This window comes from Polyodon spathula, chromosome 6, assembly GCF_017654505.1.
Source record: "Polyodon spathula isolate WHYD16114869_AA chromosome 6, ASM1765450v1, whole genome shotgun sequence".
NCBI lineage: Eukaryota > Metazoa > Chordata > Actinopteri > Acipenseriformes > Polyodontidae > Polyodon > Polyodon spathula.
The window spans coordinates 16,387,786-16,521,043 of NC_054539.1; the positions used below are offsets into that span (position 1 = coordinate 16,387,786).

Sequence of the window (133,258 nt, forward strand, 5' to 3'; positions counted from 1 at the left end):
CCAAAGAGGATAATGCCAGTGTCATTACAAGTGCTAAAGGAGAAACTTATCTCTGTGCCAACATCAAAAGAGAATGGATTCAGCTCCACAAAGCCAGGCTTTGGAAAGCTAACAGTGTGTCAGTTCTGTCTCCTCTGTGACAGCTGTGAGTTAGTAAATGGAAACTATTCAAAATCACATTATAGCTGCACTACTTATTTTTTTTATACCATCTCTCCTCACAAATGTAACTTTACTGTGGTTAAAAAGTGACTTGTAGTGAAAATAAATGTCACAATGTTCTAAATAGAAACAGCAATAGAGAATAACACACAATAGTACAGTGTATGAAACACCCATTTTAGTTTAACTTGTATGTTTTATTTCTATCAATGAAAGTAATATTGGATTAACACCATTAGGGTAACTGTAGGCACACCTCTATAAAACACCTTTTGGTCACTCCAGTATAATCAGTACTGCTTAGCAAGTTGTAGGGTGTTCTGGAAACTTCAGTGTCTTTGAGACAACCAGCAAATTTCTTAAGTCACCTCCGCTCTGCAGTAAAAAATGAATTATATTTTTAAGGTCAAACAAATATAAAGATGAAGGTCTTCTAAAAAGAATATAAGAACATTATTGACAGTCTTTGAAAACATTTGCTGATTATTTTTCTCTTGCATGTTACTTCTCAAAATCTCTTCAAACAAGATTAATGAAGCTACATCTAAATATTCAAACTATGTAGCATTCTTAGCACAGTGGAAAATACCTTGTTAAAAGGCAGTTTTAAAGGCATATAAGCTTTTTTGCATCACAGCCCCAATACCTAAATGTAAACTAGGGTGCACATAAAACCTTTAAAAGTAATACAACTAAACGCATGCAATTGCGCAATTCATGCATGAATTACATGGCTATCACACTGTGAGAACTAAATGTACAAAAAACTAAATAAAATAACTTACGCAGAAATGTTATAATTAGACAAATATTATTGCAATAACAATTGTAGTACAGCAATAAAATATAATTATACAGCATTTTAATTTTAATATTTTGGCATTTAATGTTTCATCAAAAAACAGTGTGGGAACATTTTGCATTATACATTATGACAAGTGGAATCTCTCTGCCATTAATTTTCCAAATACTGTTCTCCTACAATTCTACAACATGATACAGTTTGGATAAACTACACTGAATATATAACTAAAAGGTGGAACTCTTCCAGAGTTTTCATACCTGAAGTTTCTCAGAGTTGGCAAACCACCAAAGTAAATCCTATCACTGTCTTTCAGATTCAGGCCAGAACTAGTGCCCGCAGAAACAGTCTCTATCTTTTCCTCTTTATTGGTGTCTATATCCACTATTGCCACATGAGCTGAGGAGGAGAAAAAGTTGTTAGACACCGTAATGGGCACATTTTTGTGATACTGCACTTCACTTTTTTTAAATTGAAAATGTTTTATTTCACTGTAGCTAGATAAGAGATGTGTTTTACACTACACCGTCACTCACAAATAGTTTACAAAGTGCAGTCTGTATTAATTTTAATTATTAGATTGCACACTAGGGATTTTCATTGATGAGATAAAACTTTGAAGGTGCAGTGGACTGGAAATGAATGATAACAGGATAGCAGTCCCAATGTAAACAGTGCGCCAGCAGCTTCAGGAGTGAGCAGAGATAAATCTGCCAATTCAATTTGAGTAACACTGAAAGATTTTTCAAGTGAGACAGGCATTGTTATAACATCCTGTACATCTATGGCCACAGGTTTTGCATCACTATAGAATTAACAAATTTTGCTTCCTTTTATTAAGTCGAATGAAACTTGTTGAATAATGTTACATTAACATAAACGTGACATTTTGAAATTTAACATGAAATACAGTACTACTGTTATGACTTACGATAGACTTTTGTGATAGTTTGTAGTTTCTGTGATTCCATGATATTAAATAAAGGATCTAAATTATCTTCATATAGTTTATATATGAAGATAATTTATTTGCAGTTAACAGAAAGCCCACTGTTCTTCTACACTCGTGACGTGGTGAGTGATTTCCATGTTCCATCATTGTGACGTTGAGTGCTGCTCACAGATGCTGTGCTTGCACCGAAATCATAACTGACTTTGAGTCCGTCATTCAGCTCAATGCTCATGAAGTCTTTCTGTTGATTCAAAGGTAAATAGTTTTTTTTTTTCCTCTTTACAATCTGCTTTGTTACAAAGAAATACAACTACGTTATGTTCCCTGCCACAGCTGAGTCTTCACCATGTCTTTGTCAATGATAATCTGTTTCCCCTATGGAGGATAATAATCCAACCAAATAAAGATTTTATTTTTTATTTATTTTTTTTCGTAGCTGGGGATTGAATTGATTCTCCGCGAGCTCAGCGAGTTAAGAGCAGTATTCAAACTTTCCACAAAGTTCTTGAAAAATAAACAAATGACTACAATCCACGCTTTTTTTTTTTTTTTTTTTTTTTTTTTTTTTAGTCAGCTCAAGTGACTAAATGCAGTAAGATTTGTTTTACTTTTTTCTATGCAGTAGTCCGTCGCGTATCCGCCTGCGGTGGGACCAGAGTAAGGGCGGATATGTAAAAAGGTGGAAAAATGAATCCTGTTTTATTTTAAATGCTATTATACACAGCTGTAACAATTATTATATTCACACAATTATTGTTTTGACATTCCACTTTTATTAGAAAGCTCCCCTAAATCACTCGTTTAGAAAGATACAGGGTATTAATGCTTGTGACAGATTAGCCATCTGTCAACAGATCATGATGGGCGTTGAAGGAAAAACCGGCATTGAAAACTAAAAATGTTATGACGTTTACTGACTGGCAACAGCAAATGTCGATTAAGGTCAAGATACTGTAAATAAAGTTTAACCAATAGGACAGTAAAGTATCTGCCAAGTTTTACGCAGCTGTCAATCATAAGCAAGCAGAGGCCATTCACGTTATTTGCATGAAAATTGAAGGCAGGGTAGCCAAATGGAAAGTGAAAGATCTGACAGCTGTCCAATCATTCGTGAGCAGAGCAGGGGTGTTAATATGCTGGGTAAGCGATGAATTTCGCCGACTGTTATTGAGAAAAATAATGTATTTCAGTATGTAGAATTTAATTTTCTATCGCTATTTTTTATTTTTATTTCACCAGACAATGGAAATACCGTAGTCGGTTTAGTTTCGAATCCACTTTCTCTGAATAATTGTACTGGAGGTGAGCGATCTTTAAAACAGTAGTGTTGACAATTTTATCAAATTGAAACAAAGCGAGAGATATCTACACTTTTTTTAAATTATTATTTTAGTTTATTCACGGTTATCTGTGTAAACATGCTATTTACTTTGCGTATTTTCTGTAAATGATTTAAAGAACGAGCGCAGCACACTCAATTACTACCTGAGACTTTGCCTTATTAGAGTGCCTTCTACATATTTATAGAACTGTTTTCAGAAATGTGTACTGTGCCAATGTTTTTTTTTTTTTGGAGCCAAGCTTTCAACAGAAGGCAGCAACAGAGAAAAACAAATACAGCGTCAAACATGATTAACTGTTTTAGCAGCCATCTATGTAAAGGAGGAAAATGATATTAGTGAAGGGAAATAATTGCATGGAGTGAGAACAAAATTAGCATATTCTTTATAAGCGCATATTAGAGAACATGCTTTGTTAATCTTATAAAGTATAGGCTTAATCTTGTTACAGTTAAACAAAAAAGGATCTTTTTTTTTTTTTTAGTTTTTTTTTGTTTTATATGAAGCTTTTATTATATCCAACTAGCTCACATGCAGCATCAAAGTTAATAAGCCACAGTGCAAAAGTGTCTTAAGATAAAAAGATTAAAATAATGTACAGGTAAAAGAGATATTTTATTGCTGTAGAGGTTGAAAAATGATGCTCAGAGGAAAAAAAAAAAGATGTAAGAAACAGTATCTGTTCATGTAATTGCAGTTACTGAAATAATGAAACAAAAGCAGCTCTCTTCAGAATGACAGCAGATTTTGTTGGTAGGTCTTTGTACTACTGTCCTCCAGGTGATGAGAGGTCAGTATTGTAAAGCATGATATTTATTATATTAATGCTTCAATTGCTCACAAGGTTGGTTTATGCAAATTGCTTTATATACTTGTGAAGAACAATCTAAATGGGTTTATCTGGGTAAAGCTGGAAATTAGAATAAGTAGTGAAGTACATGCTGCTCCACTTCTAAGGAAATAAAAGCTTTTCAGGACTGGAAATTATTATGTTTAACTTTTAACTATCATGCTGCACTGCACTAAAAACAATTTTAACGTTCAGACAGTGCTACACCTGAAATTATTGTGCATTTGAAATTAAAGTGCATTGATCATTTATATGGAGATTTTTAGACTAAAAGATATCCTTGAAAAAAAAAAAAAACATGAAATCATACTGTTTTTCGCTGGATCCTGTATCAAGTTTGCTGTAGTTTTTCTGTAGCCCCATGAGGTTCATGTTGATGTCCTTGATTCTTCCTAGCACATCACTGGCGGTTTCATTAACGTGTCTGGCCTTGTCTTTGGCTGCTTGCAATTTTGAACTTGTGTCTGAAAGATATACGAAAACTTAAGCAGCTGTAATTTTAAATTGTTTATAGGATTTTATCATTTCCATATGACAGAAATGTTACACCCAAAATAAATAAAAAATTACAAATTCAAACAAAGTCTATCTGTCTGTGTAAGTTTATTATTATTATTATTATTATTATTATTATTATTATTATTATTATTATTATTATTATTATTATTATTATTATTATTATTTCTGCCAACAAAACCTTAAAAGTTGCATAAAATGAAAACAGTTGCATGAAACCTCTTGAAATTTCAGAGTTGTAGGTGCCAATGGGAACTAATGTCCACAGCTGAATGAACGCGATTGGCCGCATGGTTTGGCAGCCATATTGGATTTTGACAAATTGAGAACAATTTACAAACATCTTGTCGGAAACCATTTATCACAGAGTTCTGAAACCTGGTATACATGGTTAGGGATTGTCCAAGATGCACGGTGCTCGAAATTAAACTAATTGGTTAAATGGCATGGCCGCCTAATTAACATATAAATGTCTTCTCCAAAACCGCTAATCTGATCGAAGCAAAACTTGGCATACATGATCCAAGTATTGTTTACTTTAAAGTTTACCCAAATTAAGTTGCTACAGTAAAAAACATGGCTGTCGTGGGCCAATCAAATGTCAGCATTGTGTATAAAATGAACACCGTTGAACAAAAACTCTTGAAACTTCACAGAGTTATGGAGGCCTAAGTGAATTAATGTATGATCTATTAAAAAAATACATTGATATTGAACTTGACTGTTGACCTCTCCTTAAGTTCAAATGTAAAACTAGCTTATAACTCATTACAAAGTGTAGATAGGGTCATGGTTACTATGGAAAACAGACAGGAACCCATATTGGCGGTATTCCAAAATTACCTTGATCATGACCTTTGACCTCTACTTAAGGTCAAATGTAAAACTAGTTCATAACGCCTTAAAGAGTGCAGATAGGGTGATGGTTACTATTGAACACATATAGGAACCCATATATGCTTTATTAAAAAATTACCTTGATCATGACCTTTGACCTTTCCTTAAGGTCAAATGCAAAACTAGCATATATCTTATTACAGAGTATAGATATGGCAACCAATGGATGGCAAGCAATCAAAATGCTTACATTTCACAATAACTCCTTCCTTCAACAACTCCATAAAGTTGTTGAAACTTCTAGTTGTTATTATTATTATTATTATTATTATTATTATTATTATTATTATTATTATTATTACTGAATCAGAAACAAAATAATTACCAACATTTTCTTTCCCGTTTTTTGTTTGGCTAAAAAATGTATAAAAGAGGACAAGGGAGAGAAATATTTCAGCCTTAATACTTGCAATTAGGAATTAAATGAAGCTTTTCAAAAGTATCACTTAGTGACTTCAGCAGCTCTTTTTTCTTTGTACCAGCAGCTTTTAGTCTGGACTGTAAATTATCAAAATTGTCACCATTTTCTGAAAATAAAAATAAAAAAGAGAATATAACCCCCCCCCCCCCCCCCCCCCCCCCCCCCAAATAAATAATTATACAGAAAGTTCACATTTCATATCTACATTGACATGGTCCTGTGATGTCCTCTGTGTCAGGCATTACTGTTTAATTATTCAAGCCAAAATTTCAAATTCAATTTCTTTATTTTATTTGATCTGTTAACCTTGTCAGAATTCAGAATTATTGCTATTACTCAGTAGGCTTGTAAGATAATTAGGCCTACTTCCTTCCATAAGAAAGGGTTGGCTATTATGCTCAAGAAATTGCAGTTTTTCTAATGTTAGGATGAAAGTTGGCTTTTGCAAGGCACCTTTCCTACAAAATCTGAAAGCGAACCTTTCACAACATTATCAAATTTTTTGGCTTCATTCCACAGCCTGAAGCTCTTCTAAAGTGAGGTTTTGGCATCATCCCTTATGGAGCCCTTAAGACTGGAAGCCTGGGGATTCAAAATGCAAAACATAAATGTTAATAACATGTATTGCGGCTGACGGGATTATGAACTGTCAACATGTTTATAGAATTAAAAACATATTGTACACATATTGGAGCCCAAGAAAATAAATGATTGCACTACATAAGATTGAACTTGGTCTATATGAAGCCACTGAACTGGTGTTAACTCTATAGTCAGTGATTCATATCATATAGTCAGCATTATTGCTCAGAGATTGGCAACCTACCTATTAAAGAACTGCTTCATTGACACTTCAGTACAAAAAGCAGGCATTCCAGGTTTCCCAGGATGCTTAGAACACATCAGCATAATCTGGCAACAAATTCAATCAGCAAAAAAGAAGAGGAAGGAGCTCCATGTGACATTCCTGGATTTGGTTAATGCATATAGTTCAGTGCCACATGAACTTCTTTGGGCAGTATTTGATTTTTTCAGCGTGCCGATGACAATAACAAATTTAGTGAACGCTTACTTTGGAGATCTGGAATTTAGTTTTTCAACTTCAGAATTCAGCACTACTTGGCAATGCCTACAAGTTGGAATAATGGCAGGATGTACCATTTCTCCAATGGCTTTTACCATGGCAATGGAAGTAATTATTAGGGCATTAAAATGGATAGTGGGAGGCGAGTGCTTAGCTTCTGGAATGCGACTACCATCAATTTGAGCATACACGGATGACATGACAACAATGACTACAACAGTAGCCTGCACTAATCGGTTATTGGGCAAATTAACCAATAACATTGAATGGGCACGGATGCAATTCAAGCCCATTAAATCAAGGAGCATCTCTGTAATTAATGGTAAAGTAGTAGATAAAAGGTTCTACATCAATGGTAAGGCAATACCAACAGTGTCTGAGAAGTCAGTGAAAAGTCTAGGGAGATGGTACGACGGGGATCTAAAGGACATAGTTTGTGTGGGAGAAGTTAGACAACAAGCAGTGGAAGGGTTGAAGAGCATAGACAGCAGCACTTTACCAGGCAAACTGAAACTCTGGTGCTTTCAGTTTGGTCTATTGCCAAGACAGCTGTGGCCACTGACTGTGTACAAGGTTTCCTTGACGACAGTTGAGAAGCTGGACGCTTTAATCAGTTCATACGTCATGGTTGGGAGTTCCACACTGCCTCAGCAGAGTGGGACTTTATGGTAAAGGAATACTCCAGCTGCCAATCTCTGCTCTAACCGAGGAGTTTAAGTGCACTAAAGTCCGACTGGAAATGACATTAGTAGATTCACGTGACAAATGTGTAAGGGAAGTAGCACCTGCGTTGAAAACTGGAAGAAAATGGATGGCAAAGAAATCTGTGGAAGATGCTAAGGTTGCCCTTCGAATCTGAGATCTTATGGGGCAAGTCCAGCATGGAAAAGGAGGTTTTGGTCTCAGTTCAGCTCCTCCTACATGGCACAAGGCAACCCCAGCTCAATGGAGGAAGCTGGTAGTCAATGAAGTGCAAAAGCAGGATCAGAGCGGATCAGGTGCATAAAGGCCATTTCCAAAGCAAGCAGGGAGAATGGATGAGATGGGAAAGTGTGGAACAACACAAGATCAGCTGGCAAGACCTACAGACAATGGAACAGAACAGGATCAGTTTCCTCATCAGATTAGTATATGATGTTCTCCCATCACCACAGAACCTAAACCTCTGGGTGGGTGAGGATCTATCATGTCTTTTGTGTTCATCACCTGCAACATTAAGGCACATTTTGACAGGATGTAAGGTAGGTCTTAGCCAAGGGTGGTTTACTTGGTGCCATGACCAGGTGCTGCGATGTTTGGCCTTGGCATTGGAAGACAAGCATAACCTGACCAATAAGTTGCCACCAGTTCCATCAAAGCATTACACACAAAAGACAATATTCCTCCATCCAGGAGAGCAACCACCAAGAAAAGGTGTTAAAATCAAGCCTCGCTCAGGACAACTGGGAGCTGCTAGAGACTGGAAGATGTTGGTCAATGGCATATTTTTCCACCTGAGATTGCCACCGCTAATCTTATACCAGACATTGTCTTGTGGTCTGGATCAGCACGCCTTGCTCATCTGGTAGAGTTAACAGTGCCATGGGAAATGCTGTGGATGAGGCATATGAGAGGAAGAAACTTATGTTCAACTAGCTGCTGAAGCGGATCAGCGAGGATGGAGAGTCCGAGTTTACCCAGTGCAGGTGGGTTGTCGAGGATTTGTGGCACACTCTACAACCCGGTTTCTCAGAGACGTCGGATTCAGTGGCCAAGAGTTGCGTCATACAGTGAAGAACTTATCTGAAGCAGCTGAAAGGAGCAGCAACTGGCTATGGTTGAGCCAGAAAGATTCTGGATGGGGATCTCAAGCACAATAGAAAGAAAGCAATGCTGATGTACAGGTAAGAAAGCTGGGCTGAGCTGAGTGGATGATGGAGTTGGGGGTGATACTTGGACACCAGAATCACTGTTGAGCCTTCTTGAGGTGTCATGGGCTAGTCAATGAAACACTGAGGATGGAAGGTGCCCACTTGAAGACCCCAGAGATGTACCCTACTTAGTTCAATCCAGACGGCTGTCATGCTGATGCGCTGGGGAGACCGCACTGGGTTGATCCCCGGTGCCAGCGTCGCAGCCGTTGTGTGTGCAAAATGAGCTGATCCCTAGAGCCAGCATTACACTTCAGCAATCAACAGCAGACAGAAGGATATCTACATCACCAGGTGGAAAACAACGCAAATAGATGGAGATGCAGATGGATCACATTAGTTTACTGCAAAGCTATGTCTTAGTTGGTGCTTATCTTGGCGAGAGCCGAGTTCAAATCAGCATGAAGTTCAACATCTACTCTCATGTAATGGAAATCATTTTTATTTAAATTCATCACTGTAATTGCTTTAGACCTTTATCTGTATCTGTCAGTTATAAAATAAGAGGACACTCAAATAAATGAGATGCTTTTTCTAAGTGAGTTTCACAGGCAAAAACAACAGCATGACTTCTTCACAGCATAAAAGATTGACTGAAATATTGTAAATAATGCAAATCCTTGTAGTTAAAATAATGAAATTATATTCTGAATAAAAGAGATGGATGTCCCAACCAGCTGCACAGCTTCTGTTGCACTGACCTTTGCTTGCTTAGCAATATTTTCATCTTCTTCAATTGAATGCTCGATATTACTGCAGGCTTTGAATGCCGCTGTAGGGTTAAATGACATGTTTTGCTTCTGCCAGGATTCTGTAGGATTTGATAAAATTATACTCTTAGCAAGAGTAGTATTAAAAAGCAGCCTTCTATCATACTTACATCCAAAGAAAGCCTTGCTTTCATATTATCTTGAACTTCATTGATCATCCCCACCCCTTCAAGGCCTTTTTTCCTGTCAATAACATAGCAGTCCCCCCCATCCCCAATGACTGCCAGGCTTTTGACCATAAAAGAAAGTGAAGCAGTAAAAGAATTCCAGGAAGGCTGGGTAAGCAAACTTAGAACTGTATTTAACCTAGTAAGTATGGTTTAAAATGTCATGGTTTCAATTGTTTCTCTTCAGAACTGCACATTTAAAACCTTTATAGTGGTAGTGCAGGCCTATAATATATTAAATGATTTTGTTAGCTCTAATTTAATTTGAAGGACAATGGTGCAATAGAACAGCATACCCATCCAGGACATATATATCAGTGGCTTGCGAAAGTATTGAGCCCCCTTGGCATTTTTCCTGTTTTGTTGCCTTACAACCTGGAATTAAAATGGATTTTTATTTGAATTTCATGTAATGGACACACACAGAATAGTCCAAATTGATGAAGTGAAATGAAAAAAATAACTCATTTAAAAAAATTCTAAAAAACAAATAACGGAAAAGTGGTGCGTGCATATGTATTCACCCCCTTTGCTATTAAGCCTCTAAATAAGATCTGGTGCAACCAATTACCTTCAGAAGTCACATAATTAGTTAAATAAAGTCCACCTGTGTGCAATCTAAGTGTCACATGATCTGTCACATGATCTCAGTATATATACATCCGTTCTGAAAGGCTCCAGAGTTTGCAACACCACTAAGCAAGGGGCACCACCAAGCAAGCGGCACCATGAAGACCAAGGAGCTCTCCAAACAGGTCAGGGACAAAGTTGTGGAGAAGTATAGATCAGGGTTGGGTTATAAAAAAATATCCGAAACTTTGAACATCCTACGGAACACCATTAAAGCCATTATTAAATAATGGAAAGAATATGGCACCACAACAAACCTGGCAAGAGAGGGCCGCCCACCAAAACTCACAGACCAGGCAAGGAGGGCATTAATCAGATAGGAAACAAAGAGACCAAAGATAACCCTGAAGGAGCTGCAAAGCTCCACAGCGGAGATTGGAGTATCTGTCCATAGGACCACTTTAAGCCGTACACTCCACAGAGCTGGGCTTTACTGAAGAGTGGCCAGAAAAAAGCCATTGCTTAAAGAAAAAAATAAGCAAACACGTTTGGTGTTTGCCAAAAGGCATGTGGGAGACTCCCCAAACATATGGAAGAAGGTACTCTGATCAGATGAGACTAAAATTGAGCTTTTTGGCCATCAAGGAAAACGCTATGTCTGGCGCAAACCCAACACCTCTCATCACCCCGAGAACACCATCCCCATAGTGAAGCACGGTGGTGGCAGGGTCATGTTGTGGGGATGTTTTTCATCGGCAGGGACTGGGAAACTGGTCAGAATTGAAGGAATGATGGATGGCGCTAAATACAGGGAAATTCTTGAGGGAAACCTGTTTCAGTCTTCCAGAGATTTGAGACTGGGACGGAGGTTCACCTGCCAGCAGGACAATGACCCTAAGCATACTGCTAAAGCAACACTCAAGTAGTTTAAGGGGAAACATTTAAATGTCTTGGAATGGCCTAGTCAAAGCCCAGACTTCAATCCAATTGAGAATCTGTGGTGTGACTTAAAGATTGCTGTACACCAGCAGAACCCATCCAACTTGAAGGAGCTGGAACAGTTTTGCCTTGAAGAATGGGCAAAAATCCCAGTGGCTAGATGTGCCAAGCTTATAGATACATACCCCAAGAGACTTGCAGCTGTAATTGCTGCAAAAGGTGGCTGTACAAACTATTGACTTTGGGGGGTGAATACTTATGCACGCTCAAGTTTTCTGTTTTGTCTTATTTCTTGTTTGTTTTACAATAAAAAATATTTTGCATCTTCAAAATGGTAGGCATGTTGTGTAAATCAAACGACACAATCCCCCAAAAAATCAATTTTAATTCCAGGTTGTAAGGCAACAAAATAGGAAAAATGCCAAGGGGGGGTCAATTCTTTCGCAAGCCACTGTATATAAGCTATATAATTAGGAGTTTGTCGATTAATGATGAATCGATTGTCTACCTGAATGCAATATAAAAAAAAGTGGTGCACAAAAAAGAAATCTTGAAAAAGTACTTACTAGAAAAAAAATGTCATTTATCCTATTATCTTAGTTGCAAGTAAGTAGATTTTTCTTTTTATTAAACATATTTCTATCAAGCGGTATCACAAAATGTATATTGAAAAACATGATTCATGATTTAACTACAGTGTATATAGTTAGGGTTGAAGAAAGCTAAAGAAATATCCAATGCTGAACACTTTGTTTTTTTTTCTTTTAAATTTTACTTTATTATACTCTGTCAATAAAAAAAAAAGCAATTAATCAATCGTTAAACATGCAAACAAAAGTGAATCAAATAAACAAATACATTTTGACAATCCGAACACACATTTCTTTCCCTTTTTATGCTTTTAAATGCACTATACACTCTTTAACCCATCCGCACCATTGATTAAAAAGAAAACATTCCATTTTACTTCTCTCTCTTCTAATGAAACACTCAAATTAAAAAGAGCCAGGTGTGTGCTCTCCCAACCCATAAAACACCACAAACAGCAATTCAAAACTAAGTTCATATTTTAAAGGACTCACTTTGGCTAACTTTCAATTACATACATAACAAATATTTTCAAACTGTCAAACTATATTAAACATTAGCTAGCATTATGAAGCATTTTCAGTAAATAGCATTATGTTAATACTCGTAATTGTCTTTCAATACAATTTTCATATACAATATATATATATATATATATATATATATATATATATATATATATATATATATATACACATATACACACACACACACACACACACACACTGTATATTGCATAGGACAGACAGGCACGTATACAGATACAAAATTGTTAAATGCATTTACATTAGAAGTCTGCCCTCAAAACCACTACAAAGCTCATTTAAATATTATTGCACTATTGTTAAACAAAGCATTGAAACATTCAGATTGATTTTTGAGCAATTTCTTACAGTAGAGGCTCTTGTATTTCTTATTTGTAGGACACAGAATGAGCTGATTTCTTCTGCTGTTCATTGTGCCTTAGCATTCCTTATTTCCAGCTCTGATTCACTAGATGGTGCTGTTTGTGCTTATATCGTCCTGCTCTAGAAGCAATAGCTGTTTAGAATTGAATACATGTTTTTAAAATGAAAACACTAATAAAGATTATCTAATAATAACAATAAACAAACAGCTGATATTTGGTTATGGCTTAAGAGCCAATCTCATCACAAACCAGAAAGTTGACGGAGCAGTGAAAGTACTCAAAACTATGAAACAGCTCTCAGTCAACAAAGGAATAAAACAAACAAAAAACAATTACACACTTAAAGAAACAAACATTTCAAGTTCAGATCAGATACTTACCTATAGCTGTTCATCTGCAAGTTGATGGTTCTTGCCCAACATTCTGCTAAAAAGCTCTGCTAGCATTTTCTCACTATCAGTACGCATCTTGAAGGCTTTTTTTTTTTTCCAGGACACCATCTCAGATGCCAAGAATTTCATTCAGTTTCCGAGCTTTCTCTCGAAATATTAGATATTCATAATATATATATATATATATATATATATATATATATATATATATATATATATATATATATATATACACACACACAGCTCTGGAAAAAATTAAGAGACCACTGCAAAATGATCAGTTTCTCTGGTTTTACTATTTACAGTATGTGTTTGGGTAAAATGAACATTTTTGTTTTATTCTATAAACTACTGACAACTTTTCTCCCAAATTCCAAATAAATATCGTCATTTAGACCATTTATTTGCAGAAAATGACAACTGGTCGAAATAACAAAAAAGATGCAGTGTTGTCAGACCTCGAATAATGCAAAGAAAATAAGTTCAGATTCGTTTTTAAACAACACAATACTAATGTTTTAACTTAGGAAGAGTTCAGAAATCAATATTTGGTGGAATAACCCTGACTTTCAAGTACAGCTTTCATGCGTCTTGGCATGCTCTCCACCAGTCTTTCACATTGATGTTGGGTGACTTTATGCCACTCCTGGCGTAAAAATTCAAGCAGCTCGGCTTTGTTTGATGGCTTGTGACCATCCATCTTCTTCTTGATCACATTCCAGAGGTTTTCAATGGGGTTCAGGTCTGGAGATTGGGCTGGCCATGACAGGGTCTTGATCTGGTGGTCCTCCATCCACACCTTGATTGACCTGGCTGTGTGGCATGGAGCATTGTCCTGCTGGAAAAACCAATCCTCAGAGTTGGGGAACATTGTCAGAGCAGAAGGAAGCAAGTTTTCTTCCAGGACAACCTTGTACTTGGCTTGATTCATGCGTCCTTCACAAAGACAAATCTGCCCGATTCCAGCCTTGCTGAAGCACCCCCAGATGAGTCCAATTTTCAGCTTTGCCCAACACCTGGTCGTCTAATGGTTAGACGGAGACCTGGAGAGGCCTACAAGCCACAGTGTCTCGCACCCACTGTGAAATGTGGTGGAGGATCGGTGATGATCTGGGGGTGCTTCAGCAAGGCTGGAATTGGGCAGCTTTGGCATGAATCAAGCCAAGTACAAGGTTGTCCTGGAAGAAAACTTGCTTCCTTCTGCTCTGACAATGTTCCCCAACTCTGAGGATTGGTTTTTCCAGCAGGACAATGCTCCATGCCACACAGCCAGGTCAATCAAGGTGTGGATGGAGGACCACCAGATCAAGACCCTGTCATGGCCAGCCCAATCTCCAGACCTGAACCCCATTGAAAACCTCTGGAATGTGATCAAGAGGAAGATGGATGGTCACAAGCCATCAAACAAAGCCGAGCTGCTTGAATTTTTGCGCCAGGAGTGGCATAAAGTCACCCAACATCAATGTGAAAGACTGGTGGAGAGCATGCCAAGACGCATGAAAGCTGTACTTGAAAATCAGGGTTATTCCACCAAATATTGATTTCTGAACTCTTCCTAAGTTAAAACATTAGTATTGTGTTGTTTAAAAATGAATATGAACTTATTTTCTTTGCATTATTCGAGGTCTGACAACACTGCATCTTTTTTGTTATTTTGACCAGTTGTCATTTTCTGCAAATAAATGCTCTAAATGACAATATTTTTATTTGGAATTTGGGAGAAATGTTGTCAGTAGTTTATAGAATAAAACAAAAATGTTCATATATATATATATATATATATATATATATATATATATATATATATATATAAATATCTGTATTATCACCTAATAGTAAGATCCATCCGTTACCGGTATTAAACAGATAGTAAAATAGTGTTATCCAAACCTTTTTATGTGTGGTTTTTTTTTGTTTGTTTTAATGAAAATAAGATTTGAAAAATACAACTCCCCTTGTCAAGTCAAGGCTGTTGCGAGAGTACATAGAGTACAGTATACAGTAATGAAAATGGATAAAACTAGTTGCAGTGATCATATGGAAAATGATGGATTGAAAAGGGGTCTAGTATCAAGTTATGATGCAATTTTAAGACCATGGTTATCAGAAAAGCTGATTCATCCAGCAATTATCGTGGTGCTGAAAAATTTGTGTCACCTAAAACAACACAGGCAGGGACAAACCAACTGCTATTGAACACCCACTCAAAGGAAATCATTTTGTGGACTGTGGGTTGTCTGTTTCTTAATTTCTTTGCTTACCTAACGTGTAAGTAATTAACATTATTTCAGTTACATTACTATTTCTGACAAACTTATGGTCATCATATCGGCTCTCACTTTTAAAATTATATAGAGACTTTAATTACTGTGTATGTATCATCAGGATACAAAACATGTAAGTAGTTGTTATGGCATTACCATATTGGAATATAAACCTGTATTTCTGAGTTACAAACAACTATCCAAACTATCGGCCATCTAGAAAGGGGGTGGATCCAGCATGTAGCCGACCACAAGGTGGAAGCCAGAACTGAATGCAAATATAGTGCTATTTGATTTGCTGGCTGCTCCAAAACTAAAACTAAATGTAATGTTGAATGTTATTAGCTGGCTGTGATGTAATGCTTAACCACTGAGGTGTAAGACCATACAGCATAAAGGACTATCCCCTGAAAGTGTCCTGAGGGCATCAGATGATTCTCAGGCATTTGCCATTAACTCCCACCTTTCACTTCTTGAGCTCGGCAACTCTACGAAATCAAGCCACCCTGTCCCTAACCCAACCCCAACCCTAACCTTAAGCAACCCCTGACATAAAACCTAACCTCAACCCAATACCTAACCCCAAACCTAACCATAAACAATCATCTGATGCCCTTAGGACACTTTCTAGGGGATATTCCTGTGTGCTACATAAGACCATGTTTAAAAACTGTGGCAAGAGACAGAGAGAACAGGCTAAAAGGGAATGAAAAAGAAAATGTTGTTAACCGATAAACAAAATCTTGAATATCGTTTTTGCTCCAGTTTCCATGATTACATCATGTAAAAAAAATATATAGTGAACCTACTTTGCCAAATAACTTTTTATGGAACACATTAAAAGCAGAACCGGTTTACAGAAAAAAACTACACTAAAGTGACAGAATAGAGGAGCTCAAAGCAGACCAATACAAAGTCAGAGAAAAAACAAAAGCTGAAAATATTTTCTAGCTGCAACTAAAGGTGCTTTAAAGTTTATTTCAAAGACTTTTGAAAATATTGCTTTGAGAATGATTTACTTTAATCAAATTAAACAACTCAAAATCATTTTTTAAACGCAATTAAACATTTACCCTTCGGCACACATTTCATTTTTTCAGTTTGGATCAGTTCAGAATATGTACCAGCAACAGACCAAAAATTAAAAAAGGCACCGCACTGATGATATCTTTCAGGATCACATTTTAATTGAACTGCAATACCTTGTTATCAGAGGTAAACCTAAAAAAAAAATACAAAAACAACAAAACTATGGAATCCTGTATACTATAAACACCTGTATACCGTATTCTTGTATGTCACACCTCACACATTTTGGCAAATATCTGGAGAACCACTTATTCAATTGTCATGAAACTTGGTATTAAACATTACTTAGCATAGGTTGAGAATATTAGATCCTGGGGCTGTATGGGAGTGCCTATTGTCCACACATCTCTCTGTATGTATGTCAGACTTACATTTTTGCATAGATATAGAGAACCGCTTACCAAATTGTCATGAAACGTCTTATTTTGAATTACAGTTGTGACAGGGGATGTATGTCTTGAAACATTCTAAGTTCAGAATTTTGAGAACTAGTAAATAACATAACTAACTTTAAGCACTTGTCCTGATACAGCTTGCATATTTTCAATGGTGTTGTTTTTTGCTATTTATATGTATTCACTGATAAGATTGAATATTTATCATTGGATTAACAAAAAGTCTTCCTATGTTAACATTTGTATTTATAAAGCTACAACTGACTAATATGCCAAACTTTCAAACCACATGTACAGTTTACCACTGTGGCAAGGAAGAGGAAAATCTCAGCACGTAGTGCAAATAAATATTGTATTTATTCAGTATGGGTGAATTTATTGTGCTGTACTGTATTATTATATAAAGTGTATAGTTTGGTGTTTAAGAATGAGTGATTTACTGTGTTGTTTTGTATGATTTGAAAGTATGTTGTGTTTAGTTAAAAACACGCAGTTTTGTTGTTTTTGTTCAGTTTAAATGTGGTCTGGCAGAGGCAGTGCTAGACAGCTCATGAGAATGTGGCTGGTGCCGTTTATTGAAATATTGTTTGAATGTTTGTAATTATTGTCACATGTATAAAAGCTTACAGCTTTCGTTGTTCAGGGTGGGTGTTCAGAGGAAGATCTAAGAGGAGGCAGAACAGGAGCAGTGGAGGTCTGAAGGGGCCCCCCATTGTGTCATCTGCAGAAATTTCCGGCTTGACTCATGATTCTGGTAGGCCTATTCAGAGTGGACAGTGTCCGGTGCAACTGAATGGTTTTGGCTGCTAGAGTTGAAGACACTATCATGTCCATCGGCCAAGAGAGGGGAGCCTGAGTGTCCATCGCCCAAGAGGGGGAAACCCTAGCGTCCAGCGGCCAAGTGGGAGGACAAAAAAGAGTGGTACACAAATTGCCAGCATTATGGGCATTAGGAGGACAGGTGCCTGGAGGTCAAGGATACAGACACAGACCTGGAGTAGGAGGAGCTTGAGCTTCCATCACACAAGTGAGAAGAGCCTGACAGTCCAGCGCCCAGAAGGGTGGAACCGGTGCATCCAGTGCCTAGAAGAGGGGAGTCCGAGCGTTCAGCGCCCAGAAGCAGAAGGAGATTGCCTCCTGTTTCAGCTTCCACCAGCAGAGGAAGATTACCTGCTGTTTCCGCCTCCAGCACAAGAGGGAGAAGCCCCACCGCTGTCTCCAGAGCGAGAGGGAGAAGCCCTGCTCTCTCTAGCGCAGGAGGAAGACTTCTTGCTGCTCCCACCTCCACCGCTAGAGGGAGACTACAGCGTTGCATCCCGAGGGTCCACACCTGCTGTCACCTCCCAAGGGTCCACTGCTACCGTTGCCTTTGGAGGGACCGCTCCTGCATCGCCTGGGCATGCCCGCTCGCCGTCGCCTGGAGATGCCCGCTCGCCGTCGCCTGGGGTTGCCAACTATGCCTGCATGTCACTGCCCAGGGATACCTGTACATCACTACCCGGGGATGCCTATATGACACCACCCGGGGATGCGTGCTCGTCCCCACACAGGGAATTGTGGAGTCTACCAACAGCAGTTTCGCTGAGGGAGATTGTGTTGCTGGAGCCCCAGAAGAGGGAGCTGGCAACTACAGATAAGGAGGGGACGTCAGGAGACCATCTCCACCAGCAGAAATTCATCTGCCTGGTTTGACTTGGCCATTTGTGCCAGCCTGTGAGAGGTCAGCCTGGCCGCTGTTAGTGTTGGCATGGGAGGAGAACCTCACACCATGGTCGCCACCCATAGATCAATTGTTGCCCCTGTTCCTGGGCCGGAACATTAACCAGGACTTTGGGACTAAGGGTGGAGGTGGCAGTTGGGGCCAGGTTTGCTACGCACAAGTCTACCGTTCTGAATGCTGCCTAGATCATTTTGAATGACCTTTGAACTCCAAAGTGGTTAACTTTGTTTACTGTTCAGATGACAATGATGTTTTCAGCCTTGGACCTAAAATACCAAAAATGGACAACAAATCAAAACAAGCAAAGTATATTTCGGCTGAGACTCATGTCACGACATTTCCCAAAAAAACTGTACATGCAGTGGAGGTAATTGTTTTGCACATCTTGTTACTTAAAGAAAATATGATCGATCGCTATTTAGCTTCAGAATCACACATCAAACAAAAGGCTACTAGTTGAGGCTGCTGAACAGAACGTAAAACAAACAACAGCTTTCAGAAAACAAACTGGAAAGTCAGCGCAGACAAAAAAAAGTATTCCTGTTTGTACTGAGAAGAAAAAAAATAATCATCTTTATAACTTTTTATTTTTTATTTGAAGGTCTGGCTTTTAATGTTCTTATTATTTCTTTGTGTAGGTGTGTTTGCCTGTACGTACTAGGAACTGTTCTTTATATTATATTTGTGTGTGTGTGTGTGTATATATATATATCGTCTTGTTTTATAACAAACAACCTGCTGTTTACTTTTTAAACGCGGTTAGAATTTTAGACCCGTATGGCACGTTTTCTTGTTTTGACTCGGTACAGATAAAATAACAATAACAATAACATGACGACGAACGTGCTGCATATATGGACTTTATTAAACAATGACAGACACTTTTGGGTAGCTGAGTTTCTAATTGATTTCCACATTTGGGCAAATTTAGTGGATGAAGACGTGCAGTCTCAATGCATGAGTAAATCCACACTCGGTAGGAACTGTTGGTAGATGTTGCATGCTTGCCTTTTAACAAATGACAGCACTCTGTTTTAGTAAGGAAGCACGTACCACAATTTTAAGGTTTTTGTAGTGCTATAAAATATTATCTAGGTGTACTTCATGTTTAAACAGGTCATCGAAATATCCATGAAATCCTAACCCTTATAATTATAACCCTGAGCCTAATTGGATTCGCTGCCGTGTGATGCCGTGCTCAAAATGCTGTAACACAGTCATATGACTGACTCCAGTTTTTTCCCCCCCCACTGCGTTTAGTACCCTTTTTTGCTTTTTAGTGACAGGCTAGTCAACACCACCAGCCACCATGACATTTTGCCAGTAAAACCAGACGCACCAACATGACGCATACCGCATCATACGATTGCAGGTTAACGTGATTGAATAGTCGCATAGATGCAATGCAAACAACTCACTCAAACAACACGCCCTAAACCAGTAGAGTATGCTGTTGCACCACAAGGCAGTAAAGCAGCCACATATATTAAATTTCCTGATGAGAAAATAAATTCACATTTTACACCTAGGTTTTTAATGCTCACTCTAAAAATTGGAACAAATGGCATCCCGACAGTACCTCAATCAGGACTCGGGACAAAGCCCCTAATATCGTGATGATCCTGATTTTATCGGGATGATCCCGATTTTATCGGGACGTCTGGTCACCCTATCTGCTAATTTAACAAGTTTGCTTACTATACCAGAATTAAGTCATTAATGTAAATTAGGAAGAGCAGAGGACCTAATACTGATCCCTGTAGTACTACAATGGTTACCTTGCTCCATTTTGAGGTTTCTCCTCTAATCAGTACATTCTGTTTGCTACATTTAACCACTCCCTAATCCATGTGCATGCATATCCTTGAATCCCTACTGAATTCAGTATGAGAATTAATCTTTTATATGGGAATTTGTCAAAAGCTTTCTGGAAATCTAAATAAACCATGTCATACGCTTTGCAACTATCCATTGTCGATGTTTCATCCTCCAAAAAATCAAGCAGGTTAGCTAGACACTTTTCCAGGATCCCCCTTTCCTAAAACATGCTGACTGTCTCCCAGGATAATGTTACCATATAGATAATTTTCCATTTTGCATCTTATTATAGTTTCCATACGTTTACATATAATAGAAGTCAGGCTTATTGGTCTGTAGTTACCTCGTTTGGTTTTATCTCCCTTTTTGTGGATTGGTATTATGTTTGCAATTCTCCAGTCTGTCGGTATATTATACTATAAGTCTATTGTATGTCCATTTTAATCAGGTGCAACAAGACCTTGCAGTTTGGCTTTTTTCCTACTTCAAAATGAAATAAAATGGTTTGATTAGTAAGATAAGGAATATCTGTTAAAGTTAAAGTAGGAGCTAAAACTAAGGACTGTAGAAAAAAAACTAAACATTTACATTATATATCCAGTAGCATGGATAACAGGCTATTGTGTATCCATTTTCATAGTTCTGTATCATAATAAACAAAAGTATTACATTTTACAAGCATAGCATTCCATTAGGCTCGTATTGTGCTAAACACAATAACAAACAACTCCTAAGCATAGCAAACAAATATCCACATTAAATTTCAATTGATTTGCTGTTTTCCCTTTATAGAGCATGAGCTTGATTCTTCCAAATCATCATTAACATGTTTGTCTGAAAGGGAAAAAAAAAAACACCATTTCAATTCTGAAACTTATAAGTCACTACATTTTTCTGGTTTGGAGTCTTAATTCGATGTGCTTATCTTTTCTGAAAAAATCATGCTAATGTGTAATTGGCTTTGAGTATGTGTAATAAGGTAGGGTCAGCACCTTTTCAAAATGCAAAAACGGGACATTTACATTTTTTTTTTTTTTTATTATTGTAGAGCGGATGTGGGGAAGGGACGGGGGACGGGGGCAATGATCACCAGTAGTGATTGCGAGAGTAAAATGATTCGAAATGGAACAACCAGCATAAAATATTTTTGAGCTACCTTTTCCTTTTGTAGCTTTTATTGTTGTGGACTATTTGGCGCTGTGTTTATTCATTTTTAAAAAGGGAAGGGAAACTCAGGAAAGAACAGAACAATGCAGCACTCTGACAAACACTTCACAGCATGTTGATGCAGAGTCGTTATCAGCATGATATGGGATGTCGGTGTGGTTCAGTTGTGAGTACCATGTGAAAGATTTCTGGGAGTGTGCTTGGATATATACATACATTACTGTGATTGTTTTAACTGGCAAACGAGCGAATGTAAAGCACTGCAAAATAATGTGGCAAGAGCGGTGCTATGATGCGCTATAAACAGGTATGTTATGGTTTGACTGTGGCTCTAAACTGTAAGATTGCACTGCGTCTACGAATTTGGGACAAATGCCGTCCTGGAGGGATGAAGCCTGGGACCAGGACTTGTTCTTTACATTTCCGGACTGTCCCACCCAATTAGGGACGGGTGGTCACACTATGATAAGGCCTACTCTCTTATCACAGTCGCTGGATTATAAAATGAAACAGTACTGTGTTTATGCCCAGTATATATAATAGTTATAAAAAAAAAAACGATATTGCAAAGAAAAATATCAGCAGAAACGTCAATGATATATATGCAAGGTCAGAAATAATTATAGTACTTGCCAAATCCACGGGTTTTCTGGGATGCCAGCGCTCGTTTGGAATGATCTGCAAGTGTCACTCTCTGTTGGTTGAGAGGACGGATGTACCAACAACGTCGCTTTTGGTTTTTTTTTAAACCTCATGTACAAGAGGTACAAACTCAGCACATCTCACAAAATGTCAATTTTTCCAATTATGCAATTGCAGTCTGTATTAAAAGTATGAATGGCAGCTGAGCAGTCAAAATGACAGTAAATAGTGAAGTACAGCATATAGTGAAGCTGCAGAGCAATTGTTTTGACCAACCCTGCTTAGAAGCTCCCCCATCTATGTCACCAGTGTGCCCAGGTTACTGCCAGGAAGCTGGAGGAGCCGCTCTGGAGTTTGCTGAGGTGAAAGGTGATGATGCTATGGAAAAAAAAAAAATGCTCAGCATGTTGTTTTAGGGTTTATGGTTATACACAGGGGTTGACATAACTGGTCCTCACACCTCCACGAAGCCTTGATATAAACATTCTGTTCTTCTCACTTAACCTTCAGATTAAACCGACATTCAAAGCATGGCCTCAGTAACATTTCACAGTTCCATACACACAGGCTACAGAAAGGGCATCTTATATGTGATTGGTAATGTTACGTTGGCTCCCCTGTATATCAGTATTCTGCTTTTCAGCTTGGTTTGAGTAACTTTTCTATATAAAAACATAGTTTTAAATATTATTATTATTATTATTATTTTTTACAAATAGTTAACTTCACAGCATAATCTGTGCATTTGCCAATACACATGTTCTAAATCATCATTTATTAATATAATTAATTTTAATGGGATTCATTTGGGGCTTAATGATAACATTCAACCCTGTGGATTTGAATAAAACATATTTTTGTGTGTGTTTATTTTACCAGTATACCTGTTCTTATTCATCATTTAGTACTACAATTTATTAACAAACTCACTGTTACCTCTAGTGCACACCTAGTGGTCATTTTCATTCTGACCTAATTGCAGAAATTCCCCCTTACTCCGGCTTGCTGAGAGATTGATTACGTGCACACATAATGGAATAAGTGACAGATAAATGAATATAATACAAATCCAGGGAGTTTAAAGTATTGCTTATCGTAATTAGATTTGAATTCCTCCATTTATAAAATAGAAAAAACAATAACAAAAAAACATATAGATTTTAGTTGAGTCACATGTTCACAATTCCGATAACATTAATGTTCCTGTGTCATGTTTTCAAATCTGTTAAGCTCTTTATATGGGAGAGACAGCGAGCCAGTTAGATTGACACTCATAACCATGCAGCCAAGGCTGTCCAAGTCATTTAAGAGAAGTCCAGTACATTCGTCATCGCAAACTAATAAAAAGGAATATGTTGGAAATTTAGGAGTAGGTACAGCTCAACCACATACACATGAATGTGTCAATTAATAAATGAATACATCAGGGAATGCGTACATTAATTATTCAAAATATGCATATTGTGCAGAATGGCCACCTTTTTAGCCGAAATGCTGTGTTGTTTATAATCTCCTTGTCATATTTATTTATATACCAAAAGCTTCCTATAGAAAACCATTAGGAGCTATATTTCTACTACAAGATGTCCTGTGCTGGAACAGCAGCTGTCATCCAGCTGGCCTGCTTTGGGAGCAATGGCCACTGCCTACAGAACAGGTTCATTAACACTATGCATTCAGGGTAAAACACATCAGCATTGATAGTTCTCCCTAGACACACGAGTCCATGAGTGACATTGCCACTGGCTGCTCTGGCCTCGACTGATGTGAAAATCTTCTTACAATGCACTCTATACATCGTTATAATATGAAGCTAAATTGTCTTTTTTTCTTTTTTTTTTTTTTTTTTTTTAATACAAGTACCTAATCACCCTTACTGATGATGTAAAGTTTTTTGCAGTATAGGACATCCTTACATGCCAGTTCAGTTTGGAGCTAAGTGCTTATTAGTTAACAGCAATATAGAAATCCACAGGTTGGAGCATTTAGCTCCAAACTAAATTTGAAACAAACAAAAAAGATTATATTTAACAAAATGTAAGCAATAAAAAATACAGTATTATGCTTACATATAGTAGTGACACACCTGGAGTAAGATTAGGGCTACTCATCATTTTAAGGATTTTCATTTCAACCTGCATTTAAAATAACTCAATTGAACAGTGACTTTAATAGGAAATTCAGGGATTTTTAACTTACTTAATACTTAGGTATGTGTGTTCTTCCAGGAGACAAAAATTGTACAATTTTCACAGAGAATATATTTTTACCAGGCTTGTCTGAGCCAATTTGATGGTAAAGCTCACCTTGAACACACTGGAATAAGCACATTATCAACAAAACATACCTCTGTTTGCATCAAAATAACACCTAGAAAATAAAGTATAACTACAAAACATAAAACATGAAAATGCAATCTAAACCATTAGGAGAGTAGGATTTCAAAAAGGTACGGTAGTGTGGCCATTATGGCACCTTCCAACAGGTGGCAACAATATCAAGTCTTTAAATGTATTTTCTGACTTGGAGAAGACTGACCAATCAGGAAAGATGTACTGCATCCAAATCAGGCTGCACTTAATGGCATAATTGAAAATAGTACTGTCTGTATTTGTTTAAAACCCAGATTGGAAGGGATTGGGTGTTTCTTTGTTTTAAATTTAGTTTGTTTAATTGCTGTAAATAGAGATGTGCTGTTGTGACGGAAAGATGAGTTCTGGTGATGAATCTTCCTCCCGACCTGTGAGGGCGCTAAAGAACGAGAGGAGAAGTATCTGGAAGGGCTGGCCTGACAGTTCGTTTCTGGGTCAGGGAAGTGGGTCAGCCTGGAAAGAAGCGCGACTCTGTTGTAAGACCGTATTGATTTGAAAGGTAAATGAGAGGCAGCTGCAAGTAATAAGGCAGCTGCAACCGTTTACCTAGACATCATGCAGGATTACATATAGGGGCCAGGGTAACGCTGATCTTTTCCTTCGTTTGGGTAACGTGAGGCGAGAAGGACAGAGAGGAGCTCTCAGAGTGTATTACGTGTTGTGTGTTGTCTTTGTTTGTTTATAATTGTCTGTCTTTTTCGCACCACTAGAAAGTTAACGCACACCTCCAGAGCTGTCACCACGTAAAGCACTATCCGGAGCACCACTGCACAGCACCTACACGTTTGAACATCACCCAGGACTGGTGACCGTGCCTTTGTTTGTGTGCGAGACTGTACTGTGTTCTCCATCCCCGCGCTTTACACATTGTTGTGTACGGCCGGGGATTTATTATTTGACGGTCGCCAGATCTGGAAACAGCACAAATAAACACTTGTTCACTGAATCACTGTTGTCTGTTCATCACTCCTGCATCGCATCACTGCTACACCTGTTCCCCTTACCAACCACTTTGCCACAGCTGTCAAGCATGTAAACAATTGCCTGACTCCTCTTCTTTTCCCATGACTAGCCAGCCATACCATACTTTTCCACAGACCAAATAATTCAGAAAATCTTGTAAGCTGTGAAAGTGGTAAATAGTACCGTATTGGTGTCCTGAAATGTCAGTGATATCTACTGTAGAAAAGGTCAGGGAGAGGCAAGCAAACACACAGATAGAGACTGGGTGCAAAATTAGTACCATGTGTTCACAACCCAGTGCTTCACAAAAGGACCAGGTCCTCTTGTGTATCGTGTAAGTTGAGTCACAACAACATCTACAATAAATACTTCAGAATTTGACATTTTTAAAACACTTTCTTTTAAGGGTATTTAACACAACAGTTTTATGGACTGCTTTATGCATGATCCATCTTCGAATTTAGCCCAGAAAGTATAATATCTGTAGTTCATTATATGTTCAAACTTGCTGCTCCTCAGATTCAGAAGTTGCAGGTGTCCTATTAGGAGGAATGCCCAAGGATCTCATCAGAATAGGCGGCATTCATTAATTATACATTCTAAATTAAATAATACTGGTGTCATGCAGAGTGTTAAATAACAAACTATGTTAATGAAACAATTATATTTTCAATTTATTAAAACTAAAAAAAGACTGTGCTGCCTTTGAAAAAATGAATACCACAGGAACCTTGTCTAATTTCAATTTAATGTTGAGTCCTTCCTTTTCCCAAAGCATTTTAATAATATTGCTTTTATTGTTTTGGGGCTTTTTTGTAACTATATGCGTCACTGTGTATTTTTGAATAGTATGTATATTTACTACATTCAAGGTGTATCTACATACCTTTAATTTGCAAGTGACAGGTAAACCAAAAACAAAAAAAAAAACAGAGTAAATTAACTGTTTGTGTATGTATTCTGATTTGTTGTTATGACAGTAGTCATATATATATATATATATATATATATATATATATATATATATATATATATATATATATATATATACAAAACCATTCCTTCCTTTTGTTGATGGTCTAACCATTCCTTACCTCTCACAGTACTGCCCTTCATATCCTGACGGACAGGAAGCACAACAGAAATCATGAAACCCCTCCATGACACAGGTTGGGCTAAAGCTAAAAATAATAATAGCAGGAGAGTTAGTGAAAACACGATGCCGCAATGACTATACAGAGACGAACATTAATGGTTCATAAAGGAAGCTTTGACACACAGACAAATAGTTGTTGCTGGAGATGGGAAGAGGACAGGCATAGGGGTGACAGTCATCAGGGGAGCCAATCATTACTCCATAATATCCAGGAGCACAGCGCTCACAGCAGTCCCTAACAGTGTTGTGATGACAATTCTGAGAAGAAAAGATAATTATAACTGCAAACATTAATATAAAATGTTCAGCATCCAGCTCATGACTTTTGCTTGATAAAAAAATGTCTACCAACGCATACATTTTGGAAAGTGAGGAATAGTAGTAAGCACCTGACAGATGGATGTTTCAGGGTCACAAATTTCACTGTGGCCGGACACAGCTCCCAATACCAGAGCTGGCTGCACTGCCGTTGACTCTCGATGACAGTCTGTAATAGCCTGCAGCACATTCCTGAGTACACACAACAACAATTTCATTTTTAAGATTGTACTATGAGAAGCAAAAAACTGTATATAGAAGGGTGAATGGGACAAACAACACTAACTTGCAGAAGTTAAGGTAGGATTTGCAAATATTAGGCAGGGAGTTAATTTATTATTTAAAATGTTTTGTTTTAAATACACAGTGTTCTTGAATGTATGACAATCTTTCTACATTTCAAACTGTGTTTATAATAAATAAGTAGTTCTGGAGAAAAGGACACCCAGAAACAACCTATGGTTAACATTGAATTATCTAAACGTCTTTGGTAACACACATTTTTGTTCAGACAAACATATTCTGCACAATGTATTTATCATTAAAAATAGCTTTTTGCAGAAAAATGTCTCCGTAAAACGTATACTGGTAGTCATGGATACTGTACTATGTACATTATCTGTTCAAAGAATGATTCTATTTTTGTGGTTTGAACAGATTACAGAGCCTTTTCACATTACGTTGTATAGGCAGTCTGCATGTTTGCAATCAAGAGCATAAATGGCACGTGTCACCATGGCTTAAGAATGTTTGAACACCTTGAACCATACTGAAAGAAAGCCAAACTTAATTACCCACTACAAGGGTCCACTATTGGTAAATAATTTGTATTATAGGTATGCAACAGATCCAATATATACTTTACGTAAAAATAACAATAAATACGCTACCTGCTTTGTCTCATTAAGTTTCCATAAGAGGCCTTGATCAGGATATACTCAATATTAAACAAAACATACATGAAGTCTTCCCGGGTCATGGTCCTGACATCACTGGAGCCATGGAACTTCCAATTGTTCTGAAATTAATGAAAAAATGTATATATATATATATATATATATATATATATATATATATATATATATATATATATATATATAAATACACATGATTACACACTGCGCTGTTATTATGGGACTTTTTTGTCTTTGTTATTTTACCTCAATCATATCTATCTTATGTCTGGTTAGCTGGCCAATCTGAAGTGCAGGCATGTGGCGTATGATAACTTTATCCTTATTGGCACCGCCTCTTATAACCTGCGGTTCATAGGTGGAACGCCCTGTTTCATCTCTCGCCTCAAAGTAAATGGCATAATTTAGCTCACCTCCATAGGCTGTGATCTGGGGACAAAAAGAGAAACTTAGAAACACATGTAAAACACACTGCATGGGCACATTACATTGAACATCAGTGTATTATCACAACATGGTGTGGCCTCTATGAAACTACTGGGGGCTCAGACTAACATGCTTATTTTTTATGTATTCATTTTTTTTTTTTTTCATAAACTCTTGCTTTATGGTACATATGCAGCTTCATTTGGAAACCAAAGTTAAAACATTTGCCTAGAAGTTATGTTACAGTTACAAGTTACTTGAACAAAATTGTAACTAGTTACAGTAACTTATTGCTATGAAAAAATTTAACTAGAGTTAAATTTACAGTTACAAATAGTTACTCCTCAGGCACAGTTTACATTTTACATAAATATCTTGGTTTAGCTGGGTCAGACTACAGCTGTAATGTTCTTTATAGATCCAGCAATCGAACACCTCATTCTCTCCCCTGACACCATTTTCTTGCAAAATTATATTAAGTGTGTTCATGTGATGTGTAAGGTTTGTTTTGCACTGTTAAAGCTCTTTCTGATGTCCATGCTATGCATTAGCGGTAGTCCTTGTTTTTAAATGTAAATAAGTGAGTATGTTATTTTTTTCCATAACGTGTAACGCATTACCACATTTTTGACTTTACCTGTCTGAAAATGGAGCCATTACAGTTACAAGTTACTGAAAAATGTAATCAGATTACAGTAATGTTAATCACAAAAGTTTTGAAATGTTTACAGCATGTCAATTTTATAGCAAATTCTGAAATAGGGCTGTCACTTCAGAGAAACCTATCTAGAAGTTTGAGTTAACAACTCGTTTGCAGCAAAATCCCCTTAACCTGAAGTATTATTTGATTTCTCTGTCACCTGAAGGTGTTATCTGTCAGATTAAAGAAAAGCAGTAGCCCCAGTCAAATCAAATCTCAGCAAATAACAGCTAACTTTAAAAAAAAAAAAAAAAAAAAAAAAAAAAAAGTAAATTACGGTAACTCGGCCTTTTGACATGACCATGAACTGGTAGTTTCCAGCAAAAGGGTTCATAGATAAGATCTCAGACATCAAGTCTATATCGGCCATAATCTCAGGGTGTTGGAATGAAATGTCATTTGTGGTTCTTCTCTGACAACTAGGTAAAACAAAAGGTACAGTATGAAGTTTAACTAAATTCATACTTGCAAGAATACAGTAGGGCCCTTGGTTTGTCTTGTTTTGACCATTATTGGGTGGGTTGTACTTAAACACCATCTTCTTGTACTGCCACAATCACAAGTCTTCTTTACCAAGCAGACCTCTGCCAGTGACGATGAGTCTTGAGCCGCCAATACTGGCAAAAGGCTTTGAGTGCGTGTGGTTTGTCTTTACTCACCTTTAGTTGTGACTGGTGAGTCAAATAATAAAGAAAACATGCCACTCATTAATTAGTTTTCACTCATTTAAATAAAAAGAAAACCAGAAAATGCACAAATTATCAGTCCTTAATTGCACAAGGCAAAGAGGAAAGAAACAATTTACACAGTGACAGTATTTACATAAACAACACAGCATGTTCCTCTCACTATTTCTGCAATCTTGTGATTCTGTGAATCGGGGAGAATACTTGAAGATTTGGAAGATCTTTGCAAATAAAATTCAATTCACTTTTGGCTGCCTTTGTGTATTATTTGATGTTTACAGTTTTATAAAACTAGTTTTCAAGTGGCCTATAAAGATGTCTAGAAATGGTCTCCATTGACACGCCAGGCTGAAGGGTAGAAACAAGATATTGGTCTGCAGTTGAATAAACTATAGAGTACTTTATTTAAAAAAAAAATACTAATTTACTTTGATTACTGCTACCAACCAATATATCACAATCTGTTTTTATTCTTTGTTTGCAATATGCCTTGTAAAAGTTTACTATAGTAAAAGCATGGTGTAATAAAATAGTGAATGCATGATAAAGCGTAGGTAATCATTGTAAAGCCAAGAGATTGTTGTAAAAATTTTTTTAAAAAAAACCCTGCAAACCATGTTAAATATGATAAATGCAACCGTGGGTGCCACGTTACTTACTCTTTCACAGCTCTGATTAAGTTTTCCTTCTTTGACAGAGTGCCAATAGACCAAATTAGTTTTTTATGATTAGAAAATATATGTAGAGTTTGCAACTTGTTGTAAAGTAGTATTTAGTAGGACGGAAAACACTCAAACAGACCTTGGATTTCATGTCTTGTGCTGATATTCCCTCCTACACAGCCAGCCTAAAAACATACAAAAAGCGCTTTGATTGACAGTGATAAGAGATATAGGAAGATTTCATATCTGAGATTTGAGGATATTTTGGAGTATAATCCTATAAAGTGTATAAAACTGATTTTAGAAGCATTATAAACTTGCAATTTTTACTGTAAGGCCATTTGAAGGTGGCATTGAAAAGGATGAAGAAAGCATAGACAATAGGACATTTTAACTGGGAATAGGAAGCCATGTGAATTCAATATCTGTTAATCTAGCTGCTAGAAATAACAGCTAACTGGACAGGTACTGAGGTACTAAAAGAAACGAAATATACCCCCAAAAGCTTTGAATTCAACAATTACACTAATTCATTGGTATGAAACATCGATTTCACATCGAGCACAATCCCACACAATTGTTTTTTCTCAGTTTGACTCTGGAGCTACAGTACTTACATAAAGGTAACCCAGAATCTTCCATCATTTTTACATTCATCACATGAGCAGAGTAACCTGAAAAATCTGGTTTCACACTGTCACACAGGTCTTCTGAACAAGAAATCAAAATCAGCCTAGGGATAGGTAGGTGTAGTTCAGACTTTTTTTTTTTTTTTTTTTTTTTGCTGTTTGCATTCAATTGTGTATTTAAACTTAATAGATTTTTTTCAAATTACTAGTAATTATAAATAAATAACAAATTGCCTATCTTTCTTTAGGCTTCCTGCCAGGAAATAATAACCCATCAGGCAAGAAAGTTTGATGCCAAGTTTAAATGTAACAACAAATTTAAAGCATTCTTCCCCATTCAGCTAAATTGTTTCTGTGCACCTGAATCACTGAACTTATAATAATGAAATGTAAGTGTTGTGCAAATGGAGGTTCTCTGGTACATGTTAGTGTATAGTGCTTTCAAATGTGATCTAGATCTATTACAAATGTACTGGTAACACTCTGTATTAAGGTGCTGCTTATTAATGTTTTACAAATGTATATAACATAATTAATAACTATGTTATAGAATGTTAATAAAGCATTACGGATGGTTTATAACCATGCAATAGCCATAGACAGAATTACGTTTAAACATCCCAAAGTACAACAGGTGGCTAAAAATGGTCCAGTTTATAAAAACATAATTCCATCTATGGCTATTGCATGGTTAAGCATCCCAAAGAAGAATAGATGGCTAGAAACTGCCCCCTTTATAAAACTGTAATTCTGTCTATGGCTAGTGCATGGTTATAAATCTACAATGTTTTATTAACACTATATAACATGGTTATTAAGCACCTATTATACATTTATAAAACATCTATAAAACATTAATAAGCAGCACTGTAATATAAACAATTACTAATGTACTTAGAGTAAGTAGTAGGTTTCCAAAAGCGTTATACATTCCCATGTTTGCTACAACTGTTTAAATAACATACATGTCATTTTTCTTCATTTTTCATCCCGACAACTCTTTTACACTTATAACTTTAGTTTGTTTCGAAGCTTTTTTTATAACGTCCCCTCTAGTGCACTGGAGTTTGAGATCTGTCCTCTAAATCACTGTAGGAATAGCAATTAAAAAAAAAAAAAAAACCATACAAAAAAAGCTCTGGCTTTTCTGTTCTGTACCACATCACGGATCATTATTGCTGTGTTACCTGTTTCACAGTGTGGGCAATAATTCTTACACTATCAGTGCACTAGAGCGTATATTTTGAAAATTGTTTTAAACAGACTTTAAGGTTAAGTGTCAGAACCCCACTACTTACTGTATACTCTAAGTGACAAACTTGTTCAATGTATGGCATACAGCAAAGAGTATGTACAATCAATGGTTTCAATAACCTTTCTCTAAGTGACTAACAAGATCCTACTGGAAATGACATAACACATTACACACTTCAGTAGTTTCTTACCCATCCACATAAGAATCAGTCCATTTGCTTCTGTGCACTTAGTCATGCCGAAGCAGTAGCATTTACTGCAGCCCAGTGGATTTAATGTGCTGAGGTCAAAAGTGCCAGTCTTATATCTGTCACAGCGAAGACCCTCTACATTTGCCTGTAAGAGAGATGCACACGTGACTAAGAATATATTTGTGTTTTCAGTTTAACTCGTCAGTCACAGTCAGTAAATGTACAATATGCTGGAGTTGTAGCAGAAAAGCAGTACTATAGTAACTGGGGTCTAGGGGGGAAGATGATGGAGTAAATGTATATAACATTAACCCGTCAGGTTCAAGTGTGACCTTACTGCTAATGAGATGGGGCATAACTTCAGTCCTATCAATATATGAATATGTATTGGTGAACAAAAACCTGCAATTCGGAAAAAAAACATGGATTATGCTATAGCAAGACATTATACAAAACTGAATAATGGCTCTGCATCAAGCTTAAAATATATAGCGACTGAAAAAGTAACAACCCCTGAAAGAGGAGGTAATATAATCAAACAGCTTTTGAGAAGAGTCTTTTTGGATTTTCACTTTGAAAACAATGGAACCACATGGGTAAAATGAAACCCTGGATCTCAGTTCTTATCTCTAATAGATACTGCATACTCTGTCATTATTAATTAAGAATCAAATTGGATTAAAAATTAAGTAAATATAGTTGATAATGTTTAAGTATATGAGTGTTTAAGGTATAATTGTTACTTGTTTGTAATTGATTAATGCATAAATGAAGATTCTGGTGTATATGATTTCTGATAATGTGAATCATTCATGTATTTGGTAACCTGTTGCTATTGGCATTATTCTGTTTATATTGATGGTTGTAGGATATACATGATTTTAATGGATTATACAAATGACAAGTTATCTCTTTGAAGTTTAGGATAAACAGCCTCTTAATATTATATACATGTTTTACAAGGGTTATTTAATTGTTTCATGAAATTAAAATGCACATAAGAATTGTTTGCTTACCTATTTGTAGAATCTCTCTTAAATGAATAGCGATAACTTGTTGTTCGATGGTTCAAGTACAATTAATTTGTTAACATTGAAATTGTTGATTGATGGTTTAGATTTAAATTGTTTGAAGCAATGATTACTCTGTTTATTGATTTAATGAATTATTTAATTAACACAGACATAAGATGTAACTAATTAATATAATTGTTATAAATATAACAATTCAACTTTCAACTCAATTAATGTGAACCTGATGAAGACACGGTAAAGTCGAAATGCTCTGTTTATTTGTTTTTATAGTCATGTTTTAAACTAAAGAGATTTTTTTTGAAGAAAATAAAACAAGCAGGAGTTATATAATTGATCCATTTGAAGCCAAATAACGAGTGGGACCATGAATTTTGAACTTTTACATTGTCGTAGAGACTCTACTTTCATTATATATATATATATATATATATATATATATATATATATATATATATATATATATATATATATATATATTATATATAGTGTTATGTAATTACTAATAATTACAGGCTGTTTGACAGATTGTCAAAATGTCACACTGCATTGTTAACTGTCAAACTCATCATTGCCAGTAAGAGAAAAAAATGTCAGTAATTTGAATGCTATGTCATATATATTTATATTCAGAACACCCACAAAACCTACAATGCTAGTATTTTTATTTACTTTTTTTATTATTATTATGAGGATGATTTCCAGTGCTCATATTGTCTACCCTGTTAAGTGCTTGCACTCTGTCCTGGAAGAATCCCCTAACACTGCAGATTAGACTTCATGCTCAGCTAATACTTGGCCACTATTGAGAGGCTGCCGCAATTAGTGCCACTTGTAATGGATGGCTTTATAATATGGACACCTGTCTGCTAGCAACTTGGCTAAGCAGCCACCTGTTCATTATCATCTTGGATTGGAAAAGGAAAAGCAACCTTGAAGTGAAAGCTGTTTTTATGTCTTTGCCAATCCATTCCCATTAAACCTCTATTTCACATATAGATTAATCAATAAGTGCAATGCCAAAGTGCTTAGATTATGTTGGGAAAATGACAAGCTATCTGATATCATAAGTTTTTCTCTGAGGCACTAGGTTGTTGGCTGAGCACTAAATGTCTACTGTAATTTTTAGTGTATATAGCCCTATGGTACATGACAGAGCTGCCGCTTGTATAATGCATACCTTATACATACCACCGTAGTCATCTCATAGTTTCTCATTTTTTTCCAAATATAATACTGCAATACAGTATTCCCTGATTCACAAATCAAACAAAAAAAAGCATGAAGGGCACAATGTACTGAGTAACTTAGTACTGTATGTGAAAAAAAAATGTGGTGGATAATCTGTCATCCCTCAAACTTTTTTCACAGTATAGATTGATAAAAGAACTGAAAAGGGAAAGACTGCCTGATCCATGAAAAATATACAGCTCTGGAAAAAATTAAGAGACCACTGCAAATTTTTCTTATCAGCATCTCTACATGTATGGCAGCCATTCCATTCCAGTGTCTGTTGAATTCCAACACAGGCACACCTCATTCTACTGAATGAGGTGCTGATTAGGGGATCACCTGAACCAAATCTTATTTAACGAGGAAAAGTATAAAAACCACTAGTGTGGTCATCACTATCCTCTTGCAATAGGACCAGCTGGATGGCAAAACAGTGCTAGTAGTGCCTCAAAAGTAATTGGAATCAAAAAATAACTATTGATCATGCCCAAATAGTTGAAAAGGAAAGTTTTGAGTGAGGAAAAGAAGGGTTCAATTCTGGCTTTACTGGCAGAGGGATATAGTGAGTGTCGGGTTGCTTCCATCCATAAAATTTCAAAGACGGCGGTTCATAAGAACAAGGTCAAGCAGCACACATTGGGGACAACAAAGCTACAGACCGGCAGAGGGCGAAAACGACTCTGCACTGACCGGGATGACCGCCAACTCATTCGAATGTCACTCAGCAACCGTAGGATGACATTAAGTGACCTACAAAAAGAATGGCAAATGGCAGCTGGGGTGAAGTGCACGGCGAGGATGGTTCGAAACAGGCTCCTAGGGGCAGGGCTGAAGTCGTGCAAAGCTAGAAAAAAGCCCTTCATCAATGAGAAGCAAAGAAGAGCCAGGCTGAGGTTTGCAAAAGACCATAAGGATTGGACCGTAGAGGACTGGAGTAAGGTCATCTTCTCTGATGAGTTCAATTTTCAGCTTTGCCCAACACCTGGTCATCTAATGGTTAGACGGAGACCTGGAGAGGCCTACAAGCCACAGTGTCTCGCACCCACTGTGAAATGTGGTGAAGAATCGGCGATGATCTGGGGGTGCTTCAGCAAGGCTGGAATCGGGCAGATGTCTTTGTGAAGGACGCATGAATCAAGCCAAGTACAAGGTTGTCCTGGAAGAAAACTTGCTTCCTTCTGCTCTGACAATGTTCCCCAACTCTGAGGTTGGTTTTTCCAGCAGGACAATGCTCCACGCCACACAACCAGGTCAATCAAGGTGTTGATGGAGGACCACCAGATCAAGACCCTCTCATGGCCAGCCCAATCTCCAGACCTGAACCCCACTGAAAACCTCTGGAATGTGATCAAGAGGAAGATGGATGGTCACAAGCCATCAAACAAAGCCAAGCTGCTTGAATTTTTGCTCCAGGAGTGGCATAAAGTCACCCAACATCAATGTGAAAGACTGACAGAGAGCATGCCAAGACGCATGAAAGCTGTGATTGAAAATCAGGGTTATTCCACCAAATATTGATTTCTGAACTCTTCTTAAGTTAAAACATTAGTATTGTGTTGTTTAAAAATGAATATGAACTTATTTTCTTTGCATTATTCGAGGTCTGACAACACGGCATCTTTTTTGTTATTTTGACCAGTTGTCATTTTCTGCAAATAATGCTCTAAATGACAATATTTTTATTTGGAATTTGGGAGAAATGTTGTCAGTAGTTTATAGAATAAAACAAAAATGTTCATTTTACCCACACATATACCTATAAATAGTAAAACCAGAAAAACTGATCATTTTGCCGTGGTCTCAATTTTTTCCAGAGCTGTATATAGCTGTATATATATATACACACACATTTGTATTTCTTATGAATACAACTAGCACTCTAATCTGAAAGTTTCTTTACTGTCTACTACAATGGCCAGTTAATCTTCTGGGGTTCAAAATGAATCCTGAAGGGTTGTGATTAATTTGCAAGGCTTCAGCTGAAATAAAGTTGCATTACCTTTCAATTACACTACCCAGTGCAGTCAGTACAAGAACATGTTTCCATCTCCATGTCACAGGTGTGAGACGCTGTGCCAGACAGGGAGCACTCTCAGTACACTTCTCTCCTGTGAAACCTGGGCGACAGAAGCAGCAGCCAGTTGCACTGGAGTGTTAGGGATCCCATGACATTGCAACCGCAAGGCTATAGACCAAAAATAAAAGTAAGGGTTTAATGGTCCTATCGTCTTTTAAAAATATTAACTTTCCTCACTGTTTGCATAAATAAAGCATTGCAATCCGTTTAATGATCTTATAAATCATCAAGTTAAAAGGTCTGCTCACATTGCAACAGTCCTGTCAAATGCACGTAATACATATTTAAAAACCCAGAATTAAGCACTTTTAGTATTCAAAGTATGAAAACATGGCAGCATGTCATTTGTTTGAAGTATGTATGCCAGTATTTACATTTCACATGTCCTCACCTTGCATCCGCTGATAATATCATGACCCCAGTAATTTGGTGCACAGCGATCACACTTCTCTCCGATCGTATGAGGAAAACAGATACACTGTCCATTGCTTGCATCACAGTTATTACCAACATGGGAACACTGGCAAGCTGTGTGGGTTATTTTCATAACTCCAAGGCAGCTTTTATGTAAAAGTATTGAGTAATGTTGAAAAAGATGTTGTGGTTATAGGTAATGCTTAGGGAACAGCAATGATATGTGTGTTTGCTATAAGTCTGTTCATAGATGAACACACTATACTAGGTTACATATATATAAGAGATGGGAAGCTGCTCAGGCATGCATGTTATATACAGGGTACACATTTTACTAAAAGAATGTGGGTACTCAGTGTTTGCTCTGTAATGCAACAGTACAGTAACAACTTATAAAATACAATATATCTAGAAAGCAAACTTTTTAAAAAATGGCTTTCTTATATACTGAGCATCAAAAGAAACATATCACTTATATTTGAGCAGCAAAAGAAACGTATAACTTACACTTGAGCATCAAAAGAAACTTATCACTTACGTTTGGATAAAATTCACTAGATGTGATTTAAAAAATGACAAACCCTGTTTTAGAGCAGTTGCAGTGACTTTATTGTGCTGATTAACAATTGACATCACGAAGATGCTGCAAAATGATCTTGTACAGGTGGTGTGGCTCTTGGTCTCCCAGTTTGTGGCCTGTCATTGACAGAGTGAGTCTGATTATAAAATCTGGCCAGGTTTGAAATTGTTGGCTGTGAACACCCAAGATAGTGAGCCACATCAAGCTGCCCTAGTCCAGCCTCCAACATGCCGATTGCACGAAGGCGCTGCTCTCGACAGACGTGGCATATTGTTTTTTTTTTTTTCTGTGATTTTCTTTGTTGCTTTTATTCAAGCCTGCGATTCAACATCTGAAATCACTCCATATCCCGTGTCCAATCAACTGTCTCACTAATTAGGTGATTAAGTGCATGTGCTTCAGCCATAGTCACTAAAGTTTGTTGTGGTCAAGGATGAATGATCGAGTTATTAAAAAGAAACCAAAAACATTTTGTCAATGTCTATCATTTATATACCTTTTTTTTTTTCTAAAATGTGTTATAATAGTGGTAAGTTTCTTTTGATGCTCGGTATATTTTATAAAGCTTTTCACAAAAAGGAATAATAAGTGAAATGCATACAAGTGCATCCTCCTTCTTGGAAGGAGTAGTATCCAGTAGCACAGCGATCACATTTCAGCCCAATCACCCCAGGCTGGCACCTACACTGCCCGCTTTCATCACAGTCAACGGACTTGGATCCAAAGGAGTTACAGTTACATGGCACACATCCTCTGGAGGGCTTTAGATCAAAGGTACCCGACTGACTAAAGAATCAAACACAAACGTTTTTTGCAGGGTTTGACAAACAATGTTTTAAATCACAAGTAGTAAGCCATTTAGTATTGAAATTAACATGCCTCTAAAATCTCTGCTCATCCCGAAGAATACTGTAAAACTTATCTTATCCAATATATTAACCATACAGCCCATGCCTTTTACCATGCTTTAACATAATTCTATCTACTATATGCTTGCCTATGTTCTTACATGAACAGGGCTAACACAGTAAATAAGTGCTTTTATATAAGAAAAAACAATGTAACAGTTTATTTAATTCTGCAGGTGTGGCTAATTACAGCAAATTAACTGTAATGTGTTTCAAATGAAAAAAGTAATATTTGAATACATACTGTTATTTGCACCAGAGGAACAGACTAATGTTCCACAGAAAATACATTTATGACCATCCTCAATTGGTAATGCCAAACTGCGCTATTAGACAAGTTATATAAATAAATAAATAAATAAATATCTGGTTGCTATTAACACTGGATAATAGGGGGCTCACGAGTGACGCATCCAGAAAAGGCACTCCACGCAAATGTGCCCTATCGCAGGTTTGTGACCGGAAGTTCCTAGGGTGCAGCGTACAATTGGCCAAGCGCTGCCCGGGTTGGGAGGGCTTAGGTTGGCAGGGGAATCCATGGATTACTCGAGGTCTGGTGGCCTCGCTGTGGATGCGCAGCGCGAAAAATGACGGATTGGCAGGAGCACGTTTCGGAGGATGCGCGCTCCAGCCTCCGTTCCTCGAGTCGGCTGGGGGTGGGGTTGCGAGCCACCGATACAGATAATAATTGAGCAAACAGGGGTAAAAAGTTGGAGACGACTTTTTATATATAAGTTAAAAAAAAAAAAAAAAAACTGGATAATAATACAATCACATCTAGCAATCTATTGAATTAAGGTCAGTTTATTATGATGTTAAAAAACGATCATACAGCATGTACTGTACATCATTTCTGATGTAATCAGAATTAGCTCCTTACATCAGAATTAGTTTTATTTGAATTCTTTGTGTACTACTTTTTACTTTTGTTTTAATTGTATTTTGTTATCTTATTTTCTTTACTAGTACATGCTTGAACATTTAAATTCCAAATGGATACTGTGAGTCAGCTTTAAAAATCTAAATTCATTACATGTTTTTCAACATAAACAAAATAGCAAAATAGACTTTACTGAGTTTATTGTCACTTACAGATTTAAATCTCAAAAGCAAATTGCACTCCAGTAGGGACAGAGTCCTGGTGCTAGATCAGTAAATTGTTATCATTTTCCTTTAGCATGCCCAAAATAAAGAACAATTAGAACACCAAAATGCAGTACTGATGATGAATCCAATCTATCACAGATGGCCCTATAAGAATCTGATTAGATGAAGCCAACTGTGCAAGTCTATTCATGTAGCTTTATTCCCCCTGCAGTGGACTAGTTTCTGTCAATGGGCTACCCTGTTCCTTGAAATTTGAATTCCTTTAATAATGTTATTTTACATTTACTTGTTGCATTATATGAACTGTTGGTGAATTCCTTCATTCACAAAAAAAAAAAAAAAAATACAATTGTTTTCATTTTCCACTATTCCACACAGTATTATGTTAGTGTGTTCCTATTCTAGTGATGTGCTTCTGATTTTGTGAGAATTTCCCCCAATGGAATTTGCAACATGTTCACACACATTTTAATTCTTAGTGTTGTTGTTGTTTTAAAATAAAGAAAACACTGTAACAATGGTTCCAGAATCATTTACACTGGCAGAATCAACAAACACTAATAGGTGGGCTGTCTATATTAAGTGCATAGTGGTAAAAAGGACTGCATAATTCATTACCACAGGATTTGAGCAACATTAAAAACGGGTCAACCACTTCTTTGATGGAAGTACTATAAGGTCATTAGCTGAGACAGTTTAATAATAGTGCCACAAATAAAGAATTCAAACTCCTTTTATCACTACAGCCACGTAAATTTATGAAGATTATCTCCATCAATTTGAACAGAGTGGTCATTATTACACATTAGATGGTCTCTACGCTAAAGGCGATTTAGAAAAACAACCCGATACAATCCAGTACAAAGCAAAAACACAATTAAAAGACATTCTTTCACAAATGCCTCAGTGAATTTTAAAAGTTTCAACAAAAAAGGGACACTCAGATCACAGCCATTCCATAAACTAGGTGAAGAGATGATTCCATCATACGTATTGTGAGCCAGCTCACAGAAAAACAAGCAGGAGGCGCTTGTGGCAGGCTGAAACCAAGCTGGCCCACATAGCAGGGGACAGCTGGAATGATCTGTGGCTGGCTTGGAATCAGCCTGCCATGATTTTGAGGTGCTGCTAGCATAGGAAACCGAGTTTGCTTATTAATTAGTAATTGACTTGTTTGGCCAGAACCTGTGGCCTATCTGGGCCGCAATAGAGATAATTTATAAGAGGTTTATTATTCTGTGTAGGGAGTCCGCTTGGATCGTCTGAACGGAGCGGTGAAATACAATACAAATCTGGAGGTATCTCATTGGAAGAAAAGCACCGGAGGTACGATGAATGAACAGGAGCCTGTGGACATTGCTGTGAGAATATTAAGATCAGTTTGTGTTTTGTTTGTTTTTTTACTTCTGGAAAGAGACCTGCCTCTAGATGATTTATTTATTTATTTGTTTATGTTTTGTTTGTTAATTCTTTTGATCCTTTGTTGCGGCTGAGCCGCTACTAAAGAATACTTTCTTTGGAACTTTTCTGTCCCTGTCCTCCGTGTGCAACCAACCCTTCACAGCATCCATATGTTTTCTAAAAGATTTGACTGTAGTATATCATTCCATTGAAGCTGTAAGTACAAGAACATGCTCTCTTGAGTTCTCAGAGTCCTTAGAGTACAGGCCTTCATTTCAAATACTGAAAAAAAGTTTTAAGCATTTGAACCAATAGCTTCCATTGATAAGTGACCAATATGAAATAGCCCTGGGATCCACGAAATCTAGATTCTGATTTGTATCTGGATAGTCAGGCAGGAGTTAGAGCTTACTTCATGGTATTTCCTCATGACAAATGTAAGACATTTTATTAAGACTGCACCATTGTAATACATCCAGTGTAATTTCAGCCACCTCTGATGCTGTTGATTTGAACTTTTTCTCATTTACTGAATGAGTGCCACATCTGCGAAATGAGCCGATCTGAACATGGCTGATTCAGCAGGATGTTTCTTCGAGAACTCCAGATGTTGTTTGTAGTAAGGTTATTAAATCTTTGACGACAAATCTATTTAGCCTAGACTGGAGAAGAATCATTGGGGACATGACTTAACTCTTTAAAATCTTAAAAGGCGAAGACAAAGTTAACTCTAACCAACACTTTAAGTACAGCATAGAAAGTGCAGCACTTAAGTGGGTGTGCAATGCATCACACCCCCTTTTAAAGGAAGATTAAACAAGATTTAATTTGCCCCTCAGTTTTACTTTGATTCACTGACACAGCTTTATGGAAACACCATACCAGAGCAATTAATAAAACAAAATTAAAACCATAAATCTCTATAAAATTTTTGGGAAGATTTTCTAACCATTGTTTGGACAATATTGTTTAATAGTAGTCATTTTGTGGAACATTTAATAAAATGCAATTATTACAGCCATTAATCTCAGGGGCATGTAAGTGTACAGTTGCATTTTTGTTTTAGTACTACATTTTTTTTTTTTTAAACAACAAACCCATTACTCTTGCTGTTTCCTGAGTTGTACATATCACATGACATGTTTTTCAACATACTCACCAATGTTTTGATATTTTTATTCACATACCCAGGGTCATAAATCTGCTTCTAAAAGGAACTTAACACATACTACAAGTTGTATCCATATCAAACCTTTGTACTAAAATGCTCACTCTTCCAACAACTTCGTTTAGCACCTATTGTAAGCTGTTTAATATTTTAAAGGGAATTAAAGTTATTAACGAGATAATATGTTTAAATTGTGTTTAAGACCTATGTTAGACTTCACACATTCCTATAATTTACTGATCATGGCCTCATGGCCCCACAGGCAGGTTATTCACACACACATGCAGTGCCTTTACCCCACTCCCAGGGAGCGTGGTGGGCCTGTAAACACCCCAAGGACAGGACCCTGTCCTGCTTGGTGCCCAGCGCCATTGCTGCTGCAGCAACACTTGAAGATGCTGCCGGGTCTCCCTGTGCTCATAGTTCTGTCTACTGTGGTCACAGCGTTTCCCAGAGAAGCCAGGCTTACAGATACATCTCCCAATAAGATCACAACGAGGGACATAGAACCAATAGGGCTGCAGCTACAGGGCATACAAACCAGCTTCTCTGGGTCCCACCAGCAGTTGGGCTTCACAGGTCATGGGGTAAAAAGAGTTAGTGAATTACAAGCATCATTTACCATCATCTACCAAAAACCAAAAGGCCTGTGACTGCTGAAAATCCAGTCTTGCATTTCTAAAAAACAACAATCTAGCTGTGCACAAGAGTCTCTTTATTGCACTGATGTTTGTAAAAATCCCAGGGAGGGTCCTATTTACAACAGGGGTATTTAGCTCTTCTACTGGTTTGGTGAATGGAATTCTCTCAAGTGCATCAAATGAAATATTCTAACAGTAATACTGCCACTACAAAATGATCATGGAACGGACCTGAGCACCTGACTATTAGACGACTAGATAGGCTCTTGTCAAAGCCCTTGTTCCACCAATTCTGACCACAAATCCTATCAGATATATTTATTACAATAGTATTAACCACATTCTTGTCATAGCCTGAGAATGTAATAAATATGATAACTTATATGATCAGGTCACGATAAATAGATACTCACCATGAATTTGTCACACTGTTTTCCCACCACTTGCTGTCTGCACTCACACCGGCCTGTCCATGGGTTACACGCCTCAGACATGGACCCATTGTTATTACATTGACATGCTGCAAAATGAAGGATAATCACCATAATTAGGCAGAGAAGTCATAGAATTCTATAGGCCAGATTGTCTTGCCTTTATATAACAGACTTAAAATGGTTGCTTTATTCACATGGTCTACTGTATATGAACAGTTATTCTGTATAATGTATTATTTAGTATAGTGTAGTTGGGTAGAATGGCTCTTATTTCCACCCAGTATAAATTACTACAATTTACAATGTTTTTTAAAGCAATTGAAAAGGGTGGGTGGATAGGTGGATTGATTAATTACCGCAAGTATAGCATATTATAATGAAATCATGAGGGAAGTTCCTGCTAAAAATTAAACTAACAGGTGTTATTTTAAAAATGTCATTTCTATCAGAGGTACTTTATTCAAAAGGATGCCTATTCAGATATTCCTTTTTGGGTTGAAATGTTATAAAAGGTCACCAACTGCATTCATTGTTAACAATAAACAATTTTGACAGATGGGTAACTAAAAAGAGGTGCAATATAGAAAGGCTGGAAAATGTGACCACTGGTTTAGGTCCTCCACAATGTGGAAATTATGTGTTAGAACCTGAATCCCATTCTTCATGACTGGGTAGATAGCGCTTTAAGCTCTAAACAAACACAGCCCTGCCTTGTAAAATAAATATGTGAATACTCACAATGGCAGTTCTTGGCTACAATAGCATCTCCACAATACCCGTATGTGCAGCTCTCACAGTACTGACCACTAAATCCCTGTCTACACTTCAGACAGGCATTTATCACAGGATCACAGTTGCACGGGGCTAATAGGTCAAGATTGCTGTTACACTGGCAGGGCTGGCAAGAGACCCCTGGTTCCGTAGGGTGACCGTGGTAATTTTCTGAGGACCTGCAGTTTATTAAATGACAAGCAGATTGCACACTGTACATGGACAGCACACATACTGGATAATCTTTTAAGTCATAGTTCTCCTCAAATTGACTCACGATACAATTTCTGTTAGGGGTCTCATAGTCCTTCTCGGTTCTAGCAATACAAACCAATACAAAGGAACTGATTGCGATTCTCTGTCCCTTATGCTGTCACACAGGACCCCTTGGTAAATGAGTGCAACTGCCTCTCCACTCTCCTTCCGGGTCAATGCGTTTCCACCCCCTTTCTAGCTGGCCGACTTCCCTTGAAACCTGGAAAAGAACTATCAGGCCAGCCCGTCCAGGGAACTCTGTTCTCACTACTTAGTACCCTCACAGGTCAGGAGGGAGATTAACAACCAACAATCATTGTATTTTTCACTGAACATTACACAAGACCACAAAAGTTGTAGACTCAATCCATTGATTTCTTTCAACCCTCTTTACTGCTTTCACCATATCTAACTTGTTTTTCCTCCATAAACACATCAAGTTTATAAGATGAACAATTTTAAAAGTTATATCAAATTGTGATTGTCAAATTAAGTATACTGTACTTTTCAGCATGTAATTTTATTTTTGCATGAACGTGTGTGACAGGCTGGCAAGTGGATTGAGGCTCAGAGACAAAAATAAAGTTCTTTATTAAATAAAATAATCAAATAAACAGGCACAAGGGCCAACAGAGATTCAAACATAAATAATCAAAATGAATTTACAAAATAAACAGTCAGGTTCCAGGTCTTCCTTCAATTCTAAACAAAAACTCTCCAACATAAAAAGCAAACTCCCAAACAAAGGAGCAAACTCCAAACAGAAAAACACACTACTCTCAGCCAGGCCCTCTCCCCTGGCTTTTATCCCCTGTGGCTGGAGCCCAATTAATCAATAATTAAATTAAATTAGAGCTCCAGCCACATTCTCACATGTTTATCTGGCAGGGAGAAATTTAACCCCCTCCCTGCCAGTTCCAAACATGTTCATATAGACGGGGAGTTCCCCGTCACAACGTGAATGAAAAAAAAAAAAGATTTGCAAGAGTGCAATGCAGACTGTGTAGGGGACTGAATTAAATTAACTGACTTGTTTATTGGTTTGGAAGGTCTGATGTGAAAATGGACAATTCACGTGAAGCAGTGCATACATGTTTGCATTATGAACTTCAAGCAAATGCTGTCTTCCTAAGGAGAAAAAAAAAAGAAATGTTCTGGACTAAATAGGCTGAGATAAATAACATAAATAAAAATATATATGATGTAGAAAAAACATAATTAACAAAGTACAACTGAGCCATTTGGTAAACATTCAGTTGTATGACTTGAACTTGTAACATAGAGTTATAGGAATTGAACATAATATATATATATATATATATATATAATATATATATAGTATATATATATAGTTACGCGAATTGTTGTCCCAGTCACTTTCATTTTTGTAAGGCTGGTCAGTAAAACATTTAATCCTTTTGTATGGAGAGTATCAGTAGCTAAGGCTCATGGTTCATCAACTGATTCAGGTTCAGTTGTATTGAGTTTGCCCACTAATGATGATAAACAAACTACAAGTTGGGTGCCTGCTGATATGAAAAACAGTGAGTTTTGGCCCCCTACTGTATTCTGGATGAATGGCATCCCTTCTAAAGTGTTTCCATGTGAGTGGAAAGAAGTGTATAGTAACAATGTGTACAGATCCAGAACTATTGTACATGGTGCAGAAGTAACCCTGACACATAAATTAAAACATAATCCTCTTGTTAATTGTGCATGTAATATGTGCCAAAGCAAGTCATCAGTGACTGGGCTCAGACTTTGTCCGGCATGCAGTCATTTGGCTAAACACTGTAGAATCTTGTTTGAATGCAATGATTCTGTAGGTGTTTCTTTCTCTCATTTAAATGTAAACCCAAAAAGATATTAAGAGGATTGAATGCATGAGTTGTGAAAGGGTCATTTAGTAAAATGGGCGCATCTGCGAAAATTAGAATGTGAGGAAGGTGTCCCTACTAAGCTTGTACAAGTGTCTTGTAGGTACGAAGTAAAGGCCATGGCGACTCACACCTGTGATGCGAGACGATGGATTCGAGAGCCTATTATCGTGTTCAATGAGCCTACCTGAGTGGAACCTGAGACCGAAGTGGAGTCTTGCTAGGAGTGAGCTGAAACCCCGGACATGGATTGGAGAATTTAAAATGAAATGTATTAATGCAATAATATGTGTTATAATCCTTTGTATTGTTTGTATAATCTTTAGTTTGGAAAATTGTGTAAGTGTGTCATCAAAAGTAACACATAATGCTGTTTTAATTCTTAATTGTGAAACTTATGTATTTTCTTTATATAAAATCATGCAGTAGAAGCTGGTATAGTTTGACACAAGTGGCCAGTTTTTAGGCAGTTTCTTATCAAGATGGGCTTGATTCCCAAATGCGAGTTTCTGCAGCACCCTTTTTAGCCTAAGAAAATGTTGTTAAATGTTGAAATAAGGTTTGATATGCTTGCTTTTACTATAAACTATTTGTGCGTGTAAGACCATATGCTTAACACTGCCTGTCATAATAATATACATGAAATTGTTTCTCATCAAGATAGGTTCGCATATAAAATAGTTACTAATCGTGTTCTATAGGGAGTAAACCGTCTAGTTTGACTCTGAGTTAAAAGATGATGCAACATAAAGGGATATTGTTTGAAAAATAAAATAAGAAGCTTAAAAAGTAATTTTAAGAAAAAGAATAGAAGACGGGTTTTAAGAAAGTAAAAACTTTATAACTTACTGTGAGCCTGTCTTGAAGTCGTACCAGAAAGTGAAGGGATAGTTGGCATGAAGAGCGGAGTTCTCTTATCAAACAGCGTCAAGGTTAGAGAGTGTCTTCTCACCATAGAAAAATTAGAAAAAACTTTGATTATCGCTGGAAATTGGAAAGCTAAGCGCACAACTAGAAAACTGGTTTTAGCTGGCTTTTGTGCAGCTGAAAAAAATAGGAGGTCGTCTGCAGTTCAGCTGAATTCGTGCTGTTAGGAAACTCATAGGACAGAGACATTACAATCTTACACTTAAATAAAAAACAAATAGATTATCCATGAAGAGAAACTCTATATTGGGAAAAACATAAGATGGAAGTTCCCTATAATATCTGTTAAGCACTGTAAAGAGAGAAGGAAAACTAATTTGAAGAATAGAATGGCATGAGGTAATATATTATTAGACATTAATACATATAATCAATATAATCATAACTAATAGTGTTGTATATATTTCAGACAACACTCATATATTCAAAATAATATTATTTTCTTTGTTTCACCTAGCTTTTTAGATAGAGGAGGGGTCGAGAAATGAACCGGTGAGATCATGATTGGATGTGTAGACCAGGTGTTATATTTGTATTAATTGTTGGCACAAGGCTCTAAATTTTAGGCTTTTGTGTGCCAAAAAGATAAGAGTTAGACTTGATAAAGATTCTCCATGTATACCTATGGAGACTTTTCGCAAAAGGGTACCACATTCAAGACCTTTGCTTGACAGGGTGAAGTGGTCCATCACTTGCAGATCTCCATCAGACTGATTCCTTTGTTCATGCTACTTTTCCTTATAATAGGAGGTCAGCATATTACTAATATTATTATATCTTACATGTATTGGTTGTATTGCTATAAGGTTTTGAAACTATGTTTTGGTTTTAAGAGAGTGTTATATTGAATGAAACTGAAATGTAGAAGTGGGTGCTTGTAGACTGATTGTGTTGGAATTTGGAGGTCTGATCAACCTACCTTTTTCCAAATATTAAAAGCATTTTAATAAAGCGAAAGAGCATTGCTCTGATTCGTAAAACTTAAAATGAATGAGTCTTGAGTGTCTTTCTTAACGATTAAGTAAAGGTTATATGGACATACTTACACCTCGTCCAGTGCTCGAACATAAACCACTAGGAGTTTATAACATCTCTGTCCTCCTAACGTCTCCCCTGAGTTAAGAGTGTGTGCAGAGTAAACAGAAAATAAATAAAACCGAATAAAAAGAGTACGTGAAAATCTGCGAAATGCAGCAGACGTGACTATATATATATATATATATATATATATATATATATATATATATATATATATATATATATAATGCCGTGAAAGGTGTTTTTTTTTAATGGTGGATCGACAAGCTGTCCTTAACAACATCGCATGATTTATTTTTGTTCTCATTAACTGCACCGGCAGTGTCAGGTCCACTGAGACAGACAGGAAAAGGCTGTCTAAAATACCACATAGCTGCTGTGATGTTTGATACAAGGTGTATCCTCACAATATAACTGTCAGGTTTCAAAGATAGTCCATACTACAGCTCCAATGTAACCTTTTTCTACAAGTGTACGTCTGTATAGCATATTATAGAAGTCTGAACTATCCCAGAATGCAATGCAAATATAAATGCCAGGTAAATTGGAAAAACATAATTTAAAAAAACCCTCACACAAGTGCAAATTCATTCTTCAGCTAGTTAATTGCTTTTTGTCATAATAATAAAAAAAGCTCAATTCCTGTGCATTGTCAAACTTCATTTTAGAGGGATGATACTAATTGTGTATTCTTTAAATTATTTTACGAAAGTCACGTCTCAGCACTTTATTGTATGCAGCCACAACTTATTCACAGATCTTGTGATCCTGATGTAGAATCAACAGCAGTATCTTTTTGTCATAACCACAATAACAAGCTGAAAGTAAAAAACAATGCACATGAAAAAAGGGTTTTCCACCCACAACTCAGTTATTTATAAAGTGTAAAGTGCGCCTCTGAAAAAAATGCCATTCTCAAAAATGTATTTAACCAGCCAAATGGCTCATCCATACAGCTATGGCCAAAAAATTTTGCATTACCCTATAGAACTAATTTAGCTTTACAAAGTCAAATGTAACCTGTTAAATAATGTTACGTTAACATATTTAATTACATTTCACTTTGTAGTTTTCACTATACTCAATGAAATATTGATTAAAAAAAAAAAAAAAAAAAAAATGTAACATTGCACATTGTACCACTGTTATTGCTTCCGGTAGACTTTAGACTTTTGCAATATAATCTTTCTAGTTTCTTTGATTATATGATGTTAAATAAAAAGTCTAATTTTATTGACTCAATTGCAGATACTGCAAGACTTTTGACCATAGCTGTATATGTGTATATACAAGCGCTCCTCGACTTACACGGCAATTACGACTCTTTTGCATTATTACCCTGCTTCAACTTTACGATATCGATACTTCATTTACAACACCGCGAGACAAGAGCCATGCGTCATGTGCGCATGCTCGGTGTAAGAACTGTGCCCTGACTCATTCACGGAGCGTTTTTTTTTTTTAAATGCATGTAACTATTTTTTTTAAAGAATTTATTTGCCCTTAACAATGTCTGATAACATTTATGGACTCGAAACGAAACCTAAGGTGTGAACTCACATGACGAGTAGCTAAAGTTCATGCGGGCATTTCATTTTCCACTATGACTGAGTCTGTAGTACATATTTAATATATGAATCAATCAAGAAAATAAGCGAGGAAAGGGCGGATAGTAAATAGGACTTTATATTTTTTGTTTAAATATAGCGATACAGCAAATGTGAATAATATTGACTTTTATTTTTGTTTAAATATAGCTGATAGAGCATAAGTAAATAAATAAACAACAGAAATAAGTAACAGAAATGTTTTTTGAAGTTCAGTAGTTATACAAGTTTTTTTTGGCGTCCAGCTCTCCTTGCGGCTTGCTGGCTGCTGTAATAACCCCGTTTATATGCCGGCCGTCATATTTGTTTACTTAGTCAAGTCAGAAAACAGTGATATTTTAATCACCATGGAGCATCATTCATTTGTAGTATGTTGTAATTCATTTTCTGTTAAATCACTGAATCGGTGTTCAGCCATTCTCTTGTGAGTGGAGGGTTCTTCTGAAAAGGGGCGGGCTGACAGTGATGTGAACCAATCACATGACAGACAGAGACTGTTGCCCCTTGTAGTGTAAGGATGTCAGGGCAACAGTTCAATCTTAGCCGTTGATGAGGTTTTAACCAATCGCAGGCCATGATTTCCAACCACTGATTCATATATATGTATAAGGAATACCGTTAGTACAGACACATATTGTAATGAAGCCAGAGGTCAATAGCCATAAGCCTCAAATCTTTACAATCTAGTATGCTGCATAAATAATAACAATTGACACACTGGTTCTCAAGATATAGCTATTGTTAGGTCGGACAATGTGGTTCCAGTAATGTGAAAAGTCACAGCGAGCTATATTTAACGTATGAGAAAAAAACGTGTTTTTATGTTTATGCAAAGTAGGCCTTCCCAGGAAAGAGATATATTGGAATTTAGTTTTCAGTTTTGCTTCCATTTGAAATTTTTCAACCTTTTACCCACTTGGTACCTGCCTAGCAATTGTTATATTCTTTTAGTGTCAGTTCTTACTGTCTCGCTGTCTCGTTCCACCTCTGAACACACACTCCTCCATCAGCCAAAGCTACGGGTGTATATACCGTAAAACTTCAATTAAACGCCTCTGGCATTTATTTACAATATCTGCCAGCAGACCCGGCGCGTAATGGAGACCGACCGGCGATTTATATTAGATCACTAGCTTGACATGCTTTATTGTTTAATCTCAAACTTGCACATTGTTAATACAACAAAACACCTAAAATACACAGAGATGTTTGTATCTGGCCTGCTTTCAGCATGCTTAAAATTATCAAAACTTTTAATAACGTAATAACTGCATTAAACAAATATGCATTACATGTAGTTAGGCCTACCTTAAATTATGTTTTCTATTATTATTATTATTATTATTATTATTATTATTATTATTATTATTATTATTATTATTATTATTATTATTATTCCTGAGAGTCACTTTCATCATTGTCACTTATTAGCAGTTCATTATGCTCAAGCTCCTCCTCATCTTCCTCGGCTTCAATGGCAATGACAGAGACCCGGCTTTTAAAAGAGACCAGGTGTTTAATTACAGTATTTGCCAGCAGACCCGGCAGGTATTGAAGACAGGCGATTATTTGAGACCCGGCAATTATTTGAAGTTTTTTGGTACATGTGACTATCTGCAAATTAATAATATATTAATCAATCAATCAATCTGGAGTCAGTTACATTCTGCATGGGTTTAGCATGGATGGGGAAGTTTAACCCCATCCATGCTGCAAAAACTGCAATAACAAAACAGTGTGTTTTATACAAATTAAACAATATGTTTTAAATAATAATACAAATACAAAATAATTCATAATACACAGCATCATAGCTGCTTGCTATTTTTTAATTACTTCTACCAGACATTAAACCAGCATGCAGCTGCTAGTGTGTGACCTGCATTGCAGATGTATGGAATATGTCAAAAATCAGCCTCACACTTAATTAAAAAATAATGCAGTTTCATAAAAATAAATAAATATTGTTCTCTAAAAACAGCTGTATTTTAAGATATTACAGCAAAATGTAAAAATAAAAAGTGTCTACACCATTTATGTTGGGTCTTAACAGAAAAGATCGACATGTTTGAAGTTTAAAAAAAAAAAAAACAAGAAAATATACAATCCTCATTAGAGCCCTTTCTATCACTACCACATAAGTACAAAATGTTACAAAAACAAAACAAAACACACAACAGAAAATGATTTGTTTGTGTCAGAAAAAAATAGTTACTAGTGCCCAACAATGTATAATATCTAACAATTTTACTATTGTCCATATATACCTTTGCAAAACAGCATTGGTTCATCAGGAATGTACAGTGACCATCAAAACAGTATCAACCTGTAGTTAACAGATAAGTGGTGGCGTGTGACAGCAAGTAAACTGTACATTACAATATTTTCATACAGTAGGCTAGACTAATCAGAATGGATTTATAAAGAATGCCAGCACTTTATATGACCTTCCATGTCAACACATAAATAAGTCAGTAACAGCATATATCATTTAATATCCAGTAATACCTACAAAGAAAAGACCATGCTATTCCCAGCAGCCTCATCACTGATGAAACAGAACACAGTGCTACCTAGTCCTCTTACTCTGAGTGAGAAAAACATGGGTGCTTACCTGTCACAGTGAGGCCCTGTGTATTCAGGTGAGCATCAGTCACATATCAGTTCTCCTTTTGTGTCCAGGTAACATGTGGGGCTCAAACTAAAGCGTTGATTTTGAGCAAAAATTGTTACAAGGAAGAGAAACAGAAAAGTATATTAACTCCATGGTTACCTGCCATGAATGGAGATCATTACTATGTGAAGACAACAAGTGTAGTCCTTATGCTCCCAAAGATAGAGTTGAGCTCTTGTTCCACCCAACAGACACTATTTCTGCCGATGCTGGATATAGTGCAGTGGATGGCTGCATCCCAATGGAATGCTGTTCTGAGACCTTCTTTAGCTTGTCACATTGTACCCCCAGCAAAAGCAGGAATGCTCAGCTGCCTGTCTGTAGCCCTGAGGCAAGCTTTATTGGCCAGGTATATAACAGCCAGATTGACTGACTCAGTGGAGTAATTGTTTTGCAAGCTCAGAAGTTGCACTATCGTGTTAAAGAGGTTGAGGCAGATGTTTTGTGGCTGGAAATACATATAGTATCACAGTAAATCCCAGAGAAAAATTAAATGTATTTTGCCTGTTAAATATATCTCTTATTCAAGAACTACAGTATAAGAACTACAGAACTAAAAAAAAGAAAGAACTGCCTGTTGAGGTTACTGTAAAAAGAAATATATAATATTGCACATTTTTCTTTCTCAGAAAATGATAAGTACTGTGAACTGGTCAGGCTTGCCTCACCAATAAATATACAGGCTATCGTCCTCCTGTACTGGGACCTGTGGGGTCCTCAGATTATTTTATTTGCATACCAGCGATATAGCAATGTGTGTAAACAGGGAGTGACCTTAGACTGGCCCCTTTGTAAGAAACCTGCATATCTGTCAGAATGATAAGAAGTTATGGTGGTTATGACCAAACACAAGTTTGAAATTTGAGCGCATAAATGCAGCAGTGCATTTATCGAATATACCTTACAAATAGCTGTATCAAGGCATAATAACCTAGCAGTTAATTACAGGTTCACAAAGTAAAAATTACGGGGGAGAGAAAAAAAAAAAAAAACATGAATTTTGAAATCATATTTTTGCACTGACAAGTTTAATAACTAATTCCTGTACAATTAGATCAACGATACTGAATTGCTGGGTGGGGGGGGGTGGCTAACCAGTGTAAACTGAATAACCAATACGATGTTGCATAATCACGCTTAGTGTATTCGACTCAACAAAATGAAAAATGTTTTTTTAAAACTATGTGCTTCATCTGGCTTAATAAAACTGAAATGCTCTTGAGTTAATTGCAGATGTCTGCTCAGCATAATTATCCATATGCAGAAGGGGAAAAGGGGAAAAACATATTAAGTAATGTATGGGGACTGGCCGTGTCCAAAGATATCTACTTTATTACGCACTTTTTTGGCAGACTGTATTTAATGCTAGCATGTTCCTCCAATGCTAATTGCTTTTTAAACTGTTTTCTACCTCTCATGTAAATCATTAATGGTTTTATTGGTATTGAACATATCTCAGAAGAAGGAATTATTTCTGTCTGCCTCTTTGCAAGACTGCCCAGCTACAACCCTGCTTAAAGATAAAACAGAATTATTAAATAACTGGTTGTCACATTTGACTTATTGAATATACAACTTATTATTTTCAATCATATAAGACAAGTAAAATGGGAAAAAAAAAAAAAAAAAAAAACCTTCATAACTTGACCAAGGTAAAAAAATGTAGGTTTTTTGACAGAAAATATATCATTCTTAATTCTTTCTTGTATCTATGTCTAGGGAAAGCTCAGCCAACCAAGTTACTTGATGTACAGCATATCTGCCTATATGGATTGGGAAGCCTAGAGGCAAGTCAGAGAATAAGAACTCTGAAGTGGGCTGCCTGTCACTTTAGACTGAGCAGATGAAGCCAGTTTGATTATAAATAAATTGCCATGGAGATAACAGTTAACTGCTCTGACCACACTGAAAAGGTGATAGGTGCTGCTAGCAGAAAAGCCCCTAAAAACACCCAAGTTCTTAATGATTTATGGGTCCAGACGTAAAGACACAGGAAAAAGGAGCAACATCTTTTTGTAGTTAAACAATAGGGGCTCTTACTCTGCCATTTTCATGCTTGTAAACTGTTAGAGGTAATATAAATAAAGAATAGAGGATACTGCATCCTTTAAGCAGGTCTAAAAAGGGATTTAAATATGAAAAGGAAGAGGGATTTGCTAATGAATGTCACATAAACACTACACCAGGTCAGGGAAGACAGCATCTGAGTTTATAAGACTGAACAGATATGTATAATTAAGAGATTATTGCTAGAGGATATGTAGATAGGTCTTCCAAATGGATGATATCTGAAATGGAATAGAGGTGCTTTAGTCTTTCCATGTTTTAAGGTTCTGGTTTTAAATAATAAATAGTCAGTTCAGTGTTACTTCTGCTCTGAGACTGATTTCAGCTGAACCTGTCATTCGGTGACAGGTTGCTATGCTGTGCTGTCAGTGGAAGCCTTGTGACACCACAGTATATCAAGAGGACAGTGCCCTCTATATTGCAATATATACAGATACAGAATCCTAATGAAGGTCAATGGAAGAATGCTTGATATATAATTATGAGTAAAACACTACTTGTATTCTATGTTTAATCTGTAAAATAATTAAACATAATCAATTAGATTCCTCATCTCAATGATGTATATAATGAATGACTAGTTAGCGAAGGTTTTTATTTACTTGAAAAAATGCAGGCCATTCAGTATTGTTGCATTTTTAGTATCTTGTTTAAAAAGACAAAAAAAGGTGATGCAACCTAATACAGTAAAGGGATTATGCAGCAGATTAATACAATACATGACTATAAAAGACCAAGGAATACATATTTCAATAAATACAACATTTTCCAGTAAAGTCACCACAATAGTCCGAATGGCCAAAGCATGACATGCTTCACAAAGCCCTCTGTACAGGGTGCTGTTAACCAGTCGAACAGGCATGAAAAAGAATGGAGTTATGATGTAGTAATGATGAAAAGATTTGCTGCATCAGGTAGTGGAGTTTGTCCTTTTAAACCTATACAGTATTCCTGATTTCATAAATATAGAAAAATAAAGTTTTAAAAAAACGATCTGAGCTAAAATAAAATAAATAAATAAATAAATAAAAATATGGCAATTTTTCCAGATTAAAAGTCATTCTGTTTAATGATTTGTTTGTGGGTTATTATCTAGGAACCAATTAATCATTTACAAAGCTTCAGTTAACAAATCCCCATCACCATACAGTACATGATTAATTGCATGTACTCATTTCTCACGGTATGTAATTTCACTCTTAATCTTTTGAAGTGTTTGCAGCAGAATTAAGGAGAAAGCTAAACTGTAGAGACAAAGCAGAGTTTACAGGATTATAAACAGAAAACAGGAAGAAAGACCAAGAGACATCCGACTAACTAATAAACATAATTTGACTTTATGAACATATTCATTTATTTGGTTGATAATCTGTCCATGTAGAATTACAGTTTTTGCATTACAATATACAGTACTAAGGCTTTTTTCCCCCGTGAAATTGCAAAATGATGTTACTTTACAGTATGTGCCGTTTGTTACTTTCCACATTACTTTTTACAAAAACCTACATTGTGTGAGAATTGATCAGTACCTTTATGATGAAGCTAAAGGTCCCTACTGTTCAGACAATGTAATGTAATTCCCATAAAAGCCGAGTTTATCAAAGCATGTGTTGCGTTTCTTAGAATGAAAAAGCGGAGTCCATCCTGGTACAACACATTTATTTGTAGATTTTCTGTAACCATTTAAAAAATGTTTCTTTTATTTTAGCAGCTACGCATCACAACCTCTTTGCATTCAATGTTTACTACATGCCCTTCAGATCATCAGTTGGCAGAAAACTGAAACAGCAATTCAATAACTTCACTGAACAACAAAATACACAGAAGCTCAATATTTTTGTAACTTTTAAGGGCTGTCTTATGGGGGTCTAATGTTTTTTGTATATTTTAGCACATCCAGTGCCACACTTTCCCCCGCAAAATGAAATGTCACTTGACATTTACCCTTTCAGAAAGACTGTAACAGGGCCAGGAGCCCTGTACAGAAGAAGGGGGTAGGGCAAAGCTCTGCTGTTATAAAGTATATTATTATTATTATTATTATTATTATTATTATTATTATTAATTATATATATATATATATATATATATATATATATATATATATATATATATATATATATATATATATATATATATAATAAGGATAATTTATGTTTTGTTTGGTAGTGTAACTTAAAAAACAATAAAACATATAGGTCAGGCTGGGCAATCGCCTTCACTGTTCCTGTAATTTTACTTTTTAACTCTTACACTCCTCACGCTCACTCGCTCGCTCTCATTCTTCTTCTCGAACACCCCACCCAGAGTGTAGAGAGCTGCAGGCTTTCATGCAGGTGACCGTCACCCAATTAGCAATAAATGAAACAATCAATTAATAGGGAGATGACCACCTTCTGCATGAGGTTTTTTTTAATTGTGGATCCACACTACCAAACAAAAATAAAACATATAGCTACGCTGTCACATATATTTTTTAATAAATACAAATAAACAATAATACAGCTACGCCGTCATATTTACACAAGTACAATACGTAATAATAATACAAAACAAATATGCTTTATAGGAGCAGGGCTTTGCCCTGCCCCCTTCTCCTGTACAGGGCTCCTGGCCCTGTTACAAAGATTAACACATTTTGTCTACATTTTTAAAGTAACTGGTTATTTAGGAGTTTTTTTCTTCAGTAAAAGCAACACATCTATGCATTTACAAGACTAGTTCCTTAGCTTGGTAGTTACACTCCTTACAGTCTACCAAGGGCAATGGAAAAGCTTATGGTGCACTCTAAGCTTAAACCATGTTCATTGTGTTACTGCAATTGTCAATTCTCACCTGAGAATTTAAGAACAAATTCATTTAACCAGTTTTTTTCTTTTTTCATTACTCTTCTGTAGTCAGTCTCAACTTTACAGCCCACTATTTACCTATGTCTGATATTCTCTATTTTATTTTAGCAGACCTTGACATATTGCCCTAATGTATTAATAAAGCCAAATAAATAAACATTTACAATTATTTATAGATTTGAGCATTTAAATGTCCATAGCAATATCACTGGAAAACACTTATAAGTCTGAATGTCCATGGTGTTCCATGGTCTCCAAAAGCTTTGACAACAGGAAAAGTGTGTTGCTTGAATGTCCTTCACTTTCAAGTCTCAATGCACAATGGAAGGTTGTCCCAACATTCCATAAGTCAGCATTTTCGGTTTGTGCCTCTTTGTGGATACAGTCTCAATTGCTGTGTGGAGTTTTGGCTCTCTTCATCAGACTAATGTTCTGCTTTGGAACTTACTTGGCGATCCTGATGCTCATGCTTACTGTGGCTGTCCCTCTGCAGTTCCTCATGAAGTGGCGTTGCTACCTCTTCTTCAGCTGATGGCAGGTGTTGTTCAATGGGCTGCTGTGTGACTTGGGTTGAAAGGCATTCGCTTGAGATTTAGAACTGTGTCCTCAGTCCTGTGACTGTTGTCTTTGTGTTGAAACAATCTGTATGTCAGCTGGTATTCTTCCTCTGAGTCACTGAGTACAATTGAGGCTGTGGCTTCCTATTAACTTTCTTTTTGTTCTGCAATGAGTCATGTTTCTTTGTTTTTGCCTGGCCTAAAGTCTTTTCAGGTTTTTCCAGTGGTAAGTGATCACATGGTAGAATCAGATTCTTGTGAATCACTTGACTTCTACTTTCACCACTCTCTGGTTTTACATCGTAGACAGGACTTTCTTTGCTTTTCCTTTGCACAACTATGTGAACCTTATCTTCCCAGTGTGACCAGATCTTACCCCTCTCTGTCAGGTAGCGAATGAGCACTCAACCACCAGGTTGCAAATCATTGCCACGAACTCTCCAGTTGTAGTAGACTTTCCCTCTGTTTGCTTCTTTTGTGGCTGCTCTGGATGCAATCACTCATTCTATTTTTCCATTCTGTCACAATCCTAGTAGGTTTATTTTCTCCCATCAACCTTCAGATTGAACAGGAGATCAATAGAGAGTTTTGGGGATCTCCCCAACAATAGATAATAAGGTTAGTTTCCTGTAGCCTCACTGTGAGTACAATTGTATGAGTGAACCACCTTTGCAGGGAACTTTTATTGTGCAAGTGCCGCGAACCCCAGAGAGTCTTTTTCAAATTCCTTCCCCATGTTGTGGTGGATCTTAGATAAAAACCGAATTTCGGAGCGAAATCATTGAAAATCTCTGCTACAGCCTTGGCAGCTTTGTTTCTGGTGGCATACACTTGTGCAAACCAAGTATAATGGTCCCTGATCACCAAGATGTATTTGTACCCTTGCTACATGTCTCCAAGTGCAGAAAAACAATGGACACCATTTCAAATGGATATGTTTTGGTAATGGTGGACAATGGGGCTCTGATTGGTTTGTTGGACTTCTTTTTCTTAATCACGAAGTGTTCAACATCAGTCTGCATTCAGTCCAGTAGAATCTTTCCCTGATTAGGTTGAGTGTCCTTTCAACACCGAGGTGTCATGTCTTGGTGTAGTTCCTGAAACATGAGTGGGTGGTATTCTTTGGGCAGGATTAATTGATCTCGATCAGATTTTTTCCGATGCAATACTCCATCTGTGTCCACATATAGCTTAGTCACTCAGTAATACACTGACATCAGAGTGTTCTGTTATCTGGATTTCTTTGGGTGGACGCTGGTTCCTTTTTTTGTATTTCAAGACTCTATCAATGATGGGGTCATTCTTCTGCAACTTTTTAATCTGTTCTGTTGTCAGGGGTTCAGAAATTGTGCTGGAGTGTTTGTCTTGCACCAGTTCCAAAGCATTCATAAAGACTGTCCCTGTTCCCCGAGATGGTTCTTCCAGTTCTACAGATACTCCCAGCATTGAAACTCTGATGACCTTCTGGTGTACTTCTTCCTTGCATTGGTTCATGTAGCTGTCTATCTCCATTGGCGTTTGTGACAGGCCATCTGCATCAGCATTGGACTTACTGGGGTGGAATCTGATGGTAAAGTTAAAATCTGCGAGATCTGCTACCCACTGATGGCCTGTTGCATTTAATTTTGCTGTTGTGAGGACATAGGTGAGTGGGTTATTGTCTGTGTATACCACGAATGATGGTGTGTGGTACAGGTAGACCCAGAAACATTCACAAATGGCCCACTTTAATGCAAGAAATTCTAGTTTTCCAGAGTGCATATGGTAGTTCTCTGGCAGTGTCAGTGTTTTAGCGCTACCATTTTACCTCCCTGTCTTTGGTACAACACAGCTCCATGCCCTTCCTGTGATGCATCGCAGTGTAGCACAAATGGCTGTGTGAAGTCTGGGTACCCCAGGATGGGTGACTTTGGTCCAGCTGATGGGTGTACGGGATGGTAAATGTCCTTGCTGTTTTGCTCGGTGTCTTTTCTTTCCTTGTCGGGGGCTCCCTTGTCATACCGATGTGGTGTCCCCCAAGTTAAGGTCTGATGGGGCTTGAGACAGCAACTTATACAAGGGTTTGGCAACCTGGGAGAAGTTTGGAATATACGACCAGTAATAGGAAAGAAATCCTAGCATCTTCCTCAAATCCCCCATTGTTTCAGGTCTTTTATCCTTTAATGATTGCACTGGAGCTGTCTCAGCAGAGTCCATGGTGTAGCCATCTCCTGAGCCCATCTTCCCAAGATACCTCACCTTCCTTTTCAACAGCTCACACTTCCGGGGAGTAAGCTTGACGACATGCTGCTGGTATCTTTACAGAACAGTCCAGACATGATTGGTGGTCATCAAAAGTGCTGCTCTGGACAAGATTGTCATCCAAATAGGGTTGGCAGAGGATATCTCTGAGAGCTGAGAGGCATTCTTTCATGCTCCCCTGGAACTCAGCAGGAGTTGAGCTGAGTCCAGAGGAGATACAAACTCAATGATAAAGTCTCCAGGGGGAAATAAAAGTGGTTAATGGATGACTCATTGTCCAGGAACCCCTGATGATATGCCTTACCCTGGCCAACCACTGAGAACCATGAACTGCCGCTTAAGGAGACCAACATATCCTGTATCTTTGGAATTGGGTGGCGATCAGATATTGACTTCCTGTTCAACTCCCTGTAATCACAGCAGAGCCTCAATCTTCTGTCTACAGCAGAAGAATATGGTGAATATGGTGACTGGGATATCCACCCTCAGTTCAGCAGACCCTGTATGCACCCTTTCAATTCTTGGTGGAGTGGCTTTGGAACTGACATGTAGGTTTTTTGAATAGGTGTGGTGTCTTTAAATGTGATGTGCATGTTAAGGGATGGAATGCAACCAGTGTCGTCTTCGACAAAGGCAAAACCATTACACTCATCCCCCAACATTTGTCTTATCGCTTGCTGTTGAGCCTCACTTCACAAATTCACAAATTCACAGGAGGGTCCCATCTCTGATTGCTTCTATTTTTGCAATCTGTTTTGGCCATCTGTTCTTCCAATCTTGGTTCTGGGGGCTTAAACAAACATACCGTCGGAATGGTTGAGTTTTTGTTCCTTCTGTTGCTCCTAATTCTTTGCAGGTTGATCTGCTGTTGGGTACACTGCTTTTACTGTTTCGAGGTGGCCCAGAATGATGCGCTGCTCTAACGTGATGTCATGCTTAGTGGCATTTGCAATGGGTACTGGCACGTACGTTTGATTCCCTTCCGGAGTAGTCACAGCGCTTCATTGATGACAAGGTCTGGTAGTGGATGCAGTTCATTTGGGACAAGCAGCATCTCTTGGCCTTTAAACAGAGCTCCCACATGTACACGGGCATGGACAGTGGTTATCTGGTCTGCTGTCAGGACTATTCTCTTCCGTCCCTTTCTTACAATGCCTGTGTTATGCCTCGTGTCGGGGGTCTGCAAGAGCTTTAACAGGGATTCAACTGTCTTTACTGTAACAGAAAATGTGGCATTCGCCATCTGAATTACATCAGGTGTTGTCTTTGCTGCCGTTGTCCCTCTGTTCACTATCTCTTCAAAGACATTGAGCCAATAATTGGATCTTCGGCCACATTTGAGTCTCTTGATACTAAGATTGGAACTATCAGTGTCTTTGATGAAGTAGAATCACAGTCCAACTCCAACTTCACCTCAATCCAGCCAATGATCAGTATTTCATTTTGGTTGGCAGCAAGTCCTGTCAGAGTTCTGGGACCAAGCAGCTCTGCAATTGGTCGAACTGTGATGTGGGGGAGATATTGCTTCCTCCAGGTGTCATTCGCTATGCTGGCTTGTGCTCCGGGGTCCTACAAGGCTTTAACAGTGATGTTGTCGAGTCAGCAATGGACAAGGCACTGTCTTCCAATCAGTTTCAATAGCTTTGCTTGATGTCGTGGTGGTAGGTAATTCAGTGTTAGTGGAGACAGTTTTGGAGATTTGTGACTAGAAGCTGTACTGTTTCAAATTATTCAGAGAACTGTGATTAACTTGTTGTTTGCTGGTCTTCACTGTAAGGTCCTGGTGTAAATGGGACACGTGAGAGGCTACTGGGGGTCCCGTCCCAGCAGCCCGTTCCTGTTTCCTGACCACTGTGTCTGCATTCTGAATCCCCATGACAGATGGTTACATGTCTCTCCTGTGTTTTGTCTCGTGGCATTTCCTACAACCTTTCCATCTTACTTGTGTCACCGGCCCACTCCCTCTGTCATGGGTGGTTGCTGGTTTCAATGGCTGTGAGGAATATCTTCTTCATTTCTAAAACATCAGCCTTAAGGTCCTCAATCAACTTATAGGTGTCTTGGCTGGACTCTTGGTAATGGACTTTAATCTTCTTTGAATTTCCAGAGGGGCCACCCCTTTCCGCTGCTACAGGGAAGGCCTCCTTCGATTCTGTCTGTCCAATGACCTGTGACTGACTGTTGTAGGCATGCATTTGTGTGTGGAGCTCATTTACTCGTGGACATTTTCCAGAAACAACTTTTTCATGTTTGTTGTCTCTCCACTTCAAGATTTGCAGCCTCACTCCCCTTCTCAGTCAGCACCTCATCTGTAACTGATGTCATTAAGGTTGAGCTTTACCTGGATAGCGTCACTCAGGAGTCCGGTTTCAATGGAGCGGAGAAACTTTTGATGAATGGGGTCTGTACTGTACTGTTCTTCTGTATCTTTGTCCGTTGACTTCCACTGCAGCTTCTCTTTTATTTCAATTGCTCTGAATAAAAAGTTCTGAGCTGACTCTTTGGACTCTTGGGAGATGTTCGTCTCTGGGTACGAAGTAGACCCTCTTGGTCTAATTTACTTCTGCTGGCTGGCTCACCAAAATATGTTGCATTTCTTAGAATAAAAAAGCAGAGTCCATCCTGATGCAACACTTATTTGCAGATTTTCTGTAACCATATAAAAGATTGTTCTTTTATTTTAGCAGCTACGGAACACAACCTCTCTGTGTTCAGTGTTTACTACATGCCCTTCAGATCAGTGACGCATTAGAGTGAAAGGGAGCGTCATTACCGCCACCAGCTAGCAGAAAACTGAAACAGCAATTCAATAACTTTTCACTAAACAACAAAATACACAGACGCGCAATATTTTTTAACTTTTAAGGGCGGTTTTATGGGGGTCTAATGTTTTTAGTACATTTTAGCACACCCAGTGCCACACATGTTTCTTATACTGACCTCACTTTCATTCAAAGGTGTACCAGGTGTTTGCTTCGGCTGAGAAAGACAAGCAAAAACATGAAAGGAAGGAATAAAAGAAAAATAGTACAGAAACAAAAGACAAAATGAATGAAAGAGCCAGCAAGAGCGGTTCTCTGTGTTGACTTATTGGGTATAACTGGTATGGTTTAAAAGTAAAGTACATCAATATTTGAGTGACTGTGACATTACTTGAGTAAATTACTTTTATATAGAACATCCTTAATGTTCAAACATTGTGTGAAATGCACGTGTTCCAAATGTCCTGTCATCCACAAATTTGGTAACTCATGGTCTGGCCATCTTGGCAGTGTTATATATTGTAAGGTGCTCTCTCAATTATTGATGGATAAATCAAATAAAGAGGGAGAAGATTTTTTTTTTCTCCAATACCTTGGACAGTGAGTGAAGAAGCAACCAAGTTCTGCTCTCACACCTTTCAAAGCGAAGCTCAAACATTTTAATTTTACACTTTAAACTGTTCCCAGTTGATGTATCTATTTGCTGGTTCTCAACTTTAGCATTTGAATGCTAGCTGCAGGGGTGCAGGGTTATCTGCTCACACAATTGAAAAACAAGCATGTGCCTGCACAGTGTATTAGTACTGTATTTTCTAATCAGCTGGGTCACACAGAATCCTGCAGCTCCCAGAGACAATTTCTGCTGGCGATGTTCATGCATTTTAAATTCCTGTCTGTAAGCTGTTTCAAATCATTTACCCTGATCAAAAGGCAAATGAAGGACAACATATGTATCCATATCACAACATAGGCCAACAACATATGGGGCTCTATCAAGATATGTTCCTTTTTTTTAGCTGTTGTATATTTGGCATTGCATCTAATGAAATTAATTTGCTTGTGTTTTTTCCTTCTTGTATATCTTATATAAAACTATAGAAGACTGTGTCATAGAGGAAAGAGCTGTCACATCTTAAATGTAAAACCTTTTTGGGTTTTCTTTGTTTATTAATCTGTTTGTTCTCATTGTCGAGCATTATCAACACATTTAGCATAGTATCTTCCTGTGGAACAAATTCATTATGTCTTACAGGTGCAGAAATTTGAGTTTTTGTGAACAAAAACAAAGCCTTCCCTGCAGTAAATGGTTTATTTTTCTTGTGCCACACCCATGATTGAACTTGACAAGAGAATCACAGAATACATATGTATATGTGATCTTTAAACCAAAAAGTCCTATGACCCAATATGGCGGCCATCAACTTATAGTGATTGGTGCTGTTACATCTTTTTTCTACAGAGTTCCCATTACATTGAAAAAGCAGTAGTAGATGCTGCGGCAGGTTTGCACAATCATAATAATTGCAATAATCCTTTGAGTGATATTATAGGTACATGCAAGGTGTTAACTTATTTGAAAAATGTTAACAATAGACGATATTACATTTTATGTTAGATGGAACTTAATTCAGAAGTGTGTGGTTCTATTGAAGTCTGAGGGTCCTTTTTTGAAATAAGAGTGAGAGTATTGTGAGAGAGGAATACAATCTATTTCAACAGTGTAAAACTAGCAAGAAATTACTTTTTCCAGCAATTTATTTGATTCTTGCTAGTTTTGCATTGTAATTGTTTTATTTCTCTCAGAAAGTATGCCTTTGCGCTTTCATCAAAATTGTGCCTTAAGGGTTTTTTTTTTAATGAACTGATAAAACTAGCTTGTGTATCGTATGCAAAATTGTGTAAATTGTTAAAAAGAAGAATGACACTGCTGTAAAATAATGGCTACAACACCATATCATTATAAACACTAAATCTCAAACTAATAATGGGTCCCTAGTTTTTTAAACAGGCTGTAGGTGTCATTCACTTCACAAGACGTGCCATTGTAGCCAAGAGGACAGTGACATATTTCAACAGCTGTTGTCGCAGCTGTGCCTCTTGAATATGGAACACCTACTTCAAGGCTGACAATACTTAACCTGTTTGGATAAAAAAAAAAAAAAAAACTTGTGGTCATTAGCTTAAAACTTCAAAATATAATATCAAAATATTAATACGGTATTATTGATTAAGCCTTGGAGACTACAGCTATGGTCAAAGGTTTTGTATCGCCCTATAATATTAACAACATTTGCTTCATAAAGTCAAATGAAACCTGCTGGATAATGTTATGTTATGTTTGCTTTGTTGTTTTCCATATACATAACTGAATTTAAAATTGACATGAAATACTGTACTGCTATGATGGCTTCCCGTAGACTTTTAAGATATCATTGTGTAGTTTCTTTGATTACATAACATTAAGTAAAAGATCTAAATTTTGTTCATAATGTTCATAATAGTGTTGTTTTTTTTGTTTGTTTGTTTTTTTTTAAATTATGTCTCAATCTTAAAATTCTTGGTGATGCAAAACCTTTGGCCATAGCTGTAGAATAAAAGCTATCTGAAGAAATAGGGTTCGAAAAAATCTGCTTATGAATACTGCAGGGTAAACATTTAAATTGATTACTTTTCTATTTATTTTATTGTAACATTAATAAAAGTCTTTTGCACAGAAAGTATTTATTATTGTACACTAGTTTATAACCTTTCACTTAAGTAAGGACAACAATGCATCATACCGATATTGCAGTTCATAATTAACACAAATATTGACAAGGCTTTTAATGAAGGTAAATTTGCACCATGTAAGCCATTTTGCTTTATCAATATCTGTAATATGCATGGGAGCCTGAATTGTGTAAGAACAGAGCATTGAACAAATAGTGTTCTTAACAAAAATCAGTATAAACCCTTTTTGACACACGTTTGCATTCATATTGTATTTATTTATTTAGGGTAGGAGAATTGAAGAAAGATATCACTTAGAAGGCATGGGTGTAAAACCTGTCATATGGAATATGGTAACAGTGGCCAAAAAAAAAAAAAAAAAAAAACCCTATAGAATTTCTGGTAACAAATATATGTTTTTTCATAAGTATGCAGCATTCACTTTTCAGATATCAAGTGCTCAATAACTGAAATGTTATTCTCAGGAATGGAACTGGGGAAAAAAAAATGCATTATTTTCTAGAAGTTGAGGGCCTGTGACAATAAAATCAAAAACCTTTAGAACATCACGTGATTTGGTTACAGAGATTTCTGCATCCCTCTTTTCAAAGCCTCACCCTACGTCCAAACTACTGTTTACCTGTAGATGGCATAATTTTCATTGCTGTAGGAAACTCTTATCATCAATATTCTCATCCCATTGCCCTATATAAACACAGAACATTTAGATTTTTTTAAACTATAATGCAAAGACTTCAGGCATGTTACTCAATATGAATGGTTTAGAACTACAGCTCAACATGAAGTCACTCTAAAGATCCAACCTACATTTAGTCCACCTTTCTGTTCAAACTATGGTACTAGGGATTCCACCTAGATACCTTTCAGTATTTTGGAAGAGCAGGGCATGAAAAACGAGGAACAATCCGATTAATGATTATGCTTAAACCATTTCCAGTCTTGCTAAATGAAACTTTAATGAATGTGTGATCTGTGTTCCTTCAAGAACATACGTGACAAAATCACCTATGAAATGCACACCAGTCAATCACATACTGTAGGTAATTGCCTGGAAAAATGAGCAGGATAACTGAATTGTTTTCTGTTATACTTCAGCATCATGGTAGTTTATAACAAACCCCAAAACAAAAAGTTTAAAAAGCTAGGTATAAACATACAAATGTAAATATTCTTATAAAATCTGATACAGAATTATTTGGATTCTTCTTCTATTTTTTCATTACTCTTATTAATATTACAATGACTAATGATAAACTGTAAACATATGGTGTAACGCTTTACATTCTGTGTCGACAACATGATTATGTGAAAAACACGGTTATGTGAAAAACAGATGTCCCACATGCCACTGAGTTTTAATATACTTTTATTGGCTGTTCCTCTAATAAGAACCAGCCAACGAGAAAGAAACATATCTGTCCCAACATGAGGAATTTCATGATATTATTATTACCCGCCTGAGGTTGACAAGTAAAAGTGACACAAAGAACAGAAGCTGGAAAACCTGTTATTACCAATGAAATGCAATTAAAATTCTCCTTTGGTTTACAAATACCAAATCCTATTGATTGAAATTACATTCAGGAAGTTTATGGTCAGAGGGCATGTTAGCTGTGGGTAAACACAATAGCTCAAGTGAGTATTGAACCTGCTTATTAAAAACCAAATGCCATGTTTAAAAATAAATAAAAGAATACAAGTACTCCATTATTAACCATTTCTTATTATTTTGTAAAGCTTTCATTAAACTGTAGTATTGCCTATTTCTTAATATCACTTTCTAATACCGGTACATGAAGAAAGTACACATTAGAAAATAGATGTGTGTGACAAGAAAGAAGCCCTGCTGCTGTAAATAGTGTGTGTGTGTGTGTGTGTGTGTGTGTGTGTGAGAATGTAAGGTTGGCAGAATTATTCCTGGTTTAAAAGGCATGTCATATGCAGACAGCCTAAAATAATTGAATCAATTCAGTCTTGAACAAAGAAGATTTTGCGGCGATCTGATTCAAGCCTTCAAAATTCTGAAAGGTATTGACAATGTCGACCCAAGGGACTTTTTCGACCTGAAAAAAGAAACAAGGACAGGGGTCACAAATGGAGATTAGACAAATGGGCATTCAAAACAAAATAGTAGGCACTTTTTTACACAGAGAATTGTGGGAGACTGGAACCAACTCCCCAATAATGGTATTGAAGCTGACACCCTGGGATCCTTCAAGAAGCTGCTTGATCAATAAGCTACTAACAACCAAACGAGAAAGTTGGGCCGAATGGCCTCATCTCGGTTGTAAATGTTCTTTTGTTCTTATGTTTTCCAACCAGTAGGTTCAGACGAGGAGTTAACAATGCAATTGTATGTGTTGCAAATAGCAAAATACTTAAATTACGTAATTATTTGATAATTAAACATAGACGTTTTTATTATTATTACTCCTCCGGGACTGTCGGACTTTGTGTGAGCATTAAGTGTTGGGCCCGGAGATGGGGGCTTTGTAACTGGCACAGCTGGACTGACTCACCCTTGCCACCTGCTGGCGAACAGAGTGCTGTGCCAGCCTCCAACAGATATGTTAATATACAGCAGATTACACTGGGAGTGGGAAATAGGGTAAGGAAAAACTGTTATTGTTGTGTTTCGTTATTAGTTATTCTGAAGTTCCAATATAGTTAAATATATACCCTGTGATTCTTATTACCCTTTCGGTGTTATTTGTGTAAAATGTGGGTGTCACCTTGAGAGGCGGAGTGATGCTCTGGGGTGGGGAAGGACTGTCTGTGTTGTGTCCAAATTTGTGGATGGTGCTGAGTTGCTGTTAACTGCCTAATAAACTGCATTACATTTAAGATCCTTGGTGTGTGTCTCCAACCATTCCTGTGCTCGTTACCATATCATGAATTCATTATATTTATGGTGGTTACAGTTATTTTTCAAGAAGGCTTGTGCATATAAGCTATATTAAAAAATATTAAAAAAGCTATATTTTTTTAATTATTTTTATTAAAAAGCATATACTAGGGGTGGGCAACGATATGAAAATTGTATATCGTTATTGATAAATATCGAAGTCTTCTAAAATACAGAAAACTATTATAACACAATTGAAATATGAAACATATAGATATAGACGTTAAGAGATATTTACATAAGAAAAGCAAAAACTTACTTTAACTTAGTATTTTAATATCCATGGAGAAAAACCAGGTCTTGTTATATCATCAGCTATCTCAAAACGAAATATTGTCCTTAACTTTGCAGACTAGCCAATCTGGAAGTATTTTAATCTTCTCTAATGCACGACACATCTAAAAGTATTAAGTACTGTGTCATGCTGAATGTTGCATTATTTTGATGTTTTAAAAGTACATCTAATTTATAATACCAAAAGCTCACATTTTAAAAATACATTACTAATAGTGTAAGTAATCACATAGACACAATGCAGTGAACCACTGATGCACGCACATATCTCAAAATAATCCCAATAGTGCTTAATGCAGCATGCAAATTGCGTTTGGTACCTTCTGAGCACGTTCTGAATGGAACAAAAAAGTATATATCAAATTATTTAAGCCAATTTTTCTGTTTATTATGTTTGTTTTAAGTTTGTTTTTAGGTGTGTATCCCTTTAAAAAAGACAATCCTGTTTTTTAATTAGTTGATCCATGCACTTTTTGAAAACAGGATATAGTTTTGGTAAGGGATTGGCCAGTGAGAGGAAACAGGTGAAGGAATTGGAGTAGAGCATACAAGAGGGGGTACACAGGTTGTGGATTTGTTGTTTTTCTTGAGTTATAACTATTGACTGTTTTAAATACATTTTGTAAATCAGGTTCTTAGAAAAAGAAAAATGCCAATCAATGGAATAAAATGGTTAAGTAATACTTTACTTGTGATGTTTGCCTACGAGGCTAACAATGATTGAGTATGCATAGGGTTTGTTGAATCTTAATATAAAATAAACTTGATTATACTGTGTTTGTATTTCTAGCAGTATTAGCAATGCAAAGCATGTCTCCGCGAGAGTACGTGATTTTTTTTTTACTCCTACGATATTGCGATATGGAAATTGCTATCGATATCAGACGACATCATATCAAAATATCAATATTGGTGCCCACCCCTAGTATATACTGCACCTACCCTAACCTCTCATTCGCATCCAGCGCCTGTGTGTGCATCTATTATTATTTTTAAAACTGACATCTTGATATTTCGGACAGCCTGCCTATCTCCAGCCATGTCCTGTAGCCATAACGTGATGGTCTAAACAGGTGGTGTATGCCATTGACGTCTTAAGTAGGGGACATGACTTATTTGTATACCTCTGACAATTACTTAGATAAAATCCCTCAGTAACAATCCGTGATGGAAAATCACATCTAAAATCATTACTGGCCGGTAAAATAACCAGGCAGTAGTTTTATGAATCGAGTGTTAAATACTGCCAGGTACGATTTTTATATAACACCATATTAGAACCTAGCTGGAAAGATCCATACATAAAATTCTGTTACATTCCACCTTGCACCAGCTTTTTGGAAATTGCAAAATCTCAGATGATTATATAACCCCTTCAAATCGCTTCAGAAGTACCATCTTGTTATCTTGCTCAGCACCTTGTCTGGTTAAAAACCACTGTGCTTGGAAGCCTGTGCTATGCAGTAGATTCCTGCAGGATTTACATACCATAAACAATGTGAGTACCCACCTTTATGATAACGTCAGTATGAGTTGTTGCCTGGACTCTATTATCCACTCCTACGATCTCGTAGGAGACTGTGTAAATCAGTTTTCATCCATAGGCTGCTAACTGCAAAGAGATGAAATTCAGATATCAATATTTCAAGCAATGCGCAATTTACTTGCATATTTTAAAGCCTTTCAGCCTACCAACATACTTTTAATTTCACATGTCCAAGTAAAAACGTTTGATCACTACACGATGTAATTTGCAGGGTATACTGTAAATCTCACTCATAAAACACTGAATCACAAAAATGTGCTCTGAACTGCTTCTTTTTTTACTGGCAAGCACATTTAAAGGCATAAAGCAGTTACTGAAGCAGTTACTGATGGTCCTACATTTTATTTACTACTTTCAACTGTAATAGAATGCAACAAAGAATACAGGCTTCAACAAGAAATCCACCTTCTGCTTTAGCAGCTTCGATTTTTCAAAATTCAGAAACTCAGAAATACATTCCTAAAAAGCCCAACTGCAAATTAGTGAGACTTGGCATGTCTGACACCTGGTTAAAAGTATTATAAAGAACAGGAATGCACAGTATGCAGTACACATGGAACGGAAAAGGCATGGTGAACTGCAACACATTCTGTTAATGTTTAACATGACGCATTTTTATTTGGGCAAGGACAAGATACCACCTCCCCTCTTTTTAATACCTTTCCAAAAAAAAGTGCAAAACCATCAGCCGAAACAACATATCAAAGCTCGCCTGTATGGGGGTCTGGTCTAACCAGGACGAGAAGTTCATTTTTCCTTACCACAGGAAGTCAGCAATGTTAAGATTCATAAACCCCTGTTGGGACTCAAACGTTCAGTTGTAGGGCATCTGTACATTAAATACATAGAGCCAGTGTGAGATTTGACCCAGGAAAACCTGCAATCTAAATCTGCCTTGAAGGCGAAGTGAACCACCTTAGCGGTAATTATCATTGTTATTCTATATGGCTGCTGACTTGGCAACAAGGTTGACCCAAATATTCTTAACAGGGCCATGCAACATGGAATAAAACACCTCGTAAATAGTTTTGATTAAAGTATAATAAAATGTACCCTACCAGACAAAGAAAGTACATGTATATTGCACCTCAACTGTACTGATTATCTGATTAAAGTTTGAAAACTACATTGATGCACATATGCATGAGTCGTACATTTTTTCATGCTAGAATTAGTTTGGTATTGATCACATTTTAGCTACAGATTATTATGATGTAATCTCTTGAATTTCTATTGACATCAAAGTATTATTGTATACAATATCTTTAGGTTAGCTATACAGAAAATTGTACTGTATGAATCTTAGCATTGGCAAATGACGCTATACAAAATACAAGTGCTACAGCTTTGCCTTTATAATGCTTGCATTTGTAATAAATGTTCTAAAACAGACCTTTTTTTTACATTCAACTCTCAGGTTAAGTCCTTAACCTTCTTAAAAGCATGTTAAAAACACATGGTAAGTAATTGCTGCCAGAAACAATAAATCACCTTTAATATAAACGGTCTTAAAGTATCACAAGAGACTTCACACTCTTTTGTAGGTCGGATCTAAAAACATGCCAAGGTGACCTGTTATTCTGTTATTCTGTGAATATTGTAGAACTGTGAAACATCAGTTCTACAATCCAAAGATTTGTTTTCGATAACAGACAGACAGTTATTATTCTACAAAGAAAAACCTGAAAGTGACCTCTAAAGGCTATTGTCCTCTTTGATAAGATCTAAACTATATAAAGCATAATAAAAGATTATGTACCATACAGGCTGAAAATCACGTTCCAGACACCACAAAGCTGCTTGATTTCCTCAGGATATTGATCCACCCAAACTTTACGAGACACAACAAGTGGAAATAAAGCTGGGATCAGGCAGTAAAAAAGACAGTATAGCCGACTCTCTGCTGAGTTTTGAAAACAGGATCCAAGATTTTTCTAAGTGGCCCTGAAAATAATGCAGTTGTTATATTTATTTCTAACAGCTCGGTTGAAGTTTGACATTTAAACATCCTTTCTACTATGTCATGTCTGTTTTAATATTGAAAGGAACAGAAGACATTATTTACTTGGCCCCTGCTTAAACTATAACCAACTGGGAATATGTTCACTGTGCTATTCATTCTAAAGTAACTTTTTTTTATGAAAAAGCTTGATGTAATAATGAATCATAGGTGTAAATGTAAATATAGGTGCAGTGCAAATAATTGCGGATGCAAAATTCAAACTGCATTGCAACCAAGCAAATATTTTGCACTGTGCCCTACGTAAGCTTAAGAACAATTCACGGGCGGGAGCTAGGGTTGCGTGAAAAATATGGGTTAGTATTTAGAGGCTTAGACTCGAGGGAATTGTGTTATGAATATTTGGTGGCCTGCAGGCCATGGCAAAGGATGGGGTCCGGACTTTATACCACAAGAACTGTGGAGGTCAGCCCCATGGGCCCCCGGGACCCCCTGAAAACATAGAAATCCTTTGACTCTGCAGTGAATTGCTGGAGGCACTGCTTCGTGGACCGGGCCATGACCCCAGAGGATGGAAAGGTTCATAACATGGAAATAAGGAAGGAAGGAGAATCCGTGTCTCCAGGAGCTGCCCTCAGAGAGGTGAGGCAAGTCTTCCAAGGCCAGGCACTGGAGTGCTCCCGCAGGGGTATCTGAAAGATAGAGTTTGTTAGTATTTTTTTTTTAGTATTTAAGGATTGTAGGTGACTATAGCTCTTACTGGTACAGTGAGAGAGACACAATGGAGTCTGAATGAAGCACATGAGCTGCAAAAGGACAGTGTGGCTGGTGGTCCCCTCTGACTCACTGTGGCGAGGACCACCCTTTTAACGAAGGCATGAGTAGCTGCAGCTGACTCAAGGCTGTGGAAGTGAAGCTCACTAACCCCCCCCCCCCCCAAAAGGATGGATTACCAGCTCCCTGCAAAGACCACACCTGTGAAAACAAACAAAAGGCTGCGTGCCAATGCGCAACAAAAAAAAACAAGGGAGAAGGACAAACAAGGACAAAGAGAGAGATGGTTAGTAAGACGGGCTATGTGCAACTTTCCACTCGGTGGAGAGGGAAAAACCCTCTGTTAGGAGAAATCTGTGGTGGTCCTGGTGGGAACGGTGATCCCACTCCGGGCCTACTAGTAATTAATTGGTGAGCTGCTGAGATGTCTGTAGGAAGAGAACAAATGTAGGAGTGGACTGCTGATGATGACCAGCGATCCTAAATGAGTGTGGGGTATAGAACTGGGAGATAGACCTGCTCTGGAGATAAGAGAAGAAAGCTGAGTTGCAAACCAGTGTCTTGTAATGACATTATGGGAACAATCAATAAACAGGGGATCTAGAGAACTGGATAGTGATGGTACTGTGAATTCTGCACCTCTTAGAAATCCGAAGAAAGCTGACAGGCACATTGCTTCCATCACCAGGTCATCAAATGGGTTGAAACATCCTGAGCGCAAAATTGAAATCAACTGGGAAAGAACGTCTGTAGATATGGGTAGTCTGGATGGAGATGACAGGGGAAGACTCTTGGAAATTCCTCTGAGTGTGAGATGCACTGCGGGGATGGAAAAGTGTTGGTGAGGGGATGGACAAGCTACAATAACAAAATTGTATTCGTGAGATGTAGGATTTTATAGATGCTGGCGAAAGATGAAGAATGTCTCGTGTGTGGACGATGAATGTTAACTTTAAAGTGGGATTCAGGAGGACGGCTCCAGCTCCCACCCCTGAATCTCGCTTTAAAGTTAACATTACAAATGATTAAACTTACACACATAATGATCTGCAATTATGACAATGATGGTCCCAATGAGCACATTGATATATTTAACCGCACAGTTAGGAGTACAGAGCGCAGTAGTCACTGTATTACATTTATGGAGCATGAAAATACAAATCAAAAGAAACATGTCAGAGGAAGGGCAGCAGAGTCCTCATGGTGCATGGAAAAGAAAAGTTTTCTGAGAAGGAGCTGAGAGTCCTTACAGCTGAGGTCACTCAGCATGAAACTGAGTTGTTTGGAAAAGCCTCAGTTATGCTAGTATCCTTAGGAAATTATATGTATTGGCCTGCCTTTTTTATCATGACATCCAGAAATTTGCCTAGCACTTTGGAAAAGGTGGCTTGGGCTATCCCTCCAGATGTTCCAACTGTGGTCTAAAAGGAACCAGAGGGTAAGTAGTGAAGAGAACACAACACTTCCACATGTGCAGGATAGCGGTCTCTAGATTGACGCTGGGGTCTAGCTCATCCCTCAATTCACCTATTAGGTCTAGCATGATCTCAGGAGTGAGATGATAATGCTTTAGCTTTGCATCCTCCTGCATCCCAAACAAAGTGACCCTGGGATTGAATATGAGGTGTCTTCTTCATTTTGCACTTCTCCGAAAGTGTTCCTGCGCCTCCTCAACAAGAGCCAAATGTCGCCATATTAGGAAGTTTACCACAGCAGCCATCCTGAAGTCAATGACAGGTCTCTGCAGGTGTGTGCTTTTATACAGTTCTTAATTACTCACTTCTACAATGGTTTGCAGCTTGTAAGAAGAAGTGTAAAGCATTTGGAGGGTCAGCAATTGCAAGGCAAAATTCTTACATCACATTATAATGTTTGTGCCTGATTAGTATCCTGATCATGCCCAAATTCCATGCTATTTTCTTCATTTGAATGCATGTCAATATAATTGTAATGGATTAATGATGGCAAAGTGCAAATTTGATAGCGAGTGCAGAATGCCAGGGGAACACCATTCTTTACATATGCCGGATTTTTAGCCAGTAAAATCAGACTTTAAGGCGGCTAAATGCTGTTTGCGGCAGCATTATAGGGGTTTCGTACCCGCAAATCACTTTGCGCGTATCCTTACATCTACCCCATAATGTCAAAACTAGAAAGTATTAATTAGAATAGGTACCAATATACTGTACAATAAGCATTAAACAGGGTCATTGCTGAAGGCAATAATCCATAGTTCCTCTCAACTGAAACTGTTATTTCAAAATAAATAGGAATCTGTTCCAATTTAAATAATTTATGCCATGCTTTTCTTTATCAATATTTCTTTTAAAATGGTATCAAGCCATGACCCCATGCAATTCAATCTTACTCAATTTCCTTTATTCCTATGTACAATTGCATTGTTTGTTTGTTTGGTTTTTTTTTGTTGTGAAAGGAACCTAGCTAATGTTAGGAAGTAAGAATGTGTAGCAAGTAATGGTAATTTTATGACTCAGTGTGTCTGGAAAGAGAGGTCTACAGTTGCTTTAACTAAGCCTGAGGCAACAGTTTAAAGAGTTACATCAAGTCATACAGAAACAGCAAGTCTAAGTCATTCACTACTTATGTTATGTTATTTAATATGTTGATTTTCTATATGAACTAAAACATGTGTTTTGGTATTTGTTTTACATTTACAATCCTTGTACATGCATTAAATACTGTACTATAAAAAGGAAAAACAGTACATTGATATTCTGGTATCGCTTTATTTTAAGTTGCATTAATAACAATGTAAATACAAATAAACAACACCACTTCTCCCATAAGAGTCTCTAATTATTAATGACCACTTACGAAATACTATTCATGAGAATGCTATCCCAGTTCATGATAAATTCATGTAAGGTTTGTAGTTCAGTATTACTAAGCATGGAATTATGTACTATTAATTAATGTTGGCTTTACTAATAGTTACTATTGAGTTATTGGACACTGTATGGTGGATTATCGTATAACCCATAAAAAGACCCTTGGGGTCCTATAACTGTTATATAATGCTTTATTGCTATATGAAAGTTTAACAATCCAGCTGGATTTGTTTTCTATTCATAACCAAGATGTATTTAATCCATTGTGATATTCGTTGAAAAGGATAATGAAAAGAATACTGAAAGTGTCTGTGGTAAGTAACTGATTTGACTTGACATTGAAGGTTAATGGATTTCTAAGCGGGGCCTTGTGTATGATTTTTTAGCAGATGAAATAAACAGACATTGAGAACAAAGCACAGTACAATCTCAATATGGTACTTTTGATGTCATGAATGGGCTTTCTTTGTGATGTGCTGTGGCATAAAGCAAGCAAAATGTGCTCTGATTGGCAGACAGATCATTAACTGTCTATAATAAATAATTACAGTTGAATTAATGCACATTCTAAAAAAGTGTACCTAATATTTTTTTCAAAAAAATAAAATCAGAAGCAAGCAATTAAGAACCTATGTTGTAGAAAAACTAGGAAGGTTTTAAAAAAAAAAAAGTCTGATGAAGCCACTTTACATGCCAATAAGGTCACACAAAATGTGTGTCTAGATGAGAATCCAGACTTTAACCATATCCTTTGTGTTGGTAATATAATAAATAGATGATCTTGTGATCAAGGCATGGATTTCTTCTTTAAATAGATAATATCTTGTAGAATGCAGTAAAAGGCACAATCTTTTTTTTTCTTGCCATGCCCTTGAGTTAAATTGTCTGGACTTAGGTCCTCTCCATTTGCTGCCCCAGGAAATGATTATATTAGCAGGCAGTATTGACCATGGTAAAGAAAGGAGCAGCAGAGTTGAGTGAACAGTGTTTATTTAAATGAAAGTCAGGATGCAGCAGAAAGACTCATTTCAGTCCTCTCAGTAGAAATGACTGTGAGTTTATTCATTTGAGTAAAACAGTCATTGGCATCTATCCATGCATACTCTGCTCACACTGCTGTCATGTCAATATGAAGATGAGAGGTAATAGCTCCAGTTTCTGTGAAACTGCTGAAGTGTGTACTCAGGTAGAAGCCTGGAAGATGGGTTCATTTATCATCATAATAGGCTATTACCCATGATAGGTCACAACTCACCGAAGAATCAGTCACTATAATTGGTGCAATTTGGATACCCCTGAAGGTTCCGAGCAGTGCTTTTTGGGCAATCACTGAATTAGACCATAGGTGTTATTGTTCATTATGAATGTTTACATGATTTGAATCAACTTAAGATAGACCCCCAGATTCTATTGTAATGAGCCCATCATATTTTCTTCCTGGACTGGTTACACAAAGTCTCACAAAGACTTTTAGCTGTAAGCCATAATAAGCTAAAAGTACTGAAATTAATGTACATTGTGTGTTTTATTCTTTAATGTGCAATACTATGTAATAAAATATATTTTAAATATAAAATAAATGCTCAAATCCATTAATCTTAAACTTCTAATTGATAAATGCAAACAGATTCAAATATATTATTTGTAAACCATTTAGCTGTACACAGCATTAACATAACCTAATTGCACCCAAAAATAAAATCTGTCACAAGAGCTATAATTGTGCATGATAAAACATGGCATTACAGAAGTAATTGTTTGGGGCTTTCAACATTATTGTAGCATAAGAAATATGTGCGCTTCAGTTTACATAAATCTTGACAGGCCATCAGACCAGAACTAGACAGTATAAAATGGTTATAATTATTGTTCTGCTTGGCATCAGGAGAAAGCATCACGTGTTTCCACTTTATTTGCAAAAAAGTACAGTAAATGTATTTGCATTTGGCGTTCTTTATTCCCCAAACACAAATTTGGTAATGTAACGAAAAAAGCAAGATGATCCAATCTTTGTTATTTTACACAACAACAAATTATATCTAGTAGTCAATCTTACTAATTGCATTCTTTAACTTAAATGTAACCTCAAGATTTTAGGTCATGTAATAATTTGATATGCTTTTCTACAGTTCAGCAACTCAGGTACTTAATTTAAGCAGTTACCAGTTCTGACCAGTCAGGAAACTGACAATTCTATCTTTTTTCAATAATTATATCAATGACAGAGGCATTTTTAGCAACTGGCCATTTCAGGTTCATTTATAGCAACCCTATAGTATACACAGAAGCGAAGTAAAAACATGATAATATGTTAAAGTATCAAGGTAAATCACATACAGTACATGTTAAAAGGGAAAACTATAACTATATATATATATATATATATATATATATATATATATATATATATATATATATAAAAATGGCGGTGTATGTATATATTTCAAGGTTCATGTCGCGTCCTACAGCGCAGGATCATTTTGAATGTTATTTTATAAGACAAAAATATATAATGTTGAAGGATCAGATGCTTTACCTTCCTAAATGAAGACCTAAGAAAAGAAGGGTAGAGCGATACACTGCCTCAACTGTCAATATCAGTGTTTGAATAGTATAATGTTGCTCATAATTACTAACAACAAAATGAAAACTAGCATCTAAGAATGCTGACTCTGTGATTTAATGTGATCGTTTTCTGGTTTTAAAATCTATGCACAAATGGTTGTGGAATAATAATAAAGTATACCTTGTTTATTCAGGAATAATAACAGTACAGCAGTATTCGGGCACAGTGTAGTGCTCTTGTAAAAGTCCCATTAAAATCAGTAAGCAAAAATATAACCTTGAGAGAAAGTTGCTTAAGCCACAGTAGTCTGTGTTAAACATATTTTTTGCTCAAGTTACACAAGTAGAAAACTAAGTCACAATTGTAGAATTTGTATTTACTGCTCTGTCGAATTGACACTGTATCCAATCTCTGTACTATTTCAGATAACTCATAATAATGACCCCACAGTATGTTAAATTAAACCGATAAAGCATGTCTTGAAAACATAAGTCAAACTTTTTTTCACATATATTTTCCTGTTGTTTCCATTTAAAAAGAATATTTATATCCCAGGGCAAAATACAAATAGAAGAGCACTTTTTTTCCCATGGTTTTGAATTACTTATTCCTGATAACCCCCTTTTCAAAGTCAATGCAATGAGAATAGAAACATAATACACCTTATTGACATGAAGCACCACACTTCATACAGATTATCTGACATAATATACAACAATTGAATGTACATTGTTCCCTAGTGAACAGTTAATGTTTGAATAATAAAAGAAAAAACTTAAATGACATACAAATGTAAATTGTATAACCTGCCCTTCCACTTATTTCCAACTTTTATAACCAAGGTATGTTCATATCAGATAACAGCTAAGTGAAGCTGCCCACAAAGATATGTTTTGTAACTGTAATAAGATGTTTTCTTTTTTTCTGAACATGAAAGGGTTAAGCAGAGTTAGCTATCCAAGTCACTGATCTATTGCGACACAAAGGAAATGAGACAGTAAAGCCTGCCATATTTCTTACATTAGTATAGGTCCAATGTGACTCTGTGCATTCACTGGACATGCCAGAGCAGTACCACTTCTCACAGCCTTTGGGATTTCCATCCTGAAGATTGTAGAACCCTGGTGTGCAGCGGTTGCCGTTCATCCATTCAACATTTTCAAGTTAATGTTTCTATGTCGAAAATGCCAGTGTTTTAAACAAACTTTTTTTTTTTTAAATTGTCACATTTAGTCATTCATATTATCATACCACCAGAAAATATTTCCCCAGAAACAGTAAATATAATTTGTGCCTTTTATGACACAAGTATTACACTGTGGCTATCTGCCTGTACTCCAGCTATTAGCTTTAGCGCTCTATAAAGATTTTCACCTTGTTAAAGTTTTGCAGGTGTCAGAGACCAAAAGAACATTTTGATGCTTAAAATGAACACATAGTAATGTATTTTTCTCTGTCTGCTATTTCCTTACCTTCTCCTGTTTCGTGCAATGCACTGAGCTCCCTGTGTGTCCCTCATTGCCTATGTTTACTGACTTTCTGCATGCCAAAATGAAATGTTCTTTCCAATGATGTCACTGTATGCTGAAAGCCTGCTTGAAAATTCTACATTCTATGGCACCTGTCACTTAAAGAGTAAGTATTTTCAAATCGTGTTTATAGCTTTTTGTGTGTTTTTGTTTTCAATCCCATTGCCTTATTGTTGCAATTATTGGGATTGGTTCTTTCTGTAATTACTCAGATATGTTTTTCATTTTTAATCTTAATATAGTCTTTGTTAAATCTGATGACCATCTGCTGTTATGATGTCAGCCTGGTTCAGTCAGTGTTTAGAAGAAAACTATATTGCCAGTCACCATTGAGAGTGACAAAATCCACTGAGGCATATATACTCTATTTAGCAGATACATAAGGTTCCTGGTGAGGTTCCAAATTTACAGCTGAAATGAACAGACTGAAAGGGACCTAATCCAAGGTCACACAAAATGGGTCAGTGACTGCCATGAAACTGGGCGGAAATGGGTTTAACATTGTTGGTAAGAGCACTGTTTGTGCATAAATTAGCACAAACACTTTTCTAGAGCCTACACACATGCAGGTATAGGGGAAAATAAGATTTTTACATAATAAGGCAGATTTAAATGCAAAACCTTTACTTGAACTTTATTACAGCAGAGAAATGATCAGCAAAAGAGCAACAGCCCTGGAAATTCTTGCATAATTACAAAGCAAACAAAAGAAAACAGGTCAAACAAACTGGAAAAATAAGTTAGAGAAACTAATAGTTAAGAATCTTAAAGACATTGTAAGTGTCTATTTTTTTTCTCAGCTTGAGCGGGTCTTGCAATGTCACTGATAATTTATCTAGATTCCATTCCACCACATCACATTATCGTAGCTTATAATCGCAATAAAACAGGTTATTAAAGTATTAACAGTCACTTGGCATTACGATGGCCAGGACTCATTCTGTGCTAGCAGTAATAGATGGTATTGTTTAATTTATGGTAAGTGTTACCAAAGGCCTACAGCTACCCTAATGAAATCGAAGACCTTGAATTTACAGCCTTAGCATTTAACCTGACACCTATAATTATGTTTCGTTGTACCATAAATCTATTGCTGCAATATGTTCACTAATTGATTCTTTTTGGCCTACGTTGCAATTGCATGGCTTCTCACATGGGTTCCTTCAAGTCTGCAGTTGCAGTGTATGCAGTATGGGAAACCAGTATAACCAAAGGCGCATCTGTCACACTTCCTCCCACCACAACCAAGCTTGCAGTGGCAAGAACCAGGTCCCAGGTCTGATATGACAGTGGTTCTCAACCCTGGTCGTGGGGGAACACTGCCCTGCTGGTTTTTATTCCAACCAAGTACTCAATAACATAACTGAACCCTTAATTGAACTAATAATTTGCCTAATCTGAGCTTTTTAATTATTTTAAACAGATGGAGATTTCACTTTAGGTATAAAATTGTATAATGAACATAAATTCTTAAACTTTTTATAAGCTACTCTATTTAAAAAGCTCAGATTAGGCAAATTATTTGTTCAATTAAGGGTTCAATTATGTAATTGAGTGCTTGGTTGGAACAAAAACCAGCAGGGCAGTGTTCCCCCAGGACTAGGGTTGAGACCCACTGTGATATGAAAATGAGAGAAGAACACACTTAATAACACTAGTTCACTGAAAGATTCAAAGCACTGGTACACAAAAACATTAATTCCTATCAGTCAATTATATTACCAACCTACTGCCCCGAGTGTGCTGATGTTCTAAAACTGCAGGATTAACACAAAATATCTGAATAGTACCAGCTGGGCTACAGGTCTGGTAGGGAGTTCTTCAAAATGAAATTTGTAGAACAGACTTGTTGATCTTGCTGGAATGTTAAAATTTAAGATCAGGGTCTCAAACAAAGGATCGGGACAATGAAGCTACATTTTAAAAAAAAGATACCGCCTTCAACCTTTGTTTCATCCTTTATACATGTTTCATGCAATGACCCATCTGGATCACAAGAACAAGGAACACAGGGATTATGTTCATCAGGGGTGACCTGGAAAGTTTATCATACATTCTTAATGACAAACTGGAACAGACATACAAAAATGGTTAACCTATACCAGATAATACAATTATTTGATTGAATCCCATACATTTAGTAATGGTAATCCAAATCAGTTTAGAATAATATTTATCGTCAGACTAAAACAAAGAGAGAGAAGATTGAACACTTTACCTCCATTTGGCCTAAAGTATCCATCGGTGCAGGTCTCACAATTTATTCCAGCAGTATTGCTGATACATTTAAGGCACACACCACCTCCTTTATATTCCTCATTGATATTTAAACTCTGCTTTTTGTTCACTACAGTCTCATTATAGATGTACTCTTCAGACTTCCCTTTGACAATAACATTTTGTGAACAAAGAATTCCACAGTATGTTTTAGAGAACAGTCAGCCCATGACTCAAGTATGGATTTTGGCAGTTTGTTTTGGAAATGATTGATTAAAGGAATGCCTTACAATACAAACCATTACTAAGGGGATTGTTCTGTATTGAAGCACTGAAAGATACCTCCAGTGATATCTAACCAATCAAATATTTATTAGCTATTAGATTGAAATATTGATATTCCTCAACTTGCCTAACTTCCATTCCATAATGGTGGTCAGGTGATGAAATGTTGACCAGAGGTGGTGAATAAAGAACTTAAAAGTAATCAACAAAATCATTGACAAAAACATTTAAAAAAATTATAAAAATACACATTTTTTGATGATTAACTTCCTTTCACACGTCGGGTGAGAAATGTTCCAGCCAGGGTTTTTGGTTGTAACTAGGACAGCATCGATCACAACTTTCTCCACAAATGTTATGTTCACACTTACAAAAAAATTTCTATTAAAATCAAGAATAAAATAAATCTTTACAATCTAAATATTTTACCACCGCTACAAAAAGGCACTGTCTACCACAAAACAGAGTACACTAACCTTGGACTCATGATGAAGTGGGCAAGCTTTTGCATGCCGTATGCCACCAAATGAAATATCTTTTATAGAATAATAATACTGTATACAATAGAATGAAAATATATTACAAATCAGTGGTATAAAGCAGTGGTTTTCTGATAAATGATACTTTCTACTGTTAGCCACCATTTGGGGAATGGCTAGGGAGCCAATGCCATTCTTGGTAGTATGTCCATAAGCCTACCCAGATCTTGATTCACTAAAAACAACTTTTGTTAACATAATTCTGCCTCCACTGAATATTATACAGTATGCTTTCCTGTTTTGAGTCAGAAGTGGCTTTTATTTTATTTTTTTTTACTGCTTTTTAACACATAAAAAGCAGATCTGTAACAATATTCTACATCTGATTTCTTCATTTCTGTTGCCTTGTGTGTGTCATGCATTTGATGAGCATATAATGATTATTTAAAGGAAACCAGGAGTATATTGATGCAGAAATAGTTAAAGTGCCCAATTCAAATTCACATTGCCATTATTTATAACACAGAGGTGAAGTGAAATGTAATATTGAGTGGCACCAAAACAGCTGGTGCACACGCTACACTCACAGCTTCTATGGGAGGGAATCTCATATGTGTCTCAAGAGCAATTATAGTTCCACTCTTGCTGAAGTGGCTCAGCGAGTTCCGCAGTGGTCTGGCTCAGGCATTGACTGGCATATGCTCTATTCCAGCATATCATAACATGGTCTGAAGCTCGAGTATGTTAATTGCTGTGGCCATTGAATTACAACAGCTAAAACCTCAATATAGCTTGCACCATACCATCTACAGTACAGTATTTGTATATCTGTTGATATGAGCCATCATCCCCACCCAGCCTCTACTCACTGTTGAGTTACAATAGGTTTTACTTACACATCTACACAGTTCCGGAAGAGATATCTCATTAATGGATGTTGAATTGTATACTTTTTGAGCATTAACATGTTGTTTTTTGTAGAAATGCATTGTTGTTGAATTTGTTAATTGGTAGTAACCGTTTCTGCATACCTTAATGAATAATAAATCATAAGCTTTGATAGTTTTGATTTTATATGGGGCCCTGCAAGTGTAAAAACATTTGTTTTATGGCAAGAACAGGGTAAAAAGTTTAATTGTTTAATTGGATTATTTGTTAATTGTTTTATTGTTATGGCAGTAGGTCTCATTATTGCAAATTGAGGCCAACTGCCAAGTATATAAGGACAGCAGTCAGTCTGCTAGTGGCTGCTGCTGTGTGGAGAGCCTGACTGGTTTGTCGTCGTATTGCAAAAGTAATTTGTGTGAAACTGAGTATTTCGTTTTGTATGACAGGTAAACAGTTTAGCTGTCCTGCAAGGTAGTCAGGGACCTGCTTATGTTTAAGAAGTGCTCATAAGAACTAGATGTTTATTTTGTTTTGTTTTGTTTAAAATTAAAAGCGTGCATAAAATTGCTTAACTGTCAGTCTGTGTGTTGGATCATTTTTGAAAGAAGGGGAAAAAAGAATACTAAAACGAGGTGAGCAGGTTCACAGCATGTAATGTTTAATTTCACACTTATTTGAATTCCAAGCTTAATCTTTACTGACCATTTTTGGAAGAAAAAGAAAACTCTTTAAGAGGGTTTGTCTATGAGTTTCACTAAATTTAATTAAATCATTTGTGGGACTTAACTTTGTTATACAATATGTCTTTAGAAGTGCAAAATGGCTTTATAAGACATCATAGCATAACTTCTTTCTTTTTTTTTCAATATTGCACTGGCATGCAAATTGGGATATTTTGCCAATATCCTGATCGCAACATAATTAATTCAAAGTTAAGTCCACAAATCAGCAGTTTGGCTTTTATGATTGTATTCATTTAAAGTAACTCATTACTTTGGGGAATAAGCAACAGGAATATATTTAAAAAGAACAGATGCAAATACTCTGTTGTATTGCTCCGTAGATGCTAGAATTAATAAAATCTTTCAAGGGGAAAAAAAACATTTCACCCCCTTATAACCCTTCTAGACACACGTGTTGTGTGAGTTTTGTATGTTAATACTGTGTAAGCAGAATTTTACAATGTTGTTATGTAACATTAAACACTCAATCATAAACCCTTTATTGTCGTAAGTTGTTAATTGCATACAGTACTGAAAGTCTATATGATTTCTGATAAAATAATGCATAGGCTTTTACAGTGACTCGAAAGTGAATCTGCAAGTTATTCATAACTTCTGTTCAGTCAGTATAAATTCAGGTTATTTCTCCATTTTCTAATGGGTGCATTTTAAAGTAGAAGGAGGTGCATATTACATCATTATCTTTGGTATAAGATGGTGGTCCTGTCCTGGGTAAGATATTGAAGCGAGTAAGCCATTCAGTGTCTAATTGCAAAGTATTGCCAAGGTTAGAAGGTATCGCCATCCATGGATAAGTCAATTGGTTAACTGCTTGTTAAAGTTAATAACACCTCAATAGAAACGGCTTAGCCAATAGCTTTGTGATGGGGATATAGAGGTGTAAGGAAGCAGAAGTAACAAAAAGAGACCACAACTAAGATAAGAAATCTAGTGTTTGTTCCACATGAAGTGCTAGAGCTAGCTTTATTTTGTTTGTTTTATTAGCGGTTTTGCCACCGCAGTGTAAGAAATAAAACCAACGCCAGTTTAAAACTGTAAATCAAGACTCCAGCCTGATAATTTACACTGTCCTCGGTCGCATTACAATTAGCAAAAGCATGCCACCAGCAGTTTAAATATAGTATATAGAAGTCAATGGTGCTCAATCACTGAGGACAATACATCAAAAAAGTTCTCATGGGTAAGCAGCTTGTTATATGATCACAATTCTGTTTACTCAAGGCTGCAGAATCCTATTTTACAACAGTATACTTGAGGTGATCGTCTCGTCAGGGTGCCAAGTTTAACTGTTATGCGATGTTACGTGTAATGGTCTTTGAATTAAAATGACATTACAGTACAGTATTTTAGGTTTGGCTTACTTATTTTCAGTTGTGATGCTAATCTCAGTTTTTCATTAAGCGGAGATCCCTCACCACAATCCCACTCCCTCTACATGCATATCACACAATAACACTGCTATACTCAATATGTATTCAATGAATGTGTATTCACGTTTCAAACACATTTTCACAAATGGAGAACACAAAAAAACATACCTGCACAATGCACTCACATTTGATTACAAACAATGCAGCGTTTCCTGCATCATTGCACTATCCATGCTACGTAGATGTAATCACGCGAGGTGTGATGAATTCAAATTCAAAAACAGCTTTATTGGCTGTACACTTCATTGCACTCGCTCAAGTACCGTATTACATGTCAGTTTTCCCTGAAATTATTTTTATAAGCAGATTGTTTGATTCTTACAAGCGGAGTATTTTACATTGGATAGAATAGGAATGATTTTGTCCCAGTGGTTTTGATCACTATATGCGGTTGATTCTTGTATCAGTGATTCTTATAAATGGAGTGCATAAACCACTTTCTTCAAGTACAATGGAACAGCAGCCTTAACAAATATATATTTTTATATGCAGCTGTGTTAAACTTACTTTATAGTATGATCAACCAATATCCCCCACAGGCTGTATTTCATGAACCTGAGATTGTATCAATATCATATCTGTGTTTACCCTTAAAAATAAATGGTTGATGCAATCCAGGTGGATGCCATGGTACTATAACATGCTCTAAAACTATAAAGCAGTAGCTTACTTAGGCTGCTCATAGCTTGATCCAATCTACCCCTTAGTTGGTTTAGGTAAGATAATTACTGTATGACACGCTTTGCTGGTGCTATTGTAAGCGTCTTTATACTGACAGATTTGTATTTCTCTGTGTTTCTTAGTACTTTCTTCCCTTTTTGTCTCTAAATACCATAATTTTCTGCATTGTATCTCTTTCTTGCATGTTTGAACTGCAAGCCACCCTGTGATATACCAGGTCGCAAGGTTGATGTGTTCTTTTTCCATGCAACAGGTTTGGCTGTGCATAGGGACACACTGATGTTGCCAACTGAAAAAAATAAATAACAAATTACCGATTCAATTAAGAGTTTTCGTTTACAAAAGGTTGACTTTTTATGAAACTGCCCATCTAACTGAGGGAGTGGCTGTTCTCCAGGAAACACCTGAAAAGGAATTCATCTAAATTATTACGGTGTCTGTAAAGATTTGCAAACTGTTTTATCTTCATCTGTGAGCAAAACAGAGAGCATCAAAAAGCATCCATTGAATAAGCTGAGACAGCAGCTTAAGATCATCGTCGACCAAAGATACTCTACAGTTATGAAAAACAAATGCCATTTTGAAACAATGGTGGGTTTAAGAAAACAGGTGGGTATATTGGTGTTTGTATTTATTTAATAAATCATTTGATAAATGTGGAAAAAAAGTAATTAATAGGCAATAAATTTAGCATTGCCGAGAAAATGAAAAAAAAGGTCCATTCAATAATTATATAACCCTTGAGTGATTGTTTTTTTTTAAAACATGAGCACTCGCTCTTCCTTGTCTAACAGATTCTAAAGCATTCTTTAAGTTTCAATTTTCAGTTTTAATCTAAACTTCATTGTATTACCAAAAGAAGGGGTCTGTCATATCCACATTTTGCTTTAGACCAATGTTGCATTCAAACCTTTAGAAGGGTGTATTATTTTATAAACCCCTCTATTCAGTGGTAGTACTCATTTATTTGCTCCGCATACTCCATAATATAAAACGCTTGCTTCTTTCTGCTTTCATCTTACGTAATATGGTATTATAATTCTTTACTACAATAGCTGTTAAGCCATCAAACCCCTTAATCACTTTCAAGGCCTGAAATAGAATATTATTCCATACAGGAAAGGTTCTTTGGGTTCATTTTCCAGGAAAACATAGGGAGGGGCGATCCTGCTTTCCACATGTTGTACTGGCTTGTGTACAGAGCACATGTAGTGATGAGTCCATTCTACTGAGGTACATCTTTTTAATATGGGTTGGAAGAAAAGTGACCTGGTAATTCATGTGTGACATAGCAGTCTTTTGTATAGAACTGTGTGCCACACTTCTATTATTATGCATCAAATGTAGTGAAAAGTATATTTTACTGTAATTACATAAATCTAAGGTTCCTTAGATAAATCCCTTGATAAGCCAACCCTGTATTTTAAGTACTGTACTAGTGTTTGGGCTGCCTGTAAAAGGGGAATCTAAATAACTGACAGTAATTAATAAAATGTGCGGCAGCATGAACTGTGCCAGACACTCAGCGTCTTTCCCACATACTTAACATTCAGAAGTGTCGAAGTACAACCCTTAACAAACTACTTTTGAAAGCTCTACTCCTTGTAAAGATCATTGTCTATTGCCTTGAAACAAGAATGATGCATTCTTATATGCAATAACTAATTTAGTAGTTTATCTTTAATAAAACCCTATTGCTTGATTCCATTAAGCCAAAGGAGGGTTAGAAACTCATGCTCACCCAAATCAAATTAAATCTAATGAGAACTAGTTGATGTCTATGTCTCAGTAGTCCTCTGGGCGAGTACTTAAAATAAATGTACACATGTACTGTCATGTTCAGTCTTGCATTAAAAAAAATGCAGGAAAAGTCAATTTTCCAATGGGGTGTTGCAGTCAAGGGCGCTGGAACTATGGGTGCTGGGGGTGCGACAGCACCCCCTTGGCTTTGCATGGCTTCCATTATATACAGGGGTTACAGTTTTGTTCAATGGCTTTCAGCACCTCCACTTTAAAAATTGTTAAATTTACATAATGTGGTAAATAAGCATTCATTAGGCTTACAAGACAGTCACTCAGACCTGAAACCTCCCTTCATCTCCCCTGCAAAGCCAACCCCACTTAATGATGTTTTTTGTTTGTGTTCTCCCTCTGTGCAGGATGCAAAGTTTATTGGGCATTTGATTTTATTGAAACACGTTGCATCTTATTTTGAAGCAAATTTAAGCTCATTTAAAAAAAAAAAAATAAGTAGAGATTTATACAGGGTTGCAACCCCCCACCACAAAAGAAAAAAAAGACTTGAAGATGTGATTAGCAAAGGGAACTGGTTGTGGTAACAAAATAAAAAAAAAATAAACCATGTTTTACTAAACATTTTCAAAGTAATAAATAAACAATTACCATGATGAACATTATCGCAGTGTGTTGCTTAAAACATAACACAATATATTCATAATAAAGTTGAGTTCTTACATATAAACATTAGTAAATGTTTAAAGTTTGGGACTTGCTGTCTGTAGTAGCTTGGTGTTTACGTCATCAGCAGCATATTTTAAGTGATTGGAAACTGAAATTCCTTTTTTAAAACACCCCTTTTCTTATACCAATACAGTAATATAGTGCCATTGTAATTGCATAACCTTAAGTACCGGTATTTAAATTGTGGAGAAACCTCAGCATTTCCAGAAATATATATTATTCTTGTACCACTCACTCTGAATTCCAAAATAAAGAGCCTAATTTACGAGGGGTCACAGAGCTAGAACTATCACAATCATAACAGTTATTGCAGTGTTTAAAAAGTAACATTCACTGGCACCTCTGACAAACTGGAAAGCGATCATTCACATATCCCTCATAGAATGAAAATATATTTAAATATATTGAGAAATATACTGTAGTATATTAAAAATGTATTGTACAATATATGCCAATATATTCAAATATATTTTCGTTCCATTAGGGGTTAAAATCCATTTATACAAAGTCTCCCAACTTTCTTGAAAAGATCTGCGTTTCCCTCCTTTTGCATTTGTATTATTTATGCTATCATTAGTATCCAACCTAGTAGATTCAGCTTCAGTCAATTCTGGCAGATTCTACTGCTTGCTGAAGCGGTATTCTCCCACTGCTAATTAAAAAAGCTAACACCTATATAATAATTTCATCTTGAGGGCTACAGTGAAACATACTGTCTTTAAATTGGGACTAGTGAATTATGTGTACGTGAGTGCATTCATTATTGTAGGTAGGAATTCATAGTTATTTAATCACTCATAGGCTATAGCCCCCAACTCCACAAACCAGCCAGCATTTTCGTAATTAGCAACACACGTAATGAACAATAAAATAAAGATTTTATTTGGGTCATAGGTGTCAATTTCAGGCTGAGCTTCTTGGTCGGCAAGGTGACCAAGAATCGTTCAGTAGCGAGGTGCAAACAGCTGATTGATCGATCTGTAGGAGCATTTACTGAGGTGCCTTTGTGAAATAATAATAATAATAATAATAATAATAATAATAATAATAATAATAATGTATAACAGTGTCTATTTTTTAGGAAAATACAATTTAAGCCTAATATTTTTAGAGACTCCAACTTAGGCACTTCACATAAGGACTAGCAAGTTTCAAAAGGTACCAGTCATATGCTGATGAGATTTTGTTAGTTTCTAACCCCGTATTTATCAGTTTATTTGTTATTAAATCACATTTTCTTTAATTGACAAACTATTGCTTATATATTAGCATATTGTGTAGCAGTTGTATGTGTTATGTATTTGTTAGGTTTTTTGAGGAATACATTTCTTACGATGGCAAGCATACTGAAGGTAAAGTAAAAGTAGAATTTCAGAAAACAATAATACATTTGTTTTATCTTATCATACATTTGTCTGTCTACTATTGGCAATAAGCCTTTAAAGCTGTGTGCCAAGTCTTCCAAACAGACAAGTTTAGTCCATGCAAATTTATGAATCTCAGTTTTCTTACATTTCATCCTTCTCAGTCTGCCTGTGATATATAGACATACCTAGCTCTTATAATGACCAAATATGGCTCTGTGGCAGGCTGGCGAGTGGATAGAGGCCCAGAGACAGACTGCAGTTCAAAAAAATAACTATTTTATTATAAATAAACAAAAATAAAGTGCACAAGGGCAAAATAACAGATACTCAAACACAAATAAAGCAAAAACAAAACTCACAAAAATAAAGTTTCCAGGCTGGGCAATGCCTTCACTGGATTTAGAAAATTCAAAACCCACAAAACAAACACCAACCTGCTTCCTCAGCTCCCTCTCCCCAAATGAGAAGCAGAGGCCTCCTTTTATATCAGGTGGCTGGGCGCTGATTGATCGTTAATCAACCTAATCAACTAATCAACCCCAGCCACCTGAACATAATAAACCCAGGCAGGTAGGGGAAGTTAACCCCATCCCTGCCAATTTAAAAGGGCAGAGCTTTGCTCTGCCACAGGCTCTCTTAGTCATTCACACACACACACAAAGACCATACTAGTAGCATCCACACAAATGTACTGCTTTTCTATTCCTGGTGTCTGTTTTACCATGTACAGGGTTTCATTTGCTGCAACGACTGATTCTTTGCAAACCACTTCTAAATTTCTATTCCGTTTGGCTCTCGCACAAAGAGGTAGACGACCCTTGATCTAGTGTCTGGTATTTGATGAAAACACATTAATTCCGCTGGTAAATATAATGATTTGATTATGCTGCAATGCAGCACCAATGTATTACTATTACTCTAATGACATAAGTAATCAAAAAGAAAATGAACTGCTTGATTCGTGTACCTTTCTAATGTTGGTTGGCAAAACCTAACTGGTTTCTTCAATTCTGCACATAACATGACAATTATGCATACATTTTAAGGTACATCAAAATATGCAGGACCTATTTTAGGAGTAACACAGACTAAAATACATTTTTGTTTATCAGAATAGTGTAGTTCTGGGGCTCCAAAATGCATGAGATAAACCTCTTGGGTATTAAAAGGAAACTTTCACCTGTATTTAGATTTGTCCAAATCATGTGAAACCCGTCTCAGCAACATCTCGGCAGAAAACAGCCAGGAGGTCAAGCAGTCAGTGTGATGCTTGAAAGGCTGCTGCTTGACAGCCACCCCAGGTTTCCAAGGAACTGGAGTGCTTCTGTATGGATCTCCACTGTTCACGTTATTGCATTGTTCAGTCCATACATATGTTCCAGTATAAAAATAACTTTTTGAACAGATGTACAACCTTGTATAGCACTGGAATGTAAATTATTTGCAGTGACACATCATCCACGATGTAACACAGGTCATAAGGTGATGTAATAGGCATAATATGTAATGTAATAGATGTTGATGCATTACCAGTGAATGACACCACAAATAGCACTTGTTGTGAGTCTTGTCCTTGCATCCTGTGTCGGTGGCAAGTTGTCATAAGCGTCTTGGTCCTTTGAAACAAATTATAGCAAACAGCTTCAATGAGATCCAACAATATTTGATGGCCCATGCAATCAAACAGAAACTTCTGCAGATGACAATAACAGTATAGCTATTACATGCTTTGGTCTCTAGTATATATATATATATATATATATATATATATATATATATATATATATATATATATATATATATATATAAAATATATATATATATATATATATATATATATATATATATATATATATATATATATATATATATATATATATATAAATGCACACAAAAGGAAGGCAAATTATGATAAGTTTATAGTATGAAATGTGACACACTATCGAAATGAAAACATTACAAAGTTAGTATCGGGTATGACCTCCCTGAGCATTAACACAATCCTGGCAGCATTGATGCATAGACTCTTCCTGTGCAGCTGCAGCTAGTGAAGGATGGCTAGTCACGGTTGTCTCCTGTGGATGGCACTGGCGATTTGGTCCCACAGATATTCTACTGGACTCAGTTCAGGAGAAAAAGCTAGCCACTGCAAGACCTTGACATTGTTTTCTTAAAGTCATGCGATTGTAATCCTAGCACTGTGTGGTCTTGCATTGTCATGCTGGAAAATCGACACTTCCGGAATGGCTTGCAGGAACGGAAAAACTGTTGCCTCAAGGACTTCGTCAATGTATCGCTGAGCAGTAAGACTGCCCTCAATCTGCAACAAAGGCACCACCCCACCAGTTGGCTTGAACAATACCACAGTCAGCATAATGCTTACTACAATGTCCCCACACACATTGTCTTCTGTCAGGTCAGAAAAAACGGCATTCATTAGTGAATAAAATAATTAACTACTCTCTCTGCCACAACCTCAGATGTTCTCTGGCCCACAGAAGTAAAAAAAGTGTACATAGGGTACATAGGATTTTTATCACTATAATTACACAAATAAATTTCATACAACAAGAACTGCTTTCATTGTATATGATCTAGCACTTCGGCCAAAATAAAAAAAAAATCTAGTTATTTGACATTAATGAAATGCTGTACAGTTAACAAAGACACAAAAGTATGCTAAAATTCTGCTTTTTTTGTGTAAACACTTAATTCTACATTCAATTCAATGAAATGTTCTCTTCAGAAATGTTTAGAACAAATGTCCTGTTTTATTCTCATTTCGAGAAAAGCAATAACCCACTGAAAGTTGTCTTGTGACCTTCATCACCCCTATTGCTTCTGGTAGTGTGTCCCTGGCTTAATAATAAACTTGAAGACACATACAGATTAATTACTAGCTGTGAAGTTACTTTGAACAGGCAGAGTGAAAAGTTGTTTGCTTGCAGTGATATATAAGTCCTTTGAAAAAGCCAAAACTACCAACACAGATTTACTGAACGTGCAATACGACAGTTAGCTTAAATATGTATTTAGTATTGTTATCTTGTCTGGACATTTCCATAGCACTATTGGCACTTGAAAAAGTGTAATTAGTTTCAGATTGTACAGTACCTATTGAAGTTAAAGGAATTCTGAAAGAATGAACTGTTTGCAGTTCCAACCAGGCCAAGTTAATACAAATACACTGCCAATAGAAACAATACAATTTACAGCATCATTTATACAATGGAGTTGTCCTACATAAAATAATGAAAACCTTAACCCAAGCAGGGGTCATCCAGTTATGGACCTGGCCATCTACTATACACTGTTCTCAGTTACATGTAATTAAAAGCCACATCTGTTTTTCATTTTGGTGGTCTCCACATATCTGAGGGTCCATATCAGAAGATGTTAAATCTCAAAATATTCAAATCAAGAAGCTCCATTAGTGCATATATAGCGTGTTTTTAGGTATTTACAATTCCACTGATATAAATATTGTTTTTGGAGATTGTGAAAGCAAAACATGTATACAGTCAATGAGTAGTGTAACAAATGAGTTAATTATTACTAGAGTGATTGCCCTGGGGATACTTTAGCTTGTTAATCACCGACCCCTGCCTGTGTAAATTGAGACTGTCGCTGGTAATAGGCGGCCCTATAAAACAGGGTTTGAGGCGGTATCCTGGAGATTGCAAAGCCTGAGGAATGCAGCCTGCAGTTTCAAAAGAAAACTCACACCAGCAAAGAAGAAAATACAAAGAATGGGAGAAAAAGAAATGAAGGGAAGAGCAAGCACTAGAGCAAAGCAAGCAGTTTGTTTCAGAATCCACAGGTAGGGGTGAGAACCGCCAGGCAGCTAGTGCCAGACCGGCTACGGGAGCAGTAAACCCAATTGGAGGTATTATTGTATTTCATACAGTGAAGTAAATTATATAATTTTGCGTTTGCCTGCTGTGGAGAATAGGGAGAGGTGATACGGCCCTGGAAGAACCCGACAACTGCAGAGAAGCGCGACAGTGTTTCGTTTTCACTTTGAACGCTGGGTTAGGAACGACGTAACAGGGGAGGAGCCGACATGGCCTGGGGGGACAAGGCTGGTAGCGAGGGAGAGAACAAGGAGTGAGAACTGTGAGGCAACTAACCAGCTGGCGACCGGGGAGATTGATCGGGACTGTAACGAAGGAAGAGAAGTGCAAGAACTGTGTTTAAGACTGATTTTTAGTAAATGCCATTGGTGATACAGGACTGCAATTATATTATAGGGATTACTGGTCCTGGGTTAAATAAAGATATTGTGGGATCAGAGATCTGGAGTTAAGGGTCACGGGGCAATCATGTATTTTTGGGGTTACCGTTGGATTAATCATTGTATTGAGCACCACCTGGGCAAAGCCCAGTCTTTCATTATATTTATTTTTTTAATTAGAACAATATGGTATCACAGGGCTAGGTAGACAAGGTGGGGCACACCAGTAAGATTATAGGAAGGGGCACAGTAATTCATTGCAATATTTATTAAAGTAGTTAGCACTGTTTAGATACTGTTTTGGTATATCTTCCTTGCTGGGGAAGTTTAATAGTGGTTGCTGAAAAATCCTCATTATTGCGGGTGCATTGTTTTATTATTTTACTTGTGTGTTAATAAAATATATTTGTGAGGAACTTAATGTATGGTGTGCATGTGGTTGTGTATTATGGTTTGGGTTTGGGTTACATTGGGATCCTTTGGTATCCGCTGGTATTGTCGTCAGGGCTCGGGGTTCACTGATCAGTAAATTTACCTGGACATTACATTAGTCTATTGAGTTGTATCTATATATGAATGAATGACAGTTTGATTATTCAAGGGACTACATTTGTCAAAATAGCATCTGACATACCCATTCTGTTATTATAGCAGTGTTTATTGGTTTTGTAAAATGAACACTGAAGAAGCAGAAAATTGGACACCAGAAACCACCAATGTCATGATCAGTTTGTTGTTTCACTGAAAAGTGTTTAACATAGAGTCATGACCCCATTTTGCCCCATATCACATGGTACTAAATCAATAATCCCTCAATAACAAATCTTACAGCTGGCAATGTTGAAGGGCAACCCAACAGAACATTGTTATTATTTTAGGTTCAGGCACATCAACAAATCAAACACCAAGATGATGTTCAGAATTTATTAGAAATTTTTTGTTGAGATTTCATTTTTTTAGCCTTCGACACTCAAATGTAAACCAATGCATAATTAAACATCTTCTTAACATGGTAAGCATATCAAACATCTGCATGTTTGTATTTTTTGTTTCTTTGTTTTTAATTATTTGAGATTGAGAATTGTGATTTGCTGGTTAATCCTGTTTTAAATTCACAACACAAGCCACTGGCAGTCAACATTTCAAAATACATTATACTCCCTTTGGATTAGGTCTTGACAGCAAATTGGCCACATATATGGATTGTTACTGGCCAAGCTACTGAGGGTTTCTCAGTACTCTTACATTGGTAGAGATCTCCACCATGGAAGCTAGATTGATCACTGCAGGAAACACGCCTGGGAAAACAAGAAGACAAAGAATGAACATAGCAGTAATGTCAAATATATAAATCTAGAAGCATTATGTGGTTAATTCAGACTATTTTATTACCATTAAACACAACAGAATGCAATGAAATATAAATAAATGTTTGCAATTTTTATGAGGACGAGTAATACACAAGTACCAAGCGTATTACTTATACACATTGTTATATTACTTATATACATGAAGCAGAAGATCATACTACTATAATCTCAATGGAACTATAAATAATGTTGCTAGTGATATCCACGTTCCATAGAGCTCAGTGGTTCTTGTTAATTCTGCATTGCTGTCACTTGCTCATCTTAAAAAGAGTGTGTCTCCGGGCAGAATGTATCTATTTTCTGAAACAAGTTGTGTATACAGTACTGTAGTGACTACACCTTTCTTACAGGGAGAGGAAAGCAAACAGTTTTATTCAAGGAATGTATAGCTAGAATTTTTTTGCACGTTTTACCCATCGTCTGACATTTATGATATACAGTATTGAGATGGTTTAACAATGGCAATGAAAGTTAATACATAGTTGTAAATTAAATAAGGGTGTTTAAAATATTAAAAGTGCCCCTATCAGTTGTTTTAAATGATATGCAGTATGCAATATAATGCATTTGCGTTGCAGTGATACCCTTAGAAGACCAACCACACACAACCAACTGTTATTCTGCATGCATGTTATTGAGAGTCCACAAGTTCAACAGTAATTAGTCAAATGTTTTTCATTAATTAACAAGAGTAAAATTAAAGTTTGCTTAGTTAAATATCTGCAACAACAAAGCGGGGCTCAGAATACTAAAACGATGCTTTCTGTCCGTCATGTCTGTCTATCACATTCCATAACTCACAAACTAAGTAGGTAAAGGAGGTCATTGTCAAACACGTAGACTAAGTCATATGTAATGATTGTGGGAAATGTCTGATTTTTTATCTCCAGGTCAGGTCACATAATGTCAATACCAAGTTTTTGACGTTCTCACGATCAGAGTAGAACTAATGATCCAATTTGGATGAAATTTTGTAAGAATTAAACAGTTACAAGCTTGGGGGCAAATATTCAAATGTCTTGCGAATGTTCTCATCTTTCTTTCAACTCTGCTTGCGTTGCGAATGTTTTCTGCAAGTGAGTGAAGCCTAAAAGAGTTGCAGAGAAATTGCAATTATCACAGCGCTGCGGAAATGAGTACATTAACATGAATTAAAACAGGAAATCAACCGCAACTCTCTCTCGCTATAACACCAACTTTTTGCAAAATGAAGATGCATTAGCTGGGTTTGATGAGGCATACCCCAGCACCTCTTCAGCTATGAAAGTAATAAATGTCATTAAATGTTTTGCTCTCAAATGCATTTTCTTACAATTCTCAACACAATTTTATCCATTCTGCACGTTCTTGCGTGCGCTAAACAGAGGCAGTCCACTGCCAGGGGCATTTAATTACTTTACCATTTACGTGCCATAAAGATGACACTGGCTGCGAAAGAAGGACTATGACTCTACTGTTGTTTTTTATACACAAATGAAATAAGCATACTTTGAATGAAGCAAATTCACTATTGAATGAGTAGTACACAACAAGCTTCAATATGAAAGCTGAACATTAATTTCAATAAACAACAATTTTTGTATGAAAACAAATATTGTAGCCTATTTCACTGACGTGAAAACTGGCTTCTGTTATTTTAGATACAACTGCATTTGATTATACCACTGCTTAATAACAGGAACAACATTTTATTTGGGGTTAGTGTTGAACTTAAACCCGTTCATGCCTGCCTTGGAAATAAACCAAAATGTTATTATGTTTAATTAATGTATAAATCGACTAAGGACTTCTTCAGTAGACAAATCAAGGAATTTTATATGTTGTCTGTATATTCTGCACACAGGATATTTCCTCTTTTTCTCTTGCTCTGCTAGAATTTGCAAATATAGCTGTCTGAAAGCCATGTTCACTCTTTAACTAGAAACAGAGATTGTCCTGAAATACTTCCTGCAAAATAATTATGAGTGTAGCCAGTCTTAAGTGATCTCCATACAACATAGTGATTTGTGAGCAAATTAACTTTTGAATTTAGCTTGTGGTGGTGAACTTGTGGGATTATTCATGACACGTCCACCAAATGTGAGGGAAAAGCACTTGAGAGAGAACAACTCGCAAAGCCATGTTTTCCAACATAGCATCTATTTTGAATTTCACTCAAAAGTGCAACTTTTTTTCGCAAAAAGGACTTGGTTAAAACCATTGATCCAACAATAAGTGGATATGGATTCTCAAATATTGGAACAACCACTAGGCCCTCATATAATAATGAAACTAACGCAAGGGCCATCTTGAAGAGCTTTTGTGGTAAATTATTTCAGGGGATCCCAAACTTTTTTTTACCCGAGGGCCCACCTGCATGTATTAGGCATTGTGAGCATTTCTTTAAAAAAACAAAACAAATTAAAAACGTTTTTAAACCTGTAACACTGTAAATAAACTTAATCCAAATTGTTTTTTCTTAACTTGCATCTTATTGTTTCTTCATTAGTATTTTATTGTTGCTTTTTGATAGATAGATAGATAGATAGATAGATAGATAGATAGATAGATAGATAGATAGATAGATAGATAGATAGATAGATAGATAGATAGATAGCTTCGGCTCACAGTTTGGTAACACCTGAGTTAATTCACTAACGCAGATTTAACTTTTATGTAAAGCATTTTCAATATATTCCGTACCTGTTTTGCTGGTTTATATACAAAAACCATGATTTAAATGATATTTGTTTTTCATTAATTACTGATATATTTTTCTACATAAGTAATAATTGTAGGAGGGTTATAGTTTTTGATGTTGAAAAACAATATTAAATGGCTTCAGAGAGTAAATGAAGTGGCAATGCCAACATTATTTCCAATCGGACCCCAGCAATAAAACAACATATAACTAACAATGATTAAATGATTGAATGAAAATGTGTATATGAACACTTTATTTTGCTTTTCCTTTACTTTTCAATGAAGATGATCTCAAAGTAGTGAATAGTTGTTTATTGATGTGACCTAGATAAATAAAAAAAAAAAAATGCACAGTCCTTCAGATATTAGTTTGCTTTATTCAATGTATGTAGGGAATCATTTTTCCATTACAAAGCAAGCAGATAAAAAAAAATCCACACAGAAGCTCTTTAATATCTATTTGTACCTGGGTTTTTTGTAGGTCCAATCAGCATGGGACAACACTCTGTGGGCTACACCTGCAAAGGGTCCTATGTGCAGAGGAAATGACGTGTCATGTATTGAAGTGATCTAAAGGTTGCTACTGCAAAAAGTAAACTGGTTCTGGCTTGATTGTGTTTATGTTTTGTACTTGTTCTTTATTTTGTGCAATCTTGCAGTTATCAGTTTCATATACCTTCTCTGCCACTTTTTTTTTTTGCAAAACTAAACTAAAAACTACAAAACTATAAATACTTGCATCTTATATTGCATCAATTCTTCATTTTCCATGTTCAACATGCTCAATGCGCACAGCTGTCTCTTAGCAAGTGAAGGCACCACTGTAATCTGGAGGCTATAGTTTATTGTAGAAACATGTCACAGACATGTGAAATATCATTGGAAAGCCCCAAGCTTCCTCTTTTATTTATATTGACCATGTTCCAAGTTCTTTCTATTTTTGAGTTACAGGCATTTGAACACACCTACCAATCTGCTGCGCATCACAGACCTGGAGCACTGAATGAGGGGGTGATAGAAATTACGCACACGGGCAAGCCTGACATCAATGGAAAGCACAAAGCTTTTAAATGACGTTGAAACCAGAACGCTATCTGTTGAAGCAACTGAGTAATAGACAACAAACAAAACTTAGGTGCTGACTCACGTCACATGACTCAAGCCTTAGTTTCGGTTTGCTGTGGTTTTGCTTAGAAACGTCTGTTCAGGACATACAATACATCACTGGAAAGATCTAATTCTGTACTGAACCAGGAAGTTAGCTATTATGGTGCCTGAGATATTAACGTGAGAAGGTCGGGCCTTGCCAATACGCTACGCCTGGGGTCCTAACCAAACCTAAAACTATTTGGGAAATTCAACCAGGCTGCCAGGACTAGAATTATCCTTTGCATAGTGTAACATGATAGGTGCCTGACAACTACCTAAAAGAAACAAAACTCTAATAACTAGATCCACATAATAACTGATACTAAAGCACCGCAGGGTCCAAATGGACCCCAAGTTACCTTATGAGGGTTAATTTTATATTTTATAAATGTATATTTTAAAGTTCTCGATGTTGTACTTTCTTCCTGCATTTCTCAAATTCATTTTACCAATAAAGTAAAGCGAAATAAGCTGCTATCTGTTTCATCTGAACAGAAATAAGATGAAAGAGTCATTTCAAAAAAGATAATTGTAGGTCAGGAACGACTGCCCATGTTTTCCAGTTTCCAGCACTTAAGCTTACCTTTGATGCAGACATAAGTGGCAGAAAACCACTCCGTCCTTAAGGTTAATAGTCACAGGGAAATGCACTGACAGCATACCAATTACAAATATTGAAGCTTGAGCTCTGAAAGGCCTCGTAACATATTAGATATTATAAGGGGCTGCAATTTCTGTCTCATATGGGGGAGAAGATTGTGTGTTAGAGTCATAGCAACGGCACAGTGAACATTCAGTGCAGTTAAGAAACATTATTTTTAACATCAAATTTTATCACAATTTATGAAAATGACAGGAGACCTGAAACAGTCTGGATTGCAATTTAAAATGTTAAAGTTGCCTGATGTTTTGTGTGGAGTGTTTGTGAGTGTCAGTCAACCCTAACCATTTTTATACAGGTGCCCATCCAAAGCATATGTACTTTAGTAACCTTTCTACTACAGATCTCTATTGTCTCACAAGCCATTAAATATTACATGGTAAAATCACTGGCAATGTCTTCATAATGAATTCAACAGCATTAGACTTCAGGCTTAGAAGGTGACAATTTCACATGTGAGCTTGTATGATTCAAAACAGGAGTTTTCTGAGTCTGGACTGCATCTGTAACTAAATAACACATTAGGGTTTTTAAACACAATTTAATAAAGCCTGTTCTGCAATATACCTTGTAAGGATCTGAGAAGTACAAATCTAGGTTATTACAGATTGAGGAGTGCTTGCAGGATTACATTACCCAGCTTAGCTACCACTTTGAACTAGTGTACTACATTTGCCTCAGTGTCACTGATGTAGCAAAGGAGATTAAACCCCTTAACATAAGTTTCCATCTTAAAGGCTGCCACATTCCAGACGCAATGCGATTTTGTAATTGGTGACGAGACACGGGCGATGCGACAGGCTTGAAAACTGCCAGATCTATACTACTGTTAAAAATGGCTATTGACAAATCTATGATCAAGACTGGTACATATTCGTCTGATGGTATTTCAACACATATGGCAAATCACACATACCAGGCTTATCCAGTTCCTTCTAAATGTCTTTACATACAAAGTTTCTCTTGAACTCTGTAAAGCCATATCCCTTCAGCAAGATGTTTTGAGTACGACACTGTCTCTGCTTTTTTATTTATTTATTTATTTATTTATTTATTTGACGTAAAGCAGGCATAGAAATTGCTCAATTCAAGAGAAGAAGAAGCATCAATCTATGTGGCAATTTTAGAGAAATGTAAAACGTGTATACTCTTTTTATACAACTCAATCAAACAGTGCCATAACAAGTTGAGAAAGAGTTTGTTTTTGTTTTTGGGTATCGTTCAGTTTCAGTTTGGGTACCGTTTCAGTTATATAACTGTTGCAGAGGGTTCTGTAGTATGGCATTAAAAAACACACTCAGAACTAGAGACAGATGTGATTTAAGTCAAGTTACAAATGTTTGATGAAACCTGTAGTACATACCTAAATCTGTATGGCTAACTGGTCTGAATAATTATATGTTTTTATATAGTCCAGGGCCAGATTCCTGTACTTCTTAAGCGCCTCCCACATAATGAGTAACATCCCCCATCTTTATTTCTGTGTTAATTACTTGTCTGAAAAAGCAACAACTTCACTGAATCTTTCTTAAATGATGCCAGAATCATAGCAAGACATTACAAAAACATGGAACTGTTTACCATGCCACATACAATTCTCAGTTTAAGAAGCACAGCATTTACGGCAGCTTTCAATGGTGGCTCTGATCAGGTAATTTGTTTTAATAGGTGCTCTCCTAGAGAACTTAACCAGGTCATACACACCTCTTGTATGTTATATGTTATAATTGTACTTTAAATTTTCAAGCTGACATATTGCGGTTAATTTTAGGGGTAATTAGCTGCAATAATACTTGTATTTTAGGCAGTGGTTTACGGCCGTTCACAGAGATGTACAGTGTCCTTGATAAACTGAATCCCTGTGGTTTGCTTTTCATTATTGGATCATTCATGAGTGGCGCACACGTGTGATGACTTAGGATTGAAAGCAGCAGGTTGTTTGACTTATGATATCTGTCAAGGGGGTGGGAGTTAGGATAGAATGTCTACATGAGTGAGTTTAGGTCAGACAGACAAAGCGAACATCATCTCTATCTTTTTGTGTTATTTTTGGTAAATGGTATATTATTTGAACAATCTGCATTTGTTGTAAAAAAAGAAATTATAATATATTATAATATCAACATCATTACATAACTGTATAATTTGCTAGACATATTCCTAGCCTGCAGTATACACATTACAATGGATATACACTAACATGTAATCATATAAACTAATAATTGAGATTTTGTTTTAATATAAGTTGCTGAATAAGAACATAAGAAAGTTTATAAATGAGAGGAGGCTATTTGACCCATCTTGCTCATTTGGTTGTTAGTAGCTTATTAATCCCAAAATTTCATCAAGCAGCTTCAATAACATTACTGGGGAGTTGGTTCCAGACTCCCACAATTCTCTGTGTAAAAAGGTGCCTCCTATATTCTGTTCTGAATGCCCCTTTATCTAATCTCCATTTGTGACCCCTGGTCCTTGTCTTTTTTGGGAGATAATTTGGGTTTCTACATCTTAGCAAATTATTTCCTGAAAAGACTTCCACCAATAATTCTCTAGCTAACAACTACTTTATTTTCACTTAGCTATTCCTTCCTTAGCTTACAATTATAGACTTATTCAAATAAAACCTGCAGTGTACATTTCATTGAAAGCAAAAAACAAATCTATAACAATGAATCTACTTCAATGAATTCACTTACAAGTATTGCAAGTAGCAGCATATACTTTAACCCTTCCATGAATTAAAATATGCTTATTGGCATGCAGGATAGAAGATGACAATGCAAAATGTCTAACTCACTGGATGTGTAGGGCAGACAGGGTCTTTCAATGTCTGCTTTGTATTCTGGTGTGCAGTGTACTCATATTTTGTAAATCAATCAAGGGCTTACTGAAATAAATAATCCACCAGGTTTAAGATCCATCATGCTTAAGGTTGCACTCTCTAATAAAACATAAACTTCAATCCACTACTTGAGCAACAAATCAGAGCAGGGTCTGATGTTTAAATGTAATGTTTATTGTCCTTGCTGTTCCTTATTTCTGTATATATATTTATTTTCTAGTTCCACTAGAATTGTAGGAACCACAGAATGCTCTGATTCTACTGTGTTTCTGTTTGTGATCAATTTCACTTTATACCAAATAGCCCTTCTACCTTGAGCCAAACAGATTAACCTTTCTTTCAATATATATATAATGTGATCACGCTATAGCTTAAAACAAGACGATAAAGTGGTCACATCAACAATACTTAATGAAAATACACCTCAAAGAACAAAAGCCTGCCATTGAAATAATTCATTAAAAAAAAATCTGTTTTGTTTTCTTTCAATCAAAAAAATGCAAATTACCTTAGTAACTTTATAATAAGGTCTGTCACACAATGTTCATAAATATGCAGCCGACATGGAATTGTTATAACAAGGAAACGTTTACAACCCAACCTCATGCTGTAAACAGGAAAACATGTCTAGCTCTTAATTACATAACACAAGCAATTAAAAGAAGCAGTACAGCAGCTGTCTAGACATATTACCACAGTGGTGGGATTCATTGAAGTCACTTTTGCCAAGACAATCCAAACAGTCTGAGTATTTTGCTATTGTACTGCATACAAAAAGATTGACTCTACATACAGGACAACAGTCAAAATATTTAGGTCACAAATATTTTTAAACAAACTCCTGAAGTTCAAACTTAACAGTTAAGTGCTGATTGAATTTATGTTGTGGCAAATCTAAGTTCTCGCAAGCAGAAGCTTCTCACAGGCAGAGGTGGGATGCGAACAACAGAGCTGGGCTCCCTTGCAGGAGATGGTATTGGGCTTCTGTCTTGATGTTCTAGATTGCGTCACCTACCAACCATGACCCTTACTCCTGAGCATGCTATATCATGCTTGCATTTTAATAACAGACCAACTATTTATATTGTAAAAGGAAAGGAAACTGCCAGGTGAAATCAGTAACCAATGCATTTAAGAGTGGAAGAGCAATTTATAGTCTGCTTTGGATTAGTTAGATAGTGTTCTTATTTATCACTACTGGCTAAGTTCTTTGTTCTATAGTGTGAGGCAGCATTGGGTTGGGCATTTAGTTTTAATTGGGACTCTAGCTGGCAACTGAGAAGCTGCACTCACTTGGAAATTGATTGCGTCTACATTTAACATTTTTTTCTGTTTTAGTGAGGATGTCTGTGTGCACTCTTTTGAGGGCGAAAGCTATTCCAGAAGCCAAAATATCACTTCGGTTAATAATATCATTGCTACTGTGTTCCTCATTGGCGGGCATAATTGATCTTTGATGGTCTTTCAATGCAGCCTTAGATTAAGCAGGAATACCCATTGCGTTGGAGGACAGTAAAGCTGTAACATATTGACATAATATGGACTTTTATTAAGAGCAAGAGAGAGAGAGCTGAAAAACAAACTCATTGAATTGTTTTCTTATAATGTGTCAAACTTTTCAAATTGACTTGGGTGTTAATTCAGATATGACTGAAAGAATTAAAAGGCAAAATATAACTAATTCTCTCTGACAGCATCATATGGAATTAAAAAGAGAAATTTCAAAGCGAATGTGACAGGTCTGCCACCCAGTTAATATTCAGATATTCAGTGATTTCTGCAATCATTTGATCTGAAAATAAATACAGCAGCACCTTTTTTTTTCTCATCTATATTTATTAGAATACTCTTACATGAATAAAATATTTTATATGTATCTTATACCCCTTTCACACAGATGAGTTATGATGGATTAGAACCAGCACTCATGTGGCATTTTGGTCTGTTGCCTATACGGTCACAAAACCGTCATATTTTATGCCGTCTCCAAACCACCTCGCGAGGTGGTTCAGCAATGGTACTGAACTGTCTTAACTGCCTCTGTGAAATGCTATGCCAGTAATGAAGTGCTGTAGTGGGCGTGGATTAAAAGTCAGCATCCCACGTGACTGTATACCGACTTGTTGGGTCGTTACACACTTTAATTTTTTTCAAATACAATGGCTGATCAAGAGTGAGGTAGTAATTGGAAATTGTTAACGTTACGTGCTGACGAGGAGGTGAATTCACAATTTGAAGGGAGGGTGGTGATGCTGTAATTTATACAACCGTTGCCATGAAAACGATCTGTTAACTGACAGGTTTGAAAGTTGTACTCACTTGATCCATTTGGCTGTGTGAAAGGGTTATGATGGTATTATACCAGCATATATTGTGCAATTTTGTAAAGTGTAAGTGTTTATATTGGTAAATTTGCAGAGCAGAGCTTATGGCAAGTCAAACTAACCAGACATGGGAGATAGCCGAGAAATATATTGTTTACCAAATTAGTATTCACTTCTGGTTAGAGCTCTAGTGATTACTTTCCAGTTTGTTTGAACAATTCACAGCTTGTGGCAGTGATGCACCCCAATCTTCAATACTCTTGTCATTTCACAGTTAAAAACTCAACATCATACTTATTAAATGTTCATTTATGATTTATAGCTTACACAAGGTTTGCACTAAATCTTCTACAAACCCATTCTGATCAGTACAGCTATGAACTGTGGAATGATTTACTCAGTGTTGATCTATGCTTTATTAGAATACAGGTCTGGGAATTTATAGACTATGCCATTAAAGTATCACACATCCAAGGACAAGAAAGAAAACATTTTAAAACTTTTGAATACATTACTTCTGATTATATTGCTACAAGGCACGCTGGACCTAATCTTATCACCAAAACTAGCACTAATGTTAAAACACTAGTAACAAACTTAATATATCAAAGGTGTGTCTTAGTTATTCTTATAATGTAGGAGCTAAATTTTAAATAGTCTTTCACAAAAATGGTGCAAATTCCACTTTTGTGGCATAAAGATCTTGATCTGGCCTATTAAGTCAGTATTTATGTGATTAATGAACTCCCTTTGGCTGTCATGCTCCAGTTAAATGTATTATTTATTTATTTTATTTTCATGGTGGGTTCAAGACAGTTAATATTTGGTCAATTAATATCTACCTTTGTACAAGTTAATGAGTTTGTTGTGTGCTGCATTGTCTCTTTTAGCCAAAAAGGCATGATGGAAAAATCACCTTGGCCAGAACAATTCCAATGCCATGAATCTTATACATTTATGCTCTGTATTTGAGCATCATAGTGGAAATCTACTGCTCTGGGGGATAGAACAAGTCACCAATAGGTTATAATATTCCTAAAATTATTAAATGGGTAAAAACAATTGGCAAAAATACTACATTCTGATTGGCTGAGACCTTCTCCATAGCCATTAGATATCTGGTGATAACACAACAGTGTCCGAAGCAGCCTCATCACAGTAAACAAAATCAATACACCAACAGTAACCATATGCCTGAATAAACAAAACAGCAGCAGCAGCAGCAGCAGCTCTGTCTGCTGGACAAACCCCATACATGCTGAAACAATAAATGGCAATATCCAGTTCAATATCTACAAAGCCTAAACAAGAAACTATTATTGAAGCCCCAAAAAAGAAAATATTATACAAAACACTTTAAAATGAAATGTTTTATTGTTAAGCTAACAGTTTTAGTTACTGTGGAACTACTTTTTCTCTCAGTGGAAGGTTACACAAATACAAATTATTAAAAAAAAAGTTTAAAGTCTTCTTTATTTACCAACAACAGCACACTCATAGACCCATTTAATAATAGAAATAATAAACTCCAGGGTCTGTGTGGTATCATGAGATATCACCACTTCTTGAGTGGTTGAAGGCGTGGTGATATATCATGATAACACACACCCTGTTGTGTATTATTGCTTAAATAGTAACACCCTGTGATGAACCCCCTCTAGTCAGGATTGCCTGGGGCTCTATCACCACCTTTGTGTGTGTGCGCCAAGAAATTCTCAGAGTCAATATACATTTTACTCGGTTTGCGCACTTTTACATATTTACACTGGAAGAAATCAAGAAAACAACAAACAAAATCCTAGCCCACTTATTAACTACGACTAACTTACTACTACTAAATTAATAACACAATCACTTTAAATTAAACCTAAACCTAAGACAGGGAAAGCTACTCCTTTTACCTTGTGTAACAGGGGACTTGCTACAAGTGGCTGAACGATTTCTTAAAATGAAGACATGGATGTGTGTTCGCTGCTTGATTGACAGGAGACACTATCAGTAATGGTACCTCACATGGGACATATGGTCCGGCGTACAAAAGGCAAAATAAATACTGTAGAAAAACTACAAGCAAAAGGTGACATGAAGATGGCTCGTGCTATTTTGCAAATAACAAATTAAATAAAGATGCATTTACAAAGATACAATCTCAATTACGCATAAGACAACTATGTATGGAAGCAGTTTAAGGCCATCTGTACTGTTTGTTAGAATGGAGTCTAATAACAAAATGCTGAAATTGTAAAAACTTCTCTTCAAATTCTTCAGAAAGCTAATGACTCTTCTTTGAAAATGGCTGCCTGTTTGTCATGGATGATTTGAGTTTGGGCAGTAACGTTTTTGTTTGTCTTTTCTCTGGCAGTAAGTCATGTTCCTGTTTGTGTACTTGGGCAATCATGTCATTTTTTGGTGATTTTAATACACGCATCATTATACTTGCATTGAAGATGCAGGCCATTTTTAAGAAGAAAAAATTGGTTTAAAAAGTGTGTCTAAAATTTAAAGAGGTAGCGGTATCCCTCATATTATCAATTTACTGCCAGAAAATGACTGCTCAGGACAATTGTTCTTCATTTTATATCTCTTGGCAGTCTCCATTTCAGAAACTTGACAGGTGGCTTGATCTTTTGCCTATAATTTAAGAGTAGATGATGCCATTTAAGGATGCCAAAATATGAAGTAATGGGGTCGGAGTGTGATAAAATGGCCTATGTCCCACCCCCTGTCACTGTGTTTCAAGACTGGCCACACCATAATATTGCCAGTGTCTATGTGGATTTGTATAACAATGTTTTTCTCTCTTTTATTGCACTGAATGTACAGTTTTAAAAATACAGAACTCATACCCGCACTTATGAAAATGACCTGACATAAAGCATTACAGTAATTTAATGTAATTACTGCCACACTAAAGCCTTAGTGATCTTGCCTCCAGCTAAAAAAAAACAAACATTTAACTGAATATGTCCACCTGGTTATTAAACACACTGACACATTTTAGCACTACAGTTTATGAAGTCTGAAGTTAATCAAGTTATCCATATTTAGTCCCAGGTTTCCATATTAGGAAGCTCTAATTGTACAAAAAACACATACTCAAATCCCATGAAATTATAAAATAGTTTATTTATACATACTTCTCAAGAGACTATATTAACAAAAGTCAAACATTTAGCATGGCAGGACTTTTGTCAGGCTTTGTAATATGGTAAGGCTGTCTGCTAAGAAATAAATAAATAAATACAATACATAATAATATAATAATAATAATAATAATAATAATAATAATAATAATAATAATGTATTTCATGTTTTGCCCGTATGTACAACTATTGGAGGTATAATACATTTTATTTGTGATTCATTAATTTGAATTATGCATGTACTTGTAAAATAGAACATTATTTAGCATTCAAGCCAATTTCCAAATTCCACTTGCCTAGCATGTTTTTTGCTTATCTAAAGAATAATTTAGGAATTCAGTTTTGATGCAAAGATTAACAGCTGTTCAATAATAGTGTCCACAGCCCATGACATCCTAAGCTGACAACACTATCATTTGAGCAGTGTGTTCCTTTTGGATTTGTGATTCATTGTCTACTATTCCACAAAAAGCATTTACACTCACATTTATTACACCCCCATAAAAACATCGGCATTTTCAATTTCAAAAAAGTTAGTTTTCAGTCATCTTCGAGTGAATTAACTTTTTCCTGTGCAAAGGACAGATAGCTACCCCTGCAAATGATAAGTTACCTAGCACTTAGTCTGTCACACCCCAGCAAAGCTAGAATAAAAGTTGAAAAAAACTTGAAAAAAAGTAAACTCTTTCTTGTTTCCTTAATGACAGCACCAAGTGTAGAATAACTTGAAGGTCATGCACATAGATCACAAAACCTGTGTAAAACGTTTCTGTAATTTGGCCCCACTGTAATTTGGCATATCTGGTACTCTGAGAAACAACTAAAAGCAGTCAGCCAAAGTGTTCCAATAGAAGTAAGAGTTAGTGCTATTGTAACCACTTGGATCAAGTTTCCTTTTGTTTTGCTGGCAAAACAGTGCTGTATACTAAATGGTGCTGATGCTTACTAATACTTTTACTCATCTACTGTAGCATACATTACAGACAGTATGTCTAAGGCAAGCAACTAGAACTGTATGCCGGTGATTGCACTTCAGCAACCTTGTTAACTACGGGGGCATGAGATACCTTTCTTATTATTTAACGACTTTAGAAAAACATGTTTTATGCTTTAGGTTCATTCCACTAGTCAGGGAATTCCCTGTGGTCCAATAAAGTGGTCGCACTTTACAACAGACATTTCAATAACACCTTACTTGCTTTTGCAGCCTTGTTCCCTGATGTGAAACAACTGGTATCACATTAACTTTCCTTTGGCTTATGTATGCCCATGTGAGAACAAACCCTGACTACACAATTTGAATCACGGGAGCCAATAGTCTGAATTACATTATTGTTCATCCCAGAATATAGAACTTTTTATATATAACATAGACATATTTTCATAGCATTTACTCCAATGCATAATTTATTAAATAATTCAAAGAGAAAACCTATTCATTTTACAAAAAAAATAACAATAATGAAAGCAGTTTTTCATACAGACTGGAATAACTGCTTTGAAAATCTGACCCAATAACTCCATTGTGTAAAGAGTGCACACATACTACATTATAATGTTGTTGTGCAGGATAAGGGATAAGATTTCAAAAATACACCTCTGACTTGATTCTCATCCTTAGACATTCACGCAAATTAAATGTAGCATTTTATCACAACCGGGGTTAGACGATCTGGGTGGGCAAAGGGCATTGTCCAAAACAAAGATTCTCACAGCAAGAAGCCTACATGCTCTAAATATGACAGAGATGTCTATTTGTCATTTTACAGGGCCAAAATCTTAGGACAGTGACAAAACAAGAGGGTGTATCATTCTAAGAATCTCCTGTATGCCAATGAAAGGGCAAGATAATAATTCAGTACATATGTGGTACAAAATATGCATTTTGCAGTTAATTCAAACAGGTTTTGTTTGTTCTTCGTCACACAATTATCTTTTACTAGATTTACTTGCACAATTAAATCTGATTTTGGTATTATTATGCATTTAATTTGAGAGTACTAAGAATGGGCTGATAAAATAACAGACAAAATAATCTTAACAGAAATGTGCATGGTCGTGGCATTACAAGTGTGACATAACTGTTTAGTGTTGAAATATTAAACTACTTTAATACAATAAAACAAGGACCTAGTAAGCATGTCAATTTTAAGTGAACATCACATTATAAACAATGTGTAAGATAACTGAAGGAGTTTGTAGGGAACCAGACATACAAATAATTCAACTTGTAGGCTGTTAAAAAGACCCAACCAGGATCCCTATTAACACAACAAATGACCTTCTCATGTAAACGAAATCATTCATGCGTTCATGTTAAATTTACAATATGTTCCACATTCTCACGCTCAATCAGCAAAGCTCATGTAACTACCATTACGGTAACTATGTAGACTAAGAACAAATGAATCCAAGCTGATTTAAATAGCCCCTCCTTCAGTATTTGAATAACATCTTGAAAATACTGCCATGTCAATGGGAATATTAAAAGTTATATGAAACGAGTTTCATTAGTTTGTTTGGACAAGCTCCCTGCACATTTTTAAAGCATCAACTCAGCTTTTTAATGCATTAAACATGACACCAACAGGTAAAGGTTTGCTTTTAAAACATGGGTAATTACTAAAGCGAATTGAAAATGATTCACAAATCAACACAATACAATACAAACACAATTATACAGAAATAAAATCTAACACGTGTAGCCTTTGAAAAAAAAACAAAGGCAGTGTATATGTACAACAATATCTGAAATAAGATTAAAAACAAAACAAATCTAATCATATGCCCCTGAGTGCAAACTACAGGTTCCCAGGTGAGTGGTTGCATTAATTAGCTATGCATGAACATTGGATGTATGACAGGATACTTTTTATACAACACCGTCGTAGCATCTCCAGTGCAGTATGCCTACCTGATTTGTAAAGATTCAAAAATGACAAGAAACTACATTATTACACAAGGGGAAATATGCACTTGACAACAGAACACACCAGACAAGGACCATTTTAACACATTGAACAGACAAATTATATATTTCCATACCTCAACCTGACTCATTGGTTCTCCTAAGTTATAACTGTGAAATTGTTAGCACACACTTTGCACCTAATAAGAGTTTGTTTGTTTGTTTGTTTTAGGACTGATACTGATTAAACATAAGCCATGTGACACAATATGCAAGTAAAGCATAACAAATGTAACATGAAAAATCCAAGAGGATACAATCTTCTCAAATGTTTCAAATGGACCTAGAACAACCTTTATTCTGACACTGGGTGATAAATAAGTGACTGCTATACACTTATTTAAAATTAGCCAGATCTGCATTTATTGTTGATTGTGATGGAAAAGAACAGTGCTGCGGTCTGTGCAGTTAAATTAAATACTTGATAAATGGTGACAAGGGTTGACATCTGTCAGCATCACTCACATTTATAAACAATTATCTGTAACACTATTCTTCTCTGGCTAAGTTCAATATGGACAGTTAAGGTTACATACCTCTACCTCTAATCATTTTGACTAATTTACATTTTAATCAACCCCTTGTATTATCAATAGAATAAGTGATGTTGATGTGCTGTCTAAAAAATGGTGCAGAACGTATAATATGATAGCTGGCATTTTAGTATAACTTTAAACAAATCTTTCTCTAGTGATAGCTCTTGCTGCTGTTATAATGAACACTGAACACACATTAAAAACAGAACATAATGCACATCTCTTTACCAGTGTTTGCTATATTTGTAATAGACACTGTATAGGCCAGGTCTTCCATTTACACCAATCTAAAATTAGCAGGGACCAGCTGCTTTGAATGTCTGATCTAACACGATAGCCCATTTTAAAGAGTACAGGTACCAATGTCAGATCTTTAAAATCTCTTTGTCAACCTTCTCCCTGATAGTTATATAAAGGGAATTTCAGGGTAAATTATAACCGCATTGCTGGTTTAAATTAAACAAAACTGACCTAGTAAGCCAATGTCCTATTTTTTACATTACTGAGAGAAGAACTCTTATTATTGAGTCTCTGATATAGGGGCCCAGTATACCATGTAGCCATTATAAATATGTGCAAAATGAGAAGGTGAAATGTAAAATGTAAAATGTTGAGAACAGCTTAATATCCACATTGCCCTCTAACAAGTATTTTTATTATCTCATTATAGGAGTAACATATTAATCCACATAGTGATGTCCATGCACATTTGCATGAAGGAACATAAAATAATTGAAGACATGTAATGAAATAAAGATACAGGCCCTGTATACTGAAAAATATAATTCAAAATATAAATTCACTATATGCAGCTTAATGAACACAGATACTGATGAATAAAGGAAAAGCAGAATGCAAGTACTGGATGAAAAAAAAAAATGTGCAAAGAACAAATTGTGTGAAATAATTTGTTGATTTGTGTTTTTGGTTTAGTGTCTTAGGTACATTAATAAACTATACTTAAATCTGTTTCAGCTTTAAAGCAACAAAGGTTTGTTACCATTTTTGTTAAGCGTTTAGAGTACAAGAAATGTAGACTGGCATTAAAGTTTATGATGGCATTTTACATGTTAAACTGTTACAGTATGCTTTCAATATGTGTCAAGTATTATAAACTTGACTAACTTACCTAAGATATAAGGGAACATATTATTCATACAGTGACATACCATGCAATCCCTTTTATAACTATGTAATTAATTAAAAAAAAAAAAAAAAAAAAACTTTGCCTGTTGCTGTTTTTGTTGTTGTTGTTTTTTTTTGGGGGGGGGGTTGTTTTGTTTTATTCATTCAATAAGAATTGCATGTAAATTATGGTTATAGAATGTAATGAAATACATAAACACTGTGAAGCAAAATGCAAAGTTGTTAATAGTTAGTCACTCTTTAACATGGATGGTATTTTCTAATGTACTAAAACTAAAGCATAATATTTTTTTAACTTAAGCAGTTATAATGGCAAACGTTCCACTTACCTCTCTGTTAAGCCCAACAGCATTGCCATAGCAACACAATGAGTGCTGTTTTGCTACTTCTTCATTCAGGTCTATCTAACTAAACAGACACACTTTTGTGCAGCATACCATGAGCTTTCAAATTGGCAGGGATGTCAAATGGAGACTTTAGGAAGTTCAAAGTATTTTGGAACTGCTCCCCTCTCTATGGGGACGCCAAAACTGACCCCCCACCCCCCCCCACCCAAAAAAAAAGACATTTGATTGAATACAATAGTGTATCCTACTGCAGAATGAATGCATCAACAATTTGCATTGTAAAATATTGCAATAACTCCAATGAAAAAAGATGAATGAATCACAATGAATCAATGAATCACAGCATTTGAGACCATGTCAATTTTATTGATTCTATGAAGTTTTATAGAATAGACGGAAAAATATCTTCAGCTTTGTAAAATCAAGACCAAGAGGTTAACTTAAGGACAGGGGTACGTAAAATGTATATTAACTACAGTTAATACCTTATTTATTTAGTACTAAGCGATTGTTAATGAACTCTTGCAGAATATTCTGCTTTTTATGGCAGAAGGAGAATTTAATGGATTTTATCTATGGATTAGCACTGTTAACACATTTATGCAAAAAAAAAAAAAAAAAAAACAGCCCATTTTAACTCTAAATAGTAGGCCTAGAAGAAACTTTAGAAGCATAACAGTACTAATATAATCTCACTTTTCACAAAAAGACTGAGATTCTGAGTCATGTCTTTGTAACATCTGGAATTGATTATTGCAATGCACTGTTGTATGGGTTATCTTATAAACTAGTACATCTAGATTGCTGCTGCACAGGCAAAAATAAAATTGAACACATTACCCCTGTCCTAAAATCACTACGCTGGCTACCGTTTTTTTTTTTTTTTTTTTTTTTTTTTTATAATTTTAACGGGTCATTTTTAAGATCCTCTTGCTGACCTTTAAGGCTGTCCAGAGAACTGGTCTTTCATATTTGATGGATTTATTGCATTTTATGTCCCTAGGTATCAGCTACGCTCCCAGGATCTAGGCTGCTTGTTGTTCATCAACTAGATGCATTACACTGGGAGGCTGAAGCTTCTCTTTATGTGCTTCTGCTCACTATTATTATACTACTATTTGTGAGAGGTTCGGATTCTGTAGAACATTTTTAATCTACACACTTGTTTTCCTTGACTTTTGGTAATTAACTGCTTTGTAGTATAACTTATAATTGATGTTTCAGATGTATTTATATATTGTAATGGCTTTTGTAGTAAACTCTCTTAAAAATTGCTTTGTTTTTTAAATGCTGTTTAATGTATTATGTATGTATCTGATATTATTAACAACTATTTTATGTTATGTACAGTGCTTTGAGATGCTCTACAGGAAAAGCACTATATAAAAGCAAAATTGATTGATAAGCAAAACATGTGTAAAGATGCAAACTGATCTACAGTAGTTGGTTTTAAAAAAAATAGCGTAGATCCATCTCACTGTTACAAGAAACAAACTGCTAAAATTTCTGAGGTGGCTTTATGGGTCATTCTGTATAACAGACATATTCTGTATCCTGGGCTATAACAGGGCTTAAATAGGTCAATAGTCAAATTATGTAAGAAGTAACTGGAACATATGAAGTTGACAAGTGGGGTTCAAGCCTGCTGTCCTGCATTTAAAATTAGCTGGGAATCCAAGCAAACTACTAGATTATCAGAAAACAAGGTCTGTTTTTAGATAACGTGCCCAGAAAACAATGTGTGAAAGTAGTCAAACACCAGGGAATTATTCATATAGTTAACATGGCTATCAGACAATCCAGCATTTTATTTTCTTAAATGTGTTGTAGAGTGCACAGAGGAAGGCAGCAGCAGGGCTGGTAGGTGATGTAATCACACATGAAGACGTAAGCTCGATATACACTCCTTGCAAAGGAGCCGGCTCTTTTTGTACACCGGTATTATGGAAGGCCAACTGGGTCAAAAGCTCATTGTGTAGTACATGTTTCAAATATTCGCTACATGTACTCATTTGGACCAATCAGAGCACAGAAATGACTACGTGTACCAATTGTAATCGGTACATGTTCCTACATTGGTGGCCAGTCATTTTACATTAGTGACTTATCATCGCTTCTTATGCACAACGTAATTGGCAAAGTAGCCAGTAACCTTTGGTGTATCATTTAGACAGGAATATATCAATTTAAAATAAAGAATATAGCAAATATGGCAGCGAGAGATTTTCTTCTGCACTGCAAGTATATATTTGCTGAGTGAGGTTTGGCATTTGTTATTTCACATGGCGTGGTCCTGGCCCGGACAGGGACCTTGTTTATTATCAAGTATAATACATTTATTAATAATTGTTATCTCTCAGTCTCCTGCTTTACTGTCAAAAATAGTAAGGGTCATTACAAGCTATTATTATTATTATTATTATTATTATTATTATTATTATTATTATTATTATTATTATTATTATTATTATTATTATATTTTATAAGGGTGTTTCTTTAAAATATTTGCCAGAAGCCTATTATTGAGACCCAACTTTTGTTTTCTTAATAAACTAAACATGTTGCATTTGTAAATGGTTTTATGCAGATTCATAACATAGAGTGGTTAATTTAAGTATTCGGCTTCTGAAAGTGTGGCGATGATGATCATGCTATAATGAAAAATCAATTGAAGAAAGTGTTCAGTATGTGTAACACTGATATAATTCCCTCAGATTTCTTCTCGTTCAGCTTTGAGAAGACTTTTCAAAAGCTATTTTTTGTGAGGGTAGTTCATAATAATTAATATAGACAGAAGCACAGCAAAGAGGCGCACATAATATATAATTGTAGGATTAGTAATACGTAAAAAAATTAAAATTCTAATCCCAGCCTATCAATATAGCACGGCCAGGTCCTGTTGTAGGTAAGCACCCAGGGTCTGGAAAGTATAGGGATGATTTCAGAGACTACTATGGAGATTCAAATGGCCAAGTCAAGAGTACAACATTTTTTAAACAGTTACATAACAAATGTCAGCCCCTATTGTGCATTGTTTGACTAAAACCTTTTTATATCATTTTTAGCACAGTTGTTTTTTTAATTTTATAATATCACATCTTTTTTTAGGATATCTTGAAATAAAACCCCCTGTCTATAGCAGTTATTACATAGTGTAATATTTATTATACTTTTTTCAGGTTTAACTTAAGTATTATATTACAGTACATGACTGAGGGTATAAAGCTTTCAGTATATTCAGCTTCTTTGTTTATGGTGAATTGGTTATATTTTATCAGTTATTTTTTAAGGCTTATTTTGTATTAAAAAATGTCTATCGATAGCTATACATTTTAGAAGTATTTATTCATTAGCACTCAAATTGGCTCAATTTTTTTAAAGTTTACATCAGCTACCTGCACTTTTTTGTTGAGAATTTCACCCCTGTGTTTATAAAATATTTTATAGAGGCAGTGGCTGAGTCTTCTTTTTTATGCAAGTTAACTCAGTGGAGATAGCTTTTTGAAATAGCTGAAAAAAAACCTCTTACAGGTCTTCAACCTATCACTCACTTGTTGCATGCACTCATTGATGTGAGTGATTTGTGTGCTGCAAGAGGCAACATTTGAATTTTAAATTTATATTTGTGGGCTGTAGACCTCATTTACTGAATATTTTATAGACCCAAAGATATAAGCACAAATTGTCTATCAAATTTGAACCACTGATGAAAAGTAAATCATTTCAACCTATCTCGGGTTAAAGAAAGTACTGGTAACTGTTTCTTTCTAGATCTACATATAAAGAACCTGGATTTTATGTTTTAAAAGATAAAGGCTGATTTAAGAATACCAAAGGGAAATATAATATATATATATTATATCATATATATATATATATAATATATATATATATTATTATATTTTTTTTTTTTTTTTTTTTTTTTTTAAGGATGTCTTTTTATGTCTTTTTGAAGCTGAGGTGGTTCGTAAACCAGGCTGAATTGTTAAGACTTTTGAAGTGGAAAAGGTACAGATTTAGTGAAGAAGTGGATGAGGAGAGTTTAAATTTTGCCCGGAGGGATGAGTTGGACAGGACTCACAGAGAAGACAAAGAGGAGCCAGATGGACTGTCAGCCCCCAATAGTGCCCAGTGCCTAGATGATCTAGCTATCAACCCACCTGTTCCTGCCCTGGAAAGTGCCGCCACTCAGATCACCACCTGGGAGGCTGGCTGGAATGTTACCAATGCAATCCAGGTAACTATCCGCTGTTTTGTTGGGGTATTACATAGCTAGATTTTTCGTTCTTCTCTACAATATAAAATGTTTTTAGGCAATGTTTAAAAAGGTAAGTTACACCATAATGTAACTCATAGCACAGCATAATATAGTTAGATTTTGTACCCAGATTAATCTATTTTAGTGAAATGATCATACAATAGAATATGTCCTTATGAGGTAGGCAGAAAATATTGAAACAATTGTAAAAACCCATGCGATTGTATTGGCTAAGACAAACAGTGGACAGATAATAAGGGCACCTTTAGTTGCTACTTTCATGCAGAGATAAAGAAAAGCTAAGTCAATTGTTCTTTTTAAAGCAAGATCCATTTGCATACTGTATGATGGTTATATAAGGTTTCATTTTAATATGGAATTAGTTATTTTGTTACTATGATACTACATATTTTTTATATAAATGTACTGTAAGGGGTTATTGCCATATCTATTTATGCTTGGCATAAAATATATCTGTCTTTGATGCAAATGCGCAAAGCAATATACAAATATCATATTTTTAAGAGGAATTTGATCTTCATCAAAAGCACATTGACTCACAGTTTAACTGCACACTAACGTCTGCTGATGGCTAACATATTTTAAAAAGACTTCTTCATATAAGCAGACAGAAATAATTTTTCTCATTCTAAAAACCATGATGCATATTCATTCTCTGCAGCAACCTCTTTGTCAAAGCATTTTAACAGAAATACTTTAAAAAGGGTTTAATGTGGGTGATGCTGAAAATAGATTTGCAGGCAGTGTTTTATAGTTTTCTACCATGAAAAGGATTGTGGTTTTGACTACTGAAAGGTGCATGTGCTGCCAGATCATTCCACACAACTCTAGCACAATAGGTGAAGGATCATTTGGAAACCTGCCTTATCAGCTGTTTCAGTTCTAAACAAATTCACATTATAATTATTTTGTACCATACACTAATGTTTTTACTAATTTATTGTTCAAGCATTTTGGCTGTTGGTGAAAGAATTGCAAAATTAATTAGAACAAACATATCTCTCCCAACAGAAAACATTAAATTGAGAAAAGCTTTTGGAGTAGAATAATCTACTTGTCCATCGTTAATTGTGACATTAGTGCCCTGCTCTACAAATACTTAATTAACTCATGACTGCAAATAGATTACCTAGACAATAGAAAACAGTGCTGTTTTGATAGGTGTATTGTTTTCATATACATGTAATTATAAATCACAAAATCACAATTACATAGTTGACAAATATATCTAGGACATATGTCACAAACTTATTAATTTACAATAGGAAGTTAATTTCTAATCAAAGGAAAATGACTAGGCTTTATAAAAGAATAAAAAAAGATGCTTTAACAGTTCAGCCTCAATACTTTCTACTTTCCCTAGGGCATTTTTGTTCTAGGACTGCCGTATGCTCTCCTACACAGTGGATACCTTGGCTTACTTCTTATAATCTTGGCTGCAGTTATCTGCTGTTACACTGGTAAAATACTTGTTGCCTGTCTGTATGAGGAGAATGAAGAAGGACTGCCTATCCGGGTAAGAAATACTTATGAAGACATTGCTAATGCCTGCTGCAAGCAGCTGATCCCCAGACTAGGCGGTAAAATAGTCAACGTGGCCCAAGTGGTTGAACTGATAATGACTTGCATCTTGTACCTGGTTGTAAGCGGAAATCTTATGTACCACAGTTTCCCGTACGTGCCACTCTCCCAGACAACATGGTCAGTGATAGCATTTGTCACACTGATGCCCTGTATGTTGATCCGCAATCTTCGGATTGTCTCCAAGCTCAGCCTCCTTTGCTCCTTAGCACAGTTCATTATCACTTTCATAGTGACTGCGTATTGCTTGACCCAGATACACAGATGGTCCTGGAGGAGAATAAAGTTCTCAATAGATTTTGAAAAGTTTCTTGTATCTGTCGGGGTCATCATATTTAGCTACACCTCCCAAATTTTTCTTCCCACCCTGGAGGGTAATATGGAAAAGCGGGGCAGTTTTGTGAACATGATGACCTGGACACACTTTTTCGCCTGCGTCTTTAAGACTGCCTTTGCTGTGCTTGCCTTCCTGACTTGGGGCGAAGAAACAAAAGAAGTAATTACTGACAACTTGCCTTCTACCCTTCGAACAATGGTTAACCTGTGTTTGCTTGCAAAAGCCTTTTTGTCCTATCCTTTGCCCTTTTATGCAGCCGCTGAAATCTTACAAGGCTGTATTTTCCAACGATACTCAACACATGCTACAGCGCAATACGGGGCTGTGTTTCTGAGAGGCTGTATTCTGTTGTTAACTTTCCTCATGGCTATGTACATACCACACTTCTCGCTGTTGATGGGATTAACAGGCAGCATGACAGGTGCAGCTATGACCTTCCTTCTTCCTTCTATTTTTCACCTGAAACTGAAGTGGAGGAAACTGAATTGCAAGGACAAGATCCTTGACTTTTCCATCTTGGTTTTGGGGACCCTGTGCAGCGTGTCTGGAGTAATTTGTTCCATTAAAGGGCTAATTGAGGCTTTTGGAAATGGATAAATGTTTACATTTTAATGGGCTTCAACAGTTTAGCAACACAGTAAATGTACCTGTAATTGGTTTGTATAGGAGTAAAAAAGTCGATAAAAAAGCACTGGCTCCCATTAAATGGCTAATTAGGTGTAAAACAATATGTATTCAATTTACGGCATGTATTTTCATTTTAAACCATGGAATCCTAATAGACTAGGGCTGCAGTCATACTGGGTCAATTTCAAACGGATTTGGTCTGGTTCGTTTAGTTCAAAACAATGTATCAGTGTGCTTGCTGTTCACACTTATCTGCCAGCAAAGGAACCAAGTCCATTTGGATGCGAGTTGAAGTTAATTTTTTTGGTCCTTTCCACTTTTTTCAGGACCAGATTTGTTTGTGTTCAATTTATTGCAGATCATAACAACTCATTATTTTATTTATATTGTCATCTTGTCAAAACATGTCAAACGTACAAAAAGCCAGATTTAAAAAAATACATCTGCTATTACCATTTAAACAGGGTATACACCTGTCACAGAGACGGCCGAAGTGGGCGGCGTCAGAACCAGGAAAGGTAATGCAATACACAAAACACAGGACGGATGAAATGAAATGATGAAGACGCCTGTTGGCGCCGGTTTAATACAAAATAAAAGGTTTAACAAACACGAAAAACACAGGACACGGCACTCTACGCCAAAATAAATAGACAAACAAAAACAGACTAAACTTAACAAAACGGTGCACGGACAGACACTGACAAACACGGTGAGCGGATACTTTCTCCTCTTATTATTATTATTATTATTATTATTATTATCGGCCTTACTATTGCTACTGCTGCTGCTGCTGCTGCTGCTTATTTCCTCCGTCTCCAATCCCGTTCTCCGCTCACCGAACACCCAACCCCAGTATGTGACAACGTGCATCTATATATACTATTGTGCTGGGATTCAATTACCAATTAATTATTCACTTGAATCCCAGCACGTGAATTAATAAAGTGCAATTCCCCGTGCTCACATATTACTACATTTTACTTGCACGTGAAGTGCTGTGCAATCCTCGTGCCTAAATACACATATACATTTTAAACACTCGTGTTACACAGACCCGTTTATATCCCGTGTACCAATGTCTATACACCAACATTAAACACACAACACGCAACACATAACAGATAATATACACAGGGCGGGCACTTTGTTACAACACCCTATCAGAATGATTAAACAAATAATCCATAAAATTGTGTATTTTATTTTTGATTAGCGTAAACACAACCTAATATTCATTACTCTTCAGTTAACTTGCTGAGTACACTGTTACAGTTTTGTAACAAAAAAATAAATAAAATAAAAAATACAGTACCAAAACCAGGGCAATTAACACTTTTATTGTTTCTGGCCAGGACAAAAAAGGAAGGTTGAAAACTGTGATAATCCCAGTTTTCCCGGTATGCCTGGTAATCTTAATGAAGTTCCCAAAGACATTTTGCTTTTTGCTCTACTGCTTGTTCCCGCAGAATATGAACTAAACTACACGCAAAATGTTTACTTCCTACTAGTCAGGTTACCTAGTAGTTTATTTCCTATGTGAAAAAGACCGAGTCCAGCAGTTGTTCACATTAATGTTTAGGACGCGAACCAGACTTGGTGCATTTGCCAAACTGACCAATAAACGGACCCAGTGTGAACACTGCCTAAGTTAAAGAGGTTTCCTTACTTTCAGAAAATATACTACTGTTTAACTTCTTAGTTCATTTCACCTCAGCTGTGTCGTTGGTGTCAAAATATGTCAGTGGCTGCTACACATGTCAATCAATAGAGGATGCATCTGGTTGGTTAATGACAGGAAAGAAGGAATTGGACAACTTCACTCTTCATGTGAAATGCCCAAAGTATGATAAGCAAACAGAGATTAACCTACAGTAGTGTAGTACCTGAATTATATTTTTTTTAAATACAAAAAAAAAATTCTTAAAAAATTCTTTAAAATTAAAATTTATTTTTCCCACAGTATGTGTTTCTTTAGATTTATGAAATAGTTTTGTTAACAACTATTCTAATGCTATGGACACAATAATAAACTTTGAGCAATATTCAAAACAGAACTAATTGATAACTATACTTGTGACTTCACTTAAGGGTATAATTGGAAAAAAAAATTCTAAAGAATGAAGAAATCTCTTACATTAAAGTTCGGTTTTGCTGAAGATTAATGAAACTATTCTTTGTTAAGCAGCCATGCACATACAAACAAATATGTTCTCCCAATGTTGTTGCAGTGTATTCTGAACCTCTGCACACATTTCACAATTACCCCAGGCCACTTGTGAATTAAAGTAGAAGGTCAACACTGCAGTTTGAAAAAGCTGTTTTGTCAATGCTCTCACAATATTGGTTAGGTTAAAATCGCTTTTGGGCCAACAAATATATCAAACAAGGTACTGATGAATTTTTGACTTAATTTTATCCCAAATATGTCATGATATTAGATGTGTTAGAAATGTTTTGCTATGCCCACTGGTTTGTAGTTTCTGAGAAGCTATTAATTCAATGAAACAGGCTTCACTTTTTCTAAAAGAAAACCCAGAATAGTTTTAATAAGATGAACTCGGATTAAATAAATTTCCTGATACTATGGATTTTCTGTATGGTCCCGGCTAAATTTAGCAGTCGCTTATTGTAAATGACTTCTTGTAATACAAATTCACTTAACAAAATTTTCCCAGGAAAGAAAAAAATGAATAAAAGGAATGACCCTAGTTCAAACAGCTGTGTGTAAAGCATATTGGGAAGTGTATGATCTGTATCCAGGTTAGCACCTCTATACTTTAATTTTGTGCTGTTTGGAATTATTGATCCTTTGGTGCATTTTGAGTTCCCATAGTTCTCATGCATCAAATCCATTTCCACGAGGCATAGAAATGAGTGACCAGTGCAAAAAAACATGCAAAACTGGAGGTGTTGAAAGCGAATGATAATGCACCATCCTGCAAGAAAAAGAAAGATGTTGCTGCAGATTTCAACATTCCCACGAACACGTTCTCAACTATTCTGAAAACCGGGATACAATAAAACAGCAAAACTGGGTGCAAGTCGTCTGCATTTCCTTGATCAGAATGGGACACGTAGACTTTAACTTACAATTTGTACTTTTTAAAAGTTCACTTACAACTGTGTTTTCATTAAAATTGTACTTTTACGTGTATAATACTTGTCATTGTATTGTAATTGAGATTTGATTTCAGTGTGTTACTGTAACTTCAATAAAAACTGACAGTATGCATTTGACTTAGACTCTGATAATAATAATTACTGATAGGACACATTTTTGTGCTGGTCCCTTGAAATTCATATTAATGAGAGTTTTCTGTATATATGCTGTCATGTGTGCTTTGTGATGTCAAGGTGATAACAATTTGTTTGTTCTTTCTTTACATTAATATGATGACCAATGTACATTTTTCAGATACAGCAAATCACCACACTGAATGCTTTTTGTATCCCAAATTTAATACAGATGTTAAACAACCAACAGAAAAAGTTAGAAGCATAAAAAAATGGAATCCATGGATACAGCTATTTATTGCCTCAAATGCATTAATAAGTTTCTATTAGTAAGGAAGATAGCTATGGTTTATTCTGTTTAAAGATTATGTACAGTATAAACACTGCTGAATACAAAAATGATGCCCAATTACAGTCTGTATGTATGTTAACCATAAGCCTTCATATATTTTGTAAAGAAGAGGTAGCTTGGTGAAAGCTGTATATTTTGAAAGTCACAAGTTGTAAGTTGACAAGCAGTAATGGCTATGTTGTGGGTCGTGCATTTCTACCAACTAAATAGGTAATGAATGTCGTTTTGTGTAATAAATTAATGTAACCGATTCCCCTTTAAGATTGTCTTAATTTTATTCATTAGGTTGTTGCATAGTGCAGAGCAACAGTGGTTTGTATGTTTGTGTTATTTTAACTTAGTACACTGTGAAATCTGTGGTCAAGTTTTGTAATTGCAAAGATCTTAAAGGGGAAGTCAAATCAATTTTCTTTTGCAAGCTCATGTTATAAATATTGAAAAAGTATACAATGCATAATTATGTAGGTGTTATGTGCTGTGCAATTACCTATTTTAAATGTTCAAGTTGTATTTTTCTTTTTATCTTCTGTAAACACATTTCAGTTCCCTTTTCACAGTACTGTGGCATCTGAGGTACATATTATGTATTCTATGGTGTATGTACATAAGCCGGTTGGATATTATTGTAAGAATAAATTGAACATGTTCATACTAAAACATAGCCATTGTCCAAATATAAACAGAAACATGAGAAAAGATCCAGTACACATAGTGACGGTGAAGACAAACATAACCTATTTTTCATTATGGGGTGATATCCCAAAATTAACACCAATAGAACAGTCAAACGGTCATTTTAATTAAATTGTATTTATACCTAGAAAGCTAGAGTCTAAAATATCAAATTGGGCAGTTTCTTCCATTTCCAGAATGGTATTGCTGACACAGAGATAATATAAACAGCAGTGAATATGAGAAGCAGTGAGAAATAACAAACCAGGAAAAAAGTCTGCCAGGTTGGGAAGAAGATTCTTAGCTATAGGATAGGAAGCATCAGCATTTGTTCACTTGTCACAGGATTGTACTCGGCAAGCACTCGGCTCCTGTGTGACTGAAGTATCCTGGTCCTCCACTCCTCCAAGATGCTGAGCAGCCCAATACAAAAACAAATATTTTAACAGCCTTGAAAGAGTTTGTGAAGAACAGCTTGGTGGTGATGTCCCCAGATCAGGAAGTTGACACGCACACAGGTACTGCAGGTTGAAGCGCTGGTGCTCGTTTTCATTAATTAAATAAACAAAAATGACTGACAAAAACACAGCTCACAGAGCAAAATAAAAGGTTGAGCCAAAACAAATCTCAAACACAAAATTACCACCACCAAAACAAGTATCATGCTGGTCCTTCCGGCACGAGTGGCAATTGTTTATTTTTCCTTTAACTTCTTTCTTCCCGCTCGCTCTCAGATCCTTCTCTCAGATCCTTCTCTCAGATCTTCTTCTCTGATCACCCACCCCAATATGAGTGGCTGCTGTGCTTTTATACACATGGCCATCTTCGAATTAGTAATCACTTAATCAATTTGGAGATGGCCACATTCTACACACTGCCAAATGAAACATTACATTAAAAACAGGTAAAATACAAATAAAAACCAGTTCCTAAGATCATAAAAACAGTAACTCCGAAAAAAACATAAAAAAAAAAAAAAAGTTTTAAGAGGGGACTCCCAAGTGGCGCATCCAGTAAAATACCCCCGTAGCCTGTAGATGGAGATCGAAACCAGGCTATATCACTGCTGACCATGACCGGGAGTTCCTAGAGGGTGGCACTCAATTGGCTGAGTGCCGCCCGGGGGGAGGGAGGGCCAGGTTGGCCAGGGTGTCCTCAGCTCAGAGTACACCAGCGACCCCTGTGGTTTGGCCAGACGCCTGCAAACTTGCAAGCTGCCCAGGGCGGCGTTGTCCTTTGACACTGTAGCTCTGAGGTGGCTGCATGGTTAGTCTGCAGTGTGTAAAGTAGCGGTCGACTGACGGCACATGCTTCGGAGGACAGCATGTGTTCATCTTCACCTCTTCTGAGTCAGAGCAGGGGTGGTAGCTGTGAGCTGAGCCTAAAAATAATTGGACACTACTAAATTGGGGAGATATAATTGGGGATAATAATTTTAAAAAAATAACTGGCAATGACTAAATTAAAAAAGAAAAAAGTTTTAAGAACAAGTCCACAGGATCACTATAAAAAGGCTGTCAATAACAAATGTGTCAAATGGAGAGAGTTCCAGAGAGAAGGGGCAACACAGCTAAAGCTACGCCCACCAAGAGAAATACATCTTGGAACCAAAGTCCAGAGTTTGATGATCTGAGCTGTCTTCCGGGGATGAAAGGGCTGAGAAGATCTTTAATATAGCTAGGACCCTGACCATGCAAAGCACTGTATGGCAGCAACAGAATCTTGAAGGCAACACAAGAATGAACAGGAAGCCAATGCAAACGCATAAGGGCTGGGGTGATATGGTCTGTCCGCCAAGTGCCTTGCCGCTGCATTTTGCACCACCTGAAGACGATTCAGGGATCAAGTAGGAAAACCAGCAAAAAGAGCATTGTAGTAATCCAGTCAAGACAGAAAATGACAAATGCTGGAAATGTTCTTCAGTTGATAGAATCCTGTCTTAACCACATTAGAAATACGTTTTTCAAATGATAGCCTTGGGTCTAGCTGGACACCTAAACTGCGAACAACCGAAGATGTATCAACAGTGAAAATACCAAAAGAGCAAGAAAACCTAGGAAAAGAATTGAGCTGGGTTTTAGATCCCATTACCAACAGTTCAGTTTTGCTTGCATTTAATTTCAGAAAAGTATTTGACATCCAAGCTTGTACATCTGCCAAACAAGCAGATAAAACTGCTTTGGTATTGGAATTCATTTTTAAATAAATCTGCATAAGAATAGAACTGGACTCTGTTGAGGAATTATAGCCAGCGTAAGACACATATTGATGTCGGTCCAATAAATACGAGCGGAACCATTTCAGAGCAGTCCCCTCACATTTATTAGCTTTTCAAGACGCTTCAGGATAATCTGGTGGTCGATGGTGTCAAACGCAGCAAAAAAAATCTCTAAAACATACTGATCCATAAACAGTCCTGTCATGCTCTATAAGTAATTTATTTGTCTCTACTATTACACCAGAACTTCATTTTTAGTCAACTGCTGTAATGCTATTGGTAATTCATATTTGTGGTATATGTTACCTACACACAGAAAAGCATTAATACATCTTGGGGATGCTGTCATCTGCAATGAAATATTTATACTTCCTAGCACTTAGCACTCCAGATGTACAACAGAAGTCTGTTTAACCAACTTGCCAACTTCTTAATTGTTCTTTGTAGTTAATCAACTTGGGCCCATCCTTGTACCAGACTTTTGTGCTTAATATATGAAATGATTGAGTGACACAGACATTCTCTCCCACCTACACCTATATTTGCAAGCTGTCTGTTTCTTCTGTTTGTTTCTCTCTCTGAGTGTCACTCAATCAATGTATTTATTAAAAAAAGAAAAAGTTTGGTACAAGAATGAAAAAGAAAATTGAGAGGGTTTGTAAAAAAAAAAAAATCCAATAATAATTTTACACAAAAAATTGATTTTACTTTTAGTGAATGCACTGCAATGTGAAGGGGTAAATAGGCTTGTATTTTTCATAAGCTAAACGCCAACAAACGAATGTGAATTATTTAAAATATATATATTTTTAATCTCTAACAGTCAATATATTTAATCAATTCTACTATGATTGGTAAGCAAGAAAGTATGCATTCCCATATAAAAATAGATACCTTTGGACTAAAATGTATTTTGTTTCTGTAGCACTTACTTTTTCGTAGACATGAATGAAAAACACACACACACACACACACACACACACACACACACAACACACATATATATATATATATATATATATATATATATATATATATATATATATATATATATATATTATATATAATTATTAGTATGTACCTGTCCGTATAAAATATTTATTAATAAAAGTCTTAGTAAGTATCATCCAAGTTAACATAGTGAAGTTCATTACATTGTTTATCCTAAACACCAAAACCAGAAGAGGTACAGTCTTTATGTGAAACATACGTCTAACTGCAGTGTGAAGCACCACACGGTGACGGAAGCCCTTGAACTTTCATGGTGAGGCTGTATGTGCGTGAGTTTACCTATGATTACATCAAGAAAAACACAGGGAATGTCTGCTTTTTGAAGAATGAACTTGAACCACATGGTTTTGCTGTATGTCACATTACACTGCATAGTTTCTGACATGACACTAGTAAGCATTGACATCTAAAGTAAGAAAGGTCTTTTACCAAAACATGGGAATAAGTGGGAAGATGACACATAATGTAGATAACTACCTCCCATGGCTGAATATAAAGCATTGGAAGGAAACACTACAGGGCTCATTTAAATAATTCCATACGTTCAAAACAAACACTTTCATCTTCTAGTCTCTATCTACCATCTGTGAAACAGAGTTTCTTTGGTCTGAAGTTATCACACAGTCATTCATAACCCCTTAACTAGGTTATGCTGAGAATGTGCATTTGTTATTTATAACTGAAATGTTGATGAAACATTCTCTATTTTAACTATTTTCTCCCTTGCAGCAAAAGAAATAAGGCTGATTTTTTTTATCAGCAAAAAGTTCTGTCACAACTTGTGTCTCATGAGTGTTTTAGGGGGTTTCAAAACAATTACTATGACTATTTAGAATCGGTCAGATGTTATCATTTAGTAATTACAACGTGGTAAAAGGGTTGTTTCCCTCGATAAAAAATTCATGGTATTCGATGGTAAATTCAAATCCCCCTTATTTGCAAAATGTCATGATTGACCCAAGCTCATCTGCTCATACTCCTTGACCGGTGAGTTGTTTTGATCCATTTGAATCACCTTAAAAGGCAGGTTGTGCTTTCTTGTATAGCCTCAACCTGCTTTAAATCCAGTTTCACTGAGTGTACACAATCTACCCTGGGAGGGTTCTCTTCAGACTCATCTTGATCAGGTGTACTTCATGGCATGATCAGAGTCCATGCTGTATTTCATACATTGTTAACTTGTTATAGGTAAAATGAAAGTCTCTTATACAGTTGACACATGATCTGATTTTATTGACTGTTTTCTTTGCACTGTTTAAAATACTGACATTTCCTCTGGAGAATTTTCAACAGGAATACAACATTGTAAGTTGTATTTTTAATGAAAAGCAAGAAATATACACGACAGTCATTTATTTTTTAATCCACCCTATTTTTTTTATTTTTTTATTTTTATTGTTTTAGGTGACCCTGGCAAGCTGGATAAGTCTGTGGTTTTCAAATACATATTCATCATTTAAGGTATCATATGGTCTTGCTGTTCATGCATTTAACATGTACACACAATCACAATGCTCTTTTCTCCAGTCTTACTGATGATGTATTACAGTATATAAGCAGAATTCTGAATTTGATCCATGTGCACAGCAAAGACATATGCTGTTTTTTAATGTAGATTTTTCTGCATTGATTGAGACAGGTCCATTGCCAATGCACCCTTAGATATCTGTAATGAAAGTTTCTCTACTTCATCATATTCAAATGTGTCACCTCAATACAATTTATATTCATGTATAATTTATATATTTTAAATAGATGTATGACTTTCGACAGTACAATATAGCAACACATAAAAAAAATGCTTTAAATAATATTTCCAGGGAAACAGCACAATACTAGCATAAAAATGCATATCTTCCAAAGCTAACTCATCTGGAATACCCATTTTTCATATTAAAAGGTTCTCAATTATAGTCATTGGAATAAGGAACCTATTTAAAAAGGTTGTAAATTTTTGGCTGGATTCTCAACATCCCAGTTTGGAAGGCCTGGTAATTGTTATATGAGGCAAAGCCTTTTTGGAGATCCTTGTTTCGGGTAATTATAAAGCAAGCTTGTGTAATAAATGTGAATTACCCTTCACTTCAATTTAGGGCTTGAAATGCAAAGTAGTGTGCCCTTTCTTATCTTCCAGTGTGCTTTGAAAGGACACCAACAGAGGGCACAAGGGAGCATACAAACTGAACACCCAAGCACCACTCCTCACTATGCAATCTCCAAAAGTAATTATCTCATTGAGCTCAGTTGAAAGAATAATTGTATGTTTTTAAGAGACTGCATTAACCTAGTTGTAAGGTATTGATTGGGGTCGTCACCCAAAGAAAGGAAAGCACAGAGATACACTGTTTCAATTTTCAGCCTCCTAGCTATATCTCTTTCCAATTTTGGTTCAATTTGCAGTGGTAATGGGGCCATTAAAGGCCTTTGACTCTGTGTCTGCACAATTGTTTTCTTATTGTCTGGTGCTTTTATAGCAGGATGTGTTTCAGCTGGGCTTGAACTTTTAAGTGTTAGCTTTGGCTTTCCAGTCAATGCACATATATTGGATTTTTTGATATCCAGGGAATGAATGGTACCCAGGCAGCAGAGGTGATCTAAAGTCATACCTTTCACTTCTCAAGGCATGGTTTTGAATTTAGCTCTGCTCTTATGGGAAATGAGTGTGACAGAGGACTGTAGTTCATAATCACAAAATGCCCTGATCTAAACCTTTCCACTTGGTAGAAAAACATTAATAACTAACCCTTTTTTAATGAAGATCATGAGTGACCATCAAAATGATGACAAATGTAAACAAGAGTTCAAGTCACTCAAATTAAGTGGTGGATATGAGGAAAGGGAATTGATGCTGTGCTCATCAGGCACACAGCTGTTGAATGATCTATAATCTTCAAGCCAATTAATTTATTTCAAAAAGGCCAAAAAATATTTATTCTGAAACAGAACAGCAGATGCTAGGCAACATCTAAATACAATCCATGTGATGCAACCACAGGATTTTGGAACAACACTTGGCACAATATGACATACTTACCAACCTCTGGGTTGAATTAGCATTGTGATCTAATATTGAGCAATCTGTCTGGAATGGTTCCTCAATGTCAGAGTCCTATTGCGCTGGAACACTCTTTTTTCCTGTTTTGTAACAGATCTCTAGATTAATAGTGGTGACTCTCTGCTGTCATTGCTGTGCCCTCAATGAGAATTAAACTAATTGAATCTTTTTTTAATTAAAAAAAGCAATTCATTAAAATATTTAAGTGCCTTATTCTAAATACCCTTTCTCCATAAAGTGTGCTACTTATTAACAATGTATGATACAAAATAATTTACTCATTTCTCTTGTTTTTTGTTAAAACACTAACATGTAGTTTTGTTTTGTTTTCTTTTTACATGTCGTAATGTGTTCTTGGTGCAATAGTCACACTAGGAAGCTTGAGTTCAGTTCTGGGCGCATCAAGTTTTCCCCCATGCCAATTAACTGACGGAAAGTGATGGTTATTAAACAAACAAAAAACAAGACATAAAAAACACGGCAGTCACCCAATGGCTGACCTGAATAAAACGCTAAACACACGCACACAACTCACCCTAACTATAACTCTACTTTTGTTTACACAAGTCTTATAAAGAGGTAGACACCCAGCATCAATTGCAATATAAAATGGAATTTAAAAACAATGCATGCGTTTAGATAGCAGATACAGATATCTGAGCTGAAAAGGATTTATTTGTGCCTAGAAGGCTGTACTGACAAAACAAAGCAAAATAATACAATAAAAATAGAAACAGGAGGTCATCCTACAACTGTATGTTATTAGTAACATTATAGGGTTGATTACTGGGCTGTGATATATTGCCATATCAGTTAGATGATTTTGCTTAAAAACTGTTCAGATGAGCAGATTAAAACATAATGCTCTTGTACATTTTCCAGGTCTATAATTCTGATAGAGGTGACAGGCAGTTGTAGGAAAAGTGCAGTGCTGAACTAGGTACTGTTCAAGAGCGATCAGCATATCTTTTTTCACTAATTGCCACGATTAGTTAAAAATACAAAATAATTATATGGGTGATTAAAAAAAAAAATCTAATACAGGTTTACCATAATGTGTGCATCTTTTAATATAGGAATAATAAGGGACCAGGCAATAAATCAAATACATATTATGGAAAGTATCACTTTAACACACCCGTCTGAAATCTTGGACAAAGTGCATGGCAACAGTGCAGTGATACAGTATCACATTTGAATGAAAATACTTACTAGACAACATATATAATTTGATTTTTACATCACAAACAATTATTAACACAGACAAGTTTGTATATTTTAATTCTTAAGAAATGGAATTAAATTTGTAGGCCTATTACCTTAAAGTTCATGCTAAAAATTAAAAAAAAAAAATCCTATGAATCGTAAATGTTATGCACTTCCATTTATTAATGTAGATCTCACACTAGCTTATGTTATAGCAAACATGCATCTTCATTTCAGGATAAATGCTATGTGTTTGCATGCCTTTAGTTTATGTTGTAATGGGAGAGTCTTGTCCCCATCAG

The 133,258-nt window shown here is 36.2% G+C and overlaps 1 protein-coding gene and 1 pseudogene across 1 annotated transcript; one reads left to right on the forward strand and one right to left on the reverse strand.

Annotated features, from left to right (window-relative positions):
* Positions 1-23,559: 23,559 nt before the first annotated feature.
* On the reverse strand, positions 23,560-97,000 carry LOC121316653 (annotated as a pseudogene).
* A 21,312-nt stretch (positions 97,001-118,312) lies between these two features.
* Positions 118,313-121,175, forward strand: LOC121316654 (vesicular inhibitory amino acid transporter-like). Its single transcript, XM_041251694.1, has 2 exons — positions 118,313-118,618; positions 120,024-121,175. Exons 1-2 carry the CDS (start codon positions 118,313-118,315, stop codon positions 121,173-121,175), a joined length of 1,458 nt encoding a protein of 485 aa, XP_041107628.1.
* The last annotated feature ends 12,083 nt before the right edge of the window (positions 121,176-133,258 follow it).

Coding starts and splice junctions, on each gene's coding strand:
- LOC121316654 (XM_041251694.1), top strand. CDS start 118,313: ATGTCTTTTTATGTCTTTTTGAAGCTGAGGTGGTTCGTAAACCAGGCT. Junction 118,619..120,023: donor ATGTTACCAATGCAATCCAG/GTAACTATCCGC, acceptor TACTTTCCCTAG/GGCATTTTTGTTCTAGGACT.